The sequence below is a fragment of the Eurosta solidaginis genome, chromosome 1 (assembly GCF_040869045.1).
Source record: "Eurosta solidaginis isolate ZX-2024a chromosome 1, ASM4086904v1, whole genome shotgun sequence".
NCBI classification, from domain to species: Eukaryota; Metazoa; Arthropoda; class Insecta; order Diptera; family Tephritidae; genus Eurosta; species Eurosta solidaginis.
The window spans coordinates 200883722-200998724 of record NC_090319.1 but is presented as its reverse complement, the minus strand read 5'-3'; the positions used below and the strand labels follow the sequence as shown (position 1 = coordinate 200998724).

Genomic DNA, 115003 nt, shown 5'->3' with positions numbered 1-115003 from the left:
GTAAAAAATCATTATCAATATTCGTTGCTTTTGAAATTCGGCTTAAAATTTCCACATGGAACAACTAAAGACTCTCCTGAATTAAAAAAAATATCTTAGTACCTCTAAATCGCGGGCCCCCCGAGAAATTCCGCGCCCCCTGAGAAATATCGTGCCCTGCGCTTGCCAGGCTAAGGCTCCAGCTATTAGGAGTGATAAAGCTGTGAGATCTAGAAGCAGCAAGTGGCTTAAGTCCTAGGAAGCTTCTAGTATTTGTGAAGAGGACGGAGTTTTATTATAACATAGGTCCTGGTTCTTGATAGGCTTTTCAGCTTGGTCGTTAAAACAAACTTCTGGTAACACTACGGATTCATTCAGTCTATGTGAGATCCTCATGAACCGGCCACTTCAACCTAACCTATATTTTGTGTTTTGGTTTTTACTTTAGAATCTACCGGTTAAGTAAGCGATGTCAGCTAACTAAGCGCCTTCAAATGTAGATCCATAAGGAACATGAGGCCGCCAGAGCCTCGGCTGTTAAAGAAACAGGATTCGCCACGGGTAGGTGACGTTGACAATTGGGTTGTAGAGGCTATATATTGCGCTGGCAACCTATTGAAAGGATTGCGCTACAAAACCTCTTGAATCAATTTCGTATTTTAGTCGCCTCTTACGACAGGCATAGCTACCTCGGGTATACTCTAAGCCCACTAACCCGCTGGAGCCATGAGAAGCGTGAGTGCACTTTGAGTGTCGCAAGGCAAGTTCCGTCGTGCCTGGTGTTGTTGGGTGAGCGGCCAGGCAAGGCAGCAGGGTACACATGCACCATTCAGGAGGATACCCCCGCTGAGCCCAGAAAATCTGGGAAAATTAGATGTACTGCTCAGATCCAGCAAACGAGTATGATCTGTACTGGCATATGATAAACTTGCAGACAACCAAACGTTTACTTTCCTGTCCAAAAGGGAATTGCGCCTCGGCACTGCTGCTAAAGAAGAATAGAATCAATTCGTTCCCGGGTTACTCGGGGAAAGCAGTTTTAGCAGTACTTTGCCCGTTTCAATTTGCACATCCATTCAAAGAACTTCGCATAATGGATTAAACAGTCATCTGCATTTATTCGTTTTTGTTTTTGTAGCACGCCTAATTTACTATCTATTACCCCAACATCTATCAATTATCCCTTCTTATAATCTTCGGGTACCCCCGCTACCGGAAGATGCCTTGGCATGGTGGAGGTTCACTTGAATTTACTTTATAGGTCCTGATTCTGGTTATCTGAAATCCCCTTGAGTATCTTGTATTTATTAAGCACTTCCGGTTATATTAAAAACTTATTATCTATCCTTACTGATATTCGTTTCTTTTTCATTCTAGGTAATTCGATTTGACGATGTGGGCATAGCAATATTCCAGCTGTGGCTGTAAGAAGAACGTACATTTGCTCAAACTACAAGCAAACTGCGACAACTGTCCCTCGGTCTTTTTAGTATCACATATAAGGCCCTACCACGCATACAAGGCTCAACATCACCTGCAAATCGACTTTGATAGCACGAAATGGGGCTGCATATATTCCGGTATTATATCAACAACACTCATATCTATGCAAACTGATACTAACAACACCACCCGTGCAGGAAAAATTGAACACCATCAGTGTGAGCTTCGAAACTCAAAATGGTTTCAGAAAGGGCACGACTACGAATCAGTTTATGTCTTTACATATGTAGTTTGTACATATAAATATGCACATATGTAAGATTTACTAGAAAATTAAGGAAATTATTTGTAAAAACCATTGTATACATAATTTATTCATAATTAATTATATTATTTAAACAAGAGGGACGCGTTTCATTCATTAAAAAGCGAATTGACAAAAGGTAACCGGTACGGGAAACCGATAGGCCAGTTACCCGTGTTGTTGTTGTTGCATATGTTTTGGTTAGCGATAACGAAAACATACCTAATGCAGTAACTTAAAAATGTAAATAACATCGAGGGAAAAGGAATGTCGAAAACACAATAGGTAAGAGCGAGAAAGCGAATCACACGTACATTATTTTGAGAGAGCGCATGCGTTACCTTTTTCACGACAGCAATGTAAAAGTCATTAAGACTATAATTGGTGACCAAGTTATTGGTAACGACCAAGTAATCGATTAGGTAACGGGTACCTGTCTTGTAGGGACGATAATTGGTGAACAAGTTATTGGTGACGATTAAGTTATCGATTAGGTAACGGGTACCTGTCTTGTAGGGATCATGTATTTCTGTATCTTTTTTCGCCAGGGCCGCCGAGAGAAAATCCGGGCCCGGGGTCAAAAATACGGGCCCCAAACTAAAGTGAACAAATCCTCAAAATCAAAATTAACATCGTTTTTGTATATAGCGTATACATTAGCCTGGTCGATTTATTAACCGATATCGCGCCATCGATCTTTCGATAGGATTTGGGCTCAGGAAAAAAAAAGTTCCACTACGCATAGGCAAAAAAATATTTTCGAGCCTGCGAAAAAAAATGGCGAAATGGTAAATTTTTCGACCAAATCACTATCCAAAACCCAAAAAATAATTTTTTTTCAAAAAACTATTATCACTAACGTTTTTAAAACAGTTTTTTAAAAAAAATATATATTTTTTGGGTTTTGGGGAGTGTTTTGGTCGAAAAAATTACACTTTCGCCATTCCTTTTTCGCAGGCTCGCAAATTTTTTTTTTTGGGTATGCGTAGTGGAACTTTTTTCCAAATCCAATCGAAAAATGGATGGCGCGATATCTGTTAACTTTCGTCCATACAAATCGACCTAGTATACATGCATACATGTATATCGCTGTAAAAGAATTTGCATACCGAATTTTTCTGCTGCAACAGAAAACGAATTCAACCTTATGCTACAAAGCCGACGCCAAAAACCAACAACACCTTATGCGGGATGCAGACCCGTTAAGAGATTTATAAAATTTGTTAAAAATTAAAATTATTGCTATCCACGAAAGGTGATTAAAAGTGTGGTTTGTTTATTTTCTGTAAGCAAAAAGCTTGGATAGCATTTTGAGATTCCCGGGCCCCCCAAAGCCAGGGCGCGGGGTAAAATACCCCGAGTTTTTATAAACAACACTTATGTTGAGGAAGATTATGAAATCGCAAGACAATTAAATCAGTTTTTTGTTGAAAGTATAAGAATAATACGTAGTAGTATTGAAACCATTATGCCAGTTGAAGCTGAGGTAGACATAAATATAAATTTATTTGAACTTAAAAATGTAAGTCTGGATCAGTTCTTGCGTACAGCGGCAACATTACAAAATAAATATGGTGGAAGAAAATTATTAACAGAAGGGGTCGTCAAAGATAGTATGGTATACTTAGGATACCATTATACTAGCATAGTTAATGAAAGCTTTAATAGTGGTGTTTTTCCAGCATGCTGGAAAACGTCGACAATTATACCAGTTGAAAAGGTTAAAGGAACAGTAAAACCAGAAGAAATACGGCCAATAAATACGTTACCTAGCAATGAAAAAATAAGAGAAAATTGTAAAAGAACAGCTGCTAGAATATGTAAATAAATATGAAATTATTATTGGCGAGCACTCAGGGTTTAGATCAAAACACTCCTGTGAAACCGCACTGAACATGGCGATAGCTGAGTGGAAAGAAGGAATGTCTATCAAACTAGTAACAGTCTCAGTTTTTCTTGACCTTAAAAGAAGTTTTGAAACTACTGATAGAGATATGATGTTCAGGAAATTATATAACATCGGCGTCCGAAATATAGCTTTAAAGTGGTTCAGAAGCTACCTTACAGGAAGAAAACAGAGAACTTTAATTACTAAGTACTAGCCGCGATTCTGTTCATAATATACATAAATGATATTAAAACTTGTTTGAGTCACTGTAAAATAAGACTATTTGCAGATGATGCATGGTTAACGATAAGCTGTCCATCCATAACTGAGGCCATATCAAAAATACAAGCGGATATAGACTCTGTATATAAATGGCTATGTCAAAACAAGCTCAAAATTAATATTGAGAAAACAAAATGGATGGTTATGAGTAAAATACACTCAGGAGTTGACAATGTAACCCTAAAAATAGCAAATATCCCATTAGAAAGAATAAACCGAATAAAATACTTAGGAGTTATAATATACGAAAGATTAAAGTTTGATGAGCATCTTAAATATGTAGAGGGGAAAGTTTCAAAGAAGATAGGTTTTATGATACGGACGTGCAAGCACGTAAGCCGATACTATAAAACAATGGTTTATAAGTCTATCGTTGAACCTCATTTTATATATTGGCCAACGATTCTATTTACAATAGCTGATTCAAGGATAAATACGTTGCAGAAAAAACAAAATACGGTGATGCGATTTATTTTAAAGACGCGTTTTGATACTCCCATACAAGAGCTACTAAACAGCTTGAACTGGCTTACTGTAAAACAGCTTATGTTATATTATACTTTGAAATTCATACACTACATGAAATTAGGAAACCTACCAAATTATCTAAATGATCGTGTAAAATACAACAACGATATCCATAACTATAACACAAGAAACAAAAATAATTTCCACTTGCCAATTGTAAAATCCGAATTTGATAAAAAGAGTATATGGGGTATTCCATCCCATTTCGACCAATTTTGAACCCGACCCCTTTAAAATTGGCTGAAAGTTTTTCTTCTTTTTCTAGCTTACGAAAGACGTTTTTCAGAATTTTTTCAAATTTTTTCATCCAACTCAAAAAAAGTTATGAATTTTAAAAAAACACCGTTTTTGTTTTCAAAATGCTATAACTTTTTCAAAAATCTGTTCTTTTTTTTTTTAATTTGTTTTTAAATGTACTTTTCAGAAAAAAAAAAAACAAAAAATTTTTTAAAGTTTTTTTTTTAATTTTTGAGTTTTTCGAGATTTTTCGAATTTCGCCATTTTTTTTATATATTATGGTAATCTACGATTACAATAACCAGAATTAATGACTGACACAGTAAACATGTTATTTTAATCGTAGATTACCATAATATATAAAGAAAAGAATACTTGAAAATCATTTTCTTACATTTTTTTGTTATATAAATAAAATTGATAAAAAGAAATTTTAATTTTTGAAAATTTTTTTTCAATTAAATTTAAAAAAAAATATTTAAAAAAATCGGCCCAATCCGGGATTAGTGGGGATGATTGCAGAATTGATTGAAGTTTTTTATGAGAAAATGGCGAAATTCAAAAAATCTCGAAAAACTGAAAAATTAAAAAAAAAATTTTTTTTAATTTTTTTGTATTTTTGCGAAAAGTACATTTAAAAGCAAATAAAAAAAAAAAAGATTCCAAACGGTCAATTTTTGAAAAGTTATAGCATTTTGAAAACAAAAACGGTGTTTTTTTTTAAATTCATAACTTTTTTTGAGTTGGATGAAAAAATTTGAAAAAATTCTGAAAAACGTCTTTCGTAAGCTAGAAAAAGAAGAAAAACTTTCAGCCAATTCTAAAGGGGTCGGGTTCAAAATTGGTCGAAACGGGATGGAATACCCCATATATTTTGAGGGATTATGAGAATACAATGAACTTCCTAGGGACTTAAAAGATTGTAAAAATATGAAAGAGTTCAAGAGGCTATTATACGAATATTGTAAAGGAGTACCTATTAGGTAAAAAAGAAATACATTTTATAACTCAAAATTAATTATGCAAAATCCAAAGACAGTATAATGTATAAATGTGATCTCATAGATTTAATCTAAATCTTAAGACTGTAATAAATAAAATAAATAACTATAACTCCGATTTTTTCTAGCCTAGCTACATGAACCTCGAATTATTGCGCACTCGTTATTTTCATTTTGAATATCTCAAAAAACAATGCATTTTACATATATGTATATTTAATTAATTAAAAAAGGAATGCTTTACTTACAAATTTTCCTTCTGTCGTCAGTAAAAGCAGCGTCGACACAGATGGAGTTTTGTGAGGGAGACGACGACAGCAAATTTGCTTAAGCGCCAAATACACGACACGAACATTTCCGCGAACATTCCCGTTATGTCATGTTTCTGCGACCTTTTCTGTCGTGTATGGTGGTGTTTGCCAGTTCGCGCAAATGTTCGCCAAAAATCAAAATATTTTAATTTTTGGCGAACATTTGCGCGAACTGTTCGTGCGTGTATGGCGAAATAGCTCATAATCGTAGTAATTTCTGAACGGAACGGACGTGCGCGGAAAAGTAAAATGGACAATAAAAAATGTCTGAGTGGATTTATTGAAATGTATAAATCTTTGCCATCATTATGGCAAGTAAAAAGCAAAGATTATTACGCTTAATTGCCACAGCGAGCAATATTGCTGCAGCACAATTGTTGACCGTATTCATCGCTGTCTGAAAGAGAACTAATGTTCGGCCAAAAGTGCGTATGGTGTATGGCCAAAGCTGCGAACAAGATTGCAGAATGTTCGCGGAAATGTTCGTGTCGTGTATTTGGCGCTTTAGCCAATACCAAACATGTGTAGATAGTCGTCAATAGTTATCGAAAACGACGATGGCAATACCGAATTTGACACGCCAATGACAATAAGGGTGATTGTCTAATTGGTATATAACACGCGTTTCGACCTCTGTTTGTAGAATCCGAAAGCGGAAATTAAAAAGGGGGTAATTCTATACGACAGCTTGACACTGCCAATACCCTGCAAAAATCGCGAGTACTCCATGCATACATGTTTGGAGTACTCGCTATGAACCAACCGAGTACACCAAAATTAAGCACAATTCATACAAAAAATATGGTCCAATTTACGTTGCGATGTCCTGGGTTTGGACCATATACTCCAGCTCCGCACAACATCAGAGAAATCCATGGAGTACCCACAGTCCAATAAACATCGTGTAGTGATTACAATCGTTAAAAACGAGGGTAATAGTCTTCCCCCACGCGTCTTTTGGCACCTCTCTCGATAGCTTTTGATTTGAACAATACCCTAAACTTGCAGAAAAGGAACGCTCACTCCCTAGGGGGGTTGGATTTTATATAAGGTGCCACGATTTTCAAACTTTTGTTGATTTGTAGGGGTAGAGGGGTCCTAAAAATCATCAAAATGGAATCCGCAGCTCTAGGAGACTTAGTTTATGAAATATAAGCTTTTAAATTTCCAAATTTAGTAACATTGAAACTTAAGGCCTGGACCTAAAATTCGGAAGACCCAAATCGGAGACACAAACCTCTGGTGGCCAAAATGTATAACATATAGCTAAATCAGTTGCGATGAATAGTGGACACGCATAGAATACATAGAATTAGTGTAGAGGGTGAAACATAGACACATATTTCAATTACATCTAAGTATAATGCGTATTGAAATTTAGTAGGACAAATTTTATGCGCAGCAATTTCAGAAGTGTATTTAAGGTTTGACGCGTGGCAGTCTAAATAAAATTTAAGCGTAAACGTCTATAGATGTAAAAAAACAACTTACTCAGAGAATTACAAAAACAAGATACATTGATACTGTATGTTTGTTTGCATTTATGTCGGCCTGCCACCACCTTATAATGTTCTACCTAGATAAAAAGATATTGTTAGGCAAGGTGCACACGAGGCTACGCGCCATAGACGCGTACAAGATATTTCATATAGCTAAAATTTCTCTACGCCTCAAGATCTGCAGACGAAGCTACTTTCGAGCGTCGCTACAAGAAGCAAACAATTATTGAAAAAAAAATAAAAACATTAAATTTCTTCAGCTATATCCGTCCCCGAAACCAAAGGAAAGTAGGTATTAAACGTTGTTTGCATCCCCGTTCCTTTGCAAATTATGAAAGGCAATTTTAAACCACCGCGGACTAGAGAAAAGGGTGATTTCTAGTTTCCAACACTTTTTAGCCTTTTAAACGCTTCAACAATGTCTAACCAAGCTGTTGTGGTGTTTAATACTCTTTTTCGCTTTGGTAATATACCTTTCACGCACTTTTATTAACTAGTGTAATATTTTTTAACTAATTACACAAATTTGCATACAAACAAATGTAAACAAACATCTTGTTCTTCCTTTTTTTCAAGCGTACGTACGCTAAGAGACCAACATTGCTGTACGCTTAGCTACACGAAAATTTCATGCGTTGCCGCTTTCATGCAGCTGACGCCTCGTATGCAGCTCTCCATTCAAATACATGTGTTCGGCAACAAAGCGTACAAATTTCGCCTGCAGCGTCTATGACGCGTAGCCTCGTGTGCACCTTGCCTTACGGAGCTGGCAAAACTGTTCACCACCTTCATATGTTTTCGTTTGTTTAATTTCAACAACGAAAAAAGCGACAATAATACCGACCGGGTTTTGCGAATAACTTTTAAGCGAGTTAAAAAATATAATTTATGCTTTCGGATTCGGAATCTTGACAAAAATATGCGTCCTTTGGTATCACCTTCCACAAGTTCGACGAGAATTTCAACTGCAAAACTTAAGTTGTAATATTACCAAAGGGTTGGATTTTATATAAGGTGCCACGATTTTCAAACTTTTGTTGATTTGTAGGGGTAGAGAGGGTCCTAAAAATCACAGAAATATCATCCAGAACTCTAGGAAAGTCCTTGTTTATGAGAAAAAGCTTTTAAATTCCGAAATTTGGTAATATTACAACTTAAGTTTTGTATCTGAAATTCGAACTTGTTGAAAGTGGTATCCAATTTTTTTTCGTCGTATTTTCGTCAAGATTCAGAATACAAAAGCAGAAATTATATCCTTTCACTCGCTTAAAAGTTATTCACAAAAAACCGGTCGGTACTACTGTCGCTTTTTTCGTTCTTGCAATTAAACAAACCAAAACATATGCCAGCTCCGCAACAATAAAAGTTAATTGTGTTTTTCTGTGGGAACATCATAAGACGGCCCATACATGACACAAAAGCCATGCGCAAATATAAAACGACGGAATTTGTGCAAATTAAAATTTTGACATACACGGCTCAAAAACACTGCGCAATATTCATTTTTAATGTAGCGGAACAAATGAAACATGTGTTTTAATTGTATAAAAAAAGGCACTAATTGTATAAAAAAACACTATTTATTTTCCACAGTGCTGGTAATTCACAGTATAAGTCGAAAAACTCGCACCAGAAGCGTTTATTTTCCATTGTATTTATAATTTTTATATTTTAGTTGCAAGACTAGCTCAACTCATTGCAGCACTGCGCAATATTCATTTTTCAACTAGCGCACCAAATGAAACATGTGTTCTAATTGTATAAAAAATTATTATGTATTATTGAATTTGTGTGAATTCCTGTTACAAGCTAGAGATGGTCCTTACGCCTTCGATATTAACATTTTTAAGCAATAATTACTGATGTTATATTATCAGAAACCACAGGTAAACTGTGAAGATTCACCACACACGAAGAAAAAAGCATGTGCAATATTTGCAGACATGCGTAAATATCAAAATCGTTTTGATTTTAGCGCAGTTCTCTGCGCAAATAGCGCAACCAGTGCACACACCAGGCAAATCCTTGTGCAAATTGGTAATTGGCACAAGGATACTTGAGCCGTGTAATTGGCGTATAAGGTGGTGGCAGGTCGACAAAAATGCAAACATACACTATCAATGCATTTTGTTTTTGTAACTCTCTGATTAGTTTGTGGTCTAATATTATTTGGTGTGTATAAATTGCTCGGGTTTATAATCAGATTCAGTTGCATGCGTAAAATTGCTTGAAAGTAATTGATTCACTCTATGTTTTGACCAATAAAATGTCACTAAAAATTAACTTTTCTTCCTTTCTCTTCTCTCTTGTTGCTTCTTCTCTTCTCTTGTCCTCTCTTCCCTTCTCTTATTTTCTCTTCTCCTATCCTCTCTTCCCTCCTCTTATTTTCTTTTCTCTTTATTTTACTTCTATTTCGCCTGTGGCGCTCTTGTTAAAAAAAAAAATTCTTTCTTTTTTCTTTTATAAAACATGATTTATATTTGATTATACTTCTTTAATTTTCGTATCATAAAACATGACAATTTTTTATAAAAAATCGCGCGATTTTTATTAAAAATTTTCATGTTTTTTACCATAAAATAAAGTATTTTTGTATTTGTTGAAGAAAAGTCCCGCAGGTGATTTTTTATTAAAAATATTCATTTTTTGTCATACGAATTTAAAAATAAAATGTTTTGTATATCTTGAACAAAAGCGCCGCAGGCGAAAGAGAAGACAAGATAAGACAAGACAAGATAAGAGAAGCCATTCCCAGCGGGTTAGGGGATCAGAATATACCCGTGGTAGGTATGCCTGTCGTAAGAGGCGACTCAAATACCAGATTCGAGGGTCTGTGTAGCGCAACCCTTCAGGTTGCCAGGGCAATATATAGCTTCTCCAAACCCAATTGTCAACCTCACCTATCCGCGGCGAATCCTGTTTCCCTAACAGACGAGGCTCTGGCGACCCCAAGCTCCTCATGGAATTTTTGGGTAGGGAGGGAGGGAATGGCCTGAAGGTTTAATGTGGCCACATAAATTGTTCCCGAGATGATCGGGCTAGCACTTTAATGGTGCTATGGTACGGGAGCGTACCGGTTTTGTATCCGGCAAAGGACCATCACATCAATGACACTCCCCAAAGCCTCCGGGGAGCAACCTTATCGCTACAACAACAACAACATAAGAGAAGACAATACAAGACAAGATAAGAGAAGACAAGACAAGACAAGACAGACAATGCCTTCCCGGAGTAAGAGAATATGGAGCAGTCCTGCTGCAAGGAGCTGCTAGGAGGATGACAATTTGTGGGAGGGACGAAACGAATTAGATGGGGTCACACTGAAATGACAGTCCTTGGTCGGGAAAAATACCGGGTCGCTCCGGTACATAGAACCGACTGCCTTGGGAAGCGAACAACAACAACAACAAGACAGACAAGACAAGGCAAGGCAAGAAAAGACAAGGCAAGGCAACGCAAGGCTAGACAAGACAAGGCAAGACAAGACAAGACAAGAGAAGAGGGAGCAAAATGGCTTCGACCGTCTTTGCTACTGGCGATAGATGGCTATGCCGTGTGGGCCCACTGCTTTGGATGGTTTAGCGCGACCAATGGCGTCCTCAACCTCTTTAGCGGTGATGGTGATTGGTGACGCGCTGAATTTGTGTTTATGTGCGTGTCTGTTGGCCCTCCGTCTAACTTTGTCGACCGTAGAATGCATTATATATTGTCGGCAGAAAGCGCTCGCGCATTTTTTCGCATCCGACAGCACTTTGTCGCCAAAGGCGATGGAAACTTGGTCTTTGTGCTTAGTCGGATTCAATAGGGACTTTACGGTGGACCAAAGTTTACCCACACCGGTAGAGAGGTTACAACCTCTTAGGTGCTCCTCCCATTTCGCCTGCTTGTGTTCATCCACAAACAATCTGATGCGTTGGTTTATATCCCTTATTTGGGGGTCGCCTGGATCAAGCTGCCTTATAAGGTCACGTTCTCTCGCTAAGTTTGCGGCCTCCGCCGGGAAGTGAGGCCGGATTTCGGGAATTCTCCCGGCGGGAATGAAACGTGCCGAGGAGGATTCAATGACCTTGCGGAAGGCACGCTCCCCTTGGCGGGCATCAGTCGGAATAGGGAGGGCAGCAAAGAGGTTGTCTGTAAAGGATTTATATTCTTCCCACTTTCCTTTTTTAAAGTTTATGAAAGTGCGTTTTTCGGTGACGATGAAGTCGGCGGTACGCTCGAGCGAAACAAGTATTGGCAGGTGGTCGGATGCCAATGATACCATCGGCTGCCAGTTGACGCAGTTTACGAGTTCTGCGCTCACGATTGAGATATCTGGCGAACTATGACAGCTTCCTACCATACGTGTGCGGGCGTCTCCGTTTATTGTGCAGAACGTCGTTTCTTCTATTTGATCCGCCAACATCTCGCCCCTACTGTCCGCCCGCAAATTTGAATGCCATAGATCATGATGGGCATTGAAGTCGCCTAAAATAATGCGATTGTTTCCAGTGAGTAAGGCTCTGATATTAGGGCGGTATCCACCGGGGCAACAGGTGGCAGGGGGGATTTAGATGTTGATGATTTCTAGGGTTGCATCGCCTGACCGGACAGAAATTGCAAAATCGTGTCACCTTATTCAAAGTATTCCCCGTCGCAGTTCTTTAGATGCTGCTCCCATTTGGTACATTTATGTACACTTCAACCATGGCGGAACGATACAAGGTGGCAGCATGGGACAGCTGATTATAAACTTTTTTTATTTGATTTGATACATCAACTTCCGGCGTAGTACGATTTTGACATTTGTCCAACGAATTTACAAAAATAAAGTACATAGAATTTTTATATATGTTTGTACGTATGTAACCATGCTGCCACCTTGAATCGTTTCGCCATGATTTCAACTGTAATATTACCAACAATCGATAATGGCAACTATCGATGAGCGACTATCGATGATGTAATTGGCGGTCCTACATCAGCATAACAAAAAATAATAGTGGGCATATTTTAGTCATATCCTTTCCAAATGGCTCTTAAAGAAAGTACATCTGGAGAATCTCAGTTTGGAAAACGGATCGATCAATGTTTGACAGACATTATAATCAAAGCATGTAAGTCTTTTTGCTAAAAGTTACACAAAGACCGCACAGTTTTAAAAGGGATTAACGTTCCATGGTACACCACATCGAAAATTGTCTAAGGTGGTATATAACACGCGTTTCGATCTCTGTTTTTAGAATCCGAAAGCGGAAATTTAAAAGGGGGTAATTCTATACGACAGCATGACACTGCTAATACCCTGCAAAAATCGCGAGTACTCCATGCATGCATGTTTGGAGTACTCGCTATGAACCAACCGAGTGCGCCAAAATTAACCACAATTCGTACAAAAAATGGTAATAGTCTAGTTGAGGGGTCGACTGCTATTACGCTACCAAAAATATCGAGAGTGGTGTCAAACGACGCGTATTGTCATCAGTATTAATAATCCGAAGGCGGAAAATAAAAATATTAAACTCGTTCAAAAGATATTAACGAAAAACCGAAAAAAGACCCGCGGGTACCTCCGAAACCGGGGGTCGGATCCATAGTATTTTTGCGCAGAACACCTTTTTGAGTTGGCGGCCTTCGGCCGCGCTTTAAAAAAATAATGTAATAGTCTAGTTGAGGGGTCGACTGCTAATACGCTACCAAAAATACCGAGAGAGGTGTCAAACGACCGCATTAATCTCGAGAACAATAATCCGATGGCGGAAAAGAAAAATTGTATCTATATCCGGAGATATTTGCAGTTGAAGTTGGAGATTTTTATGTTGTTGTTGTTGTGGTTGTTGTTGTGTTTGTACCCACAAAAAAAATTGTGCATCACCGTGGCGAATATTTTTATTTTCCGCCTTCGGATTATTAATACTGATGCCAAGACGCGTCGTTTGACACCTCTCTCGGTATTTTTGGTAGCGTATTAGCAGTCGACCCCTCAACTAGACTATTACCTAGTTTTGGTCTCCAAACCGGTGTTGGACCCACCTAGGGTAATTTTTTATAACCGCAGCCAAACGCTTACAAATGTTCGTGTAGACACATGAGTTGGTCCATTGCTGTATTACAGTGGAGTATAATGAGAAGTACTCCTGTGGACAACATGATCCACCGATTTTTGCAGGTACGCGTCCAAAAATATCGAAAGAGGTGTCAAAAGGCGCGTATTAATCTCGACAACAATAATCCGAAGCGGGAAAAGAAAAATTTTGGTAAAAGTCTAGTTGAGGGGTCGACTGCTAATACGCAGAACTCGTAATCTGCGTCAACTGGCAGCCGATGGTAACATTGGCATCTGACCACCTGACTACGCTTCCCAAGGCAGTCGGTTCTACCCAGCAAACACAGTTTCTAACGTTAGAGAAATATTGTAATTTTACATTAGAATTCTAATATAGTTCTCTAATGCAATTCGAATCAAAAACTAGGTTAGAGAACAAGGTTAGAATTCCACTGTGAAACGATTCGAATAACACCAGAAATGCGATGTTATAATTGTTGTCACAATTACCGATTATTTGCACGACATGATCACTCATTCTTAGTGTCATACAAACAAAATGAAAATATTGGAAATATTAAAAGTTGATAAGTTTTTTTATTTATAATAATAAATACTGTAAGTGAAAATGAATCACAAAAGGTTAAAAAAGGAAAGCGAGCAAATTATTGAAGGGCTACTTGAATGGCATGAAGAAAACGCTTCCTCATCCGTATCTCAAACCAACGCTGAGCTCAATCTTTAAGTACGTTTTTAATTTATATTAATAGAAAAAGCCTTTGAATATTTTCATTCTTAATACATAAGATTATAACCAAATAAACGTATTTGATATAATGAAACAATGAAAATTTCGCTGATTTTAAATAATTGCATTTAAGTGCGCATCACTTGAAAATTCTCATTAGAAACTCATTAGAATTTAACGTTAGAATTCGATTAGAATTCTAACCCTTTTCTCGTTATCGACAACGAAGTCCCCTTTTTGTCGATAATGCTATAATTCGCGACAGTTTCGCAAATCGTCCTCTAGCCTTCTACCTTAGAGAAATACATTAGAATTCTATTCGACTTCCAATCGTATTCTAACCTAAATGTTTGTTGGGTATGTACCGGAGCGACTCGGGATTTTTCCCGACCAAGGACTGTCATTTCAGTGTGACCCCATCTAATTTGTTTCGTCCCTCCCACAAATTGTCATCCTCCCAGCAGCTCCTTGCAGCAGGTCTGCTCTATATTCTCTTACTCCGGGAAGGCATCGAATCCATTCCGGGTCCGTCTCCTGACCCCGGTCCTGAGAAATGGTTTTGCTGCATCTGTCGGAAAAGAATCTTTTTAGGACGGTCATACTCTGTTCAGTGTGTCTCGTGCAAGGGATGGTTGCATCGGACAGGTTGTTCTGGGCTTGATCCCAAAACCCGACGTCCACGTAACTTTTATAAATCTTTTGTTGCTCCTTGTTGTTCACGCCCAAGGGCGTCCCGTAGTCTACGTCTAAGCGCCCCCACTACCTTTCAGCAGCCCCGCTGCTCAGCAAGCCACAACAAGTACCCGCTGCTGCTCGCGCCCCACGGCGCCAACAACTCAAACAGCTGCTACCACTCATAACTAGAATCTTCGTAGTAGAGTCGGAAGCAATGCTGAGCAACAGCCCCTCCCCCCGTCTTCTCCACCCTCTTTTCCGGCAGCAATCGTGTAGGTCAGGGAAACAGACTCTTAGTCTCTACCTCCGTTTGCACCGTTTGCCAGCACAGAATATATATGTTTGCGACATCCGCCCAATGCAGCTCCTGCCTTGGGTGGTGCCACTTTCCTAGATGTTCTGGTCTCCGCGACGGCAACCCCCCGACGGGTTTCATCGCGCCATGTTGCCAGGTCGCAAACCCAAATCTTCCGGGTACCCCAATGCTTGCCCAAGGACGCCCAGGCCTAGGGCCACAACAGCTATTGCGTCCTGGCCTTCCCCAACCCAGGCGTAGTCACCCGTCACTTACCCCCAGAGTGGCGACGTCTCCCCTTATGCACTTCAGAATTCTGCAGTTAAACTGTAATGGACTAACTGGGACGATTACGGAGATAGTCCATTTCATGGATTCAAGGGGTTGTGTAGCGCAATGTATAGCTTCTCCAACCCAATTGTCAACCTCACCTTCGAGCGGCGAATCGCGTTTCACTAACAGACGAGGCTCTGGCGACCCCAAACTCCTCATGGAACTTGGGGGTGGGGAGGGAGGGATAGCCTGAAGGTTTAATGTGGCCATATAAATCGTTCCCGAGATGGTCGGGCCAGCACCTTAATGGTGCTGTTACCGGAGCGTATCGGATCTGTATCCGACAAAGGACCATTACATCGATAACACTCCCCAAAGCCTTCGGGGAGTAACCTAATCGCTACAACAACAACAACAACAACCGCCTTCAGGGCCTATCTGTCCGGTCAGGCGATGCAAACCTAGAAATCATCAACATCTACATCCCTCTTGCCACCTGTTGCCCCAGTGGATACCGCCCTAATATCAGGGCCTTACTCACTGGCAACAATCGCATTATCTTAGGCGATTTCAATGCCCATATTGATCTATGGCATTCAAACTTGCGGGCCGACAGTAGGGGTGAAATGTTGGCGGATCAAATAGAAGAAACGACGTTCTGCACAATAAACGGAGACGCCCCACACGTATGGTAGGAAGCTTTCACAGCTCGCCAGATATCTCAATCGTGAGCGCAGAACTCGTAAACTGCGTCAACTGGCAGCCGATGGTAACATTGGCATCCGACCACCTGCCCATACTTATTTCGCTTGAGCGTACCGCCGACTTCATCGTCACTGAAAAACGCACTTTCATAAACTTCAAAAAAGGAAAGTGGGAAGAATATAAATCCTTTACAGACAGCCGCCTAGCTGCCCTCCCTATCCCGATTGATGCCCGCCAAGGGGAGCGTGCCTTCCGTAAGGACATTAAACGCGTCGGCACATTTCATTCCCGCCGGGAGAATTCCCGAAATCCGGCCCCACTTCCCGGTGGAGGCCGCAAACTTAGCGAGAGAACGTGACCTTATAAGACAGCTTGATCCAGGCGACCCCCAAATAAGGGATATAAACCAACGCATCAGATTGTTTGTGGATGAACACAAGCGGGCGAAATGGGAGGAGCACCTAAGAGGTTGCAACCTCTCTACCGGTGTGGGTAAACTTTGGTCCACCGTAAAGTCCCTATCGAATCCGACTAAGTACAAAGACAAAGTTTCCATCGCCTTTGGCGACAAAGTGCTGTCGGACGCGAAAAAATGCGCGAGCGCTTTCTGCCGACAATACATAATGCATCCTACGGTCGACAAAGATAGACGGAGAGCCAATAGACGCGCACATAAACACAAATTCATCGCGTCACCAATTACCATCACCGCTAAAGAGGTTGAGGACGCCATTGGTCGTGCTAAACCATCCAAAGCAGTGGGCCCAGACGGCATAGCCATGCCGATGCTTAAAAACCTAGGGAAAGAGGGTTTCAAATATTTAGCGCATGTCTTCAATCTGTCTTTTTCCACCTTTGTCATACCTGAGAAATGGAAAATGGCCAAGGTGGTCCCGCTACTAAAGCCTGGGAAACCAGCTAACATAGGTGAGTCGTATCGTCCGATATCTCTCCTATCGCCAGTGGCAAAGACGCTTGAAGCCATTTTGCTCCCTTATTTCCAAGCAAATTTGCAGCTAGCCCCTCATCAGCATGGCTTCAGAAAACTCCATAGCACTACCACCGCGCTAAATGCCATTATCACCTAGATAAATTGCGGTTTAAATCAATACTCCACCATAGAATAGTACTCGTAGCGCTAGACCTATCAAAAGCTTTTGATACGGTCAACCATGGCTCGTTACTGCAAGACCTGGAAGGGTCTACCCTTCCCCCATGTCTTAAAAGGTGGACCGCAAATTATCTGGGTGGTCGGCAGGCATCGGTGCAATTTAGAAACGAAACATCAAAACCAAGGAGAATTAAACAAGGGGTGCCACAGGGTGGTGTCCTATCCCCACTTTTGTTTAATTTCTACATATCTAAGCTACCTTCACCACCGGAAGGAGTCACAATCGTTTCCTACGCCGATGACTGCACAATAATGGCCACAGGCCCAGGCCCAAAGATCGATGCTCTATGCAATAAAATAAACGGCTACCTCCCTGATCTCTCCAGTTTTTTCGCCTCGCGAAACCTGGCATTATCACCGACTAAATCTTCCGCGACCTTATTTACAACATGGACGCCCCAAATGTCGACCATTTTGAACATCCACGTCGTTGGCACTACGCTACCGACTGTCCTACACCCCAAAGTCTTGGGTGTGACGTTTGATCAGGATCTACATTTTGGTGAGCACGCAACCGCAATTGTTCCGAGAATTCAGAGCGGTAACAAAATCTTCAAATCCCTCGCTGGCAGTACTTGGGGAAAAGATAAAGAAACGCTCATGACTACATACAAAGCAATTAGCCAGCCGATTACGTGCTACGCGTCACCCATATGGTCGCCAAGCCTAAAAACCACCCACTGGAAGAAACTACAGGCCTGCCAAAATACTGCTCACAGAATCGCCACGGGCTGTCTTCTTATGTCCCCAGAACACCATCTGCATGATGAGGCGAGAATACTCCCCATCAGAGAGAGAAATGAGATGCTGACCAAACAGTTCCTGTTGAATACCCAGAAACCTGGGCATCCCAACAGACATCTGATTGATGAACCAGCACCGCCTAGGGGCTTAAGGAGTCATCTCCGTAAGCATTTTGAGGAAATACGGCACCTGAGAACCCAGCCGTATAAGTGAAAAAACACAAGCAGGTCCTTGGTGAACTCGACAAACAGGCGCCGGACCTTTATGTCGGGAATTACCCGGTGAATCCAGTACTCAAAGAAAAGTACCCAAAACTTGTGGAAGAGGAACGCATACTCCCCAGGGAAGCGCGTGTCACTCTTGCTCAACTTCGTTCTGGATACTGTAACAGGTTAAACTCTTATCTATCCAGAATCAACCCCGACATACAAAATGTATGCCCCGCTTGCAATGTGTCCCCACATGACACCAACCATCTCCTTAATTTTAATGTGGAACCAACGCCTCTAACACCCCTTTCATTATGGTCCACCCCTGTTGAAACAGCAAGTTTCCTTGGACCCCCGTTAGAGGATATTGATGACAATTTGTGATCGGTCGCGGCTGTTAGGTGGGGCGAAACACTGCTACAACAACAACAACAACAACTGCTAATACGCTACCAAAAATATCGAGAGAGGTGTGAAAAGACGCGTATTAATCTCGAGAACAATAATCCGAAGGCGGAAAAGAAAAGTTTTATCCCTGTCCGAAGATATTTGCAGTTGAAGTTGGCGATTTTCATGTGGTTGTTGTTGTTGTTGTGGTCTTACCCACAAAAAAAATTGTGCATCACCGTGGCGGTAGATACGGTTATACCAAACACCCGGACTTGGCATGGCGTAGCCCAGGGTTATTTTTGATAAGCGTGGCCGAAGGCCGCCAGCGCAGAAAGGTGTTCTGCGCAAAAATACTATGGATCCCACCCCCGGTTTCGGAGGTACCCGCGGGTCTTTTTTTGGTTTTTCGTTAATATCTTTTGAACGAGCTAAAATTTTTACTTTCCGCCTTCGGATTATTAATACTGATGTCAAGACGCGTCGTTTGACACCTCTCTCGATATTTTTGGGTAGCATATTAGCAGTCGACCCCTCAACTAGACTATTACCAAAATTTTATCTCTGTCCGGAGATATTTGCAGTTGAAGTTGGCGATTCTCATGTGGTTGTTTTAATGGTGTACCCACAAAATGTGAACATAAGTGTTTTGCGCGGATATAGCTTTGGTCTCCAAACCGGTGTTGGACCCACCCAGGGTAATTTTTTAGGTAGTTCTTTACTTTAGCTCACAACTGCTAAAACTCGTCCAAAAATATCGGGAGAGGTCTCAAAAGACGCGTTTTGTTCCCATATCCACGAATCCGAAAGCGGAAATTCAAAAATTTATTTCTGTCAAAATATATTTCCAAAAAACTGAAAAATGACCCCGGAACCCTCCAAAACGGGTGGGTCGGATCCATAGGGCCGATTTCACCAAATCGACTTAGGCTAAAACTTAATTGCAACAGTTAGCCCAGATTTGTGGCTAAGTTTTTTTTCGGTTCCACCAAGTAAGTAAGTTTTTTTTCGGTTGCAGCGACCGCAGGGACAATGTCTTAGAACGTCAAGGCCTATCTGTCCGGTCAGGAAATGCAAACCTAGAAATCATCAAAATCTACATCCCTCCTGCCACCTGTTGCCCCAGTGGATACCGCCCTAATATCAGCGCCTTACTCACTGGCAACAATCGCATTATCTTAGGCGATTTCAATGCCCATCATGATCTATGGCATTCAAACTTGCGGGCGGACAGTAGGGGTGAGATGTTGGCGGATCAAATAGAAGAAACGACGCTCTGCACAATGAACTGAGACGCCCCCACACGTATGGTAGGAAGCTGTCACAGTTCGCCGGATATCTCAGTCGTGAGCGCAGAACTCGTAAACTGCGTCAACTGGCAGCCGATGGTAACATTGGCATCCGACCACCTGCCTATATCCCCCAGCGGGTTAGGGGGGGGGGGGGGGGGGTCAGAATATACCCGCGGTAGGTATGCCTGTCGTAAGAGGCGACTAAAATACCAGATTCAAGGGGCTGTGTAGCGCAACCCTGCAGGTTGCCAGCGCAATATATAGATTCTCCAAACCCAATTGTCAACCTCACCTATCCGCGGCGAATCCTGTTTCACTAACAGACGATGCTCTGGCGACCCCAAGCTCCTTATGGAACTTGGGGTTGGGGAGGGAGGGGATGGCCTGAAGGTTTAATGTGGCCACATAAATCGTTCCCGAGATGGTCGGGCCAGCACCTTAATGGTGCTGTGGTACCGGAGCGTACCGGATCTGTATCCGGCAAAGGACCATCACATCGATAACACTCCCCAAAGCCTTCGGGGAGCAACCTTATCGCTACAACAACAACAACAACCACCTGCCTATACTTATTTCGCTCGAGCGTGCCGCCGACTTCATCGCCGCAGAAAAACGCACTTTCATTAACTTTAAAAAAGGAAAGTGGGACGAATACAAATCCTTTACAGACAGCCTCTTTGCTGCCCTCCCTATCCCGACTGATGCCCGCCAAGGGGAGCGTGCCTTCCGCAAGGTCATTGAATCCGCCTCGGCACGTTTCATTATCGCCGGTAGAATTTCCGAAATTCGGCCCCACTTCCCGGCGGAGGCCGCAAATTTAGCGGATCGGTATCCGACAAAGGACCATTACATCGATAACACTCCCCAAAGCCTTCGGGGAGTAACCTAATCGCTACAACAACAACAACCGCAGGGACAATGTCTTAGAACTTCAGGGCCTATCTGTCCGGTCAGGCGATGCAAACCTAGAAATCATCAACATCTACATCCCTCCTGCCACCTGTTGCCCCAGTGGATACCGCCCTAATATCAGGGCCTTACTCACTGGCAACAATCGCATTATCTTAGGCGATTTCAATGCCCATATTGATCTATGGCATTCAAACTTCCGGGCGGACAGTAGGGGTGAGATGTTGGCGGATCAAATAGAAGAAACGACGTTCTGCACAATAAACGGAGACGCCCCACACGTATGGTAGGAAGCTGTCACAGCTCGCCAGATATCTCAATCGTGAGCGCAGAACTCGTAAACTGCGTCAACTGGCAGCCGATGGTTACATTGGCATCCGACCACCTGCCTATACTTATTTCGCTCGAGCGTTCCGCCGACTTCATCGCCGCAGAAAAACGCACTTTCATTAACTTTAAAAAAGGAAAGTGGGACGAATACAAATCCTTTACAGACAACCTCTTTGCTGCCCTCCCTATCCCGACTGATGCCCGCCAAGGGGAGCGTGCCTTCCGCAAGGTCATTGAATCCGCCTCGGCACGTTTCATTATCGCCGGTAGAATTTCCGAAATTCGGCCCCACTTCCCGGCGGAGGCCGCAAATTTAGCGCGAGAACGTGACCTTATAAGAAAACTTGATCCAGGCGACCCCCAAATAAGGGATATAAATCAAAACATCAGATTGCTTGTGGATGAACACAAGCGGGCGCAATGGGAGGAGCACCTAAGAGGGTTTAACCTCTCTGCCGGTGTGGATAAACTTTGGTCCACCGTAAAGCCCCTATCGAATCCGTCTAAGCACAATGACAAAGTTTCCATCGCCTTCGGCGATAAAGTGCTAATGCATTCTACGTTCGCCAAAGATAGACGGAGGGCCAACAGACACGCACATAAACATAAATTCAGTGCGTCACCAATTACCATCACCGCCAAAGAGGTTGAGGATGCCATTGGTCTCACTAAACCATCCAAAGCAGTGGGACCAGACGGCATAGCCATGCCGATGCTTAAAAGCCTATGGAAAGAAAAATAAAAATAAATGTAAGGCGCGATAACCTCCGTGAGATCGAAGGCCGAGCTTCTCTTCCAATTTGCGTCGTGCTCCTCTTGATTTTCCCTACAAATTGGCCGGACGGGACCTACATGTTTTTATGCCGACTCCGAACGGCATCTGCAAGGCAGATGAGTTTTCACCGAGAGCTTTTCATGGCAGAAATACACCCGGAGCGCTTGCCAAACACTGCCGAGGGGCGACCCCGCTTAGAAAAATTTTCTTATAATTGAAAAACCTTATTTCTAAAATTTTGATGTTGCTTTGCCCGGGAGTTGAACCCAGGGCATACGGTGTGATAGGCGGAGCACGCTACCATCACACCACGGTGGCCGCCATCATCAGCATGGCTTCAGAAAACTCCATAGCACCACCACCGCGCTAAATATCATCAGCACCCAGATAAAATGCGGTTTAAATCATAACCCCCACCATAGAACAGTACTCGTTGCGCTAGACCTATCAAAAGCTTTTGACAATGTCAACCGTGGCTCGTTACTGCAAGACCTGGAAGGGTCTACCCTTCCCCTATGTCTTAAAAGGTGAACCGCAAACTATCTGCGTGGTCGCCAGGCATCGGTGCAATTTAGAAATGAAACATCAGAAACAACAGAATTAAACACACACAGGGTGGAGTCCTATCCCCACTTTTGTTTAATTTCTACATATCTAAGCTACCAGCAGTGGGACCAGACGGCATAGCCATGCCGATGCTTAAAAGCCTATGGAAAGAGGGTTTCAAATATTTAGCACATATCTTCAACCTGTCTCTTTCCACCTTTGTCATACCCAAAAAAGAAAATAAATCATACCCGAAAAATGGAAAATGGCCAAGGTGGTCCCGGTACTAAAGCCTGGGAAACCAGCTAAAATAGGAGAGTCGTATCGTCCGATATCTCTCCTATCGCCAGTGGCAAAGATGCTTGAAGCCATTTTGCCATAGCCATAGCACCACCACCGCGCTAAATGTCATCAGCACCCAGATAAAATGCGGTTTAAATCAAAACCCCCACCATAGAACAGTACTCGTTGCGCTAGACCTATCAAAAGCTTTTGATACTGTCAACCGTGGCTCGTTACTGCAAGACCTGGAAGGGTCTACCCTTCCCCTATGTCTTAAAAGGTGAACCGCAAACTATCTGGGTGGTCGCCAGGCATCGGTGCAATTTAGAAATGAAACATCAGAAACAACAGAATTAAACACACAGGGTGGAGTCCTATCCCTACTTTTGTTTAATTTCTACATATCTAAGCTACCTTCACCACCAGAAGGAGTCACTATCGTTTCCTACGCCGATGACTGCACAATAATGGCCACAATCCCAGGCCCACAGATCGATGAGCTTTGCAACAGACTAAACGGCTACCTCCCTGATCTCTCCAGCTTTTTGCCTCGCGAAACCTGCCATTATCACCGACTAAATCTTCCGCGACCTTATTTACAACATGGACGTCCCAAATGTCGACCATTTTGAACATCCACGTCGATGACACTACGCTACCGACTGTCCTACACCCCAAAGTCTTGGGTGTGACGTTTGATCAGGATCTACATTTTGTTGAGCACGCAGCCGCAATTGTTCCGAAAATCCAGAGACGTAATAAAATCCTCAAATCCCTTGCTGGCAGTACTTGGGGAAAAGATAAAGAAACGCTCATTACCACATAGAAAGCAATTGGCCAGCCGATTACGTACTACGCGTCACCCATATGGTCGGCTAGCCTAAAAATTACCCACTAGAAGAAGCTCTCTCGATATTTTTGGTAGCGTATTGGCAGTCGACTCCTCAACTAGACTATTACCAAAATTTTATCTCTGTCCGGAGATATTTGCAGTTGAAGTTGGCGATTCTCATGTGGTTGTTGTAATGGTGTACCCACAAAACAAAAAGTGAACATAAGTGTTTTGCGCGGATATAGCTTTGGTCTCCAAACTGGTGTTGGACCCACCCAGGGAAATTTTTTAGGTAGTTCTTTACTTTAGCTCACTACTGCTAAACTCGTCCAAAAATATCGGGAGAGGTCTCAAAACACGCGTTTTGTTCCCATGACCACGAATCCGAAAGCGGAAATTCAAAAATTTATTTCTGTTAAAATATATTTCCAAAAAACTGAAAAATTACCCCGGAACCCTCCAAAACGGGTGGGTGGGATCCATAGGGCCGATTTCACCAACTCGACTTAGGACAAAACTTAATTGCAACTTAAATTAGCCCAGATTTGTGGCTAATTTTTTTTTCGGTTTCACCAACTTACCTACTAAACCCATTTGACATACAAAAACCCTATCAGCTGTTTTATTCATAGTAGTATATTTAGCTACGTTATAATCACACGCCACCCGGTGAATACATACAATAGCGGGGTTGCTATATTTGCATAATGAAATAAGTATCAATACTGCCATTTAATTCGACTCAAAATTTGTACTACAGCAACACTGTTGAAAGTCGAGAATAAGCCAGCTGGCAGGTAGGCTAATTTGCGACTTAGCTAAGCATTGGTAGTGAAACAGAAAAAGTAAAAAATATGACTTAACTAAGGCATCGAATCCAATCCGGGTCCGTCTCCTGACCCCGGTCCTGAGAAATGGTTTTGCTGCATCTGCCTCAAAAGAATCTTTTTAGGACGGTCATACTCTGTTCAGTGTGTCTCGTGTAAGGGATGGTTGCATCGGACAGGTTCAGGGCTTGATCCCGAAACCCGACGTCCATGTAACTTTTATAAATCTTTTGTGGCTCCTTGCTGTTCACGCCCAAGTGCGTCCCGTAGTCTACGCCTTAGCGCCCCCACTACCTTCCAGCAGCCCCGCTGCTCAGCAAGTCACAACAAGTACCCGCTGCTGCTCGCGCCTCACGGCGCCAACAACTCAAACTGCTGCTACCACTCATAACTACTATCTCGGTAGTAGTAGAGTCGGTAGCAATGCTGAGCATAAGCCCCTGCCCCGTCATCCCCCCCCCCCCCCCCCCCCCCCGTCTTCATACCCGTGGTAGGTATGCCTGTCGTAAGAGGCGACTAAAAACCAGATTCAAAGGGCTGTGTAGCGCAACCTTTTAGGTTGCCAGCGCAATATATAGCTCCTCCAAACCCAATTGTCAACCTCACCTATCCGCGGCGAATCCTGTTTCACTAACAGACGAGGCTATGGTGACCCCAAGCTCCTCATGGAACTTGGGGGTAGGGAGGGAGGGAATGGCCTGAAGGTCCAATGTGGCCACATAAATCGTTCCCGAGATGGTCGGGCTAGCACCTTAATGGTGCTATGGTACCGGAGCGTACCGGATTTGTATCCGGCAAAGGACCATCACATCGATAACACTCCCCAAAACCTTCGGGGAGCAACCTTATCGCTACAACAACAACAACAACAACAACAGGCCTGCCAAAATACTGTTCTCAGAATCACCAGGGCTGTCTTCTTATGTCCCCAGAACACCATCTACATAATGAGGCGAGAATAATCCCCATCAGGGAGAGAAATGAGATGCTAACCAAACAGTTCCTGTTGAATACCCCGAAACCTGGGCACCCAAACAGACATCTGATTGATGAGCCAACACCGGAAATACGGCACCTGAGAACCCAGCCGTATGAAGCAAAAAAACACAAGCAGGTCCTTGGTGAACTCCACAAACAGGCGTCGGACCGTTATGCCGGGAATTGCCCGGTGAATCCAGTACTCACAAGAAAAGTACCCAAAACTTGTGGAAGAGGAACGCATACTCCCCAGGGAAACGCGTGTCACTCTTGCTCAACTTCGTTCTGGATACTGTAACAGGTTAAACTCTTAGCTATCCAGAATCAACCCCGACATACAAAATTTATGCCCCGCTTGCAATGTGTCCCCACATGACACCAACCATCTCTTTAATTGTAATGTGGAACCAACGCCTCTTAACACCCCTTTCATTATGGTCCACCCCTGTTGAAACAGCAAGTTTCCTTGGACTCCCGTTAGAGGATATTGATGACAATTTGTGATCGGTCGCGGCTGTTAGGTGGGGCGAAGCACTGCTACAACAACAACAACATAAAAAAAAAAAAAAAAATGTAAGGCGCGATAACCTCCGAAGAGATCTAAGGCCGAGCTTCTCTTCCAATTTGCGTCGTGCTCCTCTTGATTTTTCCCTACAAATTGGCCGGACGGGACCTACATGTTTTATGCCGACTCCGAACGGCATCTGCAAGACAGATGAGTTTTCACTGAGAGCTTTTCATGGCAGAAATACAATCGGAGCGCTTGCCAGACACTGCCGATGGGCGACCCCGCTTAGAAAAATTTTCTTCTAATTGAAAAATCTTATTTCTAAAATTTTGATGTTGCTTTGCCCGGGAGTTGAACCCAGGGCATACGGTGTGATAGGCGGAGCACGCTACCATCACACCACGGTGGCCGCAACATAAGAGCCGTATAATTTAACGCACGGTTAGAGTTAAGTTTGAAATAATTAGCCGCTTAAATTGTGGTGATGGCTTTAGCTAGCGGCACATTATGTGAGTATGGATTTAAATTTGATCACAGTTATCTTGGCGTCCACTGATTGATTTGTTTGATTTACGTTGTTCATAATAATAGCAGTGTTATTGTCAATTATCAATTGTGCGGAATCTGTGGCATATTAAAATATTATTGGTAAGACCAAGGTTGGGTTTTTTATTTTTTATCCGTTCGCATTCAGTGCTCTATTCTCCATCAATTTTCTTTCTTTTTTTTTTTTTGTATCTACATCATTGCCATATTTTTACATTTTCTTTTAACATCTTTCTTATAATAAGTTACCGATGTTTTCCTACAGAGGGCTGCGTCAGCTAAGCAAGAATCAAAGCGAGCACCTGATTGGCTGATCGCCAGATTCTTGCCTAAAAGACAGCGCTGCCATACTTATATTTTTCATATTACACCTTCTGCTCGTGCAACCGATCTGACTGTTAGATGGCGTTGACTGCAATCCATCCAGTGATTATTAGGGCTGGCACACATTATTACTAACGACGAGTGTCAGTACCTTCATTTCTGATGGGTTACGATTTTAAAAGTTCAAAATATGTTAAAATGTTAGGTTTACAGAATTATGGGACGCGGTAAAAATTGCACTAACGAAATAAGAAATTTGATCAAAAAATTGCGAAATGAAGGCCAAACATACAAAGAAATTCAAGCATTCATTAGCTGTTCTTCCAAAATGATTTCCAACGCCATCAAGCTTCAGGTTCGCCCTGAAACTCGCGGCCGGAAACGACTAACCGATGAAAAACGGATCGAAAAATCGTAAATTTGGTAATAAATCAAATATTTATTTTATTTTTAAAAAATTATTTTTATTTATTTTTGAGTTTAAATATTTTCATACTAATAAGAATTTTCTTTTTTTGAAGTTATTCAAAAATTTTTAAGTTAACACGAAAACTCGTAAATTTGGTAATAAATCAAATATTTATTTTATTTTTAAAAAGAATTTTCTTTTTTTGCAGTTATTCAAAAATTTTTAAGTTAACACGAAAACTCAATTAAAAATTATTTTAAGAAATAAAGTAAAGAGTACAAAGTAGTTTAACTATATTTACTCCCCGTCCAAGAAAATTTAAATCAAACAAATTATTAATTAATATTAAATGTAACCTTTTTTGTTTTTTGTTGTTTAATGTGTTTGCATTTGTAGTTAAATTAGTGTTAATAAGTATGTTTGCTGGTTTAAGTAAATCAATTGAAATATTTTTAATAGTATTTTTGTATTGAATTGTAAATGTTTTATGTTTCTTAGATATATCTTTAAAAGGTCCTTCATAAGGTGATTCTAAATTAGATTTACGAAGAACTTTAACAAAAACATGCTCACAATTTTCTAATTTTTTAGGAACGAAAAATTTTTCTTTGTTATGATGAAAAACTTTAGAACGAACAAGTGAAAAATATTCTTTTATTTTGTGAAGAGCGTCATTAGAAAAATTATGTTCTTTATTACTATTTGAAATAATTAATTCACCAGGTATTCTAAGTGTTTGACCATAAACAAGTTCAGCAGATGAACATTTCAAATCTTCTTTAATAGAAGTGCGTAAACCAAGAAGAATGAATGGTAAAATGTCAGACCAATGAACCGAGTCGTTTGATGCTATAATTGCTGCTTTTAAAGTTCGATGAAATCTCTCTATCATGCCATTTGCTTGGGGATGGTAAGGAGCTGTATGAATTTTATGAGAACCTAAAAGTTTAGTTAATTCCGTAAAAAATTTTGATATGAATTGTGAACCTTGATCTACTGTAATATTTAATGGTATACCAAATCGTGGTATATAATTTTGATTAAAAGTTTTTACTATAGTATTTGTTGAAATATCTTTTTAAGTGGATAAGCTTCAGGTCAACGTGAAAATCTGTCAATAATTGTTAAAATATAACAATTTTCATTTGAAACTGGAAGAGGTCCAACAATATCCATATGAATATGTTCAAAACGACCTGATGGTATTTGAATTTTTTGAATAGGAGATTTAGTATGTCTTGAAATTTTGGATTTTTGACAATTGATACAAGATGAAAGCCAATCGTTAATTTCTTTACGCATGTTAGGCTAATAATATTTATTTTGAATTAATTTTCTAGTTGATCTTATACTTGGATGAGATAATGTGTGAATTTTGTCAAATATAATTCTCATAGAATGTGGAACATAAGGTCGAAAAGGTTGTTGAGAAACATCACACCATATATTAAAATTAATAACGGGAATATGAATTTCTTTTAAATTATTTTTAGAATTTTGATCAGAAATGGTTTTTTGTAAAAATGTATCAGTTTTTTGTTCTTTATATAAAGTTTCTAAATGTATATCTTGAGTTGAAATTGCATTTACTTCTGGAATACGGGAAAGTGTGTCGGCAATTATGTTGTCTTTTCCACGTATATATTGAATTCATTTGTAAATTGAGCAATATATTCAAGATGACGTAGTTGACGAGGAGATCTATTTACTTTAGAATTTAGAACATGAATTAAAGGTTTATGATCAGTATAAATTGTAAAAGTTCTACCTTTAAGAAAATGTTTCAAATGTTTAATTGAATTACAAAAGTTCACGGCAAATGTTGAATATTTAGTTTCTATTGTAGTTAATTTTCTTGAAAAATAAGCTAAGGGTTCTAGTATATTATTGTATTGTTGAAGAACTGTTCCAATAGCAACATTTGATGCCTCTACTGCTAATGATAAAGTACCATTTTTATTGAAATGTGTAAGTAAAGTATTATTAGTAAAAAGTGTTTTAATATTTTTGAAAGCTGTTGTGGTTTCATTTGTCCAATTTAATTGTTTGAGTTTGTTTTTAATTGCATGTGTTAACATTTCATGCAGAGGACTAAGTTCTGTTGCTAACATTTTAATATATCTGTGATAGTAATTTATCATACCTAAAAATTTTTGTAATTTATTTATAGAAATTGGTTTTTCAAAATTTGTTATGATTGCAATTCGATCTAAAGATGGTTTAATACCTTCGCCTGAAATTTCATGACTTAAGAAATTTAATTTATTTACACCGAGAGTACATTTTGAAGGTTTGATATTTAAATTATATTCTTCAAGTCTTTTGAAAACTGAGTTTAAATGATTTATATGTTGATCTTCATTATCACTGGTAATAACTGTCATCAATGTATGTAAATACAAAATCGAAATCAGAAAATACTTCATTAATAAAGCGTTGGAAAATTCAAACATTCCAAAAGGGGTAGTTATTGCAGTTTTATGAATGTATTGTTCTGCCATTGGAATTTGGTGGTAAGCACGCACAAGATCAATTTTGGAAAAAAATTGTTTGTTTTTTAAATCAATTGTTAAATTGTGGATATGTGGTAAAGGATACCGATCTGGTGTAGTAATAAAATTAAGTCTTCGATAGTCTCCGCAAGGTCTCCAATCATTTGGTTCTTTTTTAGGAACGAGATGAAGTGGAGATGCAATAGGAGAATTTGAGGGTCTGCATATACTCGTTTTAACTAAAAATTCAAATTCAGCTTTAGCAATTTTAAGTTTGATTGGATCAAGACGTCTGGGTTTCGAAAATGGTAAAATACCTTTTGTTTCTATCCTGTGAACCGTATGGTGTTTAACTTTTTTAGTATAATCTGGTTCACAGGTAATAGATGGAAATTCATTAAGTAATTTTGAAAACTTATTTTCGACAATAGGAATTTTGAGTGAGAAAATATCAGAAAATCCAGAAGATCCAGCAACTTTAATTTTTGTAGTAGAATCCATTATTTCTTTATTTTCTATATTGACTATAATACCAAATTTTTCTAAAAAGTTTGCTTCTAAAATGGGTGTATCAATGTTCGCAATAATGAGTGGAAATTCGAAATCTCTTCTTAAACCTAAATCAATTTTAAGTAGTTTTGTACCAAAAGTTTCAACCGAAGAACCGTTTGCTGCAGTCAAAGTAAGTTCCGAATTTCTTTTATAAATTTTAAATTTAGAAAAAAGAATAACTGATACGACAGCGCCGATATCGATAAGAAAATTAAGTTTATTGAATTTATCAAATATGAATAGGCGACGAGTAGGTTTAATACTAGTTCCATTATCCGTCACCGTCATAATGGATTTTTTAGTTTAAATTTGGTTCGGAATTTGAATTATAATTTTGATTAAAGTTGCATGGGTGTATACATTTAAGAGCGTTATTCTTAAATTTTTTGTGATACCAACAAATATTTGTGAATTAAAATTACGATTGTTTGAAAAATTTCTGGATCTTGAAAAATTTCGAGATTTAGATCTATTTCTATCAGTAGATCTTAAACGGATTTGTAATTGATTAATATCATTAGAAATTGTAGTTAAATTTTGATAAATAGCCGTAGTTAATTCAGTTAACGCATTGTTCTAAAATATTATTATTTATACTCGAAACTATAGGAGATTTGGTAGAATGAGGTTTGTTGATTAAATCAAAAGGTTTGTCAGCTAAAATAATTACTTCATCTTTATTTTGATTGTTACTAGAAGTTAAGTGGATTTGTATTTCTTGTGGCAATTTACGAATCCATAATTTGAAAAGTAATTCTTGACTTACAATGGAGTCAGTTCCTATAAGTAATTTCATAAATCTGAATAATTCAGATGGTGAACGATCATCAAGTTCAGTTTTTGAAAATAATTATTTTAATCGTTTCTCTTCACTAAGAGAAAATCTTTCACATAAAATTTTTTTGATTGTATTATATTTATTGAAAAGGGGAGGAGGGTATGGTATGGTATCTCGTTGAAGTGAAACTAAAACATTTTGAAATTTTAAATTATCATAATTGATATTGTTAATTTCAAATTGTCCTTCAACAAGTAAAAACCAGGCATTGGGAGATTCTTGCCAAAATTGTGATAATTTAATAGATTTAGTAGACGAAATATTTGTAAAGTTATCTTGTGTTGAATTATCTTGTGTTATATTAGAGATGTTGTTTTGTGTTGTATTAATGTTAGAATTTTGAGCTGTATTGTGAGCCATTGTGTTATTTGTATAGTTTTTATTTTGATTTTCTGAATTTGTAAAATTACGAGTTCGTATTGGTGAACGTAAAACCATATGAAAACAAATTTAAATGAAAAATTGGAAAATTAAAAGATATTTGAGAATTTTTTTTGGAAAGGAAGGGAGTTACGATGCAATCAGTGTGCTTAGGTGTTATAAATGTAAAGGCTTTAACCACAAATCTGTGGAATGCAAAAATGAGGAAGCCTGTCACAAATGCCATGCTAGCCATAATTCAAAAACGTGTAATGAAATTCCCATAAATAAATGTTTAAATTGTATTAAAGCAAAGGAAAAGTTAAACCTGCCATTAGACATAAATCATGATACATTTGACAAAGAATGTCCTTGCTATGTGAACAAATTGCAAAAAAGAAAAAGTAAGCTCGGGTATTAGCAATTAAAAAATTATGAGGCCATCAATCTAAAAGATAACATTAAGCAGCGAAAGTTGAAAAATAAAATAAAGTGCATATACCTTAATATAAACAGTATCACAGCCAATAAGGAAGAAGTTGAAAGAATGATAGAAGAAGAAGCTCCAAATTTTTTTTTTTTGTACAGAGACTCATACCACAGAGAATATCAGGGATTCAGAGCTTAATATTGTTGGTTATAACCATGCAAGGTGTGATTCACACAGCCGACACACAGGTGGTGTATTGATACATATTCATAAATTGATTAGCTTCAAAGTAATATACAACAGTAATATAAACAATAATGTGTGGTGTGTTGTGCTGAAAACAACGAGAAGCACAATTAAGTGGCAAATTGGTGTAGTATACCATTCACCGAATACAAGCGATGCTGAGTTCATTAGATACATGGGTGAAATGCTGGACGAATATTTTAATGAAAATGGAAACAATGTCATTATTGGTGATTTCAATATAAACATGAATGTAAGGTCAACTTACTCAAACCAGCTAAACCAAACATTCACATCAATGTCAATGAGACAGTTAATCAATTTTAATACAAGAATAACCGAATCATCACAAACCAAAATAGACCTTCTCTATAGCAATAGCGGTGATATCGAAATACAAAACTTAGAGAATCAGAGAATATCAGATCATGAAACAATTTGTATCAAACTGCCTGTACAAAAAAAACTACAAACTGAGAGTGTATGATAACCCTTATGCTGGGACAACTATACGGGGGAAAATTTATTAAATCATCTTAGGAATTATAATCTGGCCGAACTTACAAACTGTGACATCGATGAGAAAGTCATAGTCATAAATAACATTTTGGAAGACGTAATGGATACGATAATATTTGAAAAGCAAATTCAAAACAAAATAATGAACAGGTGGTACGATCGTGAACTTACAGAACTGAACAAGCAAAAATTTTAACTTTACAAATTGGCAAAGATATCAAACTCATGGGAGAATTACATTGATATAAAACGACACTACAAAAGAGTAATCAAGTTTAAAAAGAAGAAATACATGGAGAATAAAATCACAATCAACAGTAACAACCAAAGGCTGATGTGAAAATGTCTAAAATATGCTGTAAATATGAACAACGAGAATTCTCAAATAAAACGAGTTTTTATAAACAACACTTATGTTGAGGAAGATTATGAAATTGCAAGACAATTAAATCAGATTTTTATTGAAAGTAGAAGAATAATACGTAGTAGTATTGAAACCATTATGCCAGTTGAAGCTGAGGTAGACATAAATAAAAATTTATTTGAACTTAAAATTGTAAGTGTTGATCAGTTCTTGCGTACAGCGGCAACATTACAAAATAAATATGGTGGAAAAAAATTATTAACAGAAGGTGTCGCTAAAGATAGTATGGTATACTTAGGATACTATTATACTAGCATAGTTAATGAAAGCTTTAATAGTGGTGTTTTTCCAGCTTGCTGGCAAACGTCGACAATTATACCAGTTGAAGAGGTTAAAGGAACAGTAAAACCAGAAGAAATACGGCCAATAATAACGTTACCTAGCGATGAAAAAATAATAGAGAAAATTGTAAAAGAACAGCTGCTAGAATATGTAAATAAATATGAAATTATTATTAGCGAGCAATCAGGGTTTAGATCAAAACACTCCTGTGAAACCGCACTGAACATGGCGATAGCAGAGTGGAAAGAAGGGATGTCTTGCAAATTAGTAACAGTCACAGTTTTTCTTGACCTTAAAAGAGCTTTTGAAACTATTGATAGAGATATGATGTTCAGGAAATTATATAACATCGGCGTCCGAAATACAGCTTTAAAGTGGTTCAGAAGCTACCTTACAGGAAGAAAACAGAGAACTTTAATTAGGAACGTGACATCTCCTGAAATAGAAGTTGAAATAGGTTTACCACAGGGATCAGTACTAGCCGCGATTCTGTTCATAATATACATAAATGATATTAAAATTTGTTTGAGTCACTGTAAAATAAGACTATTTGCAGATGATGCATTGTTGACGATAAGCTGTCCATCCATAACTGAGGCCATATCAAAAATACAAGCGGATATAGACTCTGTATATAAATGGCTATGTCAAAACAAGCTCAAAATTAATATTGAGAAAACAAAATGGATGGTTATGAGTAAAATATACTCAGGAGTTGACAATGTAACCCTAAAAATAGCAAATATCCCATTAGAAAGAATAAACCAAATAAAATACTTAGGAGTTATAATAGACGAAAGATTAAAGTTTGATGAGCATCTTAAATATGTAGAGGGGAAAGTTTCAAAGAAGATAGGTTTTATGATACGGACGTGCAAGCACGTAAGCCGATACTATAAAACAGTAGTTTATAAGTCTATCGTTGAACCTCATTTTATATATTGCCCAACGATTCTATTTACAATAGCTGATTCAAGGATAAATACGTTGCAGAAAAAAAAAATACGATGATGCGATTTATTTTAAAGAAACGTTTTGATACTCCCATACAAGAGCTACTAAACAGCTTGAACTGGCTTGGTGTAAAACAGCTTGTGTTATATTATACTTTGAAATTCGCACACAACATGAAATTACGAAACCTACTAAATTTATTTATTTAATCCAATTAAAAAAGAATCTTATAGGCTAATTATAAAAGTGTAAAGTAGTTAACAATGAATAATAATATAAATTACCTTACTTATAAAAAGTATTTAAAATACTCTTTCGAACAAGAAAAATCTATCTCACAAAATTTAGAAATTCTATTGAACTCAATTAAGGCTCTAGTAATTGGAGCATTCCGCGCATAAAGAGCCCTGAGAACACCAATATGAAAAAACTCAGAAGCACGAAGAGCTCTAGCCGGTATATTAATGAAAATCATCTCCAAGAGCACAGGGCAATCAACAACCCCACGTAACAAATCGAAAACGAACGACAGCGATAAAATTGTCCTGTCCTGCAATGATTTTAAGTTAATCAATAAGCAACGAGCTTTATAAGTCGGGATAGGATCCGAGAAGCGCAGACTGCGTTATGCAAAGCATACGAATACTTTTTGGATTCGTTCAATTCTTGCAACATGGCAGGAATAATACCAGATGAAAAAAAGCGTACTCAAGTTTGGATCGCACAAACGCAGAATATAAAAGCTTTAGCGTATACGGGTCACTGAAATCCAAGCTATGACGCCTAACAAAAGCTAGCATGGCATACGACTTAGCAATGCACACATTAATATGACTTGAAAACGAAAACTTCGAGTCAAATATTGCTCCTAAGTCCTTAATTTCACTAACCCGCAACAGGGGCGAGTTTGATATTTGATACACGGTATCAATCAAGTAGACACGCTTCGAAGAAGTTATTTGAAAGCACTTTTTTAGGTTAAGTGATAACCGATTATTATTACACCAGTTACTAAGTTTATCCAAAGCTTCTTGCAACGATACCGCATCATGAAGGCTATGAATAGGCAAGTATATCTTAAGGTCATCTGCATACAGGAAGAATCTTACTTTAGAGAAGCCAGAGCGAATATCATTAATAAACATGACAAAAAACAGTGGGCCCAGGATACTACCTTGTGGAACACCGGAGGAAGCAACGAATGGACGAGACCTAACACCATCAACTACAACCGTGCAACGACGATTAAATAAGTAGGATTCAATCCAACTCAAAAATACTGAGTGAAAGCCCAAACAGGCTAACTTTTTTATCAAAATAACATGGGAGACCCGATCGAATGCCTTGGAAAAGTCAGTATACACAGCGTCAACCTGATATCCTGCCTGAAAAGCTGCGAGGCAGTCATCTGAGAAAATAGTCAGATTAGACACAGTTGAACGTCCTGGAAAAAATCCATGCTGCTCTGGACACACAAAATTCTTTACACAGAAACGTAATTTATTTTGGATGATACATTCAAAGAGCTTCGCAATGGTGGAAAGTTTTGAAATAGGCCTATAATTAGTAATATCATTTTTATTGCCGCTCTTGAAAATAGGTGTAATGAACGCTACTTTCCACGCATCAATAAAAGTACCTGTAGATAACGAATTATTAAAAATTAACAACAGTGGATAGACTAGGGAATCACATTGTTTAAACAAAATTGCATAGAACCCATCGATATCGGTACTCGTCGACGTCTTAAGCCGAATAAGCCCATTAAGAACATCTTCCTTAGACAGTACTACATTACCGAAGTCAATAGACGCCTGAATATTAAAAGTAATATTATCATGACTGACAGAGTCAGAAGTGAAATTGTTCATAAAGTATTCAGCAAAAAGATTTGCAGCGTCCTCCGGAGTATCGACAGCTTCTTCAGCAAGAAAAATAGAGGAAGGAATATTCGAAACTGATTTCTTAGAGTTGACAAAGTTCCAAAATTTAAAATATAATTTCTGTGTAAGAATTTATCCAGACACGCGAATTTCTTATCATACTCTTTATACAAGTTGAAAAACTTTGGATTTTGAGTTCTTTTAAATTTACGGAAAAATTTATTTTTCAAATTCCGGAGTTTCATCAAGGCTCTATTATGCCAGGGCACCTTGTACTTCTTTTTGGAAGCCAAGGGAATGACATTTCTACAAATTTGCAGAACTGTAGACTTAAATATCTCAAACCTTTTAGTGGTATCAAGACTGCAAAACAAATTATCCCAATTTATTTGCAGCAAAAGATTGTTCAAGTTCGAAAAATCACATCTCTTAAAATTAAAAGAAAAATTAGAGCTGGTAGTACTCGCTTCGGCAAATTTATAAAACTCAAGATCAAGAACTAGTGGAACATGATGCAAATTGGATTTTTTAATAGGAGAAATACATTCAAAAAGTGAAATATTTAGATTATTAGATAAAAATATCAAATCCAAAGTACGACCTAGTCTGTTTGAAAAACGATTAATTTGTTTAATATCAATACTTAAAAAACTATCTATTAAATATATTTCACTGGAGCCAATGACCTCACATGCTATCTAAATCATCGTGTAAAATACAACAACGATGTTCATAACTATAACACAAGAAACAAAAATAATTTCCACTTGCCAATTGTAAAATCCGAATTTGATAAAAAGAGTATATATTTTGAGGGATTAAGAGAATACAATAAACTTCCTAGGGACTTAAACGATTGTAAAAATATGAAAGAGTTCAAGAGGCTGTTATACGAATATTATATTATATATTACCTAGGTAAAAAAGAAATACATTTTATAACTCAAAATTAATTATGCAAAATCCAAAGACTGTATAATGTATAAATGTGATCTCATAGATTTAATCTAAGTCTAAAGACTGTAAAAAATAAAATAACTAACTAACTAACTAACACACATACGAATAAGTGAATGTAGAAATGATAATTGCTTTTGATTATTTTAAATTTTTGTTCATCAAATCTGGTAAAATTTGGGTTCCATTTTCGGATTATTATTAATTAATTTGTCGTAATCTGTATTTAGATTTAATATTTGTATATATTTCTTTTATAGTGTTGTTGTTAATTCGGTTTATTATGCATAAATAGTAACCTAAAATATCTTGTAAATGTCTTAAATCATGTTCAGTTTTTCGTAGTACATTAGTGATTTTAAAATTTACTCCGTATGCCGTTAGTGGCAAGCATGTATTGTCACTTTGCCGTTGGAACAGAAAACACTGCAATTTCCACTGTTTTTTTTTTTTTTTTTTGTAATGAAAATGTGTTGAAAAAATTCTACAGGCTTTTATATTTCTCTGCTGTAGTGTGCTTAAATCCTTTTCGTTCATTAAGATTTTTGCAATACATACATCGATTCTTTCAATTTTTTGGTATTATTTTTGCACATCACATAAACATATAAAGTTCGTTGGTGGGGTCGCCAATATATTTGGTAATAAACCAAATATTTATTTTATTTTTAAAAATTTATTTTTATTTAATTTTGAGTTTAAATATTTTCATACTAATAAGAATTTTCTTTTTTTGAAGTTATTCAAAAATTTTTAAGTTAACACGAAAACTCAATTAAGAATTATTTTATATTAAGAATTAAAGTAAAGAGTATAAAGTAGTTAACACTATAAGACGCTAGCCAAATATTGGTTCCCGGAAAATAAAGGAAGAACTTAAACTTGAAGTGAGTGCAGTGACAATACGCAGACGGTTACTGGAAGCGAAAGTGAAGGCCCTCAGCCCTCGGAAGGTACCACTTTTGACCAAACGCCACTTGAAAAAAAAAACTACAATTCGCTAGAAACCATATAAACTGGCCAGTTTCAAAATGGCGAAATATTTTATGGACAGATGAAAGTAAGGTGGTACTTTTTGGTTCCAAAGGGCCGAAACTCTTAGTTTATGAAATATAAGCTTTTAAATTTCCAAATTTAGTAACATTGCAACTTAAGTCCTGCACCTAAAATTCGGGAGACACAAACCTCTGGTGGCCATAATGTATAACATATAGCTGAATCGGTTGCGATGAATAGTGGACACGCATAGAATACATTGAATTAGTGGGTGAAACATAGACACATATTTCCATTACATCTAAGTATAATGCGTATTGAAATTTAGTAGGACAAATTTTATGCGCAGCAATTTCAGAGGTGTTTTTAAAGTGTGACGCTTAGCAGTATACATAAAATTTAAGCGTAAACGTCTATAGATGTAAAAAAAAAACAACTTACTCAGAGAATTACAAAAACAAGATGCATTGATAGTGAATGTTTGTTTGCATTTATGTCGACCTGCCACCACCTTATAATGTTCTACCAAGATAAAAAGATATTGTTACGGAGTTGGCAATACTGTTCGCCACCTTCATATGTTTTCGTTTATTTAATTGCAACAACCAAACAAGCGACAATAGTACCGACCGGTTTTTTACGAATAACTTTTAAGCGAGTTAAAAAATATTTCGGATTCGGGGTCTTGACGAAAATATGCGTCTTTGGTACCACTTTCGACAAGTTCGACGCGAATTTCAAGTGCAAAACTTAAGTTTTAATATTACCAAATTTCGGAATTTAAAAGCTTTTTTTTCATAAACTAAGAGTTTCCTAGATTCGATTCAGAATCCAAAAGCAGAAATTATATTCTTTCACTCTCACCAAGTAGACAAGATCAAGTACCTAGGAGTCTTGATCGACAAAAACCTTAGATTTGGAGAACACATAAGTTATTTAGAAAACAAAATTGCAAAAAAAATTGGTTTTATGTACAGAACTTGTAAATATATTAGTCAACGACACAAAATATTAGTGTATCGATCAATTATTGAACCGCACTTTATTTATTGTCCAACAATCCCGCTATTAGCAAATGACACACAAATAAAAAAACTGCAGATACAAAAAAATAAAGCAATGCGATTAATTTTAAAATGTTCGCTTAGAACAACAAAAACTACAATGCTAAATATGTTAAACTGGCTCAGTGTAAAACAGTCGATATATTATTTTACATTAAAATTTATACATCATATGAAATAGGAATAACACCGAATTATAAGAACGGGAGAATACATTTTAATCATGAAATACATAACTATGGAACTAGAAGCAGAGGAAATATAAGACTGCCTAGAGTAAGAACGGAGTTGCATATGTAAAAGTGCTTGAAAATAATTGATTCACTCTTTGTTTTGACCAATAAAATGTCACTAAACATTAACTTTTCTTCTCTTATCTTCTCTCTTGTTGCTTCTTCTCTTCTCTTGTCCTCTCTTCCCTTCTCTTATTTTCTCTTCTCATATCCTCTCTTCCCTCCCTTATTTTCTTTTCTCTTTATTTTACTTCTCTTTCGCCTGTGGCGCTTTTGTTAAAAAAATTCTTTTTTTTTACCTTTATATTAAGTCGCTTTCATGTTTGTCCCTTCATTTCCATACGAATTTTTGACTCACGGAAGTCTTTTTCGGTAACTTCCGGTTGAGCTAGACTCTTGATACTTAGAACATATTTCAGATCTGAGAGACATTACAATGCAAGTGAAAAAAAGCCCGCTGGTGGTGCACGGATCGAGATATACAGAAAATTAATTTTAAAATTGAAAATTTGCGATCGACTTTTAACTAATTTCTCGGTGATCCAGAGACTTGAAACTCAGCACATAGTTTGCGAGTCGATGGCACTACAATTCGTGGAAAACAAGATGCCGCCAGGTGGCAGACGAATCGAGATAAACGAAAATCCCTGAAAAAACGCAGGGAATCTTGCAATGGATTTTTGAGTAACTTCCCGGTAAGCTGGAGATACGAAACTTGAGCCGTAAGTCAGAACCCGGGCAAATGCAATATTTATCAAAAAAAATTCCGCTAGGTGGCGCATGGATCGAGATTTAGGAAAATTTATTTTAATTTGGGAATCTTTCAATCCATTTTTAACTAACTTCCCGGTAACCTAGAGACTTGTAACTTAGCACATAGTTCGAGACCCGGTGACAATACAATTCATAGAAAACATAGTTCCGCTAGATGGCGTGCTAATTGAGATAACTACAAATCCCTGAAAAACGAGGGGAATCTTGCGATCGATTTTTGAGTAACTTGCCGGTGAGGTAGAGACTTGAAACTTGGGCCGTGGGTCAGAACCCGGTGACAATGCAACATTTGATCAAAAAAATTCGCTAGCTGGCACCCGGATTGAGATAGTAAGAAAACAAATTTTATTTTGGGAATCTTTCAATCCATTTTTAACTAACTTCCCGGTTACCTAGAGATTTGAAACTTTGCACAATACAACTTATAGAAAACAAAGTTCCGCTAGGTGGCGCGCTAGTCAAGATAACTGCAAATCCTTTAAAAATGGGGGAATCTGTGATCGATTTTCGAGTAACTTCTCGATGAGCTAGAGACATGAAACTTGGGCCGTAAGTCAGAACCCGGTGGCAATGCAATATTTTATGAAAAAAATTCCGCTAGGTGGCGCATGGATCGATATATGGAGAAACTAGTTTTCAATTGGGAATCTTGAAATCGATTTTTAACTAACTTCCTGGATATCTGGAGATTTGTGACTTGAAACTTTAAACTTTAAACTCAGTTACAGTGCCATGTTTGATCAAAAACTATTTAGAAGATTTGCATTCAAACTACCAGAAACCAATAATATTTCTTGGTATAAGGTCAAGGTAAGAAAGTATTTCCCAAACCCCATGCGTTGCAAATCCTGCCAGCTTTTAGGCCAGACAATGAAGCACTGCAAGAACGCACCATTATGTCAAATATGCAGCCTACCCCCTCACTCAAATGCGCCATCTGAATGCACACGCAGCAGGTGTGCCAATTGCAGTGAAGAACATCCATCTAACTTCAACAAATGCCCCAAATTTTTTGCAGCAGAAAGAGATCCTTAAAATAAAAACGCAACGTAAATGTACGTTAAAACAGGCAAAGGAGTTTTACTCTCCTCAATTTCCCGCTACTTCGTCTCCATTCTCCTTAGCTGGTATCTTATCCGGCAATAAAACTACCAACACCGCTTCAGTAACCAATTTAAATACAACCATCAACTCAACTACCAATCAAAAAGAACATGTTCCTACAAGCAATAATACCCCGCACCTGAGCGATCAGGCGCTATCACGAAGTTCACCCAACTTTCTTGAAACCTTAAAATCTACCAATAAAACACCAAAAACTTTAAGTAACACTATTGTTACTAAACCAAGCAATCAAATACCAACAACCTCAAATATTTCTAAACCAGTTGACTATACGTCAAACTCGGCGATGCTATCGCCAATTACTCATGAGCTGCTAAGCTGCAATCGGTACTTCACCTCGCCAACTCGCGCAGACTCGGATTCGGATCCCGCAGTTGAGCGATCTGAAGATGTAACGATGAGCAATCAGTTACCTCATGATGACTTTTAATATACTCCAGTGGAACATTCACGGACTATATAATAACAACAGCGAATTAAAATTACTATTAAAAGATTTATCTCCCTCCACTGTTCCCTTACAGGAAACACACATTCCATTCAACAAATCTGCACCTATTTCAAATTCTTTCCATAGCTACTTCCCCAACCTTCAACATAATACTACGTCAAAACAAGGTATATGTGTCATGGTCAAAAAAGGAGTATCGCACAAGTTGTTGAATATACAATCTCCGATTTCCAACCTTTCGACCTCAAGAATCTGATGGACATAACTGCCAGTATTTCGACAGATATACTGCTAGTAGGAGACATTAATTCGTGGAGCCCATTTTGGGGATCCGAATCAGTTAACCCAAGAGAACCAGTTAACCCAAGAGAAAGCATTTTCGAGAATTTGATCCTCTTAAACAACTATATCGTCCTAAACGACCTGTCCCCAACTCACTTTACAACTCACATTTTTCCGAGCATGCAGCCACAATTGTACCGAAAATCCAGAGCCGTAATAAAATCCTCAAATCTCTTGTTGGCAGTACTTGGGGAAAAGACAAAAAAACTCTCATTACCACTTACAAAGCAATTGGCCAGCCGATTGCATGCTACTCGTCCCTATATGGTCACCAAGCCTAAAAACTACTCACTGGAAGAAGCTACAGGCCTGCCAAATACTGCTCTCAGAACCGCCACGGGCTGTCTTCTTATGTCCCCAGAACACCATCTACATAATGAGGCGTGAATACTCCCCAGAAACCTGGGCATCCCAACAGACATCTGATTGATGAGCCAACACCGCCCAGGGGCTTAAGGAGTCATCTCCGTAAACATTATGAGGAAATACGGCACCTGAGAACTTAGCCGTATGAAGCCAAAAAAACACAAGCAGGGTTTCAGTGACCTCCACAAATAGGCGTCGGACCTTTATGCCAGGAATTGCCCGGGGAATCCAGTACTCAAAGAATAATATCCAAAACTTGCGGAAGAGGAACGCACACTCCCCAGCGAAACGTATGAGGGGGGTTTTGTCTAAGCCTGGGGTAACGCTCAGTCAATCCAGAGTCGAGTAGAGGTCCCACAAACCCCTGAATAAAAACACAATATTTATCTGTTACGAACACACGCACACACGGCTGGAGGTGTTGGCGGGCAGCAGCTTTCCGTCGCAAGATTGTGAGGGGGCGGAGCGGCGGCTAACGGTCGTTGGAGCAGAGGAGGTTCGGTTGAACGGTCGGGTAACGGACGGATTGATAGGGCGTTATGGAAGCAGCGGCGGGATAAAAGCAGCGGCTTAACGGCGGTAGGATGGCGAACGGCCAGTGGTTGGTGTTGCAGCGGCGGTACCAGCCAGGAGGGATCGGCACGGCGGTAATATGGGTGACGGCCAAGAGGGGCGACGGCAGCGGAGTTGGGCTACGGGGCGCGTACCAGGGCCGAGGTGAGAGGGGAAGTAGGCTGGCGATGGGGTTCACCTGGACAGGTTGCGGCTCGTTCCAGGCGGGGTCGGTTGACGGTATCGGCGGGATCGGATTGAGCGGTAGTCTTCGGCAGAATCGATAGTAGGCGGGGTCGGTCATCTGGGGAAGAAGCTGCGAGGACTCGGGTGCTGGTTTCACCGCTGGACACCCCCGCCTCCCTACTTGCACGCTAATAGAAGGTGCGTTAGGGGGGAGGGGCTATACCAGCTCCTTTGGCACACGCATCGGTTCAAGGCCGAAACCAGAGCTGTGGAGAGGGGGTCGTGCGGTCGTTCGGGCGGCGAGCCATCCCCTGCCTGGCCAGGGCGACGTAGGGAGATAGTCCGAAGACACCACTCTCGTCATCCGGGCGTAACAAGGGGGTGACCCACGGCCGCACCCTCTTCTCCCCAGCTCGCTAGTGGGATTGGTTAAACCCGCTCCGACCAGCTTACTATACAAGAGCTGAGGGGTCGCTTGGTCGTTCGGCGTCGCGCCACTCGACACCTGGGTGGGCGACGGAGGGAGATAGTCCGAAGACACCACTCGCGCCCTCCAGCCCAGCGGAGGGTGACCCGCGCCATGACAGCGCCCCTTCCACTCAGCTAGCTAGCCCGAGTGGCAATTATGTCTTTAAAAATACAACCACTCCCGCTGGCTCACCTGCGAGGACTGAACTGCAAAATGCAAATTCGCCGTTTTTATACGCGTGGTGCCGCAAACTGCTTGAGAAATTAATACACCACTATTGTGATTGTCTCGTGTGATGATTTTGTTGACGGATCACACCATTGGGTTGCCATCAGTCGTTGGTAGCGTGTGGTTATTTACCATAGTGGGTGTTGGCTATGCTATAGAAAAATAAGTACAGGGGGGTTCAGACTTAAGTGATGAAAAGGAAGTCCAGGGGGTTATGTTATTGCAACGCTACGTTACATTCCCCTCCCACTTCGGTTGACGGAAAGCTTCGGTGGGGAAAGATGGATCTCCAGGCATGGCCTAGGTCTTATGACGGTGTGCATGTGGGCGAAGCACTTTAATAATTATTTTTTTTTCTTTTCTCTCAACAATATACAGATTCATTCCACTTACATCTAACAGAGTTAATGTTTACATGTCACGTTTTTAATTCAGATGTATAACGGAAAAGTAATTACATTTCATTGTTCTTACAATTAACAGAGTATATTTCAATTTCATACAATTTATTATAATACATAATGTTCTTCTTCTTCGTTTCCATCTTTCTCGGGTTGTGATTTCATCATGACCATCAGGTCTTCGGTAAAATGCGCCCCGAAAAAAAATTGATACCCTTTGAACTTCCGCTCGGTTGGCTGGCCACTGGTACTGCTCCCTCCGTGTGCACCCGCTCTTACGTCGCTTTATTTCGCCTAAGTTTATGCATGCTGAAGATGAATTTGTACACTCTTTGCTGACCATATTTACTGCAAGTGTAATTTGTGGAATCTCCTAATCCCATGCGCGGTGGTCGCTCAGGAACGGTGCTAACGCTTTTCCGCCGAACTGCTTCCCATTGTCGGTAAGGAAGGTTTTCGGACAACCAAGTCGGTATATGACCTTTTCTTGTAGCTCTTTGAGCACGCTTGCCGTTTTTGCTTGGCGCGCCAGTATTAACTCCACCCACTTGTAGACTTTGTAGATCATGGCGAGGAGTTAAGTGCTTCTTTGCTTGGAACGTGGTAGTGGTGGCACGAAGTCGGCTGTTACTATTTCCCATGGCTGCGGATATTGCACGGTTGCCAATAATCTCACCGGAATCTTCTCTGTCGCTTTTTATTGTGTAAAATATGTCTGGTTCGGTGTTTTGTAACGGGCGGCGGGAGAGCGCATTGCATATCGCGTTCGGCGCTCTTTATCGGTACACTTTATTGAAGTTGTATTTCTGTATAGCCGTGTAACGGGGTTGCACAAATGAATCAACACAAATTCAAGTAAAAACTTCAAATTCACCGAAAGTGAAAATTCGGATGACTGACGGCGTATATATTTAGAAAGTATTTATTTATTTTTATTTATTTATTTATTTTTATTTATTTCTTTATTTAGTAATTTGATCAGTTACAAATTACAAAAATAGTCTAGTACAAAAATATACTTACAGACTACGTAGAGATAAACAAATGTAATACAAAAGAATAAAATATAATATAATTATGTATGAGCAATTACAGCTTTAAAAATAGGTTTAAATACTGAAAAGTCGATTTCTAAAGAATTTAAGCGAAGATTAAATTCTTTTAATGTCCGAGAAATGGGAGCATTAGAAGCATAGCGGGTCCGAATAAACCCCGTATAAAACATGTTGCTATTTCTAAGCGGCCTGTTTGGCACATGGAATCGAATACCCTCGAGGAGAGCTGGCGGATCGATTGAACTGTTGATAATGTCGAAAATAAGTCATTGACAGCAAGGTTCTCTTAGATTCTAGAGACTGAAGGTTGATGAGTGCACATCTGGCTTCGTGGGAAGGAATCGGCTCGGAAAAATTCAAAGGACGCAGTGCAAAACGAACAAAGCTTTTTTGCACACTTTCGAGCCTCTTGATATGACACTCATGATAGGGTCTCCAAATGAAACAGGCATATTCCAACTTGGAGCGAACAAGTGAGGCGAAAAGTATCTTAAGAGTGTAAGGATCGATAAAATTTGAGCTAAAACGCCGGAGAAAAGCAAGAAGAGAATAGGCCTTAGCAATTGTAGAATTTAAATGTATCGAGAACGAAAACTTAGAGTCGAAAACTACCCCAAGATCTTTCAGTTCTGTAAGAGTCGAGAGGCGAGAACCGCAAATGGTACAAGATGTGAATATGGGATAACCAGATTTAGAAAATGTTACGTGAAAACATTTACTAACGTTTAGCGGTAGATTGTTTGAATTACACCAGGCAGCGACATTGTCCAAATCGGATTGTAACTTATCTGAATCTGACAAGTTTGAAATGGTAGAGAAAACCTTTAAATCATCAGCATATAGCAGTAAGTTTGATTGTTTAAAACAGATAGAAATGTCATTTATAAAAATTATAAATAATGGTCCAAGAATGCTAACTTGAGGTACGCCTGAGGTGGCAACAGAAGAGTTCGAACGCGCATTTTCTAACACAACTACAGAGTTCCGCTGGACAAGATACGATTTTAGCCAAGAAAGAAAAATTGAGTGGACGCCTGCATCGGCCAGTTTTGAGATCAATATTGAATGGCTAATTTTGTCAAACGCTTTAGAAAAATCAGTATATACCGCAGCGAATTGAAGGCGACTGTTAAAAGCTGATAGGCCGAATTCAGAGAAAATCGACAGGTTCGTCACAGTAGATCTGCCAGACACAAAACCGTGCTGATTCTCTATGATTAGATGCCTGACGGCAAAATACATTTTCTGTTTGACAATATACTCAAAGAGTTTAGAAATGGTACACAATTTGGCAATGTCCGAGAAATGTCCGAGAAATGGGAGCATTAGAAGCATAGCGGGTCCGAATAAACCCCGTATAAAACATGTTGCTATTTCTAAGCGGCCTGTTTGGCACATGGAATCGAATACCCTCGAGGAGAGCTGGCGGATCGATTGAACTGTTGATAATGTCGAAAATAAGTCATTGACAGCAAGGTTCTCTTAGATTCTAGAGACTGAAGGTTGATGAGTGCACATCTGGCTTCGTGGGAAGGAATCGGCTCGGAAAAATTCAAAGGACGCAGTGCAAAACGAACAAAGCTTTTTTGCACACTTTCGAGCCTCTTGATATGACACTCATGATAGGGTCTCCAAATGAAACAGGCATATTCCAACTTGGAGCGAACAAGTGAGGCGAAAAGTATCTTAAGAGTGTAAGGATCGATAAAATTTGAGCTAAAACGCCGGAGAAAAGCAAGAAGAGAATAGGCCTTAGCAATTGTAGAATTTAAATGTATCGAGAACGAAAACTTAGAGTCGAAAACTACCCCAAGATCTTTCAGTTCTGTAAGAGTCGAGAGGCGAGAACCGCAAATGGTACAAGATGTGAATATGGGATAACCAGATTTAGAAAATGTTACGTGAAAACATTTACTAACGTTTAGCGGTAGATTGTTTGAATTACACCAGGCAGCGACATTGTCCAAATCGGATTGTAACTTATCTGAATCTGACAAGTTTGAAATGGTAGAGAAAACCTTTAAATCATCAGCATATAGCAGTAAGTTTGATTGTTTAAAACAGATAGAAATGTCATTTATAAAAATTATAAATAATGGTCCAAGAATGCTAACTTGAGGTACGCCTGAGGTGGCAACAGAAGAGTTCGAACGCGCATTTTCTAACACAACTACAGAGTTCCGCTGGACAAGATACGATTTTAGCCAAGAAAGAAAAATTGAGTGGACGCCTGCATCGGCCAGTTTTGAGATCAATATTGAATGGCTAATTTTGTCAAACGCTTTAGAAAAATCAGTATATACCGCAGCGAATTGAAGGCGACTGTTAAAAGCTGATAGGCCGAATTCAGAGAAAATCGACAGGTTCGTCACAGTAGATCTGCCAGACACAAAACCGTGCTGATTCTCTATGATTAGATGCCTGACGGCAAAATACATTTTCTGTTTGACAATATACTCAAAGAGTTTAGAAATGGTACACAATTTGGCAATGTGCCTATAGTTAGCAACATTGTTTTTGTTACCGTGTTTGAAAACAGGGATGATGAGGATCATCTTCCATGCATCCAAAAACTCGCCGCACTCGAGAGATTTGTTAAAAATTAGCAGGAGTGGGGTGGCCAAAGCCAAGCAGTTTTAAAAAGATAAGACGATAAGCCGTCAATATATGTCTGGGTAGACATAAACGAAGTTAATAGAGTTATCTACTAATGAGGGGAAAACCGTTGGGAGATCAGACTCTGCCACGAAGTTGGCGCGAAAGAAGTCTGCGAATAAATTAGCCACCGCAAAAGGTACAGAAGCTCGCTCCGTATTATAAAAGACTGATGAAGGAATAGACGAGCAAAGTTTTTTAGCCTTACCATAGTTCCAGAAAGCCTTGGGGTTTACTTTGATGTCAGATTCATAGTTGCTAACAAAAGACCTGTGGAGCCTCTTGCCTAACGCTTTGAATTTATTGGCGTAAAAAAGGTATTTACGTTTATGAGCCAAGAATTTGGTAGAGTTGAACTTTTTAAAATATTTATTCCTCAGATTCTTTAGTCGCTTTAGTTTCTTAGTATACCATGGAATTTTATAACAACTATTTTTCTTCCGCGGAATATTATTAATACAGATTTGATTCACGGTATTTTTAAAAACGTTAAAACTCTCAGAAAGATCATAACCCAGAAAAAGAGCTTCCCAATCAATCAAGGAGACCTCCTGAAAAATTAATCCAAAATTGCCACATCTAAAAGAAAGACCAAGAGACTCATTATCGGCAGTGATGCTGTGGAAAATGTAAAACTCTAGTAAGCGTAAGCGGTATGTGGTGGATACCAGAGCTAGATAGTGGATCCAGATATTCAGTCACCATGCAGTTAATATTATCACTAATGAAGACAAGATCTAACATTCTAGATAACTGATTGGAGAAGCTATTTATCTGGGATAGATTGAAATTTAAGAAATTATCAATAAGATACACCTCAGAGGTACAGGAAACATTCGTAGGAATTAGATTTGAACTATTGTTGACACATGACCATACAATGTTAGGCAAATTAAAGTCGCCTAAAATACAGAAGTGATCATCAACATGATTGCGTACTATGCTAATAATGTTATCAACATGTGATTTATAGAGATGATCCGGACTTGCAGGAGGAATGTAGTATGCGCAGATAAAGATTTTAGAGGTGCCCTGCACAGAGACAGAGCTGATCAAGTAGTGAATTCTTATCAGTGAAATCCACTAACGATGAATGGAGATGACGGCGCACAGCGATCAGAACACCACCACCACGAGAGAGACCAGTTTTAGAGTAGTCCCGGTCTTTGCGATACACATTGTATAGGTTGCAGTCGAAAAATTCACCATCATAAAAATCAGACTTGAGCCAATTTTCGACGATAACATCGTAATCAGAATGTGAGCTCATGTAAAAAGCATGCTAGATTTTGTTCTTACGCCAGAAACATTATGAAAACAAATATTTAGGTGCGTTGAACCGCTAAGACTACGTCTTCCGCACAATTTTATTTTTTTTTTGAAAAAAAATGAAACGGCTTAACCTTCACATTAGAGGGCCATAGATCGTTATTAAGGAGCTTACTGTAGTCTTTAGATAGCACCCGTACTTTGAAAGCAACTCTGACCAAAGTGTTGACATCGACATCTCTCTTAACTAACTTAAAGCAACCAATCTTATCAGCATCGATAAGAGCATGTTCAGAGATGTATTTAATAATATGCTCTTCCGTGACAGAGGGCTTAAAAGAGGATATGTGAATCCATTTGAATTTGACAAAAACATCCAACTCAGCATTATTATTGCTCCCTCTCACAACTGCATGTGACTTCTCCCTTGCAGATTTAGCCGCATTTGTTGGTTGTGCAGGCGCAGCAGTAGACTCATTAGGCGAAATAGGAGAGCTAACAGCGCGAGCAGCAGCAGCGAAAGAGCGAGTGCCAGCAGCAAGCGGCAAGTCAATGTTTGTGTCATTGTGACGATTGCTAAAACAAGCTTTGGCATCTGAGAGCACATTCGACAGAGAGCCAGTACCATTAGGTACAGCATCCGCTATAGTTGTTGTCAGAAGTGCTGTCTCACTGTTATTGTTATTGCCACTCGCATTTAAAAAAGATGATGAACACGGCTTATCATTACCACATGAATTCACTCCCTTATGCACTGGCTGATGTGTTTTGTTTTGTGCTTTATTTTGCATTGTTTCGCCTTGTTTTTTAGCTTTTTGATTTACGTCAAGTGCACTGACCTTTGTCTTTGAGCGCGTACGGATTTCACTTCTGTCATTGTCCACCTCATCCGTATGATTCTCTCCAGGCATTAGCAAGTCAAGAAAACTGCAGCGCACCAGCTTTTTTTTGCCCTTTGTGTATTTTAGAGCGCGAAAACATAGCAACGCACTTGTCACATTTATACATAATGTTGTTATTGTTATTAACAAAATTAATTGCACTTCCGGATAAATTTGTGCAACCTACATGAATTTTGGGGTGACAAACACCACAAAATAGAAAATCGCCCGGTGAGCACCGATCACTGCACATAGAGCACTTTCCCATTATAGAAACGACAGGTGTAAGAATTGAAGTAGAAAAACACCAACATAAGACCAACGAGCAACGAAAAACACGTCTGTTCAGATGAACTGTTGATAGTCATATTTGCTATATTGGCTATTTCATTTGAGTATCAACGGGTTTGCTTAAAAAAAAATGCATACAACTATAAAACTTCAAATTCAAATCGTATGTGTGAATGGATATTTTATCTGGTAAAACTATAAATTTTTTTTTTTTAAACGCTAGAATACTACTAGCTAACTAGGTAAAGAAAAGGATAAGTGTACTAGATATATTTAAAAATGGTTCTAGATTCTCTAGGAGGCTAATAACGAAATTTAATAGATTTTCTGCTGGAATGAAATAAATGGTATTCAAGTGAAGAAATCAACCTATTACAACTTGTAGGTTAAAAGCCTTTAAAAAAATCAAAAATTCTTATTATTTGCTTTGGGTGTGTGTGGTGTTGCCTTGGCGTTGGTTTGATGAAGGCAACCGAAGGTGTTCGTATCTGTCTAAAGTCCTACCCTTCGTCAGTCTCCGTACTGTCCGCTGAATTGTGGCACTTCACGCCCGTCAACTGATTTGCGAGAGTGGATGCTACACTTCCCTACACCTGTCGTGGCGACTTACTGTAAACTTCAATTACCGGTAATGCTGGATTACCAGTAAGGAAGCTTGAATAGCTCGCCACGACCACCTACTAAATTCCCCAGCGGGTTAGGGGATCAGAATATACCCGCGGTAGGTATGCCTGTCGTAAGAGGCGACTCAAATACCAGATTCAAGGGGCTGTGTAGCGCAACCCTTCAGGTTGCCAGCGCAATATATAGCTTCTCGAAACCCAGTTGTCAACCTCACCTATCTTTGGCGAATCCTGTTTCACTAACAGACGAGGCTCTGGCGACCCCAAGCTCCTCATGGAATTTGGGGGTAGGGAGGGAGGGAATGGCCTGAAGGTTTAATGTGGCCACATAAATCGTTCCCGAGATAGTCGGGCTAGCACCTTAATGGTGCTGTGGTACCGGAGCGTACCGGATCTGTATCCGGAAAAGGACCATCACATCGATAACACTCCCCAAAGCCTTCGGGGAGCAACCTTATCGCTACAACAACAACAACAACAATAACCACCTACTAAACTGTTCCTCCTAGCGCAATGCCATGTCAGGTACCACTTAACCAAACTGTCGAAGCAAAAAGAAAAGGAACCCTGACATGGTCACTTAGCTAATTCTTACAAGTTTGTCATGATAACACTAGTCACCAAGGTGAACCCCATTGACGCTGTCATCATGACGGTCCCTGTCCAATGTCAAGAAAAGGAAATAATGAAATGGAAATACGATAATTGAGAAGATGAAAAATTATGGCAATTGAAAAAGAGATAGGAGATATATGATAGAAGACAAAAGTGACAAGTAGAAGTGGTAAGTATTGAAAGGATTACTGGGCTATTGCGTTGGGCGCCATTGTCATGTAGCTGTATGTTTGTTTGGTGAGGAGTGGCGGCAAGCAGTTATGCTCGCGGGCCCCTGCTAGCTCGCCGTCTTGGCCGGAGTCTTTCCACCACCCCCACTCACAGCCGCAAAAAAATAGGTTCATACCTGCATTTTTTGGAAAAGAAACAAAGAAGGAAACAGGATCTGGAATTCGGTGGAAAATTCTAAGGGTGGAATCTAATAGAAAGGGAATATAATAGCAAGGATAAGGCCTGTCCTGTCAGGTGGAGTCCTCCCACCCTCCTCAGCACAACTTGCGCCAAGCCATGGGCACTGTGGTGACTCCTACTTCTTACAGTGCCCCCGAACCTGACACATGTCCGTCCGTCATTCAGTCACGTTTGTACTCACCTTCATCTACCTCAGCGCGCACAGAGGCAACACCCACACCTAGCCCTGCATGTTGATTAATTACTCAACCTATTTTCAATCATTCATTTTTATTTACAAATAATATTTTTTTCTTTCTTATATCTATGTTTATGCCCTACTATTTCTACTATCCCAATTGCTAGAAGTTAAATAAAAAAATGACTAAAAAAAACCCTAAAAAAATAAGAAAAAAACTAATTATGTGACCGAAAAACCTAATATTAAACTTCATAAATTCAGCTCTACTAATATATGCTCTTATCCTACATAAAAATAACAAAATATTTCAAAATAATAAAATTCAATAAAAATAAAATGAAATTGAACAATTGGTCAAACTTAGAGATTACAAAAACTATACTCCAAAACAAGAAAGTACCTTGTCTACAAAAAAAAAAATAATGATATGCCTATAAAACCTGAAATCGAGCCAAAAAAATTGACTTGATAAGATTAAGTAATGAATAATGCAAACTCTAAAAAAAAACCCCAAAAGAATGCTATCATTGACGGTGCGCGGCAACCCACCTTAATGTCCTGTTTGCACGTATCAAAACGCATACGAGATGCTCGCTAAGCTGTAGCACGCTTGCTTAACCGCCCTAAGCTTGTCCTAGCGAGCAATCCCTGACCTAACACAATCTACTAGCGGAATTTATTATAGAGAAAAAACTGGTTTTGAGAGGATGGAGGAGGACTTAAAAGATTCACTCACTTTGACTCTAAGCTAATGTATGAGCAAATATGCATATACATATATTTTCCTCTTATTTTTCTCGCTACTAAATCATTCAATAAGTTAGCCGTGGATTAGGAGCGCAATTATTAATATATGTACATACATATGTGCCTATATGTCTCTTGGTATGATATAGCACTCACCTGGTCACTCCGTTGCTCCGGTACCGGCGCTCTTGAGCACATGTTACTGAAAAAAAAGAACTGAAAAACATATATGCTTTACATATATTCCCCTTTTGAGCGTGATCGCTTCGCTACATTCCCTATCATTTAACTTGGGATATTCTACACGGTGGACCTCAATGCATGCGATCAGATGTTTAATTAAACTTGCATAAAAAAATGAATGCAGTTGGTTTTTAAAATGTCCACAGTATATAACGGTAATTCATCTATATATATAAAAATAAGTGCACATTTTTGGTGTTACTTTATAACTTGAGACCGGCTCCACCAAATTCAACCAAGCTCCTCATGGAATTTGGGGGTAGGGAGGGAGGGAATGGCCTGAAGGTTTAATGTGGCCACATAAATCGTTCCCGAGATAGTCGGGCTAGCACCTTAATGGTGCTGTGGTACCGGAGCGTACCGGATCTGTATCCGGAAAAGGACCATCACATCGATAACACTCCCCAAAGCCTTCGGGGAGCAACCTTATCGCTACAACAACAACAACAACAATAACCACCTACTAAACTGTTCCTCCTAGCGCAATGCCATGTCAGGTACCACTTAACCAAACTGTCGAAGCAAAAAGAAAAGGAACCCTGACATGGTCACTTAGCTAATTCTTACAAGTTTGTCATGATAACACTAGTCACCAAGGTGAACCCCATTGACGCTGTCATCATGACGGTCCCTGTCCAATGTCAAGAAAAGGAAATAATGAAATGGAAATACGATAATTGAGAAGATGAAAAATTATGGCAATTGAAAAAGAGATAGGAGATATATGATAGAAGACAAAAGTGACAAGTAGAAGTGGTAAGTATTGAAAGGATTACTGGGCTATTGCGTTGGGCGCCATTGTCATGTAGCTGTATGTTTGTTTAGTGAGGAGTGGCGGCAAGCAGTTATGCTCGCGGGCCCCTGCTAGCTCGCCGTCTTGGCCGGAGTCTTTCCACCACCCCCACTCACAGCCGCAAAAAAATAGGTTCATACCTGCATTTGTTGGAAAACAAACAAAGAAGGAAACAGGATCTGGAATTCGGTGAAAAATTCTAAGGGTGGAATCTAATAGAAAGGGAATATAATAGCAAGGATAAGCCCTGTCCTGTCAGGTGGTCCTCCCACCCTCCTCAGCACAACTTGCGCCAAGCCATGGGCACTGTGGTGACTCCTACTTCTTACAGTGCCCCCGAACCTAACACATGTCCGTCCGTCATTCAGTCACGTTTGTACTCACCTTCATCTACCTCAGCGCGCACAGAGGCAACACCCACACATAGCCCTGCATGTTGATTAATTACTCAACCTATTTTCAATCATTCATTTTTATTTACAAATAATATTTTTTTCTTTCTTATATCTATGTTTATGCCCTACTATTTCTACTATCCCAATTGCTAGAAGTTAAATAAAAAAATGACTAAAAAAAACCCTAAAAAAATAAGAAAAAAACTAATTATGTGACCGAAAAACCTAATATTAAACTTCATAAATTCAGCTCTACTAATATATGCTCTTATCCTACATAAAAATAACAAAATATTTCAAAATAATAAAATTCAATAAAAATAAAATGAAATTGAACAATTGGTCAAACTTAGAGATTACAAAAACTATACTCCAAAACAAGAAAGTACCTTGTCTACAAAAAAAAAAAAAAAAATTATATGCCTATAAAATCTGAAATCGAGCCAAAAAAATTGACTTGATAAGGTTAAGTAATGAATAATGCAAACTCTAAAAAAAAACCCAAAAGAATGCTATCATTGACGGTGCGCGGCAACCCACCTTAATCATATACATATATTTTCCTCTTTATTTTTCTCGCTACTAAATCATTCAATAAGTTAGCCGTGGATTAGCAGCGCAATTATTAATATATGTACATACATATGTGCCTATATGTCTCTTGGTATGATATAGCACTCACCTGGTCACTCCGTTGCTCCGGTACCGGCGCTCTTGAGCACATGTTACTGAAAAAAAAGAACTGAAAAACATATATGCTTTACATATATTCCCCTTTTGAGCGTGATCGCTTCGCTGCATTCCCTATCATTTAACTTGGGATATTCTACACGGTGGACCTCAATGCATGCGATCAGATGTTTAATTAAACTTGCATAAAAAAATTGGAAAGGGGAACTAAAAAAAATCTATAAGTTTTTTTAGTTAATATTACCCAACGGGGCTCAGCGACCGAAGTTTCTGCGACTATCGATGGCTGGGCGGAGCCCGGGAGAAAAATACTACGGGTAGCTATATCTACTAAATCAATGCAATTAAAAAAGGTAACAAGAGAAACACTAGTAAAATTTATAAGTAGATAGTGGTATAAAAAAATTTAAAGGCATAAAAAGGCAGATCTTGGGATAAGATTTTGACCCTGTTTACAGGCCACAATTGGTGTAAAAGAAACCCAAACAAAATAATTTAAAAAAAATGCAAAAGCAAACTAAAATGAAGAAAAGTGTAAAAAAATCGTAGTTTTCCAAGAAAAATTACTCTAACGCAAGAAGCCAACTGAATTTTGGCCAAAAACCAAAAGAAGAAAATTATAAATCAAACATAAAAAAGTGAGGTTTCATACCCCTCTGTCCTATCCTAAGTGATCATCATCTAAGTGTACATATAATACAATAAATTATATAAACATCAACAAAATTCTTCCGAGCTGCCTTATTTGGGTTCCGGACCAATTTCTAATGTTTGATGTCCCTTGGTGTTGTTGTTGTGGTAATGGTGACGGGGGTTGTTGCTGTAGTTGCAGTTGCCGCTGTCTATCGGGCGTCTGTCGCTTCTTTTGCCTCAATGTTGTTGGGCTTTCTTCCAACTTAGGTTTCTCGGTGTTGGTGATGGTGTGGTAGCAGTTTTGTTTAGTGTTGTGGTACGTGATTGGTCTTGTCTTGTTTTACTGGAGCTGGGCGTATTTACTTCAGGCTTGGTGGCATCAAATTACAATTAGGCTTGTGGCTTTGGTGATATCTAGTTACTGATGCTGTTTGGGTATGTGCTCCTGTGCTAAGCTAGTGGTGGTGTGCAGTGTGTGTGGTGTTTCTTTCGGTGATGCGATCTAACAAAAAAAAAAAAAAAAAAAAAAAAAAAATGGAAAATGGAAAATCATTAGCAACAGCTTACAGTGGATTATCTTGCGCATGCGCATGCCACAAATAACATTTTCTATTCTATTCTTTGTTTGCCCAAATATCCATAACCGCACAGCTGTGTAGGGAGATAGTCCGAAGACACCACTCTCGTCATTTGGGCGTAACAAGGGGGTGACCCACGGCCGCACCCTCTTCTCCCCAGCTCGCTAGTGGGAATGGTTAAACCCGCTCCGACCAGCTTACTATACAAGAGCTGAGGGGTCGCTTGGCCGTTCGGCGTCGCGCCACTCGACACCTGGGTGGGCGACGGAGGGAGATAGTCCGAAGACACCACTCGCGCCCTCCAGCCCAGCGGAGGGTGACCCGCGCCATGACAGCGCCCCTTCCACTCAGCTAGCTAGCCCGAGTGGCAATTATGTCTTTAAAAATACAACCACTCCCGCTGGCTCACCTGCGAGGACTGAATTGCAAAATGCAAATTCGCCGTTTTTATACGCGTGGTGCCGCAAACTGCTTGAGAAATTAATACACCACTATTGTGATTGTCTCGTGTGATGATTTTGTTGACGGATCACACCATTGGTTTGCCATCAGTCGTTGGTAGCGTGTGGTTATTTACCATAGTGGGTGTTGGCTATGCTATAGAAAAATAAGTACAGGGGGTTCAGACTTAAGTGATGAAAAGGAAGTACAGGGGGTTATGTTATTGCAACGCTACGTTACATTCCCCCTCCCACTTCGGTTGATGGAAAGCTTCGGTGGGGAAAGATGGATCTCCAGGCATGGCCTAGGTCTTATGACGGTGTGCATGTGGGCGAAGCACTTTAATAATTATTTTTTTTCTTTTCTCTCAACAATATACAGATTCATTCCACTTACATCTAACAGAGTTAATGTTTACATGTCACGTTTTTAATTCAGTTGTATAACGGAAAAGTAATTACATTTCATTGTTCTTACAATTAACAGAGTATATTTCAATTTCATACAATTTATTATAATACATAATGTTCTTCTTCTTCGTTTCCATCTTTCTCGGGTTGTGATTTCATCATGACCATCAGGTCTTCGTTAAAATGCGCCCCGAAAAAAAATTGATACCCTTTGAACTTCCGCTCGGTTGGCTGGCCACTGGTACTGCTCCCTCCGTGTGCACCCGCTCTTACGTCGCTTTATTTCGCCTAAGTTTATGCATGCTGAAGATGAATTTGTACACTCTTTGCTGACCATATTTACTGCAAGTGCCATTTGTGGAATCTCCTAATCCCATGCGCGGTGGCCGCTCAGGAACGGTGCTAACGCTTTTCCGCCGAACTGCTTCCCATTGTCGGTAAGGAAGGTTTTCGGACAACCAAGTCGGTATATGACCTTTTCTTGTAGCTCTTTGAGCACGCTTGCCGTTTTTGCTTGGCGCGCCGGTATTAACTCCACCCACTTGTAGACTTTGTAGATCATGGCGAGGAGTTAAGTGCTTATTTGCTTGGAACGTGGTAGTGGTGGCACGAAGTCGGCGGTTACTATTTCCCATGGCTGCGGATATTGCATGGTTGCCAATAATCTCACCGGAATCTTCTCTGTCGCTTTTTATTGTGTAAAATATGTCTGGTTCGGTGTTTTGTAACGGGCGGCGGGAGAGCGCATTGCATATCGCGTTCGGCGCTCTTTATCGGTACACTTTATTGAAGCTATATTTCTGTATAGCCGTGTAACGGGGTTGCACAAATGAATCAACACAAATTCAAGTAAAAACTTCAAATTCACCGAAAGTGAAAATTCGGATGACTGACGGCGTATATATTTAGAAAGTATTTATTTATTTTTATTTATTTATTTATTTTTATTTATTTATTTATTTTTATTTATTTATTTATTTAGTAATTTGATCAGTTACAAATTACAAAAATAGTCTAGTACAAAAATATACTTACAGACTACGTAGAGATAAACAAATGTAATACAAAAGAATAAAATATAATATAATTATGTATGAGCAATTACAGCTTTAAAAATAGGTTTAAATACTGAAAAGTCGATTTCTAAAGAATTTAAGCGAAGATTAAATTCTTTTAATGTCCGAGAAATGGGAGCATTAGAAGCATAGCGGGTCCGAATAAACCCCGTATAAAACATGTTGCTATTTCTAAGCGCCCTGTTTGGCACATGGAATCGAATACCCTCGAGGAGAGCTGGCGGATCGATTGAACTGTTGATAATGTCGAAAATAAGTCATTGACAGCAAGGTTCTCTTAGATTCTAGAGACTGAAGGTTGATGAGTGCACATCTGGCTTCGTGGGAAGGAATCGGCTCGGAAAAATTCAAAGGACGCAGTGCAAAACGAACAAAGCTTTTTTGCACACTTTCGAGCCTCTTGATATGACACTCATGATAGGGTCTCCAAATGAAACAGGCATATTCCAACTTGGAGCGAACAAGTGAGGCGAAAAGTATCTTAAGAGTGTAAGGATCGATAAAATTTGAGCTAAAACGCCGGATAAAAGCAAGAAGAGAATAGGCCTTAGCAATTGTAGAATTTAAATGTATCGAGAACGAAAACTTAGAGTCGAAAACTACCCCAAGATCTTTCAGTTCTGTAAGAGTCGAGAGGCGAGAACCGCAAATGGTACAAGATGTGAATATGGGATAACCAGATTTAGAAAATGTTACGTGAAAACATTTACTAACGTTTAGCGGTAGATTGTTTGAATTACACCAGGCAGCGACATTGTCCAAATCGGATTGTAACTTATCTGAATCTGACAAGTTTGAAATGGTAGAGAAAACCTTTAAATCATCAGCATATAGCAGTAAGTTTGATTGTTTAAAACAGATAGAAATGTCATTTATAAAAATTATAAATAATGGTCCAAGAATGCTAACTTGAGGTACGCCTGAGGTGGCAACAGAAGAGTTCGAACGCGCATTTTCTAACACAACTACAGAGTTCCGCTGGACAAGATACGATTTTAGCCAAGAAAGAAAAATTGAGTGGACGCCTGCATCGGCCAGTTTTGAGATCAATATTGAATGGCTAATTTTGTCAAACGCTTTAGAAAAATCAGTATATACCGCAGCGAATTGAAGGCGACTGTTAAAACTGATAGGCCGAATTCAGAGAAAATCGACAGGTTCGTCACAGTAGATCTGCCAGACACAAAACCGTGCTGATTCTCTATGATTAGATGCCTGACGGCAAAATACATTTTCTGTTTGACAATATACTCAAAGAGTTTAGAAATGGTACACAATTTGGCAATGTGCCTATAGTTAGCAACATTGTTTTTGAAAACAGGGATGATGAGGATCATCTTCCATGCATCCAAAAACTCGCCGCACTCGAGAGATTTGTTAAAAATTAGCAGGAGTGGGGTGGCCAAAGCCAAACAGTTTTTAAAAAGATAAGACGATAAGCCGTCAATATATGTCTGGGTAGACATAAACGAAGTTAATAGAGTTATCTACTAATGAGGGGAAAACCGTTGGGAGATCAGACTCTGCCACGAAGTTGGCGCGAAAGAAGTCTGCGAATAAATTTGCCACCGCAAAAGGTACAGAAGCTCGCTCCGTATTATAAAAGACTGATGAAGGAATAGACGAGCAAAGTTTTTTAGCCTTACCATAGTTCCAGAAAGCCTTGGGGTTTACTTTGATGTCAGATTCATAGTTGCTAACAAAAGACCTGTGGAGCCTCTTGCCTAACGCTTTGAATTTATTGGCGTAAAAAAGGTATTTACGTTTATGAGCCAAGAATTTGGTAGAGTTGAACTTTTTAAAATATTTATTCCTCAGATTCTTTAGTCGCTTTAGTTTCTTAGTATACCATGGAATTTTATAACAACTATTTTTCTTCCGCGGAATATTATTAATACAGAATTGATTCACGGTATTTTTAAAAACGTTAAAACTCTCAGAAAGATCATAACCCAGAAAAAGAGCTTCCCAATCAATCAAGGAGACCTCCTGAAAAATTAATCCAAAATTGCCACATCTAAAAGAAAGACCAAGAGACTCATTATCGGCAGTGATGCTGTGGAAAATGTAAAACTCTAGTAAGCGTAAGCGGTATGTGGTGGATACCAGAGCTAGATAGTGGATCCAGATATTCAGTCACCATGCAGTTAATATTATCACTAATGAAGACAAGATCTAACATTCTAGATAACTGATTGGAGAATCTATTTATCTGGGATAGATTGAAATTTAAGAAATTATCAATAAGATACACCTCAGAGGTACAGGAAACATTCGTAGGAATTAGATTTGAACTATTGTTGACACATGACCATACAATGTTAGGCAAATTAAAGTCGCCTAAAATACAGAAGTGGTCATCAACATGATTGCGTACTATGCTAATAATGTTATCAACATGTGATTTATAGAGATGATCCGGACTTGCAGGAGGAATGTAGTATGCGCAGATAAAGATTTTAGAGGTGCCCTGCACAGAGACACAGAGCTGATCAAGTAGTGAATTCTTATCAGTGAAATCCACTAACGATGAATGGAGATGACGGCGCACAGCGATCAGAACACCACCACCACGAGAGAGACCAGTTTTAGAGTAGTCCCGGTCTTTGCGATACACATTGTATAGGTTGCAGTCGAAAAATTCACCATCATAAAAATCAGACTTGAGCCAATTTTCGACGATAACGAAAACATCGTAATCAGAATGTGAGCTCATGTAAAAAGCATGCTAGATTTTGTTCTTACGCCAGAAAAATTATGAAAACAAATATTTAGGTGCGTTGAACCGCTAAGACTACGTCTTCCGCACAATTTTATTTTTTTTTTTGAAAAAAAATGAAACGGCTTAACCTTCACATTAGAGGGCCATAGATCGTTATTAAGGAGCTTACTGTAGTCTTTAGATAGCACCCGTACTTTGAAAGCAACTCTGACCAAAGTGTTGACATCGACATCTCTCTTAACTAACTTAGAGCAACCAATCTTATCAGCATCGATAAGAGCATGTTCAGAGATGTATTTAATAATATGCTCTTCCGTGACAGAGGGCTTAAAAGAGGATATGTGAATCCATTTGAATTTGACAAAAACATCCAACTCAGCATTATTATTGCTCCCTCTCACAACTGCATGTGACTTCTCCCTTGCAGATTTAGCCGCATTTGTTGGTTGTGCAGGCGCAGCAGTAGACTCATTAGGCGAAATAGGAGAGCTAACAGCGCGAGCAGCAGCAGCGAAAGAGCGAGTGCCAGCAGCAAGCGGCAAGTCAATGTTTGTGTCATTGTGACGATTGCTAAAACAAGCTTTGGCATCTGAGAGCACATTCGACAGAGAGCCAGTACCATTAGGTACAGCATCCGCTATAGTTGTTGTCAGAAGTGCTGTCTCACTGTTATTGTTATTGCCACTCGCATTTAAAAAAGATGATGAACACGGCTTATCATTGCCACATGAATTCACTCCCTTATGCACTGGCTGATGTGTTTTGTTTTGTGCTTTATTTTGCATTGTTTCGCCTTGTTTTTTAGCTTTTTGATTTACGTCAAGTGCACTGACCTTTGTCTTTGAGCGCGTACGGATTCACTTCTCTCATTGTCCACCTCATCCGTATGATTCTCTCCAGGCATTAGCAAGTCAAGAAAACTGCAGCGCACCAGCACTTTTTTGCGCTTTGTGTATTTTAGAGCGCGAAAACATAGCAACGCACTTGTCACATTTATACATAATGTTGTTATTGTTATTAACAAAATTAATTGCACTTCCGGATAAATTTGTGCAACCTACATGAATTTTGGGGTGACAAACACCACAAAATAGAAAATCGCCCGGTGAGCACCGATCACTGCACATAGAGCACTTTCCCATTATAGAAACGACAGGTGTAAGAATTGAAGAAGAAAAACACCAACACAAGACCAACGAGCAACGAAAAACACGTCTGTTCAGATGAACTGTTGATAGTCATATTTGCTATATTGGCTATTTCATTTGAGTATCAACGGGTTTGCTTAAAAAAAAAATGCATACAACTATAAAACTTCAAATTCAAATCGTATGTGTGAATGCATATTTTATCTGGTAAAACTATAAATTTTTTTTTTTTAAACGCTAGAATACTACTAGCTAACTAGGTAAAGAAAAGGATAAGTGTACTAGATATATTTAAAAATGGTTCTAGATTCTCTAGGAAGCTAATAACGAAATTGAATAGATTTTCTGCTGGAATGAAATAAATGGTATTCAAGTGAAGAAATCAACCTATTACAACTTGTAGGTTAAAAGCCTTTAAAAAAATCAAAAATTCTTATTATTTGCTTTGGGTGTGTGTGGTGTTGCCTTGGCGTTGGTTTGATGAAGGCAACCGAAGGTGTTCGTATCTGTCTAAAGTCCTACCCTTCGTCAGTCTCCGTACTGTCCGCTGAATTGTGGCACTTCACGCCCGTCAACTGATTTGCGAGAGTGGATGCTACACTTCCCTACTCCTGTCGTGGCGACTTACTGTAAACTTCAATTACCGGTAATGCTGGATTACCAGTAAGGAAGCTTGAATAGCTCGCCACGACCACTTACTAAATTCCCCAGCGGGTTAGGGGATCAGAATATACCCGCGGTAGGTATGCCTGTCGTAAGAGGCGACTCAAATACCAGATTCAAGGGGCTGTGTAGCGCAACCCTTCAGGTTGCCAGCGCAATATATAGCTTCTCGAAACCCAATTGTCAACCTCACCTATCCTTGGCGAATCCTGTTTCACTAACAGACGAGGCTCTGGCGACCCCAAGCTCCTCATGGAATTTGGGGGTAGGGAGGGAGGGAATGGCCTGAAGGTTTAATGTGGCCACATAAATCGTTCCCGAGATAGTCGGGCTAGCACCTTAATGGTGCTGTGGTACCGGAGCGTACCGGATCTGTATCCGGAAAAGGACCATCACATCGATAACACTCCCCAAAGCCTTCGGGGAGCAACCTTATCGCTACAACAACAACAACAACAATAACCACCTACTAAACTGTTCCTCCTAGCGCAATGCCATGTCAGGTACCACTTAACCAAACTGTCGAAGCAAAAAGAAAAGGAACCCTGACATGGTCACTTAGCTAATTCTTACAAGTTTGTCATGATAACACTAGTCACCAAGGTGAACCCCATTGACGCTGTCATCATGACGGTCCCTGTCCAATGTCAAGAAAAGGAAATAATGAAATGGAAATACGATAATTGAGAAGATGAAAAATTATGGCAATTGAAAAAGAGATAGGAGATATATGATAGAAGACAAAAGTGACAAGTAGAAGTGGTAAGTATTGAAAGGATTACTGGGCTATTGCGTTGGGCGCCATTGTCATGTAGCTGTATGTTTGTTTGGTGAGGAGTGGCGGCAAGCAGTTATGCTCGCGGGCCCCTGCTAGCTCGCCGTCTTGGCCGGAGTCTTTCCACCACCCCCACTCACAGCCGCAAAAAAATAGGTTCATACCTGCATTTGTTGGAAAAGAAACAAAGAAGGAAACAGGATCTGGAATTCGGTGGAAAATTCTAATGGTGGAATCTAATAGAAAGGGAATATAATAGCAAGGATAAGGCCTGTCCTGTCAGGTGGAGTCCTCCCACCCTCCTCAGCACAACTTGCGCCAAGCCATGGGCACTGTGGTGACTCCTACTTCTTACAGTGCCCCCGAACCTGACACATGTCCGTCCGTCATTCAGTCACGTTTGTACTCACCTTCATCTACCTCAGCGCGCACAGAGGCAACACCCACACCTAGCCCTGCATGTTGATTAATTACTCAACCTATTTTCAATCATTCATTTTTATTTACAAGTAATATTTTTTTCTTTCTTATATCTATGTTTATGCCCTACTATTTCTACTATCCCAATTGCTAGAAGTTAAATAAAAAATGACTAAAAAAAAAACCCTAAAAAAATAAGAAAAAAACTAATTATGTGATCGAAAAACCTAATATTAAACTTCATAAATTCCGCTCTACTAATATATGCTCTTATCCTACATAAAAATAACAAAATATTTCAAAATAATAAAATTCAATAAAAATAAAATGAAATTGAACAATTGGTCAAACTTAGAGATTACAAAAACTATACCCCAAAACAAGAAAGTACCTTGTCTACAAAAAAAAAAAAAAAAATTATATGCCTATAAAACCTGAAATCGAGCCAAAAAAATTGACTTGATAAGATTAAGTAATGAATAATGCAAACTCTAAAAAAAAACCCAAAAGAATGCTATCATTGACGGTGCGCGGCAACCCACCTTAATGTCCTGTTTGCACGTATCAAAACGCATACGAGATGCTCGCTAAGCTGTAGCACGCTTGCTTAACCGCCCTAAGCTTGTCCTAGCGAGCAATCCCTGACCTAACACAATCTACTAGCGGAATTTATTATAGAGAAAAAACTGGTTTTGAGAGGATGGAGGAAGACTTAAAAGATTCACTCACTTTGACTCTAAGCTAATGTATGAGCAAATATGCATATACATATATTTTCCTCTTATTTTTCTCGCTACTAAATCATTCAATAAGTTAGCCGTGGATTAGGAGCGCAATTATTAATATATGTACATACATATGTGCCTATATGTCTCTTGGTATGATATAGCACTCACCTGGTCACTCCGTTGCTCCGGTACCGGCGCTCTTGAGCACATGTTACTGAAAAAAAAGAACTGAAAAACATATATGCTTTACATATATTCCCCTTTTGAGCGTGATCGCTTCGCTGCATTCCCTATCATTTAACTTGGGATATTCTACACGGTGGACCTCAATGCATGCGATCAGATGTTTAATTAAACTTGCATAAAAAAATTGGAAAGGGGAACTAAAAAAAATCTATAAGAGTTTTTTTAGTTAATATTACCCAACGGGGCTCAGCGACCGAAGTTCCTGCGACTATCGATGGCTGGGCGGAGCCCGGGAGAAAAAATACTACGGGTAGCTATATCAACTAAATCAATGCAATTAAAAAAGGTAACAAGAGAAACACTAGTAAAATTTATAAGTAGATAGTGGTATAAAAAAATTTAAAGGCATAAAAAGGCAGATCTTGGGATAAAATTTTGACCCTGTTTACAGGCCACAATTGGTGTAAAAGAAACCCAAACAAAATAATTAAAAAAAAATGCAAAAGCAAAATAAAATGAAGAAAAGTGTAAAAAAATCGTAGTTTTCCAAGAAAAATTACTCTAACGCAAGAAGCCAACTGAATTTTGGCCAAAAACCAAAAGAAGAAAATTATAAATCAAACATAAAAAAGTGAGGTTTCATACCCCTCTGTCCTATCCTAAGTGATCATCATCTAAGTGTACATATAATACAATAAATTATATAAACATCAACAAAATTCTTCCGAGCTGCCTTATTTGGGTTCCGGACCAATTTCTAATGTTTGATGTCCCTTGGTGTTGTTGTTGTGGTAATGGTGACGGGGGTTGTTGCTGTAGTTGCAGTTGCCGCTGTCTATCGGGCGTCTGTCGCTTCTTTTGCCTCAATGTTGTTGGGCTTTCTTCCAACTTAGGTTTCTCGGTGTTGGTGATGGTGTGGTAGCAGTTTTGTTTAGTGTTGTGGTACGTGATTGGTCTTGTCTTGTTTTACTGGAGCTGGGCGTATTTACTTCAGGCTTGGTGGCATCAAATTACAATTAGGCTTGTGGCTTTGGTGATATCTAGTTACTGATGCTGTTTGGGTATGTGCTCCTGTGCTAAGCTAGTGGTGGTGTGCAGTGTGTGTGGTGTTTCTTTCGGTGATGCGATCTAACAAAAAAAAAAAAAAAAAAAAAAAATGGAAAATGGAAAATCATTAGCAATAGCTTACAGTGGATTATCTTGCGCATGCGCATGCCACAAATAACATTTTCTATTCTATTGTTTGTTTGCCCAAATATCCATAACCGCACAGCTGTGAGCCTATCTGGCGGCAAGGATTGGGGCAATAGAAGCTTTTATTTGCCTTGCTTTAACGATGGGGCATGGAGAATCCCAGACCCCCCTTAGTAAGCCAAGGGAAATATCTATTATCTACAGAAGCACAATTGTTTAAACTTACCTTGTACTCAGGCAAGTTGCCGAAGTTACACAAATCTTGGGGATATGTACCCCGCAATCCCGTGGCACACAAAACTTTGGTCTAAATTTCAATCCGTGTTGACTTTAAGGACCGCACTCGCAATATATTCGCGTACAAATTCTAGCTTGTTCCTTTTTTTCAAAGAAAAATCAAAGATTTCCACCAAGCACTTTAGCACTTCACTGCACAGTTTACTTTCAACTTTGGCCCGTTGCCTTGTTTCACCCCCTTTTTTACCCAATCTCGGCCTATAGCAAGTTAAGTTAGAAATGAAAAATTTTCACCAACACTTATGCAACTTACTTTCGGCTTTTCCGTTTTCACACGTACATGCCGCCCAGGGGCTTAAGGAGTCATCTCCGTAAGCATTATGAGGAAATTCGACACCCCAGAACACAGCCGTATGAAGCCATAAAACACAAGCAGGTCCTCAGTGAACTCCACAAACAGGCGTCGGACCTCTATGCCAGGAATTGCCCGGTGAATCCTGTGCTCAAAGAAAAATACTCAAAACATGCAGAAGAGGAACGCACACTCCCTAGGGAAACGCGAGTCACTCTAGCTCAACTTCGATCTTGATACTGTAACAAACAGGTTAAACTCTTACCTATCCAGAATCAACTCCGACATACAAAACATATGTCCTGCTGGTAACGTGTCCCCACATGACACCAACCAACTGTATTGTGGAACCAACGCCTCTTAACACCTCCCATTATAAATAAAGTATGTAGTGTCATGTAGGTACAACTGGCGATAGGAGGGATATCGGACGAAGAGAATCTCCTATGTTTTCTGGTTTCCCAGGCTTTAAAAGCGGAACCACCCTGGCCATTTTCCATTTTTCGGGGATGACGAAGGTGAACAGTGACAGGTTGAAGACATGCGCTATAGAATTAAATCCCTGTTTGCCTAGTTCTTTCAGCATCGGCATGAATATGCCGTCTGGGCCTGCTGCTTTAGATGGTTTAGCGTGAACGATGACATCTTCAACCTCTTTGGCGGTGATGGTAATTGGGGACGCGCTGTATTTATGCTTGTGTGCGCGTCTGTTGGCCCGCCGTCTGGCTTTGTCAACCGTAGAATGCATTACATTATTGTCGGCAAAAAATGGACCGCCTCTATTTCCGCTCTCGCGATTTTTTCTGTGGACGTTATACCCAGAGCAGGTCTACAAAGCAGATCTTGCCGTGAATTTGGCCTCTGGATCGCACCAATGCGGATGTTATGCCGCTTCATAAAATCAACTATCTCCGTGATCTTCGCAGTAAACTGCAGTATTCTGAAGTGCAACAGGGGAGACGTCGCACAGTGGCATTATTGCTAGGTTTAGACGCGAAAAAGTAAATTTTTTTTAAATTTGAATGCAGTTGGTTTTTAAAATGTCCACAGTATATAACGGTAATTCATCTATATATATAAAAATAAGTGCACATTTTTGGTGTTACTTTATAACTTGAGACCGGCTCCACCAAATTCAACCAAGCTCCTCATGGAATTTGGGGGTAGGGAGGGAGGGAATGGCCTGAAGGTTTAATGTGGCCACATAAATCGTTCCCGAGATAGTCGGGCTAGCACCTTAATGGTGCTGTGGCACCGGAGCGTACCGGATCTGTATCCGGAAAAGGACCATCACATCGATAACACTCCCCAAAGCCTTCGGGGAGCAACCTTATCGCTACAACAACAACAACAACAATAACCACCTACTAAACTGTTCCTCCTAGCGCAATGCCATGTCAGGTACCACTTAACCAAACTGTCGAAGCAAAAAGAAAAGGAACCCTGACATGGTCACTTAGCTAATTCTTACAAGTTTGTCATGATAACACTAGTCACCAAGGTGAACCCCATTGACGCTGTCATCATGACGGTCCCTGTCCAATGTCAAGAAAAGGAAATAATGAAATGGAAATACGATAATTGAGAAGATGAAAAATTATGGCAATTGAAAAAGAGATAGGAGATATATGATAGAAGACAAAAGTGACAAGTAGAAGTGGTAAGTATTGAAAGGATTACTGGGCTATTGCGTTGGGCGCCATTGTCATGTAGCTGTATGTTTGTTTGGTGAGGAGTGGCGGCAAGCAGTTATGCTCGCGGGCCCCTGCTAGCTCGCCGTCTTGGCCGGAGTCTTTCCACCACCCCCACTCACAGCCGCAAAAAAATAGGTTCATACCTGCATTTGTTGGAAAAGAAACAAAGAAGGAAACAGGATCTGGAATTCGGTGGAAAATTCTAATGGTGGAATCTAATAGAAAGGGAATATAATAGCAAGGATAAGGCCTGTCCTGTCAGGTGGAGTCCTCCCACCCTCCTCAGCACAACTTGCGCCAAGCCATGGGCACTGTGGTGACTCCTACTTCTTACAGTGCCCCCGAACCTGACACATGTCCGTCCGTCATTCAGTCACGTTTGTACTCACCTTCATCTACCTCAGCGCGCACAGAGGCAACACCCACACCTAGCCCTGCATGTTGATTAATTACTCAACCTATTTTCAATCATTCATTTTTATTTACAAGTAATATTTTTTTCTTTCTTATATCTATGTTTATGCCCTACTATTTCTACTATCCCAATTGCTAGAAGTTAAATAAAAAATGACTAAAAAAAAAACCCTAAAAAAATAAGAAAAAAACTAATTATGTGATCCAAAAACCTAATATTAAACTTCATAAATTCCGCTCTACTAATATATGCTCTTATCCTACATAAAAATAACAAAATATTTCAAAATAATAAAATTCAATAAAAATAAAATGAAATTGAACAATTGGTCAAACTTAGAGATTACAAAAACTATACCCCAAAACAAGAAAGTACCTTGTCTACAAAAAAAAAAAAAAAAATTATATGCCTATAAAACCTGAAATCGAGCCAAAAAAATTGACTTGATAAGATTAAGTAATGAATAATGCAAACTCTAAAAAAAAACCCAAAAGAATGCTATCATTGACGGTGCGCGGCAACCCACCTTAATGTCCTGTTTGCACGTATCAAAACGCATACGAGATGCTCGCTAAGCTGTAGCACGCTTGCTTAACCGCCCTAAGCTTGTCCTAGCGAGCAATCCCTGACCTAACACAATCTACTAGCGGAATTTATTATAGAGAAAAACTGGTTTTGAGAGGATGGAGGAGGACTTAAAAGATTCACTCACTTTGACTCTAAGCTAATGTATGAGCAAATATGCATATACATATATTTTCCTCTTATTTTTCTCGCTACTAAATCATTCAATAAGTTAGCCGTGGATTAGGAGCGCAATTATTAATATATGTACATACATATGTGCCTATATGTCTCTTGGTATGATATAGCACTCACCTGGTCACTCCGTTGCTCCGGTACCGGCGCTCTTGAGCACATGTTACTGAAAAAAAGAACTGAAAAACATATATGCTTTACATATATTCCCCTTTTGAGCGTGATCGCTTCGCTGCATTCCCTATCATTTAACTTGGGATATTCTACACGGTGGACCTCAATGCATGCGATCAGATGTTTAATTAAACTTGCATAAAAAAATTGGAAAGGGGAACTAAAAAAAATCTATAAGAGTTTTTTTAGTTAATATTACCCAACGGGGCTCAGCGACCGAAGTTTCTGCGACTATCGATGGCTGGGCGGAGCGCGGGAGAAAAAATACTACGGGTAGCTATATCTACTAAATCAATGCAAGTAAAAAAGGTAACAAGAGAAACACTAGTAAAATTTATAAGTAGATAGTGGTATAAAAAAATTTAAAGGCATAAAAAGGCAGATCTTGGGATAAGATTTTGACCCTGTTTACAGGCCACAATTGGTGTAAAAGAAACCCAAACAAAATAATTTAAAAAAAATGCAAAAGCAAAATAAAATGAAGAAAAGTGTAAAAAAATCGTAGTTTTCCAAGAAAAATTACTCTAACGCAAGAAGCCAACTGAATTTTGGCCAAAAACCAAAAGAAGAAAATTATAAATCAAACATAAAAAAGTGAGGTTTCATACCCCTCTGTCCTATCCTAAGTGATCATCATCTAAGTGTACATATAATACAATAAATTATATAAACATCAACAAAATTCTTCCGAGCTGCCTTATTTGGGTTCCGGACCAATTTCTAATGTTTGATGTCCCTTGGTGTTGTTGTTGTGGTAATGGTGACGGGGGTTGTTGCTGTAGTTGCAGTTGCCGCTGTCTATCGGGCGTCTGTCGCTTCTTTTGCCTCAATGTTGTTGGGCTTTCTTCCAACTTAGGTTTCTCGGTGTTGGTGATGGTGTGGTAGCAGTTTTGTTTAGTGTTGTGGTACGTGATTGGTCTTGTCTTGTTTTACTGGAGCTGGGCGTATTTACTTCAGGCTTGGTGGCATCAAATTACAATTAGGCTTGTGGCTTTGGTGATATCTAGTTACTGATGCTGTTTGGGTATGTGCTCCTGTGCTAAGCTAGTTGTTGTTGTTGTTGTTGTAGCAATGCTCGCCCCACCCAATAGGCGCGACCGATCACAAATTGTCATCAATATCCTCTAACGGGAGTCCAAGGAAACTTGCCGTTTCAACAGGGGTGGACCATAAGAAAAGGGGTGTTAGAGGCGTTGGTTCCACATTACAATTAAAGAGATGGTTGGTGTCATGTGGGGACACATTGCAAGCAGGGCATACATTATGTATGTCGGGGTTGATTCTGGATAGGTAAGAGTTTAACCTGTTACAGTATCCAGAACGAAGTTGAGCAAGAGTGACACGCGTTTCCCTGGGGAGTATGCGTTCCTCTTCTGCGAGTTCTGGATATTTTTCTTCAAGTACTGGATTCACCGGGCAATTCCCGACATAAAGGTCCGACGCCTGTCTATGGAGTTCACCAAGGACCTGCTTGTGTTTTTCCGCTTCATACGGCTGGGTTCTCAGGTGCCGTATTTCCTCAAAATGCTTACGGAGATGACTCCTTAGGCCCCTAGGCGGTGCTGGTTCGTCAATCAGATGTCTGTTGGGATGCCCAGGTTTCTGGGTATTCAACAGAAACTGTTTAGTCAGCATCTCATTTCTCTCCCTGATGGGGAGTATTCTCGCCTCATTATGCAGATGGTGTTCTGGGGACATAAGAAGACAGCCCGTGGCGATTCTGAGAGCAGTATTTTGGCAGGCCTGTAGTTTCTTCCAGTGGGTGGTTTTTAGGCTTGGCGACCATATGGGTGACGCGTAGCACGTAATCGGCTGGCTAATTGCTTTGTATGTGGTCAAGAGCGTTTCTTTATCTTTTCCCCAGGTACTGCCAGCAAGGGATTTGAGGATTTTATTACGGCTCTGAATTCTTGGAACAATTGCGGTTGCGTGCGCACCAAAATGTAGATCCTGATCAAACGTCACACCCAAGATTTTGGGGTGTAGGACAGTCGGTAGCGTAGTGCCATCGACGTGGATGTTCAATATGGTCGACATTTGGGGCGTCCATGTTGTAAATAAGGTCGCGGAAGATTTAGTCGGTGACAATGCCAGGCTTCGCGAGGCGAAAAAACTGGAGAGATCAGGGAGATAGCCGTTTATTTTATTGCATAGCTCATCGATCTTTGGGCCTGGGCCTGTGGCCATTATTGTGCAGTCATCGGCGTAGGAAACGATTGTGACTCCTTCCGGTGGTGAAGGTAGCTTAGATATGTAGAAATTAAACAAAAGCGGGGATAGGACACCACCCTGTGGCACCCCTTGTTTAATTCTCCTTTGTTTTGATGTTTCGTTTCTGAATTGCACCGATGCCTGCCGACCACCCAGATAATTTGCGGTCCACCTTTTAAGACATGGGGGAAGGGTGGACCCTTCCAGGTCTTGCAGTAACGAGCCATGGTTGACCGTAACAAAAGCTTTTGATAGGTCTAACGCTACGAGTACTGTTCTATGGTGGGGATATTGATTCAAACCGCAATTTATCTGGGTGCTAATGACATTTAGCGCGGAGGTAGTGCTATGGAGTTTTCTGAAGCCATGCTGATGAGGGGCTAGCTGCAAATGTGCTTGGAAATAGGGGAGCAAAATGGCTTCAAGCGTCTTTGCCACTGGCGATAGGAGAGATATCGGACGATATGACTCACCTACGTTAGCTGGTTTCCCAGGCTTTAGTAGCGGGACCACCTTGGCCATTTTCCATTTCTCGGGTATGACAAAGGTGGAAAGAGACAGGTTGAAGACATGCGCTAAGTATTTGAAACCCTCTTTCCCTAGGTTTTTAAGCATCGGCATGGCTATGCCGTCTGGGCCCACTGCTTTGGATGGTTTAGCGCGACCAATGACGTCCTCAACCTCTCTAGCGGTGATGGTAATTGGTGACGCGCTGAGTTTGTGTTTATGTGCGTGTCTATTGGCTCTCCGTCTATCTTTGTCGACCGTATGATGCATTATATATTGTCGGCAGAAAGCGCTCGCGCATTTTTTCGCATCCGACAGCACCTTATCGCCAAAGGCGATGGAAACTTTGTCTTTGTGCTTAGTCGGATTCGATAGGGACTTTACGGTGGACCAAAGTTTACCTACACCGGTAGAGAGGTTACAACCTCTTAGGTGCTCTTCCCATTTCGCCCGCTTGTGTTCGTCCACAAGCAATCTGATGCGTTGGTTTATATCCCTTATTTGGGGGTCGCCTGGATCAAGCTGTCTTATAAGGTCGCGTTCCCTCGCTAAGCTCGCGGCCTCCGCCGGGAAGTGGGGCCGGATTTCGGGAATTCTCCCGGCGGGAATGAAATGTGCCGAGGCGGATTCAATGACCTTACGGAAGGCACGCTCCCCTTGGCGGGCATCAGTCGGGATAGGGAGGGCAGCAAAGCTGCTGTCTGTTGCAGATTTATATTCTTCCCACTTTCCTTTTTTGAAGTTTATGAAAGTGCGTTTTTCGGTGACGATGAAGTCGGCAGTACGCTCGAACGAAATAAGTATGGGCAGGTGGTCGGATGCCAATGTTACCATCGGCTGCCAGTTGACGCAGTTTACGAGTTCTGCGCTCACGATTGAGATATCTGGCGAGCTATGACAGCTTCCTACCATACGTGTGGGGGCGTCTCCGTTTATTGTGCAGAACGTCGTTTCGTCTATTTGATCCGCCAACATCTCACCCCTACTGTCCGCCCGCAAGTTTGAATGCCATAGGTCGTGATGGGCATTGAAATCGCCTAAGATAATGCGATTGTTGCCAGTGAGTAAGGCCTCGATATTAGGGCGGTATCCACTGGGGCAACAGGTGACAGGAGGGATGTAGATGTTGATGATTTCTAGATTTGCATCGCCTGACCGGACAGATAGGCCTTGACGTTCTAAGACATTGTCACTGCGGTCGATGCCAGGATCAAATATATGATATTGCACAGAGTGGTGTATAATAAACGCGAGGCCGCCTCCATTTCCGCTCTCGCGGTCTTTCCTGTGGACATTATAACCAGAGCAGGTCTGCAATGCAGATCTTGCTGTGAGTTTAGTCTCTTGAAGCGCAGCAATGCGGATGTTGTGCCGCTTCATGAAATCGACTATCTCCGTAATCTTCCCAGTTAGTCCATTACAGTTGAACTGCAGAATTCTGAAGTGCATGAGGGGTGACGCCGCCACTCTAGGGGTAAGTGAGGGGTGACTACGCCTAGGTTGTGGAAGGCCAGGACGCAATTGCTGTTGTGGCCTTGGGACTGGGCGCCCTTGGGCAAGCATTGGGGTACCCGGATGATTTGGGTTTGCGACCTGGCAACATGGCGCGATGAAACCCGTCGGGGGGTTGCCGTCGCGGAGACCAGAACATCTAGGAAAGTGGCACCACCCAAGGCAGGAGCTGCATTGAGCGGATGTCGCAAACCTATATATTCTGTGCTGGCAGACGGTGCAAACGGAGGCAGGGACTAAGAGTCTGTTTCCCTGACCTGCACGATTGCTGCCAGAAAAGAGGGGGGGGGGGGGAGAAGAAGACGGGGGCAGGGGCTGATGCTCAGCATTGCTACCAGCTCTACTACGAAGGTAGTAGTCATGAGTGGTATCAGCTGTTTGAGTTGTTGGCGCCGTGGGGCGCGAGCAGCAGCGGGTACTTGTTGTGGCTTGCTGAGCAGCGAAGCTGCTGGAAGGTAGTGGGGATACGCTTAGGCGTAGACTACGGGACGCCCTTGGGCGTGAGCAGCAAGGAGCCACAAAAGATTTATAAAAGTTACGTGGACGTCGGGTTTTGGGATCAAGCCCAGAACAACCTGTCCGATGCAACCATCCCTTGCACGAGACACACTGAACAGAGTATGACCGTCCTAAAAAGATTCTTTTCTGGCAAATGCAGCAAAACCATTTCTCATGACCGGGGTCAGGAGACGGACCCGGATTGGGTTCGATACCTTCCCGGAGTAAGAGAATATGTAGCAGTCCTGCTGCAAGGAGCTGCTGGGAGGATGACAATTTGTGGGACGGACGAAACAAATTAAATGGGGTCACACTGAAATGACAGTCCTTGGTCGGGAAAAATCCCGAGTCGCTCCGGTACATAGAACCGACTGCCTTGGGAAGCGTGCTAAGCTAGTGGTGGTGTGCAGTGTGTGTGGTGTTTCTTTCGGTGATGCGATCTAACAAAAAAAAAAAAAAAAAAAAAAACAAAATGGAAAATGGAAAATCATTAGCAATAGCTTACAGTGGATTATCTTGCGCATGCGCATGCCACAAATAACATTTTCTATTCTATTGTTTGTTTGCCCAAATATCCATAACCGCACAGCTGTGAGCCTATCTGGCGGCAAGGATTGGGGAAATAGAACCTTTTATTTGCCTTGCTTTAACGATGGGGCATGGAGAATCCCAGACCCCCCTTAGTAAGCCAAGGGAAATATCTATTATCTACAGAAGCACAATTGTTTAAACTTACCTTGTACTCAGGCAAGTTGCCGAAGTTACACAAATCTTGGGGATATGTACCCCGCAATCCCGTGGCACACAAAACTTTGGTCTAAATTTCAATCCGTGTTGACTTTAAGGACCGCACTCGCAATATATTCGCGTACAAATTCTAGCTTGTTCCTTTTTTTTCAAAGAAAAATCAAAGATTTCCACCAAGTACTTTAGCACTTCACTGCACAGTTTACTTTCAACTTTGGCCCGTTGCCTTGTTTCACCCCCTTTTTTAGCCAATCTCGGCCTATAGCAAGTTAAGTTAGAAATGAAAAATTTTCACCAACACTTATGCAACTTACTTTCGGCTTTTCCGTTTTCACACGTACATGCCGCCCAGGGGCTTAAGGAGTCATCTCCGTAAGCATTATGAGGAAATTCGACACCCCAGAACACAGCCGTATGAAGCCAAAAAACACAAGCAGGTCCTCAGTGAACTCCACAAACAGGCGTCGGACCTCTATGCCAGGAATTGCCCGGTGAATCCTGTGCTCAAAGAAAAATACCCAAAACATGCAGAAGAGGAACGCACACTCCCTAGGGAAACGCGAGTCACTCTAGCTCAACTTCGATCTTGATACTGTAACAAACAGGTTAAACTCTTACCTATCCAGAATCAACTCCGACATTCAAAACATATGTCCTGCTGGTAACGTGTCCCCACATGACACCAACCAACTGTATTGTGGAACCACCGCCTCTAACACCTCCCATTATAAATAAAGTATGTAGTGTCATGTAGGTACAACTGGCGATAGGAGGGATATCGGACGAAGAGAATCTCCTATGTTTTCTGGTTTCCCAGGCTTTAAAAGCGGAACCACCCTGGCCATTTTCCATTTTTCGGGGATGACGAAGGTGAACAGTGACAGGTTGAAGACATGCGCTATAGAATTAAATCCCTGTTTGCCTAGTTCTTTCAGCATCGGCATGAATATGCCGTCTGGGCCTGCTGCTTTAGATGGTTTAGCTTGAACGATGACATCTTCAACCTCTTTGGCGGTGATGGTAATTGGGGACGCGCTGTATTTATGCTTGTGTGCGCGTCTGTTGGCCCGCCGTCTGGCTTTGTCAACCGTAGAATGCATTACATTATTGTCGGCAAAAAATGGACCGCCTCTATTTCCGCTCTCGCGATTTTTTCTGTGGACGTTATACTCAGAGCAGGTCTACAAAGCAGATCTTGCCGTGAATTTGGCCTCTGGATCGCACCAATGCGGATGTTATGCCGCTTCATAAAATCAACTATCTCCGTGATCTTCGCAGTAAACTGCAGTATTCTGAAGTGCAACAGGGGAGACGTCGCACAGTGGCATTATTGCTAGGTTTAGACGCGAAAAAGTAAATTTTTTTTAAATTTGAATGCAGTTGGTTTTTAAAATGTCCACAGTATATAACGGTAATTCATCTATATATATAAAAATAAGTGCACATTTTTGGTGTTACTTTATAACTTGAGACCGGCTCCACCAAATGGTTTCTGTAAAGTTTGATTGAATTTGGTTGAGCGGTTCATGAGATATATAACACCAAGCTACGGCTACGTTTCATACCAATAGATGATGGTTATTTGCACATTTGCGTTATTTAATGAAATGGAATAGGTGGTGCTTATTTCCATTTCGCATTATTCAATGGAATTGACGTTTCTATAATTATAATTTGACGTTCGGCATTTCTCAAGTGAAAACCAAACGAAAAAAAGATGTCATTTGTTTTGTTTTTTTTTTTTTTCATAAAAACTGAAAAAAAATAAAAATAAATGAACTGGATTTAAGTAAATTCGGTATATGCTTTGCTTTGGTGAGTAATGTCCCACTAAATTTATTAAGTGTGATTTTGTTGTGTCAAAGAAACAACATTGTAATAGAATTGCGTTGCTTTTCTTCAGAAACAACCATGAATACAGTTGAAATAATCTTGCTGACCGACTGCATTCTGACGAAGATGTCATACATTTCGCATCGGCAAATTCATTTTTGGCTGGGATTTTGGCAACAAGAATTCAAGAGTATCGAGTTCATCGCATTTTTTACGACGAAGCCGTAATGCATTATTTCGAGCCGAAATTCCGCAAATTTCAACTGATTCTTTTCAAATAGTCGCTTTCTTACTGAAAATTTACAATATCTCTTCATTACACAACTTTCCCAACAAACAACGGTTCGGCACAACGTATTCAATCTTCTTTCATGACGAGAAATCACTTATTGGGAAAACGAATATACAGAATCGTTGACTGTTGCCATTCAACTTGCAAATTTACGACTACCAAATCTGATAGCCATAAGATTTACATATACAATGTTTCTTCGAAATACGGATCAAGTCGACATTAGCCCACCTGTTTTCAAATCAATATCGCTACAACTATTTGGTAACCTAACTCATGGATCCCTCGAGTTTAACGAACATATTCACCAGCGTCCCGAAAGTTGTTCCTACACACTTACTAACTTTTTTGCTCTGATGCCTTAAGAATAAAAAAATAAAAAATAAAAGTAATGAAGAAATGTATTTATGATGTGTTGCACTGATTCATCTGCATCTGATCGAGTTTTCTTAAACAAGAGTATGAACAATGAACATGGCTGCCATTTTGGCAATAGGGATTTTTCAGATACAATTGAAGAGATACACCACAACACATCATATCTGTCACATCATACTTTCGGTGTATATTGACATTAGGTCTTTTTGTTATGAACTATGGAGAATCAACACGTGTGTTCAATATTTATGTAGTTTCCGATTCATAATTGAGTATTTCTTCATTTTCAATTGAATTCATATCAATATTTATAATACATTGGGAATTCCTTCTGTAAGTATGTCGTATCGTTGAACAAAAACATAGTACAAAATTGTGTGCATCATGTTTTTCTCTTCAAATTTATTTTTTCAAATGTTCTTTCTTCGTTCATTTTACAAAATACATTTAGTGATTTGAACTGTATCTATTGCTGAGCACGTGTTTTATTGTGTTTTTCATCAAATTTTTTGCACGGTTTGTATTTTCGTTTTGTCCTTTGGACATATACGTGTGGGTGTATTTCGACCGCGCATTATTTGTTTGCACAAGTGCTTTTCTTAAATTGTTGAACATGGAGATTTAGTGAATTTTTTTCATTTCTCTTGAAGAAAATGCTTCGAGCCAGAGTCAAAATATCGGTCGACGTACGCGTAGTGATAACAGAATGTTACTTCAAAGAAGAGCGGAAAGTATTGATGACCTGTCACAACAAAATGAAATACGACGTGAACGATATGCATGAAATAGGTCTGCAGAAACACAGCGGCAAAGAAATCCAGCACCACCAAGACAAATACGACGTCGTGTTTTAGAAAATGTGTATCGTGCTGCTTTTAATTACGATCCACAAATTGATTACAGTATGCATGGATATATTGTATTAACGAGTGCAATATGTCCACATTGTGAAGCAGCTAAGTTTCTGGGTGAAACGGCTGGCATGTGTTGTGCTAATGGCAAAGTGAAATTGCCGGCATTTGAAACTTCACCTGATCCATTGCACTGATTGATTATTGGAGGATCACCAATGCCGAAGCATTTTATGAATCATATACAAGAATACAAATCATCATTTCAAATTACTTCTTTTGGTGCTACAAAAATTATAAGAGACAATTTTATGCCACATTTAAGGTGATTACTTCATGTGGAATATCTAATTGTTCTGTGGATCTAAGTAACAGTTCCTACAATGTTTTTAAGGATTCTGATCCAACATCAAATTACATTGCATACACATTACAGATCCAAGGTCAGATTTATCATCGAGCGGGTGCATTATTACCATTTCCTGACGCTAACCATCAATTTTTGCAAATATATTTTATCGCAGATGAAAATCGTGAGTTGGATGAACGTTGCACAATTAGCTCACATACAAAACGAGCGACTATTTGCGATCTCCAAAGAGTTTTTCATCAGAACAATGAATTGGTGAAATTGTTCAAAACCGCTCTCGATCTTATGCCATCTGATAATCACAAAATCATAATCAGAGCGGATAAAACGCCTTTTGGTGAGCATGCTAGAAGATTTAATGTACCGACTATTGATTAAGTGGCAATTGTAATTGTTGGCGATCAGTTTCAATCCCGCGATATTGTACTTCATCGTAGAAATGAACAATTACAGCGTGTTTCGGAGCTTCATCGCAGTTACGACGTATTACAATATCCAATTCAACATTGGAAAGGTGATGATGGTCATCATATTAATATACCAATGATAGATCCAAGAACCGGTAAATAATATACTAATTATATTAATCAGATGTTAAATAAAAACTAAAATTTAGAATCGAATGAACATATTTTTTACAGGTCGAGATGTTCAAAAGAAATTTAGTGCGATGAATTACACAGTGCTACAAAAAAAAAAAGTAAATACACTCATCAAGTGACCTAGCTAAGATTGTTTATCTAGTCAAGTGTAACACGAAACGGTATTTGAAAAACCCGCTATACCCTCAAATTTTTTTTATTGTTAAAAAAACCGTTATTCCATGCTTGTCGGCACATAAAGTTCCTAGAGGGGCTATTTTTGAACCGAATTAAATTTTTCCAACGGTTTCGGAGAGTTAAATAATGGTATTTTTAATATATAAACAGCAGATTGTTAGTTTATAAGGTATAAAAGAAATTTTTCCACTTAAATCTGAAATTTTCGTAAAACTTTTTCGTTTTTTCGAGTTTGATGCCATTTTTATGGTACAATTCGAAAAACATGCTTTAATTACAACAACTATTATTGCTCTACTATTAATTCTGAGTAAAACTAGACCTTATTTATTGAAAAATGTTAAAAATTAACGAAGTTACAACACTTTTTCGAAAACAAGAATTTCAACCTTTTTACCACCCACTGCTTAGCAACGTATGGTTGACATGCTTGGTCGACCGGTCGACCGGCCAGCGGTAAAACTACATGATATCACCTCAGTGAGTGATGAGTGTACAATGGCAAACAAAAAATCATTGAAAGCATTAAATCGAAAGATGCAAGATTTACGTGGAAGGCTTTTTGGTGGTGCTTTAATTTTATTGTCAGGTGACTTTCGACAAAGATTATCCGTTATTCCACAATCAACACCGGCAGATGAGATCAATGCATGATTGAAGTCTTCCCTTTTGTGGCGATACGTGAAAAAATTAACATTACACATAAACCTGCTTTTTCAGTTGCACAATGATCAGTCTGCAGAGCAGTTCTCGAAGCAATTGTTAGAGATCGGAAATGGCAAAATTCCAATCGACAAAACAAATGGTTTGATTACATTGTCAAATAATTTTTGTACAATAATCCAATCAAAAGAAGAATTAGTTGAACGAGTGTTTCCAAATAATGTTCAAAATTACATGAATCACGATTGGTTGAGAGAAGGCGCAATACTGGCACAAAAATGTGCATGTCAATGAAATCAATCATCACATTCTGAAAAAATTGTCAGGTGTGGTGACAACATACAAGTCAGTGGATAGCGCAATGAATCAAGATGACGCAGTGAATTATCCAGTTGAATTTTTGAATTCATTGGAACCGTCTGGTATGCCACCGCATTGTTTAAATTTGAAGGTCGGCTCATCAGTTATTTTATTACGGAATTTAAATGCACGAAAATTGTGTAATGGAACAAGACTGAATGTAAAAAAGTTGATGACGAATTTAATTGAAGCAACAATACTGAACGGCAAAGCGAAAGGTGAAATTGTGTTTATACCGCGAATCCCACTGATACCAACAGACATGCCATTTGAATTGGAGCGTTTGCAATTTCCAGTGCGCCTGTTCTTTGCTATGTCAGTAACAGGGCGCAAGGACAAATGCTTCGAGTATGCGGATTGAATTTGGAGAAACCGTGCTTTTCGCACGGACAGCTGTACGTTGCCTGTTCCAGTAGGCATTCCAAATTGTTTGTTTATTCATATCCCAGCTGGAAAAACAAAAAATGTAGTGTATCCAAATGTTTTCGATTAAAAATTGAAATAAAGATAAAAAAATTCTATGACATTTTATTCTTTTTCCAATATTTCTATTGGTGTAGCGAAGCACACCGGGGTCCCGCTAGTTTCTTATAATTATTCTTCATTGCATAATCTACTGTCAAAATGTGAGTTGTTGACGACGTGCTAAGTAGTGCAATTTAGCGAAGTGATATAACGCGTGGTTTAAAATTACATAAAACTTTATGGTGAAAGAAAAACTAAAATATTATTTAAAATCTACACGTAAGGATATTAATTTGCGAGTGTTCAAAAGTTTTTTGTTTGAATATTTTTTACTAAGTTATGAGTTTTTTAACGTGTGTTATTTTTATGCTGAAAATATATAAAACCGTGAAGAGAAAAGCCTGCAAAAGTTTGAACCATTCTGAACCACAATAATTTTTGAATTTCTACAATAGCTCAATATTATTACATATAACTCCTATGGGGCCCGTTTTGATATAATGACAATAACAAAGAGGGAGTCGTACGAGGTGTGGGTTACAGAACGTGGCCAAAAGCAAAAGGATAAACCCGTTTTAGACCACGTATGTGCTGTTTTAGGTTTCAGAGAGGGAGTAACTGTAGGGTTATCTACTTTATTTAAATATGCTATATTTTTGTAAATTATTTTTGAATTAATTTATTTTGAATATTATTTCAAAAAGAAAAAGCTATTGTCAGTTATTTTAAATTATTTTTAAATAAAAGTTCGTTGTCTAGAGCTTTCGGTGAACCACTTTATAAACAAAATATTCAATATATATTTTAATACAAATTATTGATAAAATTACAAAAATGTAATTAATTTTAACAAACATGTCAAAGATCAATACAATCAGGCAGCACAGCAAATCTAATAGAAACTCATGAATATATGCTGGGAGTGCACCTGTCATCGGTAGCTATGCTTTGTGCTTTTTGTGCTTTTGATATGATGGCAGCCTTTGAGCAGTTAATCTCCGCTCTCTACGTGCATATGTAAAACCAACAACCATAACAAAGGGAACATCAGCAACAGCAGGCGAAAAACATTTTTCTTATGATTCATATAACTGTTGTCTCTCAAGTCATTAACATGTAAAAAAGTAGCTTGATACAGAAATAAATATTATACCGTTTCTAATAAAAGTTAACATTTTTGGCATCCCTTGCGGGGAACCGTCTCTCGCCAATTGCCTAATTGTTAGCTACGCTCGTAAAACAATTAAGTCCTCTACAAATTAGCGCGATCACTAGATATATCTATTAAAAAGGAGGAAGGCCTATTCAGGTTAATTCTTAACTTTCCTGCAAACAACAGAAAAGTCTCGAAACTAAAGAGGCGAAGGGTTACCTGGTGGCCAGGCGAAATCTATTATCGGATTATTGCAAGCGCTACAATGACGTTCGCGATGAATTGTGTTCAGCAGAAAGAAGAAGAAAAAATTAAGACGATTTTAAGTGAAACTCGGCTAGCAACTATAGAGTAGTCGGCATATTGCTAAGCACTAGGCAAAATGCACGATGAAATCGATGAACTCGACAGCAATCATCGTGAAGATTCTCGATCAGCTATGCTTAATAAAATATGTGGCGGGTCGAGCAACACATCTACGTCCAAATTGCCGAAGATTGTGCTGCCCAAATTCGATGGCTCCTTTGACAAATGGTTAAGTTTCAAGGACATGTTCACAACATGCGTTATAAACGAATCTAATTTATCGGATGTACAACGTATGCATTACTTGAAAGGCGGTCTACTTGGTGATGCCGAAGCCGCTATGCTTCAACAACGTTATGATAACAAGCGTCGCCTCGTTAAGTCTTATCTTCGAAATATCACCAAACTTCCGACAATCAGCTATGAGTCATATGTTGCCATGCGAAAACTATTGGATACTGTCACCCAATCAGTTCGTGCACTACAACAGCTTGGACGACCTACAGAACATTGGGATGATTGGCTTGCCCTACTTGCAACTGAAAAGCTAGATCCTGCAACAGTTTAGGAATCGGAAACGTCATTGGAATCTGCGAATGTTATACCCGAATATAAAATACTGGTGCAATTTGTCAAAAAATGTATTCAGGGACTAGAAGCAGTTTCTTCGGCTCATAAGACCAAATCGAAAGAAGCACCATTCAGTAGTAAGCCAATAGCCCTTACTACAGTTCGTACTCATCAAACCAATATCGGACGTTGCGTATGTTGTGCAGGTAAGCATGCGTTAATGTACTGCGCTGAGTTTAAGAAGAAACAACCAGCATCGAAGCTTGAACTGGTCTTAAAGTTCAAACTATGTAAAAACTGCCTTAAAACAAATCACTCCGCAGACGAATGTCAATCATCATATACTTGCCTTAGGTGCTCTCTGAAGCACCACACTATTCTTCACGACAGCCTGTCGTCACCAGGTAGTAGCGTCGCTGCACTCTACATGTGTCCAGACCACTGCGATAACCAATTTGCTAGCTATGCTAAAACCAGTGTTCCAGCTGTTTTGCTAGCTACGGCGTATATCAAAGCTCAGTCGTTGACGGGACATTACATAAAACTGCGGGTCTTACTCGACAACGGCTCGCAAGCATCTATCATAAGCGAGTATGCCGTTCAACAATTGCGACTTCGTAGGAATCGGATGCAAATTCCCATAACGGGCGTTGGTGGCCATAGCGTTGACGAATCAAAAGGTATAACCTCATTCGTTTTAACTTCACCTACAGAACCATCGTTTAGGGTCACTTGCTCTGCGCTCATTTTACCAAGGAAATCTTTTACCACTATCAATCCAAAACCATACACGGACTTTTTAGGCCTTACACTCGCAGATCCCTGTTTCTTCGAGCCACGCTCGATAGACGTCATCATTGGCACATACCTCTATGGTCTATTACTAAAAGGTGATGTCGAGAACACCGCCAGTTGTGCGTCTATAGCACAAAATACGCACCTTGTTTGGGTTGTTTATGGGCGTATACCCAGCTCTGCATCTCCTCAGCTATGTACAACGTTGTGTACTACAACAATTAAATTTTTTTTTTACTTAAGCAGTTTAGTCCAGCAGATGTGGAAGTTCCATGAATGCGATGATATTTAACCTATGCCCACGATGACATAAGACGAACTATTCTGCGAAGAATTTTTCAAATCCACAGTTCAGAGGACCAGTTTGGGGCGGTATCAAATTCGTTATCCGTTCAAAGAAGACTTTGACCTTACACAATTATCAAGATTGAAAGCTGACGCTATCAATCTCTTGCATTCTCTGCAAGGTAGACTTAGAAATAACCCTGAAATGAATCAGTTGTACACGGTTGTCATGACAGAGTACCTATCTTTAGGGCATGTGGAAAAAGTAGTTGAAAACGACGGGCCAAAAGCTGTTTGCTATATACCGCATCATGGCGGGTACAAGGAATCAAGTTCTACAACTAAATTCCATACTGTGTTTAATGCGTCCCGTAAAACGGGAGGGCGCATCTGTTTAAATGACTGCCTCCATGTCGGGCCGAAGTTGCAAAGCGACTTAAGCCAAATAATTATGCAATGGCGACTACATCGCGTTGGTTTCATGGCAGATATAGATAAAAGTGTTATCGTCAGATTTTGGTATGCCGAGAAGACGCTGACATGCAGCGCATTATCTGAAGAAATGACGAGGGTGAGCCAGCAGCATATCGGTTGCTAACCGTCACATATGGGCTGAACTGCTCACCATACCTTGCAATTAAAGTACTGCAAATATTAGCTGACGATGAAGAGAAAGATTATCCGGAGGCGTCACAGGTTTTACAAGCGTCCTTTTATGTAGACGACTGCTTGCAGGGAGCTGACCATTGAAGCGGTATTGGAAGTGCAATACCAACTCCGACAGTTACTCGAAAGAGGTGGGTTCGTTCTTCGCAAATGGAGCTCAAACTCTGCAGACTTCATGCAGCGTTTAAGCATAGATGACCAGCAGGAAAACATTTGCTGTAACCTAAATCTAGACCTCGAGACGAAAGCTCTTGGTATTTATTGGCTGTTTGATTCAGACTCCTTGACATACAAAGTTAGCTTGACTTCCTCACCGACACAAATCATCAAACGTCAGCAATTATCAGACATCGGAAAAATTTATGACCCTCCAGGCTTATTAGCCCCATAACTGTAACTGGAAAAGCTATGTGTCAAAAGCTGTGGCTAGCAGGTTTAGACTGGGATGATCCCATCCCCGACCCAATGCAGCAGGAATGGCAACGATTTAGAAAAGAGTTAGGTGAAACTGAACGTCTAAGGATTCCCAGGTGGCTTGGTGTAGAACCCAAGTCTGGAAGTCCAACATTGCATATGCTGCGGTAGCATACCTCCGAATCAAAACCTCGCATAGCAACGTTCAAGTTTCGATTTTAGCAGCAAAGACAAAACTCGCTCCCCTGAAGAAAATTACCATTCCTTGCTTGGAATTAAACGGTGCTGTCTTGGCAGCCAAGCTTGCAAGCAAACTTTCTGAAACGCTTCAACTACCGTCTCTTGAAAAGTATTGTTGGTCTGATTCAAAAACGGTACTCAGTTGGATCCTATCAAATCCTCGAAAATATGAACAACATGTCAGAAACCGAATAAGCAGAATTCAAGCCTACACATCGATTGACTCTGGGAAATACACAAGCAAACGATCCTGCAGACGTAGCATCGCGTGGTTGCATGTCGTCACAGTTAATGGAGCTCTCTACTTGGTGGGATGGACCAAAATGGCTTCAGTTGCTACCTCATCAATGGCCCACACAAACTCACCTTGAACCCGCTAAGAGTGATGGAATTGTTTCGTCGTTGGTCACAACGCCATTAAGCGAATCTGCATCGTTTTTGACGGAACTACTCTCCAAGTATTCAAATCTTAAAAAATTGTTAGCAGTCACCTCCTTTGTTCGACGATTCATCGCAGCTTTAAAGAAGAAACCACAAGAAACTACTTCATGGTGCTCTGCCGAAGAAACGGACAGAAACGTTGAAATTCTGGTTAAGGTACGTTCAAAGTATACATTTTAATAACGAATTGTCTTCTTTTCGCATGAACAGACCGATCAATACAAGAAGCAAGCTTCTTCAGTTCAATCCAATTCTTGATAAAGATGGCATCATTCGGTTAAATGGGCGATTACAGAATGCGCGATTTCTCTCAGCAGAATGTGCGATTTCTCTCAGCAGATGAACGTTCTCCAGTCATTTTATCGCATGATGGAATACTGAGCAATCTGTTAATTGCGCATGCAAATAAAACTACCTTACACGGAGGTACACAGGCTTTTTTAGCTGTTCTACGACGGTTTATCTCGTAGAGAGGGTCTGTTTCTCACATATTCAGCGACTGCGCAACAACATTTGTTGGAGCGAATGCAGAACTTAAGGCTGACTTTGCGGCATGTAAAGAACAATTTGAAGCTGCAGCTCGGTTTTTGGCAGTCAAAGGCATTTCGTGGCACTTTAAACCACCATGCTCCCCGAATTTCGCCGGTCTATGGGAAGCTGGAATCAAAGCATCATTTAAAACGCGTCATAGGCCGAGCAGCACTAACCTTCGAAGAGTTCTTCACTGTACTCAAGCAAGTAGAGGCAGTACTCAACTCAAGGCCATTATGTGCTTTGTCGGATGATCCCAGTGATTTAACAGCGCTAACTCCCGTCCACTTTTTGGCGGGCGGTCCGCTAGTCGATATCCCTGAGCCCAAACTTCTTGAACTAAGCACAAATCGGCTGAAACGATGGAAATTATTACAGCAGATTCAACAAGATGTCTGGAAACGCTGGAAACGCTGGAGCCGTGAGTATCTTCCGGCGTTGCAAGTCAGATACAATTGGAAGCAGACGTGTCAGAACCTGAAGATCAGCGATTTAGTGTTGCTTCGTGATGAACGCTCTCCTCCGTTGTAATGGCCCCTTGGTCGAGTTGTAGACATACACCCAGGTAGCGATGGTATTGTGAGGGTGACAACTATACGCAATGCCACGTCAACATGTAAGTGAGCCATCTTCAAGCTGGTCCCCTTACCGACCGACCCTGATATTGATTCGCATGGTGGGCGGATTTCACTGGAAAATTTCGTCGCACCAGATGGACGAGGTGGGCGGAATGTCAAAGATCAATACAATCAGGCAGCACAGCAACTCTAATAAAAACGCATGAATATATGCTGAGGGTGCACCTGTTGTTGCTGTTGTAGCAATGTTTCGCCCCACCTAATAGCTGCGACCGATCACAAATTGTCATCAATAACCTCTAACGGGAGTCAAAGGAAACTTGCTGTTTCGACAGGGGTGGACCATAATGAAAGGGGTGTTAGGGGCGTTGGTTCCACATTACAATTAAAGAGATGGTTGGTGTCATGTGGGGACACATTACAAGCGGGACATACGTTTTGTATGTCGGGGTTGATTCTGGATATGTAAAAGTTTAACCTGTTACAGTATCCAGAACGAAGTTGAGCCAGAGTGACTCGCGTTTCCCTGGGGAGTATGCGTTCCTCTTCCGCAAGTTTTGGGTACTGTTCCCTGAGTACTGGGTTCACCGGGCAATTCCCGGCATAAAAGTCCGACGCCTATTTGTGGAGTTCACCAAGGACCTGCTTGTGTTTTTCCTCAAAATGCTTACGGAGATGACTCCTTAAGTCCCTAGGCGGTGTTGGCTCATCAATCAGATGTCTGTTGGAATGCCCAGGTTTCTGGGTATTCAACAGGAACTGTTTGGTTAGCATCTCATTTCTCTCCCTGATGGGGAGTATTCTCGCCTCATTATGTAGATGGTGTTCTGGGGACATAAGAAGACAGCCCGTGTCGGTTCTGAGCGCATTATTTTGGCAGGCCTGTAGCTTCTTCCAGTGGGTAGTTTTTAGGCTTGGCGACCATATAGAGGACGCGTAGCACGCAAACGGCTGGCCAATTGCTTTGTATGTGGTAATGAGCGTTTCTTTGTCTTTTCCCCAAATACTGCCAGCAAGGGATTTGAGGATTTTATTACGGCTCTGGATTTTCGGAACAATTGCGGCTGCGTGCTCACCAAAATGTAGATCCTGATCAAACGTCACACCCAAGATTTTGGGGTGTAGGACAGTCGGTAGCGTAGTGCCATCGACGTGGATGTTCAAAATGGTCGACATTTTGGACGTAGACGTTGTAAATAAGGTCGCGGATGATTTAGTCGGTGATAATGCCAGGTTTCACGAGGCGAAAAAACTGGAGAGATCAGGGAGGTAGCCGTTTATTCTGTTGCAAAGCTCATCGATCTGTGGGCCCGGGCCTGTGGACATTATTGTGCAGTCATCGGCGTAAGAAACGATAGTAACTCCTTCCGGTGGCGAAGGTAGTTTTGATATGTAAAAATTAAACAAAAGTGGAGATAGGACACCACACTGTGGCACCCCTTGTTTAATTCTTCTTGGCTTTGATGTTTCGTTTCTGAATTGCACCGATGCCTGCCGACCACCCAGATAATTTGCCGTCCACCTTTTAAGACGTGGGGAAGGGTAGACCCTTCCAAGTCTTGCAGTAACGTGCCGTGGTTAACCGTATCAAAAGCTTTTGATAAGTCTAGCGCTACGAGTACTTTTCTATGGTGGTGCTTTTGATTTAAACCCCAATTTATCTGGGTGCTAATGGAATTTAGCGCGGTGGTGATGCTATGGAGTTTTCTAAAGCCATGCTGATGACAGGCTAGCTGCAAATTTGCTTTGAAGTAGGGGAGCAAAATGGCTTCAAGCGTCTTGGCTACTGGCGATAGGAGAGATATCGGGCGATATGACTCTCCTATGTTAGCTGGTTTCCTAGGCTTTAGTAGCGGGACCACCTTGGCCATTTTCCATTTTTCTGTTATGACAAAGGTGGAAAGAAACAGGTTGAAGACATGTGCTAAATATTTGAAACCCTCTTTCCCTAGGCTTTTAAGCATCAGCATGGCTATGCCGTCTGGGCCCACGCCTTGGATGGTTTAGCATGACCGATGGTATCCTCAACCTCTTTGGCGGTGATGGTAATTGGTGACGCGCTGAACTTATGTTTATGTGCGTGTCTGTTGGCCCTCCGTCTATTTTTGTCGACCGTAGAATGCATTATATATTGTCGGCAGAAAGCGCTCGCGCATTTTTTCGCATCCGACAGCACTTTGTCGCCAAAGGCGATACAAACTTTGTAATTGTGCCTAGACGGATTCGATAGGGACTTTACAGTGGACCAAAGTTTACCTACACCGGCAGAGAGGTTACAACCGCTTAGGTGCTCCTCCCATTTCGCCCGCTTGTATTCATTCACAAGCAATCTGATGTGTTGGTTTATATCCCTTATTTTGGGGTCGCCGGGATCGAGCTGTCTTATAAGGTCTCTCGCTAAACTTGCGGCCTCTGCCGGGAAGTGGGGCCTAATTTCGGGAATTCTACCGGCGGGAATGAAACGATCCGAGGCGGATTCAATGACCTTGCGGAAAGTACGCTCCCCTTGGCGGGCATCAGTTGGGATAGGGAGGGCAGCAAAGCGGTTGTCTGTAAAGGATTTGTATTCGTCCCACTTTCCTTTTTTAAAGTTAATGAAAGTGCGTTTTTCTGCGGCGATGAAGTCGGCGGAACGCTCTAGCGAAATAAATATAGGCAGGTGGTCGGATGCCAATGTAACCATCGGCTGCCAGTTGACGCAGTTTACGAGTTCTGCGCTCACGATTGTGACAGCTTCTTACCATACGTGTGGGGGCGTCTCCGTTTATTGTGCAGAACGTCGTTTCTTCTATTTGATCCGCTAACATCTCACCCCTACTGTCCACCCGCAGGTTTGAATGCCATAGATCGTGATGGGCATTGAAATCGCCTAAGATAATGCGATTGTTTCCAGTGAGTACGCCGCTGATATCAGGGCGGTATCCACTGGGGCAACAGGTGACAGGAGGAATGTAGATGTTGATGATTTCTAGGTTTGCATCGCCTGACCGGACAGATAATCCTTGACGTTCTAAGACACGGTCGATGTCGGGATCAACTATATGATATTGCACAGTGTGGTGCATGATAAACGCGAGACCGTCTCCATTTCCGCTCTCGCGATCTTTTCTGTGGACATTATACCCAGAACAGGTCTGCACCTGTCATCGGTAGCTATGCTTTGTGCATCTTACTTTCGTCAACAAGAGCTTTTGATGTGTTGGCAGCCTTTGAGCGGTCGATCTCCGCTCTTAAAACCAACAACCATAACAAAGGGAACATCAGCGACAGCAGGCGCAAAACATTTTTCTTATGATTCAGATAACTGTTGTCTCTCAAGTCATTAACATGTAAAAAAGTAGCTTGATACAGGAATAAATATTATACCGTTTCCAATAAAAGTTAACAAAACATGTAATTAATTAAAAATACATTTTAATTATGTACACTACTTCTCCAGTTTAAGTATTTATCATCTATACACAATCATAATCATTTTACATCAACGACATACAAACTCCGAAATACAAATAAATTCATATTTAAATAATAACCAAATTTTCAATTCGAAAATAACACAAACAACAACAAAAAGAAAGAAATAACTTTAATTTTTAAAATAAAATCAAACAAATTTTTACAATTTTAAAAAATCTCTAAAAATTTTTAAAAATAAATTTCAACGACATATTTTCCTAAATATCAATATTTCATATTGAAATGTAAATCATATTAAAAACTCAACAATATATCTATTAACATGACGCAATCAATGATAAATTCATACCACCCTCAAACGAATAAAAGATTAAACTTTTCATTCTCTATCAACAATTTGGATATTAAATTATGCAGAGTACAATTATATATTGAACATATATTTTGCATAATACAAGTTTTTGATTTTTGAGTAATTGTGCACACAAAGTTGCCATCTACCATCAACCTCATTCTAGGTTCTTCAATCACATCATGATAAATAACAATATTTCGCAAACAAGATACCATAACAATAACTCAACCTAATATTAGTATACATAAAAATGTTACTACAATAAACAAACAATAACAACACTTACCAAACAAATTTTATTTCAAGTACATCGAATCATTAAATTATTGAATACTTACATCAGTATCAAAATATACTTTGAATGTAGTTAACACAAAAAAATACATTTCAAAATTCTATATAATATATACATATATATACTATAATATATATACAACACAAAATACAAACGTTTTTCAAACTACGACACAAAATTCTTACAGTAATCAAATACACATGTAAATTAACATTAAAAAAAATAAATTTTTCGTTTCACTGGAGGGGGAGTAAATGTAGGGTAATCTACTTTATTTAAATATACTTACTAATAGCCCCAAACCTTTAGACTTTGGGTCTCTGTCCTTGTCTGAGACCGATATTATCTTGGGTATATCCTCCTTACAGACCTCAATCAAAAATGATATTGATGGATTGTCCTCTTTTTTATTTAAGAAGTGTAGTATTTCTCTTTGTGTGCCACTGTGCCACATTTTCAATATTTCGCTATCGTCTGGAGTTTTTGTTGATCGCTGGAAGCTGGTGTCTATCACTCCTATCTTCAAGTCAGGCAATAAAAATGAAGTAAAGAATTATAGGCCAATATCCAAACTGTCAACATGTTCAAAACTTTTTAAAAGGTAGTTAAAAAACAAAGTATCATTCGCTATAAATAAAATAGTCGATCCATGTCAGCATGGTTTCATTGCGGGACGTTCGACTGCTACAAATTTGGCTGTTTTCTCTCAGTTTTGTGTCTCTGCGTTTAAGGAGGGATGTCAAGTTGACACCATATATACGGATTTTTCCAAGGCTTTTGACACAGTTTCGCACAAATTACTTCTGTGGAAACTTGAAAACATGAGCTTTCACTCAAGCTTTCTGTCGTGGGTGAAGTCCTATTTGGAAAATAGAATATCTTTTGTTGAAATCGAGAGAACTAAGTCTTATGAATTCTCAGCAACTTCGGGTGTACCACAAGGTAGCATCCTTGGTCCTATTTTGTTCTTAATGTTTATTAATGATGTTGGCTCATGCATAAACTATTCGAATTATTTGCTTTATGCTGACGACTTAAAACTCTTTCGGAGAATCTCCTGTACTTCTGATGCATTGCGTCTGCAAGAAGATCTGAATGCTATAAATAATTGGGCCTGTCAAAATAATCTGCGACTCAATATTAGTAAATGCTGCCACATGACGTATACTAAGTCTACGAATGTGGTTTCATTCGAGTACTCGATTTCAAATGTAACTCTTGCGTCAATTAATGAGTTTCGCGATCTTGGCGTAATTTTTGACTCATCTTTTACTTTTTGTAATCATGTAAACTTTCTCATACCAAAAGCTTATACCAACTTAGCTTTCTTGCGACGATATGCCAAGGATTTCAAGGACCCATATACCAGGAAAATCTTATACAATACCTTAGTGCGTTCCAAGTTAGAGTATGCATCAGTCATCTGGAATCCCATATACTCCTCACACTCTTTAAGAATTGAAAGAATTCAGCGCAAGTTCATACGATTTGCTCTTCAACCTCTGCACTTTGTTAATCCCCTGCCACCCTACAATGCAAGATGCATGCTTATCAATGTCTTGCCACTTGAAGTTAGACGTCTTGTTCAAAACGTAATGTTTATTTTTGACATAATATCCGGTGCCATTGACTGCTCAGAACTACTTGGGCAGTTGAATTTCAATGTCCCTAACAGAGCTCTCCGCTTTCACAGTACATTCCGCGTTGAAGTGCTGCGTTCGAATTACTTCAGTTTCGCACCTCTTATAAGAGGTCTTGTAAAATTTAATCGCCTATCCAGAAGCCTTGACCTGGACTTTGCCATGCCAAGGTCTCTGTTTAAGGCACGCATTGAGTCCTATTACTTATCTCAGTAAATCTTACTTTAAAATTGTTAAACTAGTACTAAGTTAACCTGTAATCTAGTCAGTAAGGTTGTTACCATTTGACTTAATAAAGATATGAAATATGAAATATATTTTTGTAAATTATTTTTGAATTAATTTATTTTGAATATTATTTCAAAAAGGAAAAGTTGTTGTCAGTTATTTTTAAATTTTCAGTGTGAATATTTTTATTAAAATTATAAATAAAATTTCATTTAAAATTATAGTTTACACTATAGTATCTAGATACCAGGTGATTGTATGATGATTGATGCAGTAAATTTAGATTTTTTTATCAAAGCTTTATATGAGATGGATTCAAGTGAATCACACCAAAGAATTTGCAAAACTCTTTGAAGAAGGTTTCTGAGGGGCCCGCGATTTAGAGGTACTATGACATTTTTTTAATTCAGGAGAGTCTTTAGTTGTATAGAGGGTAATTTTCATACCCCTGGGTGACTAGGGTCTCGAGATATAGGCCAAAACGTGGGCCATTGAATGCCTAGACAGTGTTTATACAATATGGATATCAAATGAAAGTTGTTGATGAGTGCTTTAGTACAGAGTAATATATTATCCAGAGACGGACTGGGACTGGGATTAGGACTAGGACTGGGACTGAGACTCGAGGTGGGACTGGGACTGGGACTGGAATAAAATACATACCACCCTCTGGGACAGGCAATAAGGGAAGCAGAAGAATGAGAAGAAATTGAGAGAAGAGAAAAGAGAGAAGGAGATTGAGAAAGAGATAGAATGAGACGAATATGGAGATAGACGAACCGAAAAAGACGGAGGGAGGAGTGAATAAAAGGATTAGAAAAAGTGAAGAGGGGGGGAGGGCAGAGTCAGACGGAAAAAGCTTATTAAAATGTATGCAGATAGGCCAAATTTAGGGCAGGACAACGTCTGCCGGGTCTTCTAGTTTAATATATATCCCGAGAAATTATATTAACATACAAACTTGCTTTGAACGAAATTTATTCTCTTTGCGGAATTAATTGGTCGCCTCTAGGTTACACACAAGTAAGATCTGTACATTTTTGAAAATTTTATACAGATAGGAAATTCGAATATAGATATGTTCAATTGTTAGGGTTCAATTTAAAATTTTGAGAGGGCTCCAATCTCCCACCCAACTTCACCTATCCTCTCTGAAGGGCGCTAAGGCATGCAAAGATATACACTTGGTTTGAATGAAATATATAAATTTAGAAAACTCCACCACCACCAAAATGCCATTAGCACCCAATTGTGGTTTAAATCAGAAGCCCCACCATAGAACAGTACTCGTAGCGCTAGACCTATCAAAAGCTTTTGTTGCGGTCAAGCATGGCACGTTACTGCAAGACTTGGAAGGGTTTACCCTTCCCCCATTTCTTAAAAGGTGGACCGCAAATTATCTGGGTGGTCGGCAGGCATCCGTGCAATTTAGAAACGAAATATCAAAGCCAAGAAGAATTAAACAAGGGGTGCCACAGGGTGGTGTCCTATCCCCACTTTTGTTTAATTTTTAGATATCAAAACAGACCTTCGCCACCGGAAGGAGTTACTATCGTTTCTTACGCCGATGACTGCACAATAATGGCCACAGGCGCGGGCCCACAGATCGATGAGCTTTGCAACAGATTAAACGGCTACCTCCCTGATCTCTCCAGTTTTTTCGCCTCGCGAAACCTGGCATTATCACCGACTAAATCATCCGCGACGTTATTTACAACTTGGACGTCCCAAATGTCGACCATTTTGAACATCCACGTCGATGGCACTACGCTACCGACCGTCCTACACCCCAAAATCTTGGGTGTGACGTTTGATCAGGATCTACATTTTGGTGAGCACGCAGCCGCAATTGTTCTGAAAATCCAGAGCCGTAATAAAATCCTCAAATCCCTTGCTGGCAGTACTTGGGGAAAAGACAAAGAAACGCTCATTACCACATACAAAGCAATTGGCCAGCCGTTTGCGTGCTACGCGTCCCCTATATGGTCGCCAAGCCCAAAAACTACCCACTGGAAGAAGCTACAGGCCTGCCAAAATACTGCCCTCAGAACCTCCACGGGCTGTCTTCTTCTTATTATTATTATTATTATTATTATTATTATTATTATTTAATTATTTAAAGTCAACTAACAAGAGTGGTCGACTAACAAAATATAAAGGAAAGTAACATAAAAAAAAGATAGCGTAAAAATATATACAAGTATAGAATTAAAAATGGAATAAATTAAAAATTTACAATTTCTTTTATCATTGAACAAGAACTAAAATTAAACTATCATTACAAATTAAACAAATAAACTTTAAGATATCAGTTGAGACTGAAAAGTATACCATTGCGTAAGGCAACAAACGAACATTCGATACTAATGCAATTATACAAGTCGTTATAGTACGAGCACCAAACACGTATAGGATCATTTTTGCCAAAATTTCTACGACACAGGGGTAAATGGAAGGGCACGTAGTGTCTGGGCGTCCTAGCAGGAACTGCAAAGCTCAATCGACTTAGCAGCTCAGAGGAGTCAACCTCACCTAGAATTAGCTTATGCAGGAACATTACCCCGAGTAATATTCTACGATTTTCCAGAGTTGGCAAATTAATGAGAAGAAGTCTACTTCTATAAGACGGAAGATGAAGATTTGAGTCCCAGTTAAAGGCCCGTAGAGCAAAAATTAAAAATTATTTCTGCACAAACTCAATATGAGTAATATATAATGGACACCAAACACACGAGCAATACTCAAGTATTGGGCGGACCAGCGAAGTGTAGAGGACTTTGGTCAGATACGGATCCTTGAACTCCTTAGCCCAGCGTTTAACAAAACCAAGGGTACCCTTTGCTTTATTAGTAATAGCTGAAATATGTGAGTTGAAGCTCAGTTTCGAGTCAAACAGAACCCCTAAATCGTTAATCGAATATATACGCTCCATAAGAGTGCCATAAAGTGCATAAGACGACAGGACATGCTTCACGCGATGAAATGTCATGAACTTACATTTGGAACAGTTTAGAACTAATGCATTTATTGTACACCAACGTTGAAATGAGTCCAAATCAACCTGAAGTAGATTTGAGCGAGTTAACTCCGAAGGCAAGCATGTATAGCAAATTTTTACATCATCGGCATACATTAGAGCTCGTGAATGATTCAAAATCTGTGGCAGATCATTTATAAAAAGAGTAAAAAGCAATGGGCCTAAATGACTGCCCTGAGGTACACCAGAGGTAACATGAATTGATTTTGAAATAATATTTTTATAAAGCACCTTTTGGGTTCTATTAGAAAGATAGCTTGAGAACCATGAAGTCAGACTCTTCGGAAAGCCCAGTAAATCAAGCTTCAAAATCAGAAGTTCGTGATTCACTGAATCAAAAGCTTTACTAAAATCCGTATAAATCACATCTGTTTGCTTGCAAGCCAAAAACCCATCCCGAACTAAAGAGGTAAACTCAAGTAGGTTTGTGGTGGTTGACCTACATCTCACAAACCCATGCTGAAAGGGTGATAATATGGAAGTACACGAATGTTGAAGCTGACAGGTAATTATTTGTTCAAAGGTTTTAGGGATAGCTGAAAGCTTAGCAATTCCCCTATAATTCTCAATATTAGATCTACTACCTTTCTTGTGCAGAGGTATGATAAATGACTGTTTCCAAATTGATGGAAATGACGCCGATTGCAAAGATAAATTGAACAATTTTACGATCGGCTCTGTTAAGTTCACAGCACAGAACTTTAGCATACAGCCAGGAATACCATCGGGCCCTGGAGAAAAAATCGGTCGGATAGTTAGAACTAACTATCTCGAACGGATAACCACCAGGTTGGGTACAGGTTGACGAATAGGTCGATTTGGAAAAGTCTGCGAATAAGTCGGCAATATCATGGTCAAGGCTAGCATTCTCGCCACCCAAAGACAAAGATGATGGAAATCCCGAAGATCTGCGCTTTGAATTAACAAACCCGTAAAATTTTTTAGGATTGTTAAAAAACTCAATTTTGCATCTTGTTAAATACGACTTGTAGCAGTTTTGATTCAGGCGTTGGAAATTGGAACGGGCAACTAAATATTTAGAAAAATCTTCAGAAGAACCAGATCTTTTAAAACGCTTATAGAGCCTCGATTTAATATTGTTCAGGTTAGCAAGTTGCCTCGAGAACCAAGGTGGTTAACTACTCTTAGCCTTAACAAAATGAACCGGAACGCAACGATTAATAAAGTCACTTAGGTAACTATAAAAAATAGACGTGGCAGCCTCAACATCAGTACAAGCATAAAGGTCAGACCAATCGTGGGAAGCTAACAGTTGATTAAGCAAATCAAAGTTAGCCTTTTTAAAACATCTCGAACGAGAACGACATAACACTTCCATGAAATTAATCGTAGGCAGTAAATTGTCCAGTGTAACCTCAAGTGTAGGGTGCAAGGGATCTTCAGGCAGGGATAAGGCAGGGATTCGACTGAGACCAGTACCTATTGAACTATCACCAAAAACTAAATCTAACAACTTATTTTTAGAGTTCACCACGTTATTAATCTGAACTAGCGGCAATTCCATAAGCGAACCAATGAAATCATGCTGAGTAACAGGAGTCAAAAAGTTTGAATCATCGTTGCCAATCCAACTAACGTATGGTAAATTAAAGTCCCCAAGAACCACTAGGCGATCGTTATCACGCAAACGAGAATGTAGGCTGTGGATAACTGCTTTATGGCAATCATAAACGTACATATCTGACCGAGGCGGTATGTAGGAACAAGAAATATATAAGAAAAAATTCGAGAAAAAGAGCTTTACAGCTATGAATTCAATGTCAAGCGCGTCCTCAAAGCTCAACAATTCAGTAGAAATACTGGACAATACAGCTATCAGGACACCGCCTGCTCTCGATTGACGATCACACCGAAAAACAACATAGTCATTTGAAAATAACTCTGAATTTAAATTATCAGGTTTTAGCCAAGTCTCTGTGAAAGCAATCACTTCCGCAGTAAAAGTAAAACTGTTAAGGTAAAATGCATTTAATTTAGAACGCAAACCACGAACATTCTGATAGTGAATAGTTACTTTTGAATCGTATTTGCAGGGCTGGTAATCAAGTTTTTTGAAACTATACGTGCGCGAGGCTCAACCTTCGACTTTGTGGTGTACAAATGTACCACCGAATGTATAGGCCAAAAAGATTTGTCAAGAACCATATCAAAATATACATCTGGAACTGATATTTTAAATGAAGAAAAATCCCTCACATACTTAAAAACAAATTTATGTGCACTAATTTTAATAGAACCTGTACTATTAATCTTAGCTAAGATATAATTAACGACATCAGACTCCGTCAGAGATGGATGCAATCTTGATACGAAAATTGCCCGTCGGGGCGGCACGGCAGTAACCAACCTAGGACCAGCCGGATCTAAATTAGTATCACCCAAATTTCCAGCAACATCAACAATATGTCCCCAGAACACCATCTACATAATGAGGCGAGAATACTCCCCATCAGTTCCTGTTGAATACCCAGAAACCTGGGCATCCCAAAAGATATCTGATGCATTTTGAGGAAATACGGCACCTGAGAACTCAGCCGTATGAAGCAAAAAAAAAAACACAAGCAGGTCCTTGGTGAACTCCACAAACAGGCGTCGGACCTTTATGCCGGGAATTGCCCGGTGAATCCAGTACTCAGGGAACAGTACCCAAAACTTGCGGAAGAGGAACGCATACTCCCCAGGGAAACGCGAGTCACTCTGGCTCAACTTCGTTCTGGATACTGTAACAGGTTAAACTCTTACATATCCAGAATCAACCCCGACATACAAAATGTATGCCCCGCTTGCAATGTGTCTCCACATGACACCAACCATCTCTTTAATTGTAATGTGGAACCAACGCCTCTAGCACCCCTTTCATTATGGTCCACCCCTGTCTTAACAGCAAGTTTCCTTGGACTCCCGTTAGAGGATATTGATGACAGCTTGTGATCGGTCGCAGCTATTAGGTGGGGGCGAAACATTGCTACAACAAGAACAACGGGGGCAGGGGCTGATGCTCGGTATTGCTACCTACTACGGAGATTGTAGTTACGAGTAGGCGCGGCTGTATGAGCTGGTGGCGCCGTGGAGCGCTAGCAGCAGCAGGGTACTTGTCGTGGCTTGCTGATCGTTATGGCGTAGACTACGGGACGCCCTTGTGCGTGAACAGCAAAGGGCCACAAAAGATTTTCAAAAGGTACGATGACGTTGGATTTGGGGTCTATCCGTGAACATCCGGTCCGGGGCAACCATCCCTTACGCGTGCCACACTGACAAGAGTGTGACCGTCCTAAAAAGATTCTTGTTCGGCAAACGAAGCAAAACCATTTCTCTGGACTGAGATCAGGTACAGGTCCCGGATTGAGTTCGATACGTTCCCAGAGCAGGAGAATATGGCGCAGTACCGCCGCAAGGATCTGGTCGGAGGATGAGCATTTGTGTGAGGGACGCAACAACTTAAATAGGGTTACTCTGAAATGACAGGCTTTGGCCGTGTCGCTCCGGTACATAGAACCTTGCTGCCTTGGGAGGTGCGTGATTGATTGTCGTGCTGCTCTGTTACGCCGAAAATAAGGAGCCTTATTACCAAAGAGATCGAAGAACCCATTTAAAGCAGAAGTTTATACCATGAATTCCACTTTCGCATACTATGAATATGACTTTAAAAACTGTCGGCTAATATATCAAAATTTGAAAATATTTGTCTATATATATATTTTTCTCTTCTTTTCAGCAAGCGGGGCTTTTCTGGGTTCAGCTCTATCCTTTTTGCTCTTGAAGAGAAGATCGTGGCCGTTTTTAGTTGGAACCGGGTTTGGTGTCGGAGTTGCTTATAAAACTTGTGAAAAAGAACTAAGATTGTAAAATAATTTTTAATGATTTCAAAACTACTTTATTAGTTCGAAATAAAAATTTCTGTTTTAGCACGGAGATCGAGTTTTTTAATTGTAAAACCTATATGACATACTCTATTTTTTCTTGGATTCCACGCTCGAAATACTGACGAAACTTTATCGGAAAGTCAAATTACAAAAACAATTTCCAACCAGAGCAAGAGAGACCAATATTGTTTCATTTATTTTTCGTAAAATTTTTTCACAATAAAACAATGAAAATACAGCCGCAAAATTATTGCAACTTCTTTTGGTTTTTCGTTACATATTTGTTCACAAAATATTCAAAATAAAAATAAAATTTTCATTTGTTAGAAAAAATAATGAAAAAACGACAAATGTTGAAAAAACCTATCGAAAAACAAACTGGTTCGTTTGGTTTTAATGAACTAGGTTTAGTTTTCCTTGTATTTCGTTAGTTTTTGGAATATAGTTACACGCCACCACGTTACAGCAATACTGAAACAGTATTAGGAAGGAGGGCGAGAAAAAATTTAATACAAAATACAGGAAAAATGCAAGAAAATAAAGTAGTGTCATGTAGGTACTACGGGATTACATATCGAGCTGCGAGGTAAAGGCTGCTTTTTTATGTCCAACCATCGTTTACCTCTCTTTGATTGAAAGTAAAAAAACTGACTTATGTAAAGCAGCCTTCAGCAGCTCCGGTCCGTTTTGTTCACCTCCGGCTAACTCTAATCGGGAGTTTACAGATAACCGCACGAGTTCTATGCATTATCGGGGGATTACCGAACAACATTGCAATATAAGCGTACGATATGCTCTCATGACATTCTTAAATGAATTTTTTCTGGCAGATGCAGCAAACAACTTCCTTGGACCGGCGTTGAGCTCAGTATCTTCCCGGAACGAGAGAATATGAAGCAGTGCAGTTGCAAAGAGCTGCTTCGAGTAGGAAATTTGGCGAGAGGGATATAACAAAGTAGCCCCTGTCTGGCAAGCGCTCCGATTGTATTTCTGCCATGAAAAGCTCTCAGTGAAAACTCATCTGCCTTGCAGATGCCGTTCGGAGTCGGCATAAAACATGTAGGTCCCGTCCGGCCAATTTGTAGGGAAAAATCAAGAGGAGCACGACGCAAATTGGAAGAGAAGCTCGGTCTTAGATCTCTTCGGAGGTTATCGCGCCTTACATTTATTTTTTTTTTTTTTTAAATTATTTGTGAATTGGTGCGCCAAGAAATTTTTAAAAATATATTAGCTTCTGAAGTCAAGGACGAGAAAAATGAGTAATAACAAGGAGGTAAGTAAAAAGAGTTTGTACTTTAGTCGAATAATCACAATGTTAGTTACGAAAAGTTAGGGAAAGTCACAGGATAAAACTTGTGAAAAAGAACTAAGATTGTAAAATAATGTTTAATGATTTTAAAACTACTTTGTTAGTTCGAAATAAAAATTTCTGTTTTAGCAAGGAGATCGAGTTTTTTAATTGTAAAACCTATATGACACCACTATATTTTTGCTTGGCTTCCAAGCTCGAAATACTGGCGAAACTTTATCGGAAAGTCAAATTACAAAAACAATTTTCAACCAGAGCAAGAGAGACCAATATTGTTTCATTTATTTTTCGTAAAATTTTTTTTACAATAAAACAATGAAAATACAGCCGAAAAATTATTGCACGTTCTTTTGGTTGGTCGTTACATATTTGTCAACAAAATATTCAAAATAAAAATACAATTTTCATTTGTTAGAAAAAATAATGAAAAAACGACGAACGTTAAAAAACCTATCGAAAAAAAAACTGGTTCGTTTGTTTTTAATGAACTAGGTTTAGTTTTCCTTGTATTTCGGTATATAGTTTACACGCTAACCCCAATACTGAAACAGTATTAGGAAGGAGAGCGAGAAAAAATGTAATACAAAATACAGGAAAAATGCAAGAAAATAAAGTAGTGTCATGTAGGTACAACAGGATTACATATCGAGCTGCGAGGTAAAGGCTGCTTTTTTATGTCCAACTATCGTTTACCTCTCTTTGTTTGAAAGTAAAAAAACCTATTAAACTATTTTATGAGCTCGAGGCCTTATCCAAATAAAAAAGGCAGTATAAATATTTTATATTTGTATTTTTATTTTATATTCGATATTTCGACTTCAGTCTGAAGTCATCATCAGGACTGTGAAACAAAACAAAACAAAAACAAAAATTATAACATTTTCAAAAATCAACCATAAAACAAATATCACTTACACAATTGTGTATGTTATACAGACTAACCATATTTGCGAAAATTAAAAATGTTGGAGACAAATAATCATACAAAAATATAAACAATATTTCAAAGCACCGTAAATGTAAACAAAATGTTTGCAAAAACAAAAGTACATGGAGTGGCTAAAAGTACGACATACAAGCATACATATATACATATATCATCTGATTTTCCTATTGTTGTGGGAGAGATCTTCCTACCGCGCATTGTTGTTGCCTTAAAACTAAGTTCCGATACACATGTGCGCAGTGGTCAGTGTCCGCTTTAAAATTCATCCTAGTACTATTAGGGTTGTTTGCTATATGAAGCATTTCCAAAGTAAATCTTTTATTATAATTTCTCTCCTCCTGTAAAATAGTTACATTATCGAAGTCTGGATAATGCCCCGTATCTTTACAATGGGCTGACAAGGCCGTCTTATTTTCTGAATAATTGTTTCTTAACTTAATATTAGATCTGTGAGCGGAAATCCTTGTCTTGAGTTTTAATTTTGTTGTCCCCACATATACCTTGTCGCATACGTGGGACCCGTCACCATTACACGGAATTCTATAAACAACGTCGGATTTCTCATGCTTTGGTATTTTATCTTTTGTACTGCTGTAGACCTTTCTAAGTGTGTGATTATATGTCGATGCTATTTGGTATTTTTCCCGATTGTAAGGATTTGAGTATTTTATTCGGTTCGTTACGCCCGGCAAATGTACTACTGATTTATATATTTTATCTCCCGAAGTTTGTCTAATTGTATCATTGTTCAACCTGATCACGGAATTTCTGAGCAATTTGTTGATTATCTTTATGGGGAATTCATTATTTCTCAGAGTTTCTTTGACATTTTCGATATTCTTCTTGTGAAAAATCTTGTCACTTATTGAGAGAACTCTTCTTATGAAGTTACTCGCCGTATTTATAACAGTTCTATTTTCGTGTTTTGAGTTAAAGTTTATGAGTCTACCTGATGCGGTCGGCTTTTTATACCAGCCAATAAGCAGCTTGTTATTCTTCCTTATAACAAGTGTATTCAAGAATAGTATTTTTCCATCCTTTCCTAATTCTATTGTGAATTTTATTGATTTGTTGCAGCTATTAAGATTCTTAAGCATATTTTCCACCTCCTCTGTTTTAACAACCGCAAACAAGTCATCCACGTACTTAGTTAGTAAGCGGAGTTTGTTGGTGGATTCCATTACGAATTTGGATAATAGTTCCTCCATTACTGTATCCGCTACGACAGGTGCTGCTGGCGATCCCATGGGCATCCCTGAACGCTGTTCATATATTTTATCATTGTATTTGCAATATCGGTTCTCTTTAATGCAAAACTTGATAATTGTTATAAATAGTTCCTTTGGTATACGTGTATGTTCTTTTATATGATTCCACTTAGAAGAAATTATCTCCAAGGCCAATTATACTGGAATGCTCGGAAATAAAGAAACCACATCAAATGACACTAAAGTCTCATCATCATGAATAAATTATCTTTTATTTTGTTCCTAAAGTCAATTGAGTCTTTAACGTTATACTTGGAGGTGTTTGTTATATTCTTAAGTATGTTTACTACATATTTGCATAAATTGTAGGACGGCGAGTTTATGGACGAGCAAATCGGTCGGAGAGGTACCCATTCTTTATGAATTTTTGGCAAAGCATATATTCGTGGAGGGTTTGCACTTTTGCAGACCAGACGATTCTTTTCCCTTAAATCAATAAATAAATACAAAAAAATACAAAAACGGTCTGAGCTGTGCTCTAAATTAAAAGCAAATCGCGAAATTAAATAAATCCTCTTAGTGGTTCACTGTATACTAGTTTATTCAATATAATAAGAAATATAGTTTAGTTCTAGTTACATAGGAATACCATAAATGATTGTACGAATGTATATTCATAGCCATGCACAACCAAAGATATTTTTCTTGCAAAGTTTTTTGACAGACGGACGGCATGTCTCCAGTGTTTTAGATGTGCGCACGATCCGAGGACCTAACATCGACTCGGACCATTATCTCGTTGCAGCCAAAATACGCACCCGCCTCAACGCGGCTAAAACCAAGCAACAAAAGACACAGGAAAGCTAGACGTCGAAAAGCTTCAATCACAACAGACTGCCAATGATTTCGCAACTCGACTCTCACACCTGCTCTGAGAGCACAACTCATCCTGAAGCAATACAGGAGCAGTGGAAGCATATCTCCAAAGCACTTCGTACTGCCGCCGAGGAAAAAATTGGTTACCGGCGGCCACGAAAAAACAAATGCTACGATGAAGAATGCCGCGTTGCAACCGAAAGAAAAGACGCTGCCTACGGGGCTACGTTAAAAGCGAGCGCGACAAGAGGAGTGTGTGATCGCTATCGTGAGTTGAAAAGGGTAGCGAGACGCCTTTTCAGGAAGAAAAAAGCAGAAGTAGAAAGGCGTGAGTGGGAGGAGCTTGAGCTGCTAGCCACTGGGAATAACGCCCGAAAATTCTACCAAAAAATACGGTGACAGACGGAAGGTTTTAAGACCGGGGCAAACTCCTGTAGGAATGAAAACGGCGACCTTGTAACTAATGTCCAGAGAGTGCTTAGATTATGGAGGGAATACTTTTCTGCTCTCCTAATTGGAGGCAACAATTCACCGCGCAGAGATGAAGAACCCGATCCCGCAATCGATGATAATGGAATATATGTCCCCCCGCCCGATCATGACGAAGTTAGAATAGCAATAACCAGATTGAAAAACAACAAGGCCGTGGGCGCTAATGGATTGTCTGCGGAGCTATTCAAGTACGGCGGCGAGGAGTTGGTAAGGCGCATGCAGCAGCTTCTTAGCAAAATATGGGCGGACGAGTGCATGCCCGACGGTTGGAATCTAAGTGTTCTTTGCCCAATCCACAAGAAGGGGGAGACTGCAAAATGCACCAACTATCGTGAAATCAGCCTTCTTTATATCGCATATAAGGTCCTTTCAAGTTTATTGTGCGAAAGATTGAGGCCCACCGTGAACCGGCTGATTGGACCTTATCAGTGCGGCTTCAGACCTGGTAAATCTACCATCGACCAGATTTTCACAATGCGCCAAATCTTGGAAAAACCCCGTGAAAAGAGAATCGACACACATCACCTCTTCGTCGACTTTAAAGCCGCCTTCGACAGCACGAAAAGGAGCTGCCTATATGCCGCTATGTCTGAATTTGGTTTCCCCGCAAGACTTATACGGCTGTGCAAAATGACGTTGAGCAACACCATCAGCTCAGTCAGAATTGGGAAGGACCTCTCCGAGCTGTTCGAAACTAAACGAGGTTTCAGACAGGGTGACCACCTATCGTGCGATTTCTTTAATTTGATGCTGGAGAAAATTATACTAGCTGCAGAACTTAACCGCACTGGAACAATATACTATAAAAGCGTGCAATTACTGGCATATGCTGATAACATTGATATCATCGGCCTCAACACCCGCACTGTTAGTTCTGCTTACTCCAAACTGGAAAAAGAAGCGGTAAAGATGGGTTTGATGGTGAATGAGGACAAAACGAAGTACCTGCTGTCATCCAGCAAAGAGTCAGCGCATACGCGCCTTGGCAACCACGATACTGTTGGCAGCCATAATTTCGAAATAGTAAAAGAATTCGTTTATTTTGGAACCAGCACCAACACTAGCAACAACATCAGCACTGAAATCTAGCGAAGAATCAATCTTGCCAATAAATGCTACTTTGGACTAGGTAGGCAATTGAAAAGTAAAGTCCTCTCTCGGCGAATGAAAATCATACTCTACAAGTCACTTATCGTACTCGTCCTGACGTACTGACGATAAGCCGTCAATATATGTCTGGGTAGACATAAACGAAGTTAATAGAGTTATCTACTAATGAGGGGAAAACCGCTGGGAGATCAGATTCTGCCACGAAGTTGGCGCGAAAGAAGTCTGCGAATAAATTAGCCACCGCAAAAGGTACAGAAGCTCGCTCCGTATTATAAAAGACTGATGAAGGAATAGACGAGCAAAGTTTTTTAGCCTTACCATAGTTCCAGAAAGCCTTGGGGTTTACTTTGATGTCAGATTCATAGTTGCTAACAAAAGACCTGTGGAGCCTCTTGCCTAACGTTTTGAATTTATTGGCGTAAAAAAGGTATTTACGTTTATGAGCCAAGAATTTGGTAGAGTTGAACTTTTTAAAATATTTATTCCTCAGATTCTTTAGTCGCTTTAGTTTCTTAGTATACCACGGAATTTTATAACAACTATTTTTCTTCCGCGGAATATTATTAATACAGATTTGATTCACGGTATTTTTAAAAACGTTAAAACTCTCAGAAAGATCATAACCCAGAAAAAGAGCTTCCCAATCAATCAAGGAGACCTCCTGAAAAATTAATCCAAAATTGCCACATCTAAAAGAAAGACCAAGAGACTCATTATCGGCAGTGATGCTGTGGAAAATGTAAAACTCTAGTAAGCGTAAGCGGTATGTGGTGGATCCCAGAGCTAGATAGTGGATCCAGATATTCAGTCACCATGCAGTTAATATTATCACTAATGAAGACAAGATCTAACATTCTAGATAACTGATTGGAGAAGCTATTTATCTGGGATAGATTGAAATTTAAGAAATTATCAATAAGATACACCTCAGAGGTACAGGAAACATTCGTAGGAATTAGATTTGAACTATTGTTGACACATGACCATACAATGTTAGGCAAATTAAAGTCGCCTAAAATACAGAAGTGATCATCAACATGATTGCGTACTATGCTAATAATCTTATCAACATGTGATTTATAGATATGATCCGGACTTGCAGGAGGAATGTAGATAAAGATTTTAGAGGTGCCCTGCACAGAGACACAGAGCTGATCGAGTAGTGAATTCTTATCAGTGGAATCCACTAACGATGAATGGAGATGACGGCGCACAGCGATCAGAACACCACCACCACGAGAGAGACCAGTTTTAGAGTAGTCCCGGTCTTTGCGATACACATTGTATAGGTTGCAGTCGAAAAATTCACCATCATAAAAATCAAACTTGAGCCAATTTTCGACGATAACGAAAACATCGTAATCAGCATGTGAGCTCATGTAAAAAGCATGCTAGATTTTGTTCTTACGCCAGAAACATTATGAAAACAAATATTTAGGTGCGTTGAACCGCTAAGACTACGTCTTCCGCACAATTTTATTTTATTTTTTTTTGAAAAAAATGAAACGGCTTAACCGTCACATTAGAGGGCCATAGATCGTTATTAAGGAGCTTACTGTAGTCTTTAGATAGCACCCGTACTTTGAAAGCAACTCTGACCAAAGTGTTGACATCGACATCTCTCTTAACTAACTTAAAGCAACCAATCTTATCAGCATCGATAAGAGCATGTTCAGAGATGTATTTAATAATATGCTCTTCCGTGACAGAGGGCTTAAAAGAGGATATGTGAATCCATTTGAATTTGACAAAACCATCCAACTCAGCATTATTATTGCTCCCTCTCACAACTGCATGTGACTTCTCCCTTGCAGATTTAGCCGCATTTGTTGGTTGTGCAGGCGCAGCAGTAGACTCATTAGGCGAAATAGGAGAGCTAACAGCGCGAGCAGCAGCAGCGAAAGAGCGAGTGCCAGCAGCAAGCGGCAAGTCAATGTTTGTGTCATTGTGACGATTGCTAAAACAAGCTTTGGCATCTGAGAGCACATTCGACAGAGAGCCAGTACCATTAGGTACAGCATCCGCTATAGTTGTTGTCAGAAGTGCTGTCTCACTGTTATTGTTATTGCCACTCGCATTTAAAAAAGATGATGAACACTGCTTATCATTGTCACATGAATTCACTCCCTTATGCACTGGCTGATGTGATTTGTTTTGTGCTTTATTTTGCATTGTTTCGCCTTGTTTTTTAGCTTTTTGATTTACGTCAAGTGCACTGACCTTTGTCTTTGAGCGCGTACGGATTTCACTTCTCTCATTGTCCACCTCATCCGTATGATTCTCTCCAGGCATTAGCAAGTCAAGAAAACTGCAGCGCACCAGCTCTTTTTTGCGCTTTTTAGAGCGCGAAAACATAGCAACGCACTTGTCACATTTATACATAATGTTGTTATTGTTATTAACAAAATTAATTGCACTTCCGGATAAATTTGTGCAACCTACATGAATTTTGGGGTGACAAACACCACAAAATAGAAAATCGCCCGGTGAGCACCGATCACTGCACATAGAGCACTTTCCCATTATAGAAACGACAGGTGTAAGAATTGAAGTAGAAAAACACCAACACAAGACCAACGAGCAACGAAAAACACGTCTGTTCAGATGAACTGTTGATAGTCATATTTGCTATATTGGCTATTTCATTTGAGTATCAACGGGTTTGCTTAAAAAAAAAATGCATACAACTATAAAACTTCAAATTCAAATCGTATGTGTGAATGCATATTTTATCTGGTAAAACTATACATATTTTTTTTTTTTTAAACACTAGAATACTACTAGCTAACTAGGTAAAGAAAAGGATAAGTGTACTAGATATATTTAAAAATGGTGCTAGATTCTCTAGGAAGCTAAACACGAAATTGAATAGATTTTCTGCTGGAATGAAATAAATGGTATTCAAGTGAAGAAATCAACCTATTACAACTTGTATTAAAAGCCTTTAAAAAAAATCAAAAATTCTTATTATTTGCTTTGGGTGTGTGTGGTGTTGCCTTGGCGTTGGTTTGATGAAGGCAACCGAAGGTGTTCGTATCTGTCTAAAGTCCTGCCCTTCGTCAGTCTCCGTACTGTCCGCTGAATTGTGGCACTTCACGCCCGTCAACTGATTTGCGAGAGTGGATGCTACACTTCCCTACTCCTGTCGTGGCGACTTCCTGTAAACTTCAATTACCGGTAATGCTGGATTACCAGTAAGGAAGCTTGAATAGCTCGCCACGACCACCTACTAAATTCCCCAGCGGGTTAGGGGATGAGAATATACCCGCGGTAGGTATGCCTGTCGTAAGAGGCAACTCAAATACCAGATTCAAGGGGCTGTGTAGCGCAACCCTTCAGGTTGCCTGCGCAATATATAGCTTCTCGAAACCCAATTGTCACCCTCACCTATCCTTGGCGAATCCTGTTTCACTAACAGACGAGGCTCTGGCGACCCCAAGCTCCTCATGGAATTTGGGGGTAGGGAGGGAGGGAATGGCCTGAAGGTTTAATGTGGCCACATAAATCGTTCCCGAGATAGTCGGGCTAGCACCTTAATGGTGCTGTGGTACCGGAGTGTACCGGATCTGTATCCGGAAAAGGACCATCACATCGATAACACTCCCTAAAGCCTTCGGGGAGCAACCTTATTGCTACAACAAGAACAACAACAACAATAACCACCTACTAAACTGTTCCTCCTAGCGCAATGCCATGTCAGGTACCACTTAACCAAACTGTCGAAGCAAAAAGAAAAGGAACCCTGACATGGTCACTTAGCTAATTCTTACAAGTTTGTCATGATAACACTAGTCACCAAGGTGAACCCCATTGACGCTGTCATCATGGCGGTCCCTGTCCAATGTCAAGAAAAGGAAATAATGAAATGGAAATACGATAATTGAGAAGATGAAAAATTATGGCAATTGAGAAAGAGATAGGAGATATATGATAGAAGACAAAAGTGACAAGTAGAAGTGGTAAGTATTGAAAGGATTACTGGGCTATTGCGTTGGGCGCCATTGTCATGTAGCTGTATGTTTGTATGGTGAGGAGTGGCGGCAAGCAGTTATGCTCGCGGGCCCCTGCTAGCTCGCCGTCTTGGCCGGAGTCTTTCCACCACCCCCACTCACAGCCGCAAAAAAATAGGTTCATACCTGCATTTGTTGGAAAAGAAACAAAGAAGGAAACAGGATCTGGAATTCGGTGGAAAATTCTAAGGGTGAAATCTAATAGAAAGGGAATATAATAGCAAGGATAAGGCCTGTCCTGTCAGGTGGAGTCCTCCCACCCTCCTCAGCACAACTTGCGTCAAGCCATGGGCACTGTGGTGACTCCTACTTCTTACAGTGCCCCCGAACCTGACACATGTCCGTCCGTCATTCAGTCACGTTTGTACTCACCTTCATCTACCTCAGCGCGCACAGAGGCAACACGCACACCTAGCCCTGCATGTTGATTAATTACTCAACCTATTTTCAATCATTCATTTTTATTTACAAATAATATTTTTTTCTTTCTTATATCTATGTTTATGCCCTACTATTTCTACTATCCCAATTGCTAGAAGTTAAATAAAAAAAATAGATAAAAACCCTAAAAAAATAAGAAAAAAACTAATTATGTGACCGAAAAACCTAATATTAAACTTCATAAATTCAGCTCTACTAATATATGCTCTTATCCTACATAAAAATAAAAAAAAAATATCTCAAAATAATAAAATTCAATAAAAATAAAATGAAATTGAACAATAGGTCAAACTTAGAGATTACAAAAACTATACTCCAAAACAAGAAAGTACCTTGTCTACAAAAAAAAAAAAAAATTATATGCCTATAAAACCTGAAATCGAGCCAAAAAAATTGACTTGATAAGATTAAGTAATGAATAATGCAAACTCTAAAAAAAACCCAAAAGAATGCTATCAATGACGGTGCGCGGCGACCCACCTTAATGTCCTGTTTGCACGTATCAAAACGCATACGAGATACTCGCTAAGCTGTAGCACGCTTGCTTAACCGCCCTAAGCTTGTCCTAGCGAGCAATCCCTGACCTAACACAATCTACTAGCGGAATTTATTATAGAGAAAAAAACTGGTTTTGAGAGGATGGAGGAGGACTTAAAAGATTCACTCACTTTGACTCTAAGCTAATGTATGAGCAAATATGCATATACATATATTTTCCTCTTATTTTTCTCGCTACTAAATCATTCAATAAGTTAGCGGTGGATTAGGAGCGCAATTATTAATATATGTACATACATATGTGCCTATATGTCTCTTGGTATGATATAACACTCACCTGGTCACTCCGTTGCTCCGGTACCGGCGCTCTTGAGCACCTGTTGCTGAAAAAAAAGAACTGAAAAACATATATGCTTTACATATATTCCCCTTTTGAGCGTGATCGCTGCGCTGCATTCCCTATCATTTAACTTGGGATATTCTACACGGTTGACCTCAATGCATGCGATCAGATGTTTAATTAAACGTGCATAACAAATTGGAAAGGGGAACTAAAAAAAATCTATAAGAGTTTTTTTAGTTAATATTACCCAACGGGGCTCAGCGACCGAAGTTTCTGCGACTATCGATGGCTGGGCGGAGCCCGGGAGAAAAAATACTACGGGTAGCTATATCTACTAAATCAATGCAATTAAAAAAGGTAACAAGAGAAACACTAGTAAAATTTATAAGTAGATAGTGGTATAAAAAAATTTAAAGGCATAAAAAGGCAGATCTTGGGATAAGATTTTGACCCTGTTTACAGGCCACAATTGGTGTAAAAGAAACCCAAACAAAATAATTTAAAAAAAATGCAAAAGCAAAATAAAATGAAGAAAAGTGTAAAAAAATCGTAGTTTTCCAAGAAAAATTACTCTAACGCAAGAAGCCAACTGAATTTTGGCCAAAAACCAAAAGAAGAAAATTATAAATCAAACATAAAAAAGTGAGGTTTCATACCCCTCTGTCCTATCCTAAGTGATCATCATCTAAGTGTACATATAATACAATAAATTATATAAACATCAACAAAATTCTTCCGAGCTGCCTTATTTGGGTTCCGGACCAATTTCTAATGTTTGATGTCCCTTGGTGTTGTTGTTGTGGTAATGGTGACGGGGGTTGTTGCTGTAGTTGCAGTTGCCGCTGTATATCGGGCGTCTGTCGCTTCTTTTGCCTCAATGTTGTTGGGCTTTCTTCCAACTTAGGTTTTTCGGTGTTGGTGATGGTGTGGTAGCAGTTTTGTTTAGTGTTGTGGTACGTGATTGGTCTTGTCTTGTTTTACTGTAGCTGGGCGTATTTACTTCAGGCTTGGTGGCATCAAATTACAATTAGGCTTGTGGCTTTGGTGATATCTAGTTACTGATGCTGTTTGGGTATGTGCTCCTGTGCTAAGCAAGTGGTGGTGTGCAGTGTGTGTGGTGTTTCTTTCGGTGATGCGATCTAACAAAAAAATAAAAAATAAAAAACAAAATGGAAAATGGAAAGTCATTAGCAATAGCTTACAGTGGATTATCTTGCGCATGCGCATGCCACAAATAACATTTTCTATTCTATTGTTTGTTTGCCCAAATATCCATAACCGCACAGCTGTGAGCCTATCTGGCAGCAAGGATTGGGGCAATGGAACCTTTTATTTGCCTTGCTTTAACGATGGGGCATGGAGAATCCCAGACCCCCTTAGTAAGCCAAGGGAAATATCTATTATCTACAGAAGCACAATTGTTTAAACTTACCTTGTACTCAGGCAAGTTGCCGAGGTTACACAAATTTTGGGGATATGTACCCCGCAATCCCGTGGCACACAAAACTTTGGTCTAAATTTCAATCCGTGTTGACTTTAAGGACCGCACTCGCAATATATTCGCGTACAAATTCTAGCTTGTTCCTTTTTTTTTTCAAAGAAAAATCAAAGATTTCCACCAAGCACTTTAGCACTTCACTGCACAGTTTACTTTGAACTTTGGCCCGTTGCCTTGTTTCACCCCCTTTTTTAGCCAATCTCGGCCTATAGCAAGTTAACTTAGAAATGAAAAATTTTCACCAACACTTATGCAACTTACTTTCGGCTTTTCCGTTTTCACACGTACATGCCGCCCAGGGGCTTAAGGAGTCATCTCCGTAAGCATTTTGAGGAAATTCGACACCCCAGAACACAGTCGTATGAAGCCAAAAAACACAAGCAGGTCCTCAGTGAACTCCACAAACAGGCGTCGGACCTCTATGCCAGGAATTGCCCGGTGAATCCTGTGCTCAAAGAAAAATACCCAAAACATGCAGAAGAGGAACGCACACTCCCTAGGGAAACGCGAGTCACTCTAGCTCAACTTCGATCTTGATACTGTAACAAACAGGCTAAACTCTTACCTATCCAGAATCAACTCCGACATACAAAACATATGTCCTGCTGGTAACGTGTCCCCACATGACACCAACCAACTGTATTGTGGAACCAACGCCTCTAACACCCCTCCCATTATAAATAAAGTATGTAGTGTCATGTAGGTACAACTGGCGATAGGAGGGATATCGGACGAAGAGAATCTCCTATGTTTTATGGTTTCCCAGGCTTTAAAAGCGGAACCACCCTGGCCATTTTCCATTTTTCGGGGATGACGAAGGTGAACAGTGACAGGTTGAAGACATGCGCTATAGAATTAAATCCCCGTTTGCCTAGTTCTTTCAGCATCGGCATGAATATGCCGTCTGGGTCTGCTGCTTAAGATGGTTTAGCGTGAACGATGACATCGTCAACCTCTTTGGCGGTGAAGGTAATTGGGGACGCGCTGTATTTATGCTTGTGTGCGCGTCTGTTGGCCCGCCGTCTGGCTTTGTCAACCGTAGAATGCATTACATTATTGTCGGCAAAAAATGGACCGCCTCTATTTCCGCTCTCGCGATTTTTTCTGTGGACGTTATACCCAGAGCAGGTCTACAAAGCAGATCTTGCCGTGAGTTTGGCCTCTTGGATCGCACCAATGCGGATGTTGTGCCGCTTCATAAAATAAACTATCTCCGTGATCTTCGCAGTAAACTGCAGTATTCTGAAGTGCAACAGGGGAGACGTCGCACAGTGGCATTATTGCTTGGTTTAGACGCGAAAAAGTAAATTTTTTTTAAATTTGAATGCAGTTGGTTTTTAAAATGTCCACAGTATATAACGGTAATTCATCTATATATATAAAAATAAGTGCACATTTTTGGTGTTACTTTATAACTTGAGACCGGCTCCACCAAATTCAACCAAATTTCTGCGGTACATTTGGACTATCATGTAGATGGTTTCTGTAAAGTTTGATTGAATTTGGTTGAGCGGTTCATGAGATATATAACACCAAGCTACGGCTACGTTTCATACCAATAGATGATGGTTATTTGCACATTTGCGTTATTTAATGAAATGGAATAGGTGGTGCTTATTTCCATTTTGCATTATTCAATGGAATTGACGTTTCTAGAATTATAATTTGACGTTCGGCATTTCTCAAGTGAAAACCAAACGAAAAAAAGATGTCATTTGTTTTGTTTTTTTTTCATAAAAACTGAAAAAAATAAAAATTAATGAAATTTGGTATATGCTGTGCTTTGGTGAGTAATGTCCCACTAAATTTATTAAGTGTGATTTTGTTGTGTCAAAGAAACAACATTGTAATAGAATTGCGTTGCTTTTCTTCAGAAACAACCATGAATACAGTTGAAATAATCTTGCTGACCGACTGCATTCTGACGAAGATGTCATACATTTCGCATCGGCAAATTCATTTTTGGCTGGGATTTTGGCAACAAGAATTCAAGAGTATCGAGTTCATCGCATTTTTTACGACGAAGCCGTAATGCATTATTTCGGTCAATATTTTAGATTTCTCGAAATCAAAAGCCGAAATTCCGCAAATTTCCACTGATTCTTTTCAAATGGTCGCTTCCTTACTGAAA

General features: G+C 39.7%; 1 long non-coding RNA gene across 1 annotated transcript; it reads left to right on the top strand.

The window, feature by feature from the left end:
• The first annotated feature begins 12428 nt into the window (after positions 1-12428).
• On the top strand, positions 12429-100190 carry LOC137240577 (uncharacterized). Its single transcript, XR_010949764.1, has 2 exons — positions 12429-12568; positions 99994-100190. It is a non-coding gene; the product is annotated as an uncharacterized lncRNA (long non-coding RNA).
• Positions 100191-115003: the final 14813 nt, after the last annotated feature.